This window comes from Microcebus murinus, chromosome 8 (genome assembly GCF_040939455.1).
Source record: "Microcebus murinus isolate Inina chromosome 8, M.murinus_Inina_mat1.0, whole genome shotgun sequence".
NCBI lineage: Eukaryota > Metazoa > Chordata > Mammalia > Primates > Cheirogaleidae > Microcebus > Microcebus murinus.
Genome location: NC_134111.1, coordinates 10,886,022 through 10,998,623, shown reverse-complemented (window position 1 = coordinate 10,998,623; position 112,602 = coordinate 10,886,022). Strand labels below are relative to the sequence as shown.

Below are 112,602 nucleotides of genomic sequence, written 5' to 3'. Positions count from 1 at the left end.
AGCTGAGAATGCAAAGATTAAGGATGGAATGGGGCTGCTTTTAGTACAAGTTGGCAAAGGGAAGCTTCCTCCACTCCCCTAGTGTACTGCTCCCAGCTCCCCTCCTGAGGAGTCCCTGAACTGCAGCCACAAAGGGTTAAGGCCAGCCCAGCAGGAGCCTCCAGGCCCTGCTCCATGATGCCATTGTGCTGGGCAAGCAATAGACCTTCCAGTGCAGGGACAGCGCCAGCCCACAGCAGAGCCACCCAGCCCAGACACGGAGAGTCCAAAAGTCCCACCAATGCTCCGGGTCCAGCAGCGATCCAAGCTGGAGACGCTGCAGCTTGTCCCCAGGGGGAGGGACCGAACAAGGTGAACGAACACTGAGTGGCTTACAGGGTGTGACCAGTCCTTTCCGTACGCCATGGAGGCCCCACAGCAGCCTTGAGTGTTACTCCCATTTTTCCAATGAGGACACAGGAAGGCTGAGAGTCTTGTCTAAGCCCCCACAGCTGGGAATCAGATTCCAGTCCATCTGATGACACCATCACACCCACCACTGGGCTCTGGGCTGCCTCTGCAGGGGTGGGCCTGGGCTTTGCCTCCACGATATTTCTAGGAGCTGTCTCGGCATGAGCAGTTTGGTGTGGAAACACAGAGCCTTGGTTTTGCCCCCAATCAGCTATATGGACTCCTCAATACTCTTGCATTGGGGTTAAGTTTCAATATGAATTTCGGAGGGAATGCAAACATTCAGGCCATAGCAACTGCTGTTCCTAGCAGAATATGGGCTGGAAGGGGCTGGGGTCAAGGAACGACCCTTGACTGATGGAGCCGGGTCACCGCACAAGCAGCTGCAGGAGTGGTGAGCTGGCCCTTGGCCTGCAAGGGAAATGTGGGGCCACAGGAACACGGCAGGCCCAGCTCCTGGACCTCAGGGGCGGAGCAGGACCAGAACCCGGGCAGACTAGCATGGAGGGGGAGTTCCTACTAATCCCTACCTGAGAGATGGTCCTGACCCACAGCTCTGGGATTGGGCTTCCCCTGGAGTGGGTAGTGTGGGGCTGACTCCCTTGCCCACTAGCCCTCTCTCGATGCTTTTCCCATCCTCTTCCTTCGCTGTGCCCTCATATCATCGGGGAGATGGGCACACTTTCTGTCTGTACAATAATTATTTAGAATTAAGAGCACAGGCCCTGAGCCTGGGCTTAAATAGATCTAGGATTCCACTGAAGAATTCATTAAAATAGGCGATGAGTGCATTTGTGTCTTACCCTGACTGCAGGGTACATAGGTTTCTCCTAAACCTCCCAAAGAAATCCTCTTGCAGAGTTTCCTCATGGGGTGAAGCCTCTTTTAACACCTTTCTTGGGTTTGAGGGAATGTTCAGGAAGCAGTTTCAGGCTAGGTCCTGCAGCCATCGATCTGTGGAAGACATACCAAAGATGCTGCAAGTTCAGCGCTGTGAGTGGAGGGCGGTGCCTGCCTGGAGAGACAGACGGCTGGACCTTCCTGAGAATCATAAAGGACACTAAAACACTCACTAACCCAGCCAGGTGCGGTGGCTCACGCCTGTGACCCTAGCACTCTGGGAGGCCAAGGCGGGAGGATCACTTGAGGCCGGGAGTTTTAGACCCTGCTGAGTGAAACCCTGTCTCTACAAAAACTACAAAAATTAGCCAGGCATGGTGGCGCATGCCCGTAGTCAGCTACTCGGGAGGCTGAGGCAGGAGGATCGCTTGAGCCCAGGAGTTGGAGTTTGCACTGAGCTGTGATGATGCCACTGCATTCTAGCAGGGGCCACAGAGTGAGACTGTCTCAGAAACCAACAAACAAAAAAACCCAACACACTAACCCAAGAGGAACATGTGAAGCCCCCTACCTTGCTTATAAAATGTTTCCTTGACATAATAGAACATTCAAGCTTCAACAAAAGTTTGGCGCAATGTTTTAACTGAAAGTTCTCAGAGAATAGTGACTCATTCCTGTCCAAGATCAAAGTTTTGATCCCGACCGAGAGCAGAGGCAAATTACCTCTGTTTTATCCTTAAATTATCCAGAGAGCTCCTTCTCAGTAGCTGGAAAAAGCAAGCAAGGATTTGGACTGTCAGACGAAGAAACTCGAGTTCCAGAACCAGAGAACACCATCAAGCTCAGTGGCTCAAACACAAAAATTTTCAGAGTGTTTGAGCTTCTGGGGTTAATCACACCATAAAAAGATAGTCAAGACTGGTAAGCAAGGGAACAGACCAGTTTTCCCTGGGATTCTGTCCTATTTTAGGCTTTGAGCACTCACTCCCTGCGTGGCTGAGAGTGATAGGATTCTGAGACTGCAGCTGCATCGGATCGAGTGACATGGGCAGCGAAAGAGAGCCAGCCCCCCGTCTAGGCAGTGCTACCAGAAGAAGGGGAGATGGGACGCCTGCAAGGTGCGCATTTGTGTGCTTGTGTGTTGACACACCTGCGTGCTGACCCAGGTGTTCCTCATTCCTAGGCCCTGGCTCCTCAGTGCTGACCCCAGGTGCTCCTGGGTCACATATGTTCATTCACATATGCCTGCCAGGTGTGTCTTTTTAGGAGGCAGTGGGGTGCCAGGCTTCAGTGAGGGAATGTGGAGTCTCTGCATGTAATGTCACATAGCTGCCAGCAGAGGGAGATGTTTGGATCCGTTGGGATTTGTGGGGTGCCCTGCCCACGACAGAATTTGGGAAGCCAAGTTTACTGGCAGCTGAGACAATTCTGTTGGTGGTGACTTGGAGTGCAAGGCTAAGGAAGGGAGAGTAGCAAATGTTTCCTCCCATGATGTCAGCACCACCGAGCCTGGGGCGTGGGCTGTGGGGACCCACTGCTGCCTGCCTGCTCCAGTCCCCACTTCGCTGCTCCCCAGGGAGAGGCATTTCCTGGTTCTCTGCTCACTGTCTAGGCAGCTGGACATTCGGGAAGGTGTCTAGGAAGTGCTAGTGGTAGATTTGTGAGGTTCTTTTTATCTATTTATTTATTTTTTAGATAGATCTCGCTCTGTTGCCTAGGCTAGAGTGCAGTGGTATTCTCATAGCTCACTGCAGCCTCCAACTCCTGGGCTCAGGTGAGCCTCCTGTCTTGGGAGTCCTGTGAGACTCCCAAGTAGCTGGGACTACAGGCATGCACCACCACACCCAACTAATGTTTAAATTTTTTTTAGAGATAAGTTCTCGAAATTTCCTAGGCTGTTCTCAAACTCCTGGCCTCAAGCAATCCTCTCACCTTGCCTCCCAAAGTGCTAGGATTACAGGCATGAGCCTCCAAGCCTGGCTGAAGTTCTTTAATCAACCACAGGCACCCAGGTTGCAAGTGGCGAGGCCAGGGTGTGGGTGTGGTGCTGAGGTTCAGAGTTCTTACCCTGCAGAGAGCCCTGGATTTAACACCTCCAAGGCCCATTTCTGACCAGATATGCTTGGATCACTTGTTTTGACTTCTTTGTGCTTCTGTCTTCTCTCTCTAAAATGGAGAGGAAGATGTAGTAGTACCTGCCTAAAGATCTTTCAGCTAAAGATGTAGTAGTACCTGCCTAAAAGGATTGATGTGAGGAATAAATGAAATCATACGTTTTAGCATGCCTGGCATGGTATCTAGTACATAATAATATTATTATATTTTTATGAACCCTAACACAACCCACATATTAATACCCTATTTCAGGCATCCTCAAACTACGGCCCCCAAGGACATTTATCCCCACCTTCCCCGGGTGTTTTTTCCGCCTGCCTGTCCTGCTTAGTAGCCAACTCATCCCGGGCCCACAGTGCGCATGTGTGGAATGTGCACCGCACTCTCCAACGGCCCTCCAATGGTCTGAGGGACAGTGAACTGGCCCCCTGTTTAAAAAGTTTGAGGACTCCAGCCCTATTTATCTGTTTGCACATAAATCCGTCTCCAAAATATTTGTAGCTGACCCTTTCAGGCTCAGACAGTTCATCAGTAATGGGTAGAAACCTTTTTAAATGCCTATAGGGTCCCTGCTTTCTTAAGCAAGTGTGACCCAACTTTTCCTATTGACTTGAGGACTAAAAATAAAATCCTAAGAATGGACCCCCTCTTGGCCAAGGGAAACCCCAGAGAAAACTTAAAACTGAGTTTCTGACTATGACAGGATGGGAAGTCAGGCGCACCTTGTTATACCCCCTCCCTTTTGTGGTTTCAACACAACTGACCTCCTGTTCCACAAGTAATACCTACAGCTTTGATTGGAAAAAAAGTCTGATTTCAGTAACTTTCTCCCTATAACAGACCACCAACCATGGACTGGTTCTGGCCAATTCATAGAGGCTGAGCACTCGATTGTCTTTGTGTCCCTCTTCGTCTTTTGACATATAGGGCCTCATTGTAATATATTTAAATGTTAGTCTCCACCCAAAAGTGAACATGGGTGATGTGTAACATGCGTGTTTGTTTATCCCATATGCCCATAACCGCCTTTCATGACTATTCATAGCTTCTTCTGTATCCTATGGAATATGTACACTGGGGCAACCTTTTACCATAAATTTCCATCTTACCCCACCCTCCCTCAGAGTGCCTGTCTTTTGGCTTTGGCCAGAGGCTCACTTCCCAGCCAGTCAGAATGGCCACCTTGCATGCTGTAACCCTTTATAAGAGATAAAGTTCTCCTTTCCAAAGTCATAAACTGTGTTATTTTTGGTGAGGTGCAATGGCACCTATAATCCTAGCTACTCAGGAGGCTGAGGTGGGAGGATCACTTGAGGCCAGAAGTTCAAGATCAGCCTGGGCAACAGGGCAAGACCCTCTCTCTAATAAATAAATAAATAGTGTGATTTTTAAGTTAACAGACTTGAGGTCACAGGAACATCAATCAATAAACTATTTTAATTCAATACAGGTTGAGTATCCTTTAACCAAAATACATGGGACCAGAAGTGTTCTGGATTTCAGATTTTTTCAGATTTTGGAATATTTGTATACACATAATGAGATATCTTAGAGATGGGACCCAAATCTAAACATGAAATTCATGCATGTTTCATTTACATCTTATACACACAGGCTGAAGGTAACTTCATACAATATCTGAAGATATTTTGTGCTTGAAACAAAGTTAGTGTACACTGAAACATCAATGTACAGAAACATCAATGAAACAGAAAGCAAAGGTGTGACCACCTCAGCCACCCGTGTGGACCATGCGGGGTGTTTGGCATCACCACCATTCCTGACTCTGAGTTTATGTGCCACCAACAAGAAACATTTCTTACTCTTGTTCACACATAAGTACTTAACAGTAACAAATATGACATGCCACCCGTACAGTGAAAACGTAAATGTTCGGGGCGAGTAAGCAGCACAGTGGCGCATTCAGAACACCCAGACCAGCTACACAACACAACAGACAACGGCAGGCTTCGGTCTCCACCTGAGACGCTGTGTGTTGATTAAAGAGTGACTGCACACTGTATTTACTCCTTAGGTGAGAAGAAACATGAGAAGCAGTTGAGTCACCAGGAAGTGGGTCCGCTAGAGATGAGGAGGCACTCTGCTGGATGGCTTTTTAAAATGTTTCCTCCAGAGCCATCTGCCACATTAACAATGGTTTTTGTCTTAGAAGTCTCTCTTTGACTTTGTAAGCTGACATGATTTCTTGTTGCTAAGAATGCACACTGCTCTAGTGCTTCAATAAGCCCATCACACCTTTTCACCATGTTATCTATAGGAACTTTTTTTTTTTTTTTTGAGACAGAGTCTCGCTTGTTGCCCAGGCTATAGTGAGTGCCGTGGCGTCAGCCTAGCTCACAGCAACCTCAAACCCCTGGGCTCAAGTAATCTTCCTGCCTCAGCCTCCCTAGTAGCTGGGACTACAGGCATGCGCCACCATGCCCAGCTAATTTTTTCTATATATATTAGTTGGCCAATTAATTTCTTTCTATTTATAGTAGAGACGGGGTCTTGCTCTTGCTCAGGCTGCTTTGGAACTCCTGACCTCGAGCAATCCACCCGCCTTGGCCTCCCAGAGTGCTAGGATTACAGGCGTGAGGCCCGGCCTCTATAGGAACTTTTTTTCTGCAGTGTTAACAATGTCATGTTCATTGTCATCACCATCAAGATCTCCTTGATTCTGAAGCATTTTGGCTATTCTGCCACCAGTCAATGAATGAACAACTGGAGCCCCATTATCAATGTAAAACTCCATTGAAAGTCACTCCTTCCAGCTTACTGATGGACTCTGAAGGTGTATTTTTTGCATATGTAAGGAGATCAGACATGATTTCTTTCTTACTTGACATACAGAACCTTTCAAAGCTACCAGCTTATTCATCACCATTACTGAACATAGTCCCAGGCCAGAGACTGCACAAGGCATGCACAGCTGTGTCTTTCTCACCATGTTCCAAGCACTGGCAACAGCATGCACGGCACCCTTCATGCTAAACTCCTTTTGAATACCTTCCACACCCACACCTCTGTTTGCTGCTACTACCATGCTGTTCCAGAAAGTGTTTTCATCTGTGACACTAAAAAAACTGAAAGAAAAAGAAAGTGTTTTTATATTTGCCTTTCATGGATCTAAGAATACCCTGATCACATGGCTGAATGAATAATGTCACATCTGGGGGAAAGTACATAGAATAAACATTATTTTTACGGGACATTCAGCCAGAAGATGAGCAGAACAGTTGTCAAGAAATAACAAAATCGTGTAGCCATCATCCAGACCAGCTTCTCTGCGGTGGAGCACAAGATGCCAGTGTACAAAATGTTTGTGAAAACAAGCAGAAAAGATGTCCCTGGTGATATTTGCCTTTTGGTTAGTATCATATTGGACTGGTAAGAAATTCACTCCTTGAATACGGTGAGGACACAAGCTTTTGCCTCTCGCAGCAAGTTGACTCCTAAGCATGCCTGCTGCATTAGCACACCCCAGCACAGTTATTCTGTCCTTGGCATCCTGAATTCCTGTAGGGCTGTCTCATCGCTGTAGTCACTGTCTTTCTGGGGCAATAATCCCAAAACAGTGATGTTTCATCAGCATTATAGACTTGTTCTGGCAACAGATTTTCATCGTTGATGACCTGGACAAACTCACCATCGAATTTCTCCACTGCTTTGTGATCAGATGTTTCAACATTGTGAATCTTTAAAAATGTAATGCTCTGTCTTAAATTTCTGCAACTAGCCTGTTGAATGTTCACAGTTCCCTTCGATGTTCAGTTCATCACGATCACCATGTCACTAAGCAGCCTGCGTTCACTGCTACGCTGACGTATCCTCTTTCAATACACTTTTGAGATCTTCATTTTTAGCCTTACGCAGTGTTTTTCTGTTTTTCATTAAATTCTGTTCATTGTCTTCAGCAAAGAACTTCAACAGTTTACACTTCTGTCTCTTCAGGTCACACGTGGTGGTCATTCCAACGCTGTGCTCTTTCTTCTGTAAGATGTTTCACGTTTGCCCTGCTGGCCAGGGTCTCCAACAGCCTCACTTTCTGTGTTGCAGATGAACACAAATGCTTCCTCTTTTTCTTATCGCTGTTACTCATTAAGGTAGCTAAAGTCCTTTTTGACATTTTCAGCAATATCTCTGTATGCCAGAGCAGAGAATAAGCAAAAAACATGGTGAGTAATGCATACACTGTGAGGTCTTGGCCCCACGTGGCACATCATGGGGAACCTGCTATTGGTACATACAACCTGCATACATGTCATTTTATTACCCGCTGTGTCCATGCTCGGGTGGGGAATTCTAAGTGTTCATTGCAGCTGAAGGGGGCTAGGAGTATCTTTTTTCCGTTGGGGACTCTGAATAAACTAAGCATCGTGCATATGCATTTTGACTGTGACCCATGACATGAGGTCAGATGTGAAATTTCTCATTTGTGGTGTCATGTCAGTGCCCCAAAAGTGTTGGATTCTGGAGCATTTTGGACTTTGAATTTTTGGATCAGGGATGCTCAACCTGAAATGATTTTAGCAACTCTATCTGAGGGTAGAAGAACCTCAGGAGAGCTTATTTCTTGGTTCTCACTTGTGTTGGATGCATGTGAAATTGCCAAGTAAGTGGCATGTAGATAAGCAAGGATATCTTCCCTCTTTAGATGTGTGTGTGTAGACGGCCAGGCATGGTGGTTCGCACCTGTAATCCTAGCACTCTGGGAGGCCAAGGCGGGAGGATCCCTCAAGGTCAGAAGTTCAAGACCAGCCTGAGCAAGAGTGAGACCCCATCTCTACTAAAAATAGAAAGACATTAGCTGGACAACTAAAAATATACAGAAAAAATTAGCCAGGCATGGTGGCGCATGCCTGTAGTCCCAGCTACTTGGGAGGCTGAGGCAGGAGGATTGCTTCAGCCCAGGAGTTTGAGGTTGCTGGGAGCTAGGCTGATGCCATGGCACTCTAGCCCAGGCAACAAAGCAAGACTTTGTCTCAAAAAAAAAAAAAAAAAAAAAGGTGTATGTAGAGAGATGCAGCTACATCTCCATTGTGCGCACACACAGGGGCAGTTTCTGACTTACCACAGGAAGAGCCAACCCTAACCCTTCACTGCTGAGCACACATTGCTCTGGGGCCATTGTAAATGAACACACACACAAACAAAACTTCAAGATCAAACCATCTTCTGAGAACCCGGAACAGGGGAAGAGGGTAGAGCAAGAAACTAAGGAAAGCAGAAAGCCTTGAAGGCAGAGGTTTGCAATCTCAGCTGCACATTAGGGTAACCTGGGGAGGTTTTTTTCAAAATGCCCATGTCCTATCTCAGAGAGATGCTGAGTTCTTTGGTCTGGAGTCTCCACAAATCAAAAATAAATAAATACTTTTTTTAAAACTCCCAGATGATTCTAATGGGCAGTTAAATTTGGCAACCCTGGCTTAGACTGGCCTCTGCCTTCTGATTTCAAGATTGTTCTTTTGGCTGGGCACGGTGGCTCACGCCTGTAATCCTAGCACTCTGGGGGGCCGAGGCAGTCGGATTGCTCAAGGTCAGGAGTTCAAAACCAGCCTGAGCAAGAGCAAGACCCCATCTCTACTATAAATAGAAAGAAATCAATTGGCCAACTAATATATAGAAAAAATAAGCCAGGCATGGTGGCGCATGCCTGTAGTCCCAGCTACTCAGGAGGCTGAGGCAGCAGGATTGCTTGAGCCCAGGAGTTTGAGGTTGCTGTGAGCTAGGCTGATGCCACGGCACTCACTCTAGCCTGGAGAGCAAAGTGAGACTCTATCTCAAAAAAAAAAAAAAAAAAAAAAAAAGATTGTTCTTTTTCAAGCACCAAATGAGGCACAAAAAATTTCATCTTTCTCTGCTGTACCCCTGTTAATAAAAGAATTTGTTCTGTAAAATTTGGGTTCAGTCAAAAGGCCGCACTTAAAGACCTAGAAGGCCACAGTTTCCCCACCCCTGAAGGAGTTTCACTTTACTTTTCTACACTTCCAGATAGTCTAAGATTAGAGATTCATCGCTATAAACCAGTATCTTCACGTTAAAAATTTACTTCCTGGAGGGAAGTAAATCAGCCATTTGCAACTTAATTAGTTCTTCACACCCAGCTGAGTTCCAAATTAATGAAGGAAGGAAGTTGGAAAATGCTGTGGAGTGGAAGTTGGAAAATGCTGTGGAGTGTACCTGGCGGGTGTGCCCCAGCCACAGCTCCGGAGTCTGGGACAGTGACTGTCAACTACTAGCCAGCCTAAGCCATTAAATCTGAACCTCTGCAGTGGGGCTCAGGTGTCCGTATTTTTTTTAAATCCTCAGGGGATTCCACTGAGCAGCCAAGGTTGTACTGTAGACCACTGGTTTTGGGGGGAGAGAATCGTCAGGAAGTAGAATAGGAAGGTCGATGGGAAGATACTGCCTATTGTCAGTCTTTGGGGCTCAGAGAATGATCCCCCAAAGCATGGTGGTTTGGCATGCTGAGCACTTTTGAATTAAAAGACATTAGAAGGCTTTAGAAGTTCTTCCACAACCAAGGACTTTCAAACCTTCTCTTGTTTCTGCACCTCTGCAAAGTACAGTGAGGGGCCCTCGCTGGAAGTTCCTTTATGTGACTGAGGAAAACTTCTAATAAAAGAAATACAGTTAGTTGTCTTAAGACCTTCTCCCCTAGGAATCTCATCAGATAACCAGGAAAGACTCAACACTGGAGAAGAGAAAAGCCCAGACAGACTGTTCAGCTATCACTTTGAGGGCAGCTCGGAGAGGTTACCTGGGAGACTTTACCTGCACAGTGAGACGACCTTTGTTCACAGTGAGGTTCTGCCCTCACCTTCCCAATGCCTCCCCCAGACCTCAGAGGAACTTGGTCCAAGGCCATTGTCTGTCTTCCCAGCCCATTCATTTCCCCTAAAAACCATTCACTACCCCTCACAACTGCCTGTCCCCCATCCCCCTTTTTCCCGTGAAGAGGGTGCTATCTAAGCTTCAGTCATCGGGTCTGTCTTTGAATCTCATATTTTGTATGGCTCTTGTTCTTATGCATGCCAATAAATCTGCATGTCTTTTCCACTGTTCATCTGTCCATTGTCAGTCACTTCTTCATATTTGAGCCTCCAAAAGGGGAAGAAAATTCTATCTCCCCCCATGTCAGGGAGGAAAAACCTTTTCCACTGCCATCTTGGGTTCTTTGTTTGAGGGTCTGCAAATTAAACTGACACAAGACAGATTAGGAAAAAAAAATCAGATTTTAATAATATATGTACAGGAATTCACAAGAAAAAAGTGCCTCAAGGAAATGGTTAGAATTGAGGGTTTATATACCATATTACTAGGGAAGAAAGGGTACTTGTAAAGAAAACAAATGGTTTCTTAGAAAGATGAGTGGGCTGTTAAAAGAATAGGTGGGACTGGGCATAATGCCTCACGCCTATAATTCTAGCACTCTGGGAGGCCAAGGTGGGAGGATCTCTTGAGACCAGGAGTTCAAGACCAACCCGAGCAAGAGGGAGACCCCATCCTACTAAACATAGAAAAATTAGCCAGGCATCATGGTGTGAGCCTGTAGTCCCAGCTACTCAGGGAGGCTGAGGCAGGAGGGTTGTTTGAACCCAGGAGTTTAAGGTTACAGTGATCTATGCTGATGCCACTGCACTCTAGCCTGGGAGACAGAGCAAGACTCTGTCTCAAAAGAGAGAAAGAGAGAGAGAGAGAGAGAGAGAGAGAGAGAGAGAGAGAGAGAGAATAGATGGGCTAGATCATAATCTTGTGACAAGAGTAGTGCTGACTTCTAGTCTATGTTGATAAATATCAATTTTCCCCATTCTTCCTGGAAAGGAGCATTTTAGGACAATTGAATTTGGATAGTAGCAGAATATGACACTTTGGCATAAAATTATTTTGAGCTGAAAGCAATTGAGAATGAAGCAGATGTAAGAAAAGCTCTCTGAGGCCAGGCAAGGTGGCTCACGCCTGTAATTCCAGCACTCTGGGAGGCCGAGGCAGGAGGATCACTCAAGGTCAGCAGTTTGAGACCAGCCTGAGCAAGAGCGAGACCCCATCTCTACTAAAAATAGAAAGAAATTACTTGGACAGCTAAAAATATACAGAAAAAATTAGCCGGGCATGGTGGCACATGCCTGTAGTCCCAGCTACTCAGGAGGCTGAGGCAGGAGGCTCACTGGAGCCCAGGAGTTTGAGATTGCTGTGAGCGAGGCTGATGCCACCGCACTCTAGCCCAGGCAACAGAGTGAGACTCTGTCTCAAAAAAAAGAAGAAGAAAGAAAAGAAAAGCTCTCTGCCCTCCAGCCATTTGCCTAAAAGCAGGACATAAATTTGTAAAGGTGTCGCTCATCCCCTCGCTACCAGGAAGGACGGAAGTCATCACCCAGCAGAGATAGCTCCAGACCCAGCCCATGTTGGAGACTCACCAGAAGAGTGTACAGAGCAAAATCTTGCTAGCCAGCCCTCATCCACCATGAACTTCCCCAGATACTTCCCTTCCCACAATTTGCTGCCCTAGAAACTCAGTCTTTTTCCTGTTGTGTCACTTTTCTAAAAATGTATTGTTCTTTTGATAAGATGCTGTATAAGCCCATGTTCTAACCACTCCTTTAAGTTTGCCCGTACGAGTGTGATGCACACGTTAATAAACTTCTGTTTATTTTTTTCTTGTTAACTTTTCTTTTATTCGTCTAATTTACAAGGTGCCAGTGAACCTCAGATAGGTAGTTTTTCCTCCTCTATAACTACTTAAGGAGGCTCTGCTTTTGGGCGGATGAGGGAGTTCAGGAAAAATAAAAACGAAATTATGCTCAAATATCTTCAACTCAGAATAAGGTGTATGTTATAGGAGAATATTCTGGACCCCTTCACTCTGCTGTGGCCAGGCCTGCTGTCCTTTGACTACCAGAGCAAGGGCATGTGTCTGGCCAGGGCACCTTCTGTCTGCTGGGCCCCACTGCTCAAGCCCCAGCTCGAGCCCTCATCAGTCGGCTTCAGTGGGCAAGGCTGATGCCACAGGCAGGGTAGACATGTGAGCATCACACCCAGATCCAAGCAGGTCGTGCACACCTTCCGCCCACCTGCACCCTATCCTAGGCATGTTAGCCCACTCCCCCTCTTCCCCTGCCTCCCTGCTCTGTGTTTTACTGATCGAACAAGCTGTGTGGTCCAGCCTCTATATCAGCCTGCCTGGCACTGTACTTGGAGGCTTCCATAGCATAAAGATAATTCTCCACATGACAGAACATGCACAAAGATGTTCATCGGTGTGGAGGGTGGTAGGGGACTCTGAAGTGACCTAATTGTTCACCACTAAGATGAACATATAAAATGCAATGGATGAATAGCAGGGTAATCTCAGCAGTGAGCGGCAATGAACTAGATTAGGAGTTTGCAAACTTTTTTTTACTGTGACCCACAATATGGAAATATTTTTTACATTGTAATCCAGAACCGATTTAACGTTGAAAAGAAATTCATTAAAATGTATTCAATTAAGTTAGAGGCACTCTGATATTTTCTATTCATTTTTTTTATGTTTAAAAAAATATTTTAATAAGCATATTCAGAATGGCAGACAAGGAATGGGGAAAGGGAATTATTTTACAGTGCAAAATTACTATGCATAAATTTAAAAACATCTAATTCATAATTTTAAATGCCTATTTAAATATTACTTCAAATACATTTTAAAGCTCAACAGATTTGTGTTGAACTGAGTTGCAGCTTTTGAACTATATTTGAAAACACATCATGAAACAGAATGCCATTCCAAATGAAAACGATAGTGCTTTGCTGGGGATGGGAATGAGATGGGGAGACTAAGTAACTTTTAACAAAGACTTCTTTTCCCAATGCAAATTGTCAAGAGTTGAAGAGTTCTGAAATGTACTAAAATCTTAAGCGAATTAAATTCATGATATACTAAAAATTTTTAAATAGTGCAATGACTTATCAAGTTATAGTGGCTGCATTATGAAGAACAAAGTACTATATGAAATAACCTGTATAAACACAAAACACAATTAAATATTTCTTTATGAAAAGCTGAGCATTGCATATTATAATAGTGGAATGTCTTTTATTAGGCATATTTTGAAAAGATAAGATTAAGAAAGCAAAATTTCCTACATGTATACATGTACTATGTTTGCAAACATGCCTGAGAGAATTTACTTAAAATGTTCCTGTTATAGTAGTTTTGCAAGAACTTCACTCTATTCATTTTTTATAAACGATGCTTATGACTACCAAATTCGTTTCACTAGCCACTAGTGAGTGTCCCGACCCGCGGGACCTTCTGTTACTCGCGGGGGCGAGGGGGACCGTGCCTGAAAGAGATGAGCGAGAGAAAGAAACGAGACCAAGCGAATGATTGTCAAGGTCTGCTTTACTTAGATTCTTAGTAGGTTTTATAAGCATACAAGAACAAAGAAGTAGAGGCAAAAAAAATAGAGTGTTGACGATGAGGCTTGGGTCTGGGTTAATCAGCCCCAATCAGCGTCTTATCGGTATCCTGTTTTTGACTGGTTACTCATCTCCAACCTGGCAGGTGGTCGGGAACAATTGCAGTCAGCATACCCTGGAGCATCCCGTGGTCAGCACGTCATGGACTGCATTCTTCTCAGAGCTATAGCTGGAATTTTCCAGGGCGAAGTCCGTGTGTAGGACGAGTCATAGGGGAGTTGAGGGTCTTTGAGGGTCCTTGCCTCTAACATCTCCCCCTCTCCTTATTAATATGAGGGAGGTTTATATAAGTTGGTGGAGAGCCTGTCTTAGGCTACGCGATGGGCTTCCGCGACCAGCACCCCAAATATAAGATCTGGCGATTAATGTGATGGTGAGGCCTCTGTCTTAGGCTATGTAGGTGGCATCCAGCTCCGGCACTTCTGATTATGAAGTGTGCCCCCGGGCATGGACCTACAATATTCCCGTCATGGAGTTACCTCACAGCTGGCGGGGTGTGCACCTGGTACACGGCATCGCGATAATCCCGTCATGGGCGTCTCCACAGCTTTTGGAACCAACTGCGTTCCATGTCTGCGGCAAGGTCTGAGAAATTTAGACCCTCTGTGGCTGAATGGGGAGACTCTGTATGGAGGTCTTCTCTGGAGCCTCTTTGTTCTAGCCGTTGGTAAAACATGGAGATCGATTTTTGTGTGGCTGCGTCTACCTGTGACTTGACAAAGTTGGTTAGTTTTTTGAATGCCCAAGGCCCAAAGGTGAGGAGCAACAGAAAGCCTACAAGCGGCCCTAAGACACTGGGAAGCAATGTGGATAGCCAGGGGGATGTGGAAAACCAATTTTGATACCATGCCTTACTTTGTTCCCTCTGTTTTTTTCTATTTTCAAGGCTTTGTCTAACTTTTTTAATGCTATCTTCTACCAGGCCTGTTTTGTCTGCGTAGAAGCAGCATTCTTCTTTGAGTGCTGCGCACAAACCTCCCTCTTGGAGGAACACTAAATCTAAGCCTCTTCTATTTTGTAACACTACCTCAGAGAGTGAAGCGAGGGACTCCTTAAGATATTTTAGACCTTGCTGTAGCTCTCGGAGGTCATTATCGATGGCTACAGAGAGCTGTAGGTATTGCTGGTTGGAGGTGACCAGAGAGGCTATGCCTGTTCCAGCCCCTGTGGCACCAAGGCCTAGAACAACTGCGAGTGTTATGGCCGTGATGGGTTCTCTCTTTACCCGGGGCATTGTGGTGCCGCGCTCCCAAAACTGAAGTAACTCATTAGCAGGAGTACAGTGAGTCTGGGAAAGAGCATGACTAATACACAATACTCTCTATGCTCAAGAAACGTTGCAGTGACTACATACGGGGTAAGGCCGGAAGAACAAGCAAAATAAGAGGTGTTAGATGCCTGAATATACTGAAAAGTGGAGTTGACAGTAATTGACTGATTACATATTTTCTCTAAGGGTGTGGGAGGGAGCATTCTTGGGCTAAGAAGGCAAAGGCCTAGGCCTGTGACTTGGCTGAGTGTTAGGCCATCATGGGTCTCTAGGCCCCATCTGAGTTTGCTGGTGTCGTTAGTAAATAATGGCTGACCACATGTAGCGACGCCTTTATAAAAGGGAGGCCGGGGGGGAGTAGCATACCCAACACTCCTGATATTCTGAATTGTTGGCCTCTCGGATGGTCCTGACAGAGGCGTTGACTAAGGAGAGAATTAGTTCTGCAGAGGAGGGGGGCCCCTCGGGCAGGGTAGGTTGGTATAGGGAGGTGCTGAGCAGAGGAGGGGACACAGTTGGGGAGGAGGGTAGGTCCCTGGAGGGACCGTGAGGTCGAGGTGGGTGTAGGTCGTGGTTAGGACCTATTGCGACCGTAGGACCTCTGGGGAGGCTTTTAATTAACTTGATTTTAAATGTGAGACCAATGTTTTTTCTAGATGTGTAAAGTCTAAGTCCCCACTCAAATCCCCTGGACTGAGCCCAGGAAACCTTTTTTCCAGCTTTGGTGAATGAAATTAACAGGGGGTTGCACCACTGGTTTTTACACTGAGGGTCAGTGGGGGGTTGTGGGGCGTAAGGGGATGAAGGAGCTCGACGGGGAAACTGCTTTTTGACGGTGATATAATCCCAGGAAGAGGAGGGATTCCAGTAGGCATCATCGGTGGTCTCACAGCCCCAGGAAGCACAAAAGAAGTCAGGGGCGTAACCACATTGATAGTTGTTGGTGCGAGGCCGATGAGCCCCTGGGCAAACATAAAAGTCTATATACCTTGTTGCGGAGCGTCCGGCTCCCGAGGAACAAAGGCCTGGGGAGGAGTCAGCTGTCAGAGGAGCTGGCTGAGGGGCAAAAAGTGTGGGAAGGCCCCACGCAGGGTCTTTAGCCCCAAGAGCTAATACGCATAGGTCAATTTCTAATGGATCCCATGGTATAATGGCGGAGAGACGTGAGGAGGAATTAACAACGTCTCCTGCCTCATTAATTACCTGCCATGTATAGTTGTAGATCTGATGGATGTTGGTTGCGATGGTGCTCTTGATCACGACTAGAATCAGGCATAGGAGAGGCAGCGCCTTTTCTCGGGGAGTCATTGTATTTCTGGAAGAGAACAGAATTAAGAATTCTTCTCAGGGGATTCCCTGGGTGGGTTATATAGCTTAATCGCTCTCTCTGGTAGCCATCTGGCGTTTCCTGCCTGGGTATCATAGATGCAGGCATGTCCTTTTCCCCATATGAGGACAGGGTCAGGCCCCAGCCATTTGCCTGTAAGCGGCTCCTTCCATAAGGCCTGTGCATAAGTATCTGTGGTGGATGGGTGCCAAAGGCGGTCGGCGGCCGTTTTACCGGCAGTGTCAAAGGTGAGAAAGTTTAAAATGAACAGGGCATGATTAAGCAGGGTTTTGGAATTACCTGTTAAAGGGTACAAAATTTCTCCTCCTGATTGTAGTTTGGAGAGCATATTTTTTAACGTCTGATGAGCTCTCTCTACAATACCTTGGCCTTGAGGGTTATATGGGATGCCTGTAACATGCTTAATGCCTAACTGAGCACAAAAACTTTTGAAATTGGAACTGATATATCCCGGGCCATTGTCAGTCTTAATAACTTTAGGCTGAGGGAGGGAGGTGAGACAGGCTATAATATGACTAATAACGTGGCGGGTGGCCTCGACTGTTTGTAGGGAAGCAAAGATAAATCCACTGCAAGTATCTATAGAGACATGTACATATTTAAGCTTTCCGAAAGGGGGGTAATGAGTGACATCCATCTGCCAGAGCTCCCCAGGGATCAGGCCTCGAGGGTTGACTCTTAGGTGTGGCTCAGGGAGAAGGGTAAAACAAGCCCTGCATTGGCGGACGATTTCTCTGGCCTGTTCTCTAGTAATGGAGAATTTAAGCCTGAGGGTATGGGCGTTGAGATGGTGTAAATCATGAGCCTGGCGTGCAGCGCAGACAGGATCAACAGTGATATTGTGAACAGCGCCTGCAACGCGAGTCGCCTGATCAACAAGATTATTTCCAGCTACTAGAGGCCCAGGAAGGCCACTGTGGGCTCGAATATGGCCTATAAAAAAGGGCGCGGAACGGGAGTGAATGAGTCCTTGTAGTTGCTGGAACATTTGAGTGGTATTGTTGGAGGGCCGAATATGAGGCATAGTTTCTAAAGCGGCGACAGCATGAGCAACATAAGAACTATCAGTATACAAGTTAAATGGTGACTGATCTACGTATTTGAAGACTGCCACTAAGGCTGCTAACTCAACCAGTTGAACAGAGGAGAATCTAGTGGGAAAACTGCGGACCTGGCCATTAATGCTATAGGCCGCGGTGCCTGAGGAGGATCCGTCAGTAAAGACTAAGACGGCTTCTGGAATGGGGGAGACTCTTGTTTTTTTTGGAAATATTACAGGTGTCCGATAGAGGAACTGAATTAGTTTATCAGGGGGGTAATGATTATTTAGTTTGCCCTGGAAAGATGTACAGTTAACTGCCCAATCATCATCAGTTTGTATTAGCCACTGAATTTGAGAAGCATTATAAGGGAGTATTATGATATCTGGATCCTTTCCAAAGAGCTTAAGGGAGTTTTCTCGCCCCAATCGAATAATTTTAGCTACTAAGTAAGGGTAGGTGGGAAGGACTTTAGGGGAGGAAGCCGGTAGGTGAACCCAAAAAAGAGGCTTGCCCTGCCAAAAGAGTCCTGTGGGCGAAAAGGGGGTGGGGAGGACAATAAAGTACAGGTGGGAATCTGGGGAGAAGTAGCCAATGGCCTGGGCATTTATGGCCTGCTCGACCAGATTAAGCACTTGCTGCCCTTTTTTAGTTAGGGAGCGGGGAGAGGTTGGGTCAGTATCTCCCTGCAGGATGTCAAATAGGGGTTTTAACTGTCCTGTGGTGAGTTTTAAATATGGGCGAAGCCAATTAATGTCGCCTAGAAGACGCTGAAAATTATTAAGGCATTGAAGAGAGTCTTTCCTGATCTGTACTTTTTGGGAGAGGACCTTATTGGGGAATAATTCAAAGCCTAGGAACAGGTGAGGGGGACAGACCTGAATCTTTTCGGGGGACAAGCGGAGGCCTCGAGCTTGTAAGGCCGAGACAACTTGCATAGTAACTTGATGTAAAGTTGCCTCGTCGGCTCTGGCAAAAAGAATGTCATCTATATCATGAATTATATATAGTTGAGGATGTTGAATTTTAAAAGAATTAATTGTCTGAGCTACATATTTTTGGCAAAGGGTAGGGCTGTTGGCCATGCCTTGAGGCAATACTCGCCACTGGAAACGCGGGGAGGGTCTTATACAGTTTACTACCGGGAGACTGAAGGCGAAGCGCTTACAGTCATCTGGGTGCAATGGTATGGAGAAGAAGCAGTCTTTTAGGTCAATGACTATCTTATAGTAGCCTCTGGGGATAGCTACGGGTGAAGGCAAACCAGGCTGGAGTGCCCCCATGGGAACCATTGTTTGATTAACAGCCCGCAAGTCTTGTAGCAGCCGCCACTTGCCAGTCCTTTTTTGAATGACAAAAATGGGGGTGTTCCATGGTGAAGTAGAGGGCTCTATGTGTCCAGCAGCTAATTGTTCCTGCACCAACGCTGTAGCTGCGGCTAGCTTGTTAGATGGGAGGGGCCACTGATCGATCCAGACAGGTGAGTCACTCTTTTAAGTGATTTTATTTGCCTGAAGTGCAGGGGGATTAATGGCCCTTACAAAAAATGTTCTTTGAACCCTAGTCCTGATCTGTCTGACTTAGGGGGGGTGGTCAGGGGTGTTCTTAGTCCCTGACCCTCCTTGCCTAAGCCCTGTCCTGGGAGGAATCCCTGTTTAAGCATTTGGCTGGCTACAACTTCATTGGGGCTGCACATAATGACATTCATTTGTGCAAGGATATCACGCCCCCACAGGTTAACAGGCAGGTTTGGGACTACAAAGGGTTGGGTGGTGCCTTTATTTCCCTCAGGGTCTTCCCATGTTAAAATTTTTGAGCTCTGGAGAGTATTATTAGACTGTCCTATACCTTGTAAGTGTGTAAGTGAAGGCTGCAATGGCCATGATTGGGGCCAGGCGTCCTGGGCAATAACTGTGGAATCGGCGCCAGAATCAAGAAGGCCTTCAAAAAGTTTACCATCTAACTTTAACCGCAGGGTGGGTCGCTTTTTGATGATAGCTTGGACCCAATAAAGATCAGAAGAGCCAGGGCAGGAAGCACCTCGGTTAGAGGTGATGGCTGGGAAGGACGTATTAAGGGGCAAGGGCAACGCCTGAGCTAAACGCTGTCCCTTAGAGACACACACAGGGCCTGTAAGCGCGCTGGCTAAGATGTTAATCTCCCCAGTAAAGTCACTATCTACTATGGAGGGGTGGACTATGAGCCCTGCAAGAGTAGAGGAGGCTCGGCCCAGAATAAAAAAGAACATATTAGCCGGTGGGGGTCTAAATGAGCCAGTAGGCAAAATTTGAACACTATTCTCAGGTTTTAATATTGTGTCGGAGGAGGCACACAAGTCCACTCCTGCGCTCTCTGTGGTGGCTCGGAGCAGTCTAGGGGCTGGGGATCTTCTTGTCAGCTGTTCCCCGAGGCCGACTGAAATTGAATAGGACAAGGGGAAGGGCATGTTGGTCTCTCAGGATCATTAGGAGAAGCGGACTCTCCGGTCGCCTCTAAAGAAGTTCTCAAAGCAGACCGCGACACGGGTCGGAGGCAGAATTCTGCTACTGAGAGCAGCTGCTTTTTATTGGGGTCTGAATCTGCCCCTTTAACAATATCTCTGATTAGTCCCCAGTACGAAAAAACAGATACAGGGACGGCATCTGGGCCCTGATTTAGAAGTAAATCATTTAAATCTCTACCTACTTTTTGCCATTTGTGTGGGTGAATCTCAGGTCCACCAATAATAAACCAAGGACAAGCACAATTAATGAACACAAAAAACTTTACTAAGTCTTTTTTCTTAAATCTCTACCTACTTTTTGCCATTTGCGTGGGTGAATCTCAGGTCCACCAATAATAAACCAAGGACAAGCACGATCAATGAACACAAAAAACTTTACTAAGTCTTTTTTCTTAAATCTCTACCTACTTTTTGCCATTTGTGTGGGTGAATCTCACGTCCACCAATAATAAACCAAGGACAAGCACAATTAATGAACACAAAAAACTTTACTAAGTCCTTTTTCTTAACTCTAATTCCTCTCTCTCTGAGTGAGGCCTTGAGATCCTTAATAAAAACGGCCTCTTTAGACAATGAATGGCCCATCTCGATGGGGTGACAATGTAAAAATTTTACTCACCAGACCGTCGACTCTGTGAGCGGCAGAACGAGGGTCTATGTAGGGTTTCCTTCGGCCGAAGAGCACTCCGTGGCGTCACCCGACAAAAAGTCCGTACCTCGAGCCCCACGTTGGGCGCCACTTGTCCCGACCCGCGGGACCTTCTGTTACTCGCGGGGGCGAGGGGGACCGTGCCTGAAAGAGATGAGCGAGAGAAAGAAACGAGACCAAGCGAATGATTGTCAAGGTCTGCTTTACTTAGATTCTTAGTAGGTTTTATAAGCATACAAGAACAAAGAAGTAGAGGCAAAAAAAATAGAGTGTTGACGATGAGGCTTGGGTCTGGGTTAATCAGCCCCAATCAGCGTCTTATCGGTATCCTGTTTTTGACTGGTTACTCATCTCCAACCTGGCAGGTGGTCGGGAACAATTGCAGTCAGCATACCCTGGAGCATCCCGTGGTCAGCACGTCATGGACTGCATTCTTCTCAGAGCTATAGCTGGAATTTTCCAGGGCGAAGTCCGTGTGTAGGACGAGTCATAGGGGAGTTGAGGGTCTTTGAGGGTCCTTGCCTCTAACAAGTGAGACCTAGCTATTGTGTATAAAAACACTGACTTGCATGTATATGTACATCAACAGAGATGGTCTTAAATCATACTGTTGGGTGAGAAAAGTAGGAAGCAGAACAAGATTTACAGCACAATGCAACTTAGGAAAGAAAAGCCACACACCCTCCCACAAGGATACACACATGGTTAAAGATATATATCAAACACATTAGAGGGGGTGCCTCTGGGGGGAATGAAAGAAGAGGTGGTGGAAGAACATGAAAAATAAACCCTGGAAGGATCCCGCCAATGTGCCAGGAGCTGAGAATGATTAATGGGCTCCCAACCCGGGTCCAACCAAACAAAAAGGTGGAGACAAGTCTCTTGCTCAAAAAGTTTGAGAATCATGTAAATATCCTGAAAATACTTAGGGGCTAAGTATTTTCCACGATATTGAGGATTCTGTAAATGTATTATTAAAGTCAGTTCATAAGGCTCAGAGACAAAATAGCCTCCAGTGCGAAGTTGGAAGAGAGGGGAGTGTCCCCTCCCCTTCAACACAGAGGACCACAGAGTCAGAGAAGGGAGGCTGGCCAGCATGCTCCAGCGTGCTTCAGGGGAGGGGGCTGGGATCGGGCTGCCTGGTCCCAAGGAAGGGCTCTCTGCTGGGTGGACTGCCCCTGCCTCTGTGCTCACCCTTTCTGGCCCATAGTTCCTGCGGCCCAGGGAGGCCATGCTTTTTGCCACAGGCCCCTGCCCCTGTGCCCTTGGTCATAGCTTTGGGGGGACAGTGTTGGGCCCCTGAGCCCCAGAGTAACCAGCCCTCAGGCTGCTGGGTTACCTTTGAGCAGCCTGGGCCTCAGGAATCTGAACCCGGAAGTGGAGAGATGGTTTGCCATTAGGGAAACAGAAAGGTCACGGGAGGAGCCTGGGCAGGAGAGGCCGGGGTGCGTGGTGAGCAGGCCAGTTATGAGGAACAGAAACCCTGGCCAGGCTGGGGAAGGCAGACGGTGGTGGGAGGGAAAGACGTACATGCTAAAGTACGGCTGGGCCACCAGCACAGCAGAGCTGGGTTTACACGCTGAACTCCCGCAAGACCCAGGCAGCACAGAGGAGGGGACAGAGCCGGGGAGGCTGGTGGGGCTCACAGAGCTCAGACCAGCCATAGGGCAGCCCTGCAGAGCAGTAGCCATTGTTCCCATGCTGAAAAGTGACCCTTCGGGGTTCCAAATTGTCTCATTTTCAAGAGAAGCCAGTGTTGGGGCTCAGAAACTGAGACCTCGGCCAGGCGCGGTGGCTCACGCCTGTAATCCTAACACTCTGGGAGGCCGAGGTGGGTGGATCGCTCGAGGTCAGGAGTTCGAAACCAGCCTGAACAAGAGTGAGACCCCGTCTCTACTATAAATAGTGTCAATGGAAAAAAGCCAAACTCTGTAAAATAATTTTAAAGAGATTTAGTCTGAGCAAAATTTGAGGACCATGACCCAGAGCCACTGCCAAGAGGCCTTGGGCAAGTGGACTCGCCGTGGCTGGGTTACAGTTCAGTTTTATACATTTTCAGAGAGACAGGGGTTACAGGCAAAGTCACAAATCAATACATGAGAGGCATACATTGGTTTGGCCCAAAAAGGTGGGACATCTCGAAGGGGGGGGGGCTTACAGGTTATAGGTGGGTTTAAAGATTCTTTGGCTGGCAATTGGCTAAGAGAGTTAGACTTTATCTAGAAGACCAGAAAGGATATGCTTACTTTAAGATAAGGGTGTGAGCACTCTGGGAGGTCCAAACAAGAGGACATTTTAAATTTACAATAGGCACCTGCTAGGATGCTTAAGATATTTTAAATTTATAATAGGCATCTGCTAGGATGCTTGAGTTAAGACGGGCTTCTTATCTTTTAGGTGATGTTAATGCCATACCAGAATCAGGTTGGGAAGTAAACCACCACTTTATTTGGTTAACAAAAGCCGCTTAGTGGGAATTTAGTGTTTGTCAGCCTGACCCAGCTGGCCTCCTTAGGAAAGAGTTTTTTTTTTTTTTTTTTTTTTTTTGAGACAGAGTCTCGCTTTGTTGCCCAGGCTAGAGTGAGTGCCATGGCGTCAGCCTAGCTCACAGCAACCTCAAACTCCTGGGCTGGAGTGATCCTTCTGCCTCAGCCTCCCGGGTAGCTGGGACTACAGGCATGCGCCACCATGCCCGGCTAATTTTTTATATATATATCAGTTGGCCAATTAATTTCTTTCTACTTATAGTAGAGACGGGGTCTCGCTCTTGCTCAGGCTGGTTTTGAACTCCTGACCTCGAGCAATCCGCCCGCCTCGGCCTCCCAAGAGCTAGGATTACAGGCATGAGCCATAGCGCCCGGCCAGGAAAGAGTTTTTAGCAAAAGAAAAAGATCAGAGTTCAGTCCTCAATAGAAAGAAATGAATTGGCCGACTAATATATATAGAAAAAGTGAGCCGGGCATGGTGGCGCATGCCTGTAGTCCCAGCTACTCGGGAGGCTGAGGCAGCAGGATTGCTTGAGCCCAGGAGTTAGAGGATGCTGTGAGCTAGGCTGACGCCACGGCACTCACTCTAGCCTAGGTGACAAAGTGAGACTCTGTCTCAAAAAAAAAAAAAATTCTTAAAAAAAAAAAGAAACTGAGACCTCAAAAAAATAAATAAATAAATATGGCACTTTGGCGTGCTAAACTGATGCCTCAGATCTCTCTGATGTCCCCCGGCTCCTGCCTCTCAACCCTCCATTTGTCCCAAAGCACAACAAGAAGTTGTTCCCTTAGGTTCCCTTATCTGCCCAAAGAAGAAGAAGAAAACAATGACCTCTAGTCCCTTCCCTGAGTTTTTACAAACTGAACTCATATCGCAGAACAAAGATTGACGCCTGCAACACACCTGGAGAGCTTCTGTCACAGACCAAAGCAGGCCATTGTGTGTTCTCCAAGTCCATTCGCTTTCCCCTAAAAATCATTTACTACCTCCCTAAAATCATCCACACTTCCCCATCTCCCTTTCCTCTAAGAAGAGCAGATAAACATCTGTCCCTTATTGAATGGGAGGCAATCACTCTGGTCTCCCCCTGAGCACACCAATAAATTCATATGCCATTTCTCCTGTTACTCTGCCTTTGGTGAGTTGATTTTTCAGTTGATTTTTCAAATCCTCACGGGGTGAAGGTAAAGTTTTCACTCTGCCCCTACATCAAAAATCCAGAATTTAAGGCCGGGCGCTGTGGCTCACGCCTGTAATCCTAGCTCTTGGGAGGCCGAGGCGGGCGGATTGCTCAAGGTCAGGAGTTCAAAACCAGCCTGAGCAAGAGCGAGACCCTGTCTCTACTATAAATAGAAAGAAATTAATTGGCCAACTGATATATATATATATAATTAGCCGGGCATGGTGGCACATGCCTGTAGTCCCAGCTACTCGGGAGGCTGAGGCAGAAGGATCACTGGAGCCCAGGAGTTTGAGGTTGCTGTGAGCTAGGCTGACGCCACGGCACTCACTCTAGCCTGGACAACAAAGCGAGACTCTGTCTCAAAAAAAAAAAAAAAAAAAATCCAGAATTTAGCATAAAACCCTCAATTTTTGAGTTAACAATTTGTTTTTGTTGTTATTGTTGTTGTTTGTTTGTTTGCTTTGCTTTGCTTTGCTTTTAACCTGGAAAAAGTTTGTGGACAAATTGAAGTACAACTGCAGGCTGAGGGTGGTAGGCAAGCAGCCTGCTGGAAACCCAAAGGCCAGCCACCCTCCCCCGGTGAATCCTCAGCGATCCCAGTCCTCAGGATCGCTCCTCCCAGATCCTTTGACCTAGCCAGCTTTCCTTGTAAACATCACATCTAACAAACTGGGTGCTGGGGTATTTCCTGATTTCCCCAGAGCTTAGGCAAAGCCCTGTCTAAACCTTTAACTTCCTTAGTCATCATTCTGTGCTCACCTACCAACTTCTGGGGCTAATTTTGCTTCCTGCACACTGTGATTTCTGTAAGGGTGCCCTGATGCGGGAAGAGTGCAGACCCATTCCGGGACTGGGTGGGCTGGCAGTCTGTGCTATACAATGACTCTGGGTGTATTTGTTTACTGTTGCAAAGAGGCGGAGTGTCTCAGAGTGTGGTGACAAGTCCAATGTCCAAGTCTGCAAAGAAAAAGTTCATAGAAGTCTCCCCTACAGGGGTTCGAGGTCTACCTGGAAATTTGCAGGCCCTGATGCCCTGGAGGGCTCCCAGCTCAGCAGGACTTGACTTTGCAAAGTGGGACCATACAGAAAAGACCACCTGCAAAGGTCCCATGGGAACCACTCTCCATCACCCCACCTCTCTGGCCTCTGAGTGTAGCAGCACCTTCAAAATGCAACAAATGTGGGGGAAGTTCCGATATATAGAAGCTTTGGGGAAAGATACCTAGTTCCTGCTTGGTTCATTAATTGCTCCAAGCACAGCCAGTCACCCACAGCCCCATCATCAGGGCTGGGTGTCGTGGCAGATGGACTGCTGACTGACACAGGCCCTTTCTTCACACGCTGGGTAACACCTGTGGCCCCACCACGCCCAGGAGAGAGGGCAAGGTGGAAAGCCAGGCAGAGCAGGGAAGGCCCTTGGCCCCAGCTGTGCTAGAATGTGGTAAACAAGGTCTGTGTTGCAATGGGGCGCCAAGGAGGAGGTCGGAATGCAGGGCTGGGGCTGAGGCAGAGGAAGCGAAGGGCATGGGGAGGCCTGTGTGGAGGGAGAGGAACCAGCCTGCAGCGGCTGGAACGGCAGGGAGGGGGCAGGGAGGAGAGGAGACCTAGTGGGTGAAGGCATGCAGCGGGGGTGGGGACGCCACGGGGCTGGTGCCCTGCTCTCTCCAAGGCCACAGACAAGGCGGGAACTGGAGAGGTCAGAAGTACAAGGCACGGGTGGCAGCAGGGTTAGTCATCCTAGCACTGCTGGGCTTTTCAACTGCCCGGTGAACTGAGCGGGCTGCTCCTAGCAGACTCCCTGCTATTAGCTTGGGGCCCCTGGAGCACATCTGCCCTGCCTCACTCCTAAGACCAGGAGCCCTTGGCCCTCTCCTACCCCCAATCCTCAAAGGAGAAACCTCCAGTGCCTGGATCCCTCTCCCCAGACAAAAGGTTTGCACAGATGGAGTTGCTTCTGGGATCTAAGCTTCCCTGGCCAAGATCATGAGTTCCTGGGACCTCTGTGTGCTGGACAGGACAGCCTTCTGGGCACTGCACACACGCTGCCCCACAGATCCTCCCAATGGCAGCAGGGAGAGGTTTCCTGGTGGACAGAAAGCTGAGGAGCAGAGAGGGGAAGTGCTTGCCCAGCTGTGTTTGCAGCCTGCTCTGTTGGCAAACTTTATCACTAGCCCCTACCCTGGCACAGAGCTGTGAAAGAGTGACAAAGTCCCAGCTCTCGTGGAGCTTGCCATATTTTAGAGAGGGAAAGACACAACCCAGGAAAATAGAAAAGTTCAGCTAGTGACCAAGCATGTGCAAAGGTATGAGGGTAGCAAGTGGGGGAGGGAGCTACCCTGGCTGGGGAGGTCAAGCAAGGCCCCTGAAGAGGCCCTCAGACCCCAGGGTAAGGCCTGCCAGAGAGAACACGGAGCCCGAGCCCGGGAGCCCTGAGACAGGGCAGCTGGTGCCCAGGGAGAGGAGCTGAGCTGGAGGAGATGGGGCGGAGGGAGGGCTGGGCAGGGCCAGGGTGCTCCAGCCTCAGGCGCCTTGAGAAAGAGGGGATGGGAAGATGCTCGAGGGGGCAGAGGAGGCGGGAGTAGAGGCTGTTCCCCAGGCATCCAGGCTAGAGATGAGGGGCCTGGACTGGGCCGAAGCTGGCAGCTGAGGGACAGAGAGGAGGGGATGGAGTGGATGCGAGGTGTAGGAAAAGAGGTGGAGGATGTGGGGCCTGACCCGAGGAGGCCAGGGAGGGAGCAGAAACATGGAGAGGCAGGTTTTGACCCTAAAAGCCAAGTACTTTACCACTGACAGTGACTTGTCTTTTTCTTCTTTGCCCCTCATTTGCCAGGACAGTGTTGAGTGCACAGTGGCTATTCAATCATTTCATTCATTTATTCAATGGATATTTATTGAGAACCTACTATATGCCTGGCTCTGTCATAGGCACCAGGGATATACCAGTGAACACAGCAATCATTGTCCTATCAATGCCCACACATATGTGTGTGGGCAGAAGGGAAAAGAAAACGGGGGACTGCTTTAGATGTTGGGGGTCATGGCAGGCTTCTTTGATAAGGTGACATCTGAGCCCAGACTTCTAGGGAGTGAGGTGGTGAGTCTTAAATGGGAATACCTTTTTTTTTTTTCCCTTAAGAGACAGGGTCCTGCTATGTTGCCCAGGCTGGTCTTGAATTCCTGAGCTCAAGTAATCCTCCTGCCTCAGCCTCTCAAGCAGCCAGGATTACAGGCGTGAACCACTGCACTGGCTTCCTTAGATGGGAATGCCTTGAAGGACATTTCAGGCAGAGGAAGCCGCAAGTACAAAGGCCCAGAGGTGAGAGCATGCTTGTGGACTGGCCAGCAGACCTCGTGCTTGTTGATTTCACTGATCAGTGCCCGTGTCTCTACCATGAGACTTGGGATTCTCTCAGAGATGTGCCTGCGTCTTCCTCATCAGGCAACAGTGGTCACAGGGGTGGGGTGCGGGCCACTTCCACCCTTTTTTTTTTTTTTTTTTTTTTTGCCATTCCTCTTTCCCTCACCCTAGCCAGCCTTAGGAGTTGGGGTCATGGAGGGACAGGTGTCGAATCTGTCACAATTTGGAGAAAAGGTAGAGAAAGTCAAGGAATAGGAGGTTCTGTGCTGTCCCAGAGCGCCCACACTGTGTCTGGTTTTAACACAGGGGTCCCACCTGTCACCCAACCCCCACCTCCGCCAAGGCTACATCGCACTAAAACTCCCGGCCCCTCGGACATCCATCCCCTGGCCTTCATCTGCCGTTCTCACCAGGGGTTGGAGCACACTAAGGCAGGGGATGCAGCCACCCCTGCTCCACCCCGACCCCCAAGACGGAGGAAATACCTAGGAGGGTCTGAGATCTTACACTCTTAGCTCAAAATCCACACAGACTCTGGCCCATGTCCCTTGTCCTCTTACGAGCATAAGATGATGGAAACTAGAAAGTCACTTCCTCCTTATTATTCCTAAGTCATTTCTGCTTCTCCAGCTGTCTTGCTGACAAGATACGTTGCTCTAAATTCTACTGATTCAAGATTTTTCTATTCTTACCAACAAAGTATAACAGGAAACGTATCCTCAACATGCCTGACCACATACACGAAATCTTAAAAGGTATATGGTGAGCACAGATCACCCAACCTGACAAGTGCCTTCCCATTTTAATCCCAGGCACTCCTGCTCGGATGAAATGCTGTCACTCAGAACGTCCCTCCCACAGTGTTCTAGGGCTTAGTGTAAGGGACCCCCAACAGGCCAGTCCTTCCTTCCCAGTGAGCCCCTCCTCCACAGCCTAGAGCAGTGTAGAAGCACCTGGTTTCTGACACCCCTGTTGGGGGCGGAGGCAGGTGGGGGCCGTGGAGGGAAGGCCGGAGAGCAGAGAGGGCTGAGCTGGCTGGGCCTGGCCAGCTGCCCCTGCCTGAGCTCTTCCGTTCTCAAAGGTGGCCCCAGCCCAGCAGCAGCGTCACCTGGGGCCTCGTCCTCACCCCACACCTACTGAGTCAGAAACTCTGGGAGGGGGCCCAGCGATCTGCGTTTTAACAAACCCTCCAGGTGATTCCGATGTAGAATGGTGACGAGATCTCAGACCCAGACTGGGCCCGCCAGTTAAGTGCAGTCCTGGTTGTCCAGTGAACTCTGAACGTGGGGGGCTGTGGGCAAAGCCCTCCTGTACCCCGGCCCCTGTTTCTCCATGTGTCAAGCCCCAGGACTGGGTTCCACGGTTTTACAAGGTCTTCCAGGCAGGGATGGAATCCAGTGAACATGGAAGTGGGAGATGCATAGACAATGGTCACAGGGCTCTAGCAGGGAAACAGAGGTAAAAGCCCACTTGCTTTGAATGTCTTTGGGTAAAGTCACAGGCGAGCTGCCTGCCTGCCTGAATGAGCCAGATAATTTACCATTTAGTTAGGGACCCTGCTTGCCCTTAAGCAGGAAGCCTCCCTCCGCCACCGTACACTTCCCCACAATTGAGGGAGGGGGAGGGGACGTGTATAGCAGGAATTTGCTGACTTTGGTCCCTCCTCCCACCTCTACCCTTTATGGGATTAGGACCTTCATGTGCTGCTTCCTTAAGAACTCAGGTCCCATCAAAGTGCAGAAAGAACAATTACAATTGTTCGGCATATTTGCATTTTTGGTAGTTCCTGAGGCGACCAGAAGGAAAGCAGGTCTTCACGGACATAAGTAGGATTATCCCCAAAAAGTTCCACTCCGTCCGCGCTCACCAAGGGCCCCCGCAAGACGCGGGCCTTTCATGTATATTATCTCACGAACGGAGGCTCAGAGACGTCAAATAAGCAGCCCAACGTCACACAGCGGGCGGCGAAGGTAGCTGCGCCCGGGCGCTGGCCTCCTCCCTCCGGACCCAGCCGCCACCCCCAGAGGCTCTACTCTGCTAGCCGGACTGGAATGGCATCCTCCGGCCCCTCCGCCGCTGTCCCGGCCCTCGAGGAATCTGCGCCCCAGGCGAAGCGGCCCTCGGAGGTTCGGGAGCGAAGTAGCGACTCCCGGCTGTCCTCCCTCGGACCCGGGGATCCCTCCCACTGCGCGCAGGGCCCTGCCCTGGCTCCCGGGGGCGCCTCCCGGCCGCTCTCGCTGACTCAGCGGAGCCCGCCCGGGCTAATTGCTCGGCGGTCCTGCCCCCGCCCGGCCCCCGCCCGGCCCCCGCCCGGCCCCGCCCGGCCCCGCCCGGCCCCGCCGCCCGCTCCGCCCCCGGGAGGCGTCGGGAGTCCGAGGCCGGGCTGCTGCCGAGCGGCGGCGGGGAGCCAGGCGGCGGCGCGGCGAGCCCAGCATGACTGCCATCGCCGTGCAGGTAGCCCGGGGCGCTGCCCCACCGCGGGCGGGGAGGGGGAGGGTCGCGCCATGCGAGCTCCGGCCCCGGACGGGGTGCGAGCGCCCTCGAGCCCGCCCCCGTAGCACACCTGCCAGGTCCCCAGCGAGCCTGCAGCCCGGGAAGCGACCTGGGGCGCCCGCCCCCCAAAGCTGTTCCTGTGGCGCGGACGCCCGGTGCGCCCTTGGCTCCCGGACTTCCCTGGGAAGGATTTTCCCGCTTCTCTTTGGGGTCCCCAGAGATCTATGGCTTAGGTTCACCATAGGGGTCCCTCCTTTGTAAGAAATGAGGCGCGTCTGGAGTGTTGGCCGGGCAGAATCGACTTGCAAAGTGAGGCTTATGTAACAGGGGATGCGTCTCCTCGTGGGAAGTTAGAACTTTCGGGGAGCCGGGCTGCGGTTGGGGGGCTGGGCGTGGGGTGGGCTCGCCGGGGCGCGGGACACCTCAAAGCAAGGACTGGCGACCGGAGGGCCCGTATCCCAAAGACTAGGTTTCTCCTTTGCATGGTGCCAGGTGTTTCTGTTGGCTACGGACCTGCACGTTCCTACCCCTCCCCTGGGCCCGCCGCTCTCCAAAGGGAAGTCGGTGGGTGGCGGTGCCGCTGCCCGGTGGCGGCGGGCGAGCTTCCTTTCGGCGCAGGCAGGCATCCACCAGGTCGCCGCCTCCCGTCCAACCTCCGATTACGGACTGTGCCTACAGCTGCTCCTCGTTCCTCGTTCCCGTGCCTCCAACCTCGTAGATCCTGTTCCGCCCATTTCACGGATGAGGTAGCTGAGGCTCAGAAGTAACCCCACAGGCCACTGCTAAGTAACCGGGCGGCCAAGTCACAGAATCATTCAAACGCAGGACTTCCTGGCTCCAAATCCCCCTGACCCCTTCTGCCATTCCCTAATGGGAGAAACCCTGACTGCAGGCCAGCCTCCAAATCTGTTAGCCAGGACCTCTCCCATGGGGTGGGGCAGGGAGTGGGAGGCTGCGGGCTCCTCCTTGTTCTGGGACTTATCTTGAATGTGACCTGGCAGCCCCCTGGGACAGCCTGTCCGAAGGGTGGGACCAGGTGTGGTCTCTCCCCTCTAGGCACTTACAGTCCATTTGGGGAGAGAGACTTGGAAACTAGGAATGGGGAAGTGAGTGCTAAAGTAGTTGTCCACAGAATTAACTTCAGCTGGGGAGGAGGAAGAAGAGGAGAAGGAGGAGGAGGAGGAGGACTGGTAGCAAGGTGAGGACAACTCTGGGCAGGGGGAGGCCACAGGCTCTAGGGAGGGAAGTCCTGCCAGGGACTATTCTAAGCACTTTAGGGGGATAACTCTTCACCCCCACGACAACCATAACTTGCCAGAGGTCAAACACAGGCACAGAGCGAGAGCTGGGTCTTGCAGGGAGGGTGGGCCAGGCTGGGGCTGAAGGAGCAGAGGCAGGCCTACTCGCTAGGAGGCTGCTGCAGAAATTTCAGGGTGTTGAGGATGGTGGTGGTGATGGCCTCACCTGGGCCTGGGCAGCGTGGGTGGTGAGGGGAGCCAACATGGGAAACGTGTGGTGGATGCAGGGAATGAGTGGGGAGGAGCCCAGGCTGTCTACTTGGGGTGCAGTTGGTGGAGGGGAGCAGATGAGGCCCTGGGTTACAGACGAGGACAAGTCCATGGCTTGGGCTCAGTAGCCCAGAAGTGTCAAGCAGCCCTGTTCTACAGGTCACTGGAAATCATTCACGGTTGCAGATGAAAAAGGGAAACACTTGCATTTTTTTTTAGCAGAGGAAGTCAAGGCCCAGAGAGATTTAAGTGATTGCCCAAAGCTATCCAGCTGGGGGCAGGATAGGGGCAGGACTGCCCTCTTCCCCTCTTTTCCACCGCCCACCTGCCCTCCAGCAGCTCATGCCACCCCCTGAATTACTGAAAGCTGCTGGCAGAGGCGCCCACAACATGGGGTGCGGTGCCCAATGGTTAGGAATGAAGGTTCCAATATGTGTTAGTAGTGTTATTAATATTATTTATAGCTGCCCACGCGCATCTTTATATACACGATCTCCTCTAATCCTTGGGAGTTTTAGTGGTGGACAGAGAGTCTAGACGAAGCTCTGCTTTGGGACGGGACGGGAAAGATGAAAGGAGGTCAGCTGTCTTTGCTTTCTGATCCCAACACGATGTCTGAGGGCCTGGAGATGAAAGTCCAGTCTGTGTCCAGGACAGGTGGGGCTGAGGAAGGGACAGTATGTGCCTCTTTTCCAGACAGCCTGGTGTCTAGAGTTAAAAGGCTTCTGGGCACTGTGGTCTTGTGACTTGTTCTCTGCTTCTGGGGTTCTCCCCTCCTGGGACCATGTCAATCTCTAGGGACGTTGTAACCTTGCCAGGTGCTTTCCTAGCTACTGCTTTCCTGCAGGTGTCACCAACTTCATTTTATAGATGAGAAAGCAGGGGGCAAAGGACAAACCCCTCTAATGGTTTGTAGAGTAGACACAGAAGTTTTCAAAGGTTTTTTTGATTTGTTTGTTTCTTTTTCTTTTTTTTTTTTTTTTTAGACAGAATTCTGCTCTGTTGCCTGGGCTAAAGTGCCGTGGCATCAGCCGAGCTCAGAACAACCTCAAACTCCTGGGCTCAAGCAATCCTTTTGTCTTAGCCTCTTGAGTAGCTGGGACTACAGACATGCGCCACCATACCTGGCTAATTTTTTCCATATATTTTTAGTTGTCCGACTAATTTCTTTCTATTTTTAGTAGAGAGGGTGTCCCACTCTTGCTCAGGCTTGTCTCAAACTCCTGACCTTGAGCAATCTGCCCGCCTCGGCTTCCCCAGAGTGCTAGGATTACAGGCGCGAGCCATCATGCCTGGCCCTTGATTTGTTTCTTACCAATATATCTTTTTTTTTTTTTTTGTAATAAAATGTGATACAGATTCTTGGACCCCTAGGGTCTCGAGCAGGTTGCAGGGGTCTGTGGTGGAGGAAGTGAGGAAGAGGGCCCAGAGCCAGCCTGCTCAGCTTCCCTAAGCACCGCTGCTTCAGTGCCTACAACCCATCCTGGAAGCAAGGGGACACAATTTGAGAACCAGTATGTATTAGCTGAATGGATCCACCTCCTGCACATTATACTATTGTCTGGGCATCTGTAACAAGTGTTGTTGTGATTTAGGTGAGTGAACTTGGGCAAGTCACCTGCCCTTGGAATAGTTTCCCTCTTTATGTACCCCTAACATAGCTTCGTACTCCACCAGCCTCACAGGTTTGAGAATAAAATAGGATCCTACTTAGCAGTGCTGAAAGCAAACTGCATCCTTATTCCTGTATCCCTGGTGTTGAAATCAGCAGTAGTGCCTGCATCTGTGGCATGTTTGCAGACAGGCTTGCTGGGCTCTGGCCACAGGAGTCTCCCAGGAGCAAGGCTTTGCTCTATGTCCCTCAGGGAGACATGTGGCCCAGACTTGCCTCTGGAAGACTCCATTGGCACATGGCTTGGGGTGCACCCTCCAAGGTCCTCATTTCTCCATTCTCTGGTTTCTTAGCAGGGACTGCTTTGCTTTACCTCCCAAACTGAGATGTAGCCTGGCTGCTTCTTTCTATACACGCTGTAAAGAGGATGATGTAATTTATGACTGGGCAGGAGACGTGGTTTGAAGGTTGCTGCAGGTAGAAATGACAGTGGTTGTGAACTTGACCTGTCATTTATTCCACAGCTCTTCCCCAAGCACCCACTGAATGCCCAGGTCAAACACTGCCGGGTACTGGGGACACAGTGGTGGCCAAACACAGGGGCCCTGCCTCCTGGAGAACATAGTGTCTGGGTGAGACAGACAACAATACGTAATTACAGACAGTAGTCACAATGGCAAAGGGAACGAACAGCTGCCTGACGCAGAATACCAGGAGGGACTTGCTTTGGGCTGGGTGGGCAGGAAAGACCTCGCCGCAGAGGAGACTTTAGGCTGAGACGTGAAGAATAGAGAAGAGGAGTCATCCTGGAGGTGCAGAGGAAGCTGCAGAAGAGCCTTTTCAGGCCAAGGGGCCAGTAGGTCTGAGGGAAGAGAGTTCTAGGCATGGGAACAGGGCTGCTGTGCCTGAGCGTGCGGCAGTTCGCTGGGAGCTGAAGTTTGAGGGGGATGGATTGTGCAGGCTTGTGGGCTGTGTAAGGAGTTTTACTCTTTGAAGTATTTCTTTCTTTTGTTTTCTGGGTCAGGGATTGGGATTGGTGCCCAGGTGGTGTCCCAGGACTGGGAAATAAGATACTTCTCACTAGACACCTAGCCGGGCTTGCCAAGAGACCGAGGTGGGGGTACCCCACTCCATGGCTGCACCAGAGGCCAAGGAGAGCCGCAGTGGCTTCCCCACATGTAGAAGCTGCCAGAACAGTTTGGCTGGCAGGCTCTGGGAGAGGTGCAGGCTGTGCAAGTCTGCAGGGCAGGGTGCAAAATCACTTTGAGGACAGACGGAAAGGAAGCAGCAACATGGAGTCCTGCACTGAAGGCGGGGTGTGGGATCAGATGGGCGGGGGTCAGGACAGAATGACCGTGTCCTGGGGAGGTGGAGGGGCCCTTGTATTTATACGCTTGGTACACCCTCCAGCCCTGCCAGGCAGGATTCTTGTTTTACACACAAAGAAACCTAGGCCGGCTGCATGTTCAGGGTCGCCGGAGCCAGTCAAAGGTTTCTGAATTTGCCGGTCCGGTGGATTTCTCACCCAGTATAAAGATCGTGAAAGGAAGAAAGGTCACGGAACTCTTCGTGCGTGGTGAACCCTGGACTGTAAACGCTAGCAGTCTAGGGTGGAGGGCAGGGCAGGTGGAGGGGGAAGGGCTCCCCAGGGCAGGTGGGTCTGTGCTGCGGAAGCCTCGAGGAGAGGGGGGCGCCCAGGCTTCGGTGAGACCAGAGAGAACTGGCTGTGAGAGCGGGAGAGCGTTCCGGGGTCTTCCTGGAGGGGCTGCAGGGCCCTCACTGACCCGGTGCTTCCTGTGGTGTCTTCCAGGCCCAGAGGCTGTTGGGCCAAAGGAGGCCCCGCCGGTCCTTCTTTGAATCCTTCATCCGGACCCTCATCATCACGTGTGCCTCCCTGGCCGTGGTCCTGTCCTCCGTCTCCATCTGCGACGGGCGCTGGCTGCTGGCCGGGGACCGCCTGTTCGGGCTGTGGCACTACTGCACCGCCACCAACCAGAGCGAGCCGCGCTGCCTCAGAGACCTGGGTCAGGCCCACGTGCCCAGGCTGGCCGTGGGCGTGGGCCTGGCCCGCACCGTGGGCGCCTTGGCCGTGGTGGCCGCCATTTTTGGCCTGGAGCTCCTCATGGTGTCCCAGGTGTATGACGATGTCCACTCGCGGCGCAAGTGGGCCATGGGCTCTGTCCTCCTCCTGGTCTCTTTCATCCTGTCTTTCGGGGGTCTCCTGAGTTTTGTGATCCTGCTCAGAAACCAGGTCACGCTCATCGGCTTCACCCTGATGTTCTGGTGCGAGTTCACTGCCTCCTTTCTCTTCTTCCTGAACGCCATCAGTGGCCTTCACGTCAACAGCATCACCCAGCCCTGGCAACAACCAACGAAATTTTAGCTCCCCCCGCGCCCCCATCCAGGAACATCAGGTTCTACAAGAAAGTGTGGTTGGGATGGGACTTTTCGAACATGTGGCCTCTGGTGGGCTGGGGTGGGACAATGACCTTGAAACTGCTGCCTCTTAGCCGATAACCTTTGGGTGGTCGGCCAGAAGTGGCCCAGGGGCCTCTGCAGCTGGTCTGCAGGGCTGGAGGCCAGGAGGGTGCATTGGTACCACCAGCCTTACCCACGTTATTAGGGTATTGATTATAGAAGAAGAAAAACATTTAAGAACTTTTCTTGAGTTTTCTTCCCTGGACCAGAATAGATTTGGAAGCAGCGTAACTGGTGCTTGGGCCAGCTGCACAGCCAAGCCGGTTCACGCCTGTTTTATTGACACTGTGCTGGAATATGGGCTGTGGGATCCCAGGGGTGCCCAGGCTTGCTAAGAATTGGGTCATTCTTGCAGCTAAGGGTCCACTCAGTGCCTAGGACTTTCTTCCACCAGCTGAAAGGGCCTTCATGCATATGTCACTGGCTTTAGCTTTGGCTTGTCAAGGAGGCAGAGTTCAAGATTCCCCCAGAATGTCTTACACGTAGAAGTTTTCAGGCCATTTGATTTGGTTTGACCTCTGCCCTTTATGGGAGCCTCACAACCCATGGATAACCCCAGCTTCTAGCAGTTGGCTGTCCCTGCTGGGGACTCTGCCTGTCAGAATCCTGCCTTAAGGTGGGTTTTCTTTCTCCTTCGAGAAGAGTTCTAGAGCAAGCCCTCCCAGGAGCCCACCTGACTTCTGAATACACAGTCCTCCCCAAGGCCAGTGTGTGTGTGTGTTCCTCTTCTGTAGGGGTCAGACTGCAGCCTCGGGGTACCATTTCCAATCCTAGAATACATTTCAAAGAGCACGTACCTAGACCTGCTGGACTCCCAGGGGGTGAGGGGACAGCCAGCCCTGGGTAATGATTAACAGCTGTCCTGGGATGAGTGGAGGTGAAGGGGGCCGGGGACCAGTGGAGATTTCCATCCTTGCCAATAGCTCTGTGTTTTTGTTCAAGTTGCTCCCTTTCTAGTTCCTTTTCTGCCCAGAAGTAGGTGAGGTCTTTGCCCTCAGCCCGTTTTGTTCTACACAGGCCCCTTCCATTCCCCCACTGGGTAAATTCTGGCTTTCTCTGCATTCTAGCTCCCATGGATTGCATGGGGTTTTTGGTCTCTTCCTGCCCTTGTCACTGCAGGTCCCTTTCCTGGGCTGGGCTGAGTAACTACAACTTACCGCTATTGTGATTTTTAAAGATTGTTATTCAAAATGCACAGAGTTGGGAGGCAGTGTGGCTCCAAGGTGTAAGGCGTGGACTCCAAGACTGGGCAGAGTCCTGATCACCCCAGAAGGGTGTCCGTGGACTGCTCAGTTCTGCAGCGAGCAGAGCTCATTGACCCACAGGCCACACCTTAGCCTGGGAAGTGGGAAGCTGGGCAGTCTCTAAGGAGTGGAGGAGGTCAGTGAGGGAGGGGAGGTGGGGAGCCAGGGCCCAGAGAGGGACACACTTGTCCAGGGTCACCCAAAGCCAGGACTAGAGTTGGTCCACCCACAAGCAAGATGCTTTTCCCTCAACACTGGGGGGAGTTATCTCTGCTTTCCAGAATGCCACACCCTGAGCACTAGCAGGTTTTGTGTTTTGAAAGGGTTCAAATATTTAGTCCTCTTTCATCCCCACTTGGGGGCAGGGAGTCCAGATACTCAGAAGAACTGAGAGCCAGAGTGCAGGGTGAGACAAAAGTCCCTAAGAGCTTGGTGGGGCAGGAGACGGGCCTCTGTCCTTCCCTGCCTGGGAGCATGGGCATTTGAGATCCAATCTCCACCTCCTTGCTGAGTGGCTTGGGTGAGTATAGGATCTTGGTGGACCTGTTTCTCATTTGTAAAATATGATCCCATCTCATTTTCTGCTACACCTGCCTCCCAGGCTGAGGACAGCTATAAAAGAGCAGGAAGAACAGGGGTGTGCCTCATACCCTGTCAGGGATACTAAAAGGGGCTGGGGGCCCTCGGGCTGCCCTGACCTCCACTGTGACTTTACTAGATTGATTTAACTCAGGTGAGAGCCACTATACAGGTGAATTGCAGTGATAGACAGGATTTGCCTGGAGCCAAGGGCTTTTATTTCCCTGCTGCCTTTAGGGTCCCTTGAGCTGCTCTTCCCAGAAGAGCAAACAGACCAAATCCCAAGCCCAGTCCTGTGCCATGGTGCCCCAGGTCCCTTCTGTTCAGTTCTTAGGAATCCAAGGCCTGGGGGAGGGGCATCGCCCACACAGGAGAGAACACAGGGTGTCCGCTGGGAACATGGGCTGTCCCGGATCAGCGTCCAGCCCTCTTAGGAGCCACGTTAGCCTCTGTCCATGGTGTCCCCACTCCAGCCTCTCAGATGACACTGCCCCTGCAGGTGCTCTGGCTCTGCTCCGAGGTGCTGGCCTTGGTGCCATTGCTGAAGGAGGAGCGGGGGACCACGGGGCGCAGTGGGAACTCATGGAGGTGCCACTGCCGCCACTTCTTCTGAACCTCCAGCTGCACCTGCCCCAGAGACCAGCCATCAGCCCAGAGGAGGACAGCCCTGTGCCCAGAGCCCCACACACTCCCCTGGGGCCTCTGCACAGGCCCTGCCACTCCTGCCCAGTGGTCCTGCTGTCCCCTCACTTGCAGGCCACTCAGACCATTTCCAGGCCCTCTGTCCAGTAGGGACACTCTACCCCAGGCACTGACACCTGGGATCTCATTACATTGTGTCCCAACAAAAGGACTTGTGGTTTGTTTCACAAACTATAGAACTCGTACATCCAGATCTGTACCTGGGACAACTGGATACTTATTCCCACGAAGGCACCCAAGCTCAGAGCTTATCTGGGACCTAGGGAGTTACTCTTGGAAATTTGTTCACAATCCCCAAATGGAACAGCCCAACCTCTGAGGCTAGGCTTGATAATGGACGTTTGGGAAACATCAGAGGTCATTCCCATTCAAGTGTGGCAAACCACATAGTGGGTCAACAGTCACAGAAAGGCTTTACTTGTGTGCAGTACTGTAGCTAGTGTTGATTACACAGCTTTTCTGTGTGCTCGGAGCCTCGTGTCCTGACCCAAAGGCTCTGTGCAAGGCCAGAGTCCCCAAAGTGGGTGTGCAGTCTCCTGAGGGGCCAACACTCATTGGTGGTCTCGGGGGACTGAGCTGCAGACATTTCTTCCAAGTTGCCTGTTTGCCACATGGGAAGACTGAGGCCAGAGAAGGGCAGTGACTGAGATCACCCGTCAAGCCAGCAGCAGGGCAGTAGAGCCTGGGTTCTCACTGGGGTGCCTGTACTTACTCCAGTGTTTCCTGAACTTGCCCATGGATAAGAATCACCCAGAGTGCTTGTTAAAAAACATTTTCTCAGACCCCAGCCCAGACCTACAGAATCTACTTTTGCTGAGTCAGAAACTGAGAGTGGGGTCCAGCAATTGTTTTAACAAGCCTACTGGGTGATTCTGCTACTCCTATTAAGTGAGCTCAGACTCCTACAAGAATAGCCAAGCACCTTGCCTTGAGGCCCGGGCCTCCCTCTGCCCCCCTCCCCACTATGCTTCCCAGGTGGCTCCTTCTGAACCAGCATCTAGTGGCTAGGAGCTTCCCCAGGCATCCAAGCAACCAAGATCACTTACCTCTCCGTTGAGGAAGCAGTAGAGGACAGCCACCACCAGTCCCTGCAAGGGGAGCAGAGGCAGCAGGGGTTAGTGTAGGTGCTTTGGCACCCAGCTTGGACAGCTGGCCAGCCTCCTCCCCAAGTCCTTAATCACTGGCTCCAGGCTCACTTCCCTACCTCTCTTACCTCAAGGGAGCTTGGGCTACCTCCTGGGGGCTGCCCACAGCACCCCTGGCTGCGCCTGCGCACCCGGCTTACACTGAGCAACTCGGGGCCAAGGACAGCTCCCTCTCATCTGTTGTCCCTGGTGTCTGGGCTGATGGGGCCGGGCAGCTCACCTGAGTAAGGTGAGCCCCCTGGGAAAGCAGGAGGTGGCAGCACCGAAGTGTGCCCACCCCAGCGGGAGGTGGAGAGTGTGGTCCACCCAGGGTGTCCCTGGGCCCACCCAGCATGGTCTTGTTTTCAAGATAAACTGGAAATCTGAAGCCGTTTAAACATGGACAAAAATTCAAATTGAAAAGCTAACATGTGGTCAGAACAGACTAGGCACAGGTCCCAGCCGGCCAGCAGTGGGGTCTGACCTCCCTGCTTAATGGACCAGTGGATGCATCTCCATGGCCAGGACTTTATATTCCCTGGCATGTCGGCGTCTGTGTCTCTCAGGACCCTCCCTCCCTGGTATTTGGAGCTCCCTGTCTTCCCGATGGTGCCCCCAGGATCCTGGCATGGAGCTCTGCGGGGCAGGGACTCCAGTCTGGGACACCCAATTCGAGCCAAAGAGCCCGAGAAAGGGCAGGAAGCAGCGTCTCTGCAGCGTGTCCTCCCTGCTCACCTCTCTCAGGGACGCACCCCAGGCCACCTGTCTTGCAGGACTGCCCCCAGCTTCCCCCACAGAGGCCTGAGCGCCACAGCTTTGACCTTAGGTGGCCCAACCCTCCTCCCTAGTCCCACCCAGGCCTGCCTGTAGCTACTTAGCACATTGGAAAGGACCCTAAGAGGCGATGAACCAACCCTCTGGATTAAGTCTACGGTGGGCTCAATGTGTACGGCTGCTCAGGGATACTGGCATTTCAGCAAGAGTTACTGACAAAACTAGAAAGGTTTGCTCAGAGTCTCAGGCATCAGTGATTGCTACATACAATGAGGACTACCAAGGGGCAGGGACACTTACTCAGGGCAGTGGTTTCCAAACCTTGTTGCACATTAGGATCACCTGGGAGCATTGGCCCAGGTCACACTCCCCAAATCCGAATGTTTGGGGGCAAGAGCATCAGCAGCTTGTGAAGATCCCCAGACAGTTCCACCATCTGGGAGCCACTGTCAGAGGGGGACTGGGAAGCACTTCAAGGCAGGCCTTCAAATAAAACAAAACTGGACAAGGAGCACAGGCCTGAGTAACTGTAGGATTCTGGGTTCCAGGGGCTGCATTTAATCCTCGACAAAGCCCTTCGAGGGAGGTAGGAGGATCCCCACTTTACAGGTGAGGTAACTGAGTCACAGAGGGGGTTAGCATGACTGGAGCTCTGTGTTCTTGGCTCAGAGCCAGCAGCGTGCCTAGGTCTCACCTACTCTGGGATCCAAGGGCGCACTTTTTTTTTTTTTTTTTTTTTTTTTGAGACAGAGTCTCGCTTTGTTGTCCAGGCTAGAGTGAGTGCCGTGGTGTCAGCCTAGCTCACAGCAACCTCAAACTCCTGGGCTCAAGCGATCCTCTGCCTCAGCTTCCCGAGTAGCTGGGACTACAGGCATGTGCCACCATGCCCGGCTAATTTTTATATATATATATATCAGTTGGCCAATTAATTTCTTTCTATTTATAGTAGAGACGGGGTCTCGCTCTTGCTCAGGCTGGTTTCGAACTCCTGACCTTGAGCAATCCGCCCGCCTCGGCCTCCCAGAGAGCTAGGATTACAGGCGTGAGCCACCGCGCCCGGCCCAAGGGCGCACTTTTGCTGCTCAGAGGGAGCTAGCTGTGCTCCAAGTGTATCAGGGCCGGCCTCACACAACCCAGCAAGTTTACTAAATTCTAGTTATTTGATCATTAAGAATGAGAAATGAAGAATATGTACATATATGTGTGTGTGTGCATATATATATATTATTATTTTTTTAATTTTATTTTTAGAGACTGAGTCTCCCTATGTTGCCCAGGCTGGTCTGAACTCTTGGGCTCCAGCAATCCTCCCGCCTCAGCCTCCCAAGTAGCTGGGACTACAGGCACAGGGTGCCACCATGCCCAACTCTGAAAAAGTATTTTTTTTTTTTTTAGAGACAGGGTCTCACACTGTTGCCCCAGCTAGAGTGCACTGATGTGTTTTATTTATATGTGGGTGTATATATAGAGAGAACATATACATACATAAGTATGGATAAAATTTTAAAGATACTTTTTCTTCAGAAACTTTCCTATAAGAACATCAAGGAAATGTTTTTGGTTTTTGCTTGACAAAAGATTTTCCCAGGGAGCTGGCTCACAACCCAATCACATGCCCCAGCTGAGGGGCACAGGAAGTCCCCATCTATGGAAAGGCAGACCTGGTCTCCAAGGTCTCAGCATGGTCCCTTTTCTGAGCCTGCTCAAGTGCTTTCACCTGACTGGACCTCACACCCCTACCTGCTAAATGGGCCATTGTGAGCCCGGCCTCGCTGGAGGTTACAAGAGGTGGAGAAAGCTCCCTGGCTCTCTGGCCGAGAGGAAAAGAATCATGGATTAGGCAAGAGGCTGGGTTCTCTGGAGGTCTGGGTCGCTGGCAGGGGGTCTTGGGACACTCTGGGGTGGGGTCTGAAAGTGGACAGGGCAAGACTTGGTTCTGCTCCAAGATGTATTGCCATGCATCCTCCCTGGAACCTGGAAGAGAAGGACCCTGCCCTGAACAGAGCTCTGGGGGTGAGGGGAGCATCCTGAGGCTGGGGCCTCCCCAGTGCAGGCTCTGCTGGACAATACTATTCCACTGTGGAAACACTGTTGAGGATGGGCAAACTCCTTTAGGAAAACCCATTGGAAGAACTTTCTATCAGGCCCCAGAGCCTATAACAACGGGGCTTCCTGTGGCCATTTGTTTGTCTTCGTCTTACAGATAACCATAAATCTTGAAACAGATTGTTTGTTTTTGAGACAGAGTCTCGCTCTGTTGCCCAGGCTAGGGTGAGTGCCGTGGCATCAACCTAGCTCACAGCAACCTCAAACTCCTGGGCTCAAGCAATCCTTCTGCCTCGGGAGAATCTTTGTATTCTCCCGAGTAGCTGGGACTACAGGCATGTGCCACCATGCCTAGCTAATTTTTCCTCTATATATTAGTTGGTCAATTAATTTCTTTCTTTATAGTAGAGATAGGGTCTTGCTCTTGCTCAGGCTGGTTTTGAACTCCTGACCTCGAGCAATCCTCCCGCCTCGGCCTCCCAGAGCGCTAGGATTACAATGAGCCACCTTGCCTGGCCGAAACAGATTGTTTGTCTTTGCTTTGGCTACTGGGAAGCTCCAAACCAAACTTATGACCCAGCTCTCCCACCTTTATAGGACTTTATCAAATTTCTTTGTGTGTATAAACTCAATCATCTTTTTTTTTTTTTTTTTTTGAGAAAGGGTTTCACTCTTTTGCTGGGGCTGGAGTGTAGTAGTGTCGTCATAGCTCACTGAAGCCTCCAACTCCCAGGCTCAAGTGATCCTCCTGCCTCAGCCTCTTGAGTAGCTGAGACTACAGGCATGCACCACCACACCCAGCAATATTTTTTTATTTTTTGTAGAGCTAGGGTCTTGCTATTGCGTAGGCTGGTCTCTAACTCCTGGCCTCGAGCAATCCACCTGCATTGGCCTCCCAAAGTGCTAGGATTACAGGTGTGAGCCACCGTGCTCAGCCTCAACCATCTTTGTATTCTTTTTTCTTCACTGATCCTTCATCTACTTATTTTTATCTTCTATATGTTTTTCCTGAAAGCAACATCACATTATTTTTGGAAGGAAATAGCTTTGAGTAGATAAACAAATGACACTGTGAAGTTTGGGATTCATGTTAAGGCTCCCTCTGTGCAAATACATTTACTTTTTTATAGCCTCACAATATCTTGTTGCATTAGTAGGTAGGTGATTTTCTACCTCTCTTTATTTTTTTAAGTTATGTTTTAGTTTTAATAACGTGTGTTGTTAATAATTATTATTAATAACTTATGTATGCACATGGTTTTAAAGAGTCAAATGATTCTTGTTACAAAACCCAACAGCCTCCTGTCACCCCTGCCCCCATTTCCTGTTCCTCAGACGCAACTACTGCTTGAAACTCTCTTAACTGATCCTAAATAATATGCTGATGTTGCTACTTCTGGAGTTTTTGGTTTGGGGCATTTTCTACGGACTTCCCAGTATGAAGATGCAGGATATTGTCTTTCAAACACCCTCCCCCATGGCTCATCTTCCTGCTTGGTCTATGCAGCTGTGGGAACTGACGTCACTCTGACCATGGATATGCTGTTGAGGTCTGTGTAACACAGTGTTCTGGGGTTCTTTTCCTTTTTGTTCTCCCTGGAGTCAATCCCTCGTCTCTCAGTTTTGTTTTGTTTTGTTTTTTGACATAGAGTCTCACTCTGTTGCCCAGGCTGGAGTTCAGTGGCATCATCATAGCTCACTGCAACCTCAAACTCCTGGGCTCAAGCGATCCTCCTGCCTCGGCCTTCCAGAATGCTAGGATTACAGGCCTGAGCCACTGCACCTGGCAGTCTCTGTTTTACCTCCCACCTCCATGCAACTCATGGGGTCATGGGTCCCGCTCAGGGTCGCACAGCGCAGTCAGGTCCTACCGCTCCTTCCCCTGGGTCTCTGCCAAATGCGGCATCCCCCTTCCCAAGTCCACTGGACTTCAGGAGTACCTGGCTTGCTGTCTCGCTGGCCTCCACTTCTCTCTAAGGACAGAGAGAACTCCTCCTTTCAGCTCACAGTCACTGCCCCTAACACTTACCTGGAATGAGCCAAGGGCCAATTCAAAAAACAGCTGGATCTCCATGGCGTCCTCTGGGGAGAAGGCGAAGATGATGTAGTGGATGCCAAAGAGGGGGATCAGCAGGAGGGTGGACTTGGCCAGCCGCCTGGGGACAGAGACTGCACTGCTGCCTCCTGCTCAGCGCCCTCCCGCCCCCACCCCTCCCGCAGGCACATGGCTTTGCCACTCCCAGCTCAGGCCGATGGCTGGGGCTTGGCAACAGTGTCCCCAAAGGTTTCTGTTTTCACTTTTTATTTTGGAAAATTTCTAATGTAGGGCAGAGGAATTTGTAGGACAGAGGAAGGGCAGAAGAATTCTTCCAATTGTCGGGAATTTACTTGGGTGGGGCAGTGAGCTAACCGCAAACCTTTGCTTCTGGTCATTGCTTGCTTGCTACACCGCTGTAAGGGGAATTATGGGATGAGGTCATTGAAGCACAGGCGACTGGCCCATCAGGCAATAGAGGGCAACCAACCCGCCAATTATTTCAAAAGGCAATAGTGGGCAACCAATCATTTTAAAGGTCAACGCATGATCCATGCGTAGTCGGCTTGTGCGCAGCTTGTGCACCGTGGGGATAAAAGGCATGCCGTTGTTCCAGTCGGGGTCCTTGCCTGTGAGAGTGGCCACTGCGTTGGTGCTCTGGGGCTTGGACCCTGGCTAGCCAGAAAATAAACCTCCTCTTGTGTGATTGCATCCTCGATGTCTCTGCTTTTCTGTCCGGTGGGGCTGTGGAAGGTCGGTCCCTAACACTAACTCTCATGTACCCATCTCCCACATACAACACTTATCAACTCATGGCCAATCCCAGAACTTTCTGATCACATACCTCTATCAGTAAAAAAAAAAAAAAAATCAGCACCCACCTCAATAACTTCATTTATTTATAAGTGTGGCCACTCTATGTCTAACGCTGTATGAGCAAAGCCTGCTTTCTTGTTTGTTAGATAATATCTATAAGGAGAAGGTTTTGTATTTTTTTCCCAGATTAGGGTTGCCAAATTTAGCAAATGAAAAGCATAGGATGCCCAGTTAAATTTGAGTTTCAGATAAACAATGGAAACTTTGGGGGAGTATAAGTACAAATAGTATAAGTACAAATATACAGTACAATACAATACTGTACAATAGTATAAGTACAATCGTACAAAAAGTACAATAGTATAAGTACAAATAGAAAACTATTTGTTGTTTACCCAAATGTAAGCGTAACTGGGCATCCTGTGTTGCATTTGGCAACTACATCCCCGACCCCTAGCACCACCCAACGTTAGAGCCTGTGTCTGGAGAGACCTGGAAGGAAATCTGACGCCACATAACCTGGGCCACTGCCAGGCTCTCGAATTCAAAACACCGTGGGAAAAGCCTCTATTGGACACTCATTTGTCTTTAGCATTTGTTATGGGCTGCATTGTGCCCCGCCCTCCCCAATTTCATATGTTGAAGCCTTAATCCCCAGTTTCCCAGAATGTGACCGTATTTGTAGGTAGGGTCTTTAAAGAGGTGACTAAGTAAAATGAGGCCTTTAGCAGGGGCTCTCTGGACTACAATAAAATCTTCAGGCTTTACTCCCACCCCTTCCTGGCCAAGGGGATGCCCTAAAACTGAATTGCCTGCCAGGAGGAGGGAGGTCAGACATGCCTCATCATGTCCCCTCCCTTCTTGGAGACATCCTTTGTGACTCATGGACAGGGCTAAGGGTATGCAAGACCCTGCAGGTCCTCAATTTACACAACGAATGTATGTCTCCAGGCTTGTTTCTCATCAGCCAACTTCCTTGTCTTAAAACAAAAGCTTCATTTCTTTAACCAATTACAAATCAAAGAGTCTTTAAACCCACCTATAACCTGTAAAGGCCCCACTTAGAGATGGCCCACCTTTTTCAGCCAAACCAATGTACGCCTTCCATGTATTGATTTATAACTTTACCCGTAAACCCCCATCTCCCTGAAATGTATAAAACTAAACTGTACCCCAACCACAAGGAGTCCACTTGCTCAAGGCTTCTTGGGTGTGGCTCCGGGTCTTCTTCCTCAAATTTGGCTCAGAATAAACCTCCTTAAATTATTTTACAGAGTTTGGCTACCTTTCCATTGACAGCTCTAATCTAATCCACTGGTGTCCTTATAAGAAGAGGAAATTGGGACACACAGAGAGGCACCACGGGTGACCATGCCAGAGGAAAGGCCACGTGAGGGCACAGTGAGAAGGTGACCTTCTGCAAGGCCAAGGAGAGGCCTCAGAAGAAACCAAACCTGTCAACACCTCGGTCTTGGGCTTCTGGCCTCCAGCACTGTGGGAAAAATGCCTGTTGTTTGAGCCACCCAGTCTGTGGCATTTTGTTATGGCAGCCCTAGCACACTGGCACATCACTCTTTAACGTCTTAAAGGTTTTAAGTATGTTTGGATCACACATCTCCTTAAAAAAACTAAGGTCATTCTCTCGTGAAAAATACACATGTAGTACCTACGCATCGTCTGAGTTTGGGTCCCTGAAGCCTACCCTCGGATTCCCCAGCCTTGCCCCCAGCCCCCCTCCCCCCACACACACAGTGTCTGAGGCTTCACAGTCAGACCCATTTCTCCCACCTGCCCCCATTTTCTTAGAACTGGGTCCATGGCTTTTCTTCTTCCTCCATCTCCAACAGCCAGCACCAGTTGAGTAAACAGTAGGTGCTCAGTAAATGCTTGTTGCCTGAGCATGCCTAGGTCTTTGGGCTCCACTTACTTGTAATGGTTCACTTCATTTCCTCTTGTTTCTTGGGTTCTAAGTTTTCTCATCAGGATTCTTAGAATGTTTATAAAAAGGATGAAATTAATCTGCAAACACAAAGCAGAGGTGGGGCTGAGTGTGTCTTGCCTTCCCAGCCATCTCTCCTGGCCCTGTCCCCTGGACCTGAGAGCAGAGAAGGCATTGCAGATGCCACAGCCAGGATGGCACACCACTGCTGCCCACCTGCGCCCCCAGAGTCCTGGTGAGACAACCTGTCTGGAGTCCGCACTCCCATCCCTGGGCTGCGGGCACTCTCCGGCCTGCAGAGTTCAGGGCAGCTCGCTCACGCTTGCAGAGTGCTGGAATTCCCTGGGGAACTTGTTAAAATGCAGGTCTGGGGTGGGTGTGAGAGGCTGAGATTCTGTTTTTTGTTTTGTTTTGTTTTTGAGACAGGGTCCAGCTCTGTTGCCTGGGCTAGAGTGTTGTGGTGTCATCACAGCTCACAGCAACCTCAAACTCCTGGGCTCAAGCCTCCTGCCTCAGTCAGCCTCCCGAGTAGCTAAGACTACAGGTGCGCACCACAACGCTGGTTAATTTTTCTATTTTTAGTAGACATGGGGGGCGGGGGGCGAAGGGGGGTTATCGGTCTTGCTCAGGCTGGTCTGGAACTCCTGAGCTCAAGTGATTCTCCTGCTTCGGCCTCCCAGAGTGCTGGCATTACATGCATGAGCCACTGTGCCGGGCCAGATTCTGCATTTCTAACAAGCTCCCAGGTAATGCCAGAGTTGATCAGCTTTGCAGCAGTGGTTCTCAAACTTTAGGGTACAGGTTGCTGGGCTCCTATAGGCTATGGCTCAGTAAGTTTGTTGTGGGGGCCAAGAATTGGCATTTTTAACAAACTCCTTGGTGATGCTGATGCTGCTGGTCTAGGGGCCAGTCTGCAGCTCAATCGCCAGCTCCAGGAAGCCACCCTTGATTACTTGCCTGTCCTGATTCATTGCATTTATTATGTAAGAGCACTAAACACATTGACTGCCACACTAGAAAAATAATTTTTTTCCTTGGGGCCTGGTGTTTTATTATGAAAATAGAGTAAAAACTTCAAAAACAAAACGATCCTTTCTAATTTAATGAAAAATTTGTTATTTTTTTTATCGTTTTCTGTGTATGAGTTACATGCAACTTGAAAACTAGTTCTCGTGGCTCCCAAGGTGAAGAGACATGTGAGTTATATACGCTTCACGAGGACCTGGGCTCAAAACTAGCATAAGTTAATTACAACTCACGTGGCAGTTAATGTGTTAAAATATCTTAAAGGGACCCAATACTTCCATCTATCAAATATGTGTGTGCCCACTGATCTGCCAATTCAATCGTAACTTCCTGAGGACAGGAATGCAGTCTTTATTTCTTCTGATGTCCCCTCCCCCCAACCCCAGCAATGTTATGAAGTTGCCCCACATGGCAGCATCTCTCCTCCCCCTCACCCATCTGCTCCAGTACTGTTTTACAGAAACAGGGATCAGTGCAATCACCCTGCCTGCACCCTCATTGTTCCTGGGTTGCCTGGGGCCTGGGAGCGCTTGCCAAAGACACAGGACTAGTGGCTGTCTAGGACTCCTTGCCCACCAGACTTCTTGGGAAACCGTGCTTCTCAGAAACTTTTATGTGCATCTTGCTCTCAGCTGGCTATGCATGGTGTCAACTTATAAGGACAACTTAATTTAATTTAGTTTGCTTTGGAGTTGCATTTAATAGGGAAGAATTGAAGGCAAAAGAAAAGCATCTTTAAGATCTGAAGAAAGAGCCTATTTTTAAACAGTGGAATTCCAGGCTCCATGACCGGTTGATGGGGAGATATTTTGCATCAGGAGTGTCCACTCAACATCCTTAATGACTAGGTAGATCACAGTCCTCTGAAACCAGCCCTGGACACTGGAGCTGGTCGACCCCCATCGGGGGCTCTCCCAGGCTGGGTTGTCCAAGACCCAGAATAACGGCAGGGCTGGCTTAATTAACTAAATGAGGAAATAGCTTCCTGCAGGAATATTATGCAGCCACAGCAAATCGGTTTCTTTTTTTTTTTTTTTGAGACAGAGTCTTACTTTGTTGCCCAGGCTATAGTGAGTGCCGTGGCTTCAGCCTAACTCACAGCAATCTCAAACTCCTGGGCTCAAGCAATCCTCCTGCCTCAGCCTCCCGAGTAGTTGGGACTACAGGCATGCGCTGCCATGCCCAGCTAATTTTTTCTATATATATTAGTTAGCCAATTAATTTCTTTCTATATATAGTAGAGACGGGGTCTCACTCTTGCTCAGGCTGGTTTTGAACTCCTGACCTTGAGCAATCCGCCCGCCTCGGCCTTCCAGAGAGCTAGGATTACAGGCGTGAGCCACCACGCCCGGCCCGGTTTCTCAAATAATTTCAAATAACCTGGGAAATCTCACATCTATTGCTAAGGGAGGGGAAAACCCAACTTTAATACAAAAGTATATTAAGCATTTTGAAAAAGAAAAGTATGTATGTTCAAAGAAGGAAGAAAGAGCACAACATGCTCATAACGTGTATCTAAGTGGTAGAACAATGAGTGATTTTATTCCCTTTTTAAAAATACATTTTGGGCCGGGCGTGGTAGCTAACGCCTGTAATTCTAGCACTCTGGGAGGCAGAGGCAGGAGGAGAGTTTGAGCTCAGGAGTTCGAGACCATCCTGAGCAAGAGTAAGACCCCATCTCTACTAAAAATAGAAAGAAATTAGCTGGACAACTAAAAATATATAGAAAAAATTAGCCGGGCATGGTGGCACATGCCTGTAGTCCCAGCTACTGGGTAGGCTGAGGCAGTAGGATTGCTTGAGCCCAGAAGTTTGAGGTTGCTGTGAGCTAGGCTGATGCCATGGCACTCTAGCCCAGGTAACAGAGCAAGACTCTGTCTCAAAAAAATAAATAAAATAAAATAAATAAAAATACATTTTGTATTTTGCAACTTTTGAGTGTGAATTTGATTGCTTTGGGGTAAGAAAAGGTTACCATGGAATGGCTCCCTCCTCCCAACCAGGCCCAAGAAGCCCCCAGTCAGCCAGTGGAAGAGGAAGGTCCTGCCACCCTGTCCTGTGCCCTCCCTCCACCCCCACCCCAGCAAGCCTGTGAAGGACACTTTCTGTCAACTGGCTCTGCAGCCTTGGGTACCCTCTGAGCCGTGTGGACCTTAGTTCCAGCTATGGGGCTGATTCCACCCATGAGATGACTCCCATATGTCCCCATGTTGAAAGGGGCAGCCTTGCAAAATTTACAAGGAAAATATCTAATCCCATAATTTCCTAGTAACAGTTAAAGATCAATCCTATGAGTCCTCTCAATAACAGGCACCCCGCAGAAGTTCTGTTTTGCACAATTTCAGAAAAGAGCTGAACAGATGGAAAAGAGATGCCCATCTCTCTCTTTCAAAATTGCTTTGCGAATCTGCCTTTATAGGTTCCTGAGTGAGCAGCGGGTGCGAGCGTCAGGCCTCAGCCGTATCTGGAGGGCAGAGTCACATCTCCTGCAATAATCCTGTCTCTAAGGAAAGGGGGTAAGCCAACTCTTGGATTTTGACGTCCTGCTGCAGTCTCTGTTATCGTCCTGCTGCCGAGAGGAAGAACGGAGCAGGTGCAGCAGTCCCCTGTTAATTTGGCTATGGCCATAAACCTTCTTCACCCCATACATTAAAAGCCTGAACACCTGGTTCTCTCTGCCAACATTCTCTACCTCCTTCACTTCTGTGTTGGCCCTTTTCCACCCAAGGAAAAGTAAATAAACTTCTTTCTATCCTAATCTTTGTCTGGAGAAATCTTCCTCAAAACCCGTGTGCACTAGCTCACACACCCTGACACAGGTTCCTCCCTTCCCCGTTCTCCTATTCTTACCTACACCCGCGGGCTTGGCTACAGGGCTGTCAACCTTGGTGCCTCTGGAATCACCTGGGCACTTAAGAATAAGGCCAGTGCCCAGGCCCCTCCCCAGAACAATGACAGCCTGACTGTCTGGCTATCTGTATTTTTAAAGAGCTCCCAGGTGATGCCCAAGGGCTGCACCTCTGCCCCAGGGCCACCACTCCAGGCCTGTGCCAGGCTGCCAAGTCCAAAGGCCAGGCCTCACTCACTCTTCCCCAGCTGCACTTGGCCTTCTCCTATGGTCCCTGTGCATCAACTCGTCCCAGGGTAACCAGAGAATGCCTAGGAAAATGACCAACACCCACGTGTCTGAACCAGTGAAGGTGGAATTTCGGGCCAGTGGAGACAGCTGGTTTAGGACAAGGAGTTCTGCTCACCACACTTCAGCTGCTACTCCTGGAAGAGAGCGAGGTCTGCAAGCTCCCGCCTCCAGCCCGCCCCCTCCCCACTCCCACCTGCCATTTGCCAACCTCCTGGCACCTGGAGGGAGCCCTGTCCGCCTGCCCTCTGCTCCTGCAGGCCAGTTCCCGTTGCTCCTGCTGACCCCCAGCTGGGGGGAGGATGGCCACTCACCAGGATGGAGAGGATCACAGGCCCTCGAATGACCCACCAGATAGATGCATTGGCGTTGATGTCCCAGCACCTGTGGGAGGGACAGCCAGGCATGGTTAGGAGTGGCAGCTGGGCTGGCCAGCAGGAAAACATTCCCTGGGGTGGCCCTTGCTATGAAGGACCCATGCCTGTGGCCCTGTGCTGCTGCAGTGGTGTGTCCAGCACCATTAGAGCCTGCCCCTTTCCTGCCACCCAGGAGCACTGTGGGGCCCCCGGGAGTGGCCACCTGTCTCTGTGCATGTCTGTGAGACCCCAGATCCCAAAGCTAGCTCGGCAGAATTCCCTGGGAAGCATGAAGGCAAGTCGGCTGCTGACAGAGGCCAGGCAGATGACAGCAGTGAGCAAAGTGGCTGGATGGGACCTCAGGGTCGGGGCATGTCAGGGGTAGGGGGAACTTGGCAAAGTGGGGTTCAAGGCAGCCACAGTTCTGCTGATTTTTGCTACAAAGAAAAGTGGGAAATGTTAACAGATCTTTCCATTTTTTTCTAGAGAGACCAAAAATAGAGTTGTTTTTTTTTTTTAAGTGAATTTAGCCAATTAAAAAAATTTATTTTGAAGCAATTATTTGGGGTTGAATTTGGACTATAAGGCACTTATAGTCCTCACTGACCTAGTCCACTCCTTGGCCTGGTTGTGTCTTCATCCCCCTGAGAAGCTGACTCCCACCGCGTCATGCTGCTTCACTGCTTCCCCAGTGCCGTCAAACCTGCTGCCCACGGTCCTACTTCCAGGCTAGTCCCTGGGGCTTTCGTCCACCCTCAAGCCTGACTTCTTTAGATCCTGGCTCTGCAGGGCTCTTAAACACCCAGGGCTAGGGAGGCATCTAGGAGCGAGATCCCAGAAGGAAGGAAAAGCTGCCCGAGCTTCCTCCGCAGAGCAATGCCTGACTGACGTCTCTTCTGAGGCGCCTGACCTGTGCACAGAGCTGGCAGGTGGGCAAGAAAACAAGGAGTTCCCGGAGGGTGCGGGTGTGGCCAAGGCCGAGAGGGCGGCCCGTCTGGAAACTCATACCTGGGGAGCGATGGGCATTACTCCAGAGAGCTCTTCTGTGGCCCTAATGTTTGAGAAACAGGCCTTTCCCACATAGCTCTAAAGAAATATCTATACCGTTTGAAAACCTGGGCAAATACGCTCTTATTACCTCTCCTTCCGATAGCTTACCCAACGTCTTCCAGAAGGAGCCTGGTGATAGCCCACGAAGCAACACAAATGGCTGGAGAACCTGAGGATTAAAAATAAAGGGAGGGGCAAAGGAGAGAGGACTCAATTTTCAACACACGGATGAGGAACAAAACAATCAGTTACCCCGTCCAGGTATGGAGCAGCGGCTGAGATTTGGTTTCCATGGAAACCCCTTTGCCATCCTGTGTAAATGTGCAGCCACATGCTTTAAGAGTATCAGGCATGTCCTGAGAACTGAGGCAGGATCAGACAGTTCCCAAAGGCCACTTGGGGTTTGAGGTCTCGTGGGAGCCTGGGCCAGACTCCACGGGACCTCAGCAGGGAAGGAGGGGACGGGACCCCTGGGCAGGCTCGTGGGGCCCATGGAGGCAGCTGGTGGAGCCCCTTCACGAACTGGGACCTGCCTGGTGGTGGGGGCAGCGAGGGTGGGGGTGAACACGGGTCGTGGCAGAAGCATGAATTTTATACAAATATTGGTTTGTAAAAAGTTTGGCCATGTAACTGGTAATGTAAGCCGTCACTGTCATATTTAAACAAAAATACACTTTAGACTAGAGAAGAGAAAGGGCATGAGAATTTAGAAGATAAAATACATTTCCGGACTGCTGGTTAAACACGGCAAACTGAACTTACACATTTATCTCTGCTTCCCCCTGAAGCCCCTCCAAAATAATAGTAAGGAAATGGAAATGGTACAGGCCCATAAGCACAAAGACTGGGAAGGAAGGGCTGAATGGATGAGAGATGTCAACACATTTAAGAACAAGGAAAGCTGGCAGAGCAGCGGCAACGGACATCCCAGGGGTAGAAAGCTGACCTGGACGTGTGCCTGGGGCGATGCTGCTGAGAGCACCTCGGGGTGCTCAGGGCCAGGGGGCAGGAGGCGGGGTAGGGCTTGGACAGCAGGGTGGTGTGGAGGTCTGGATATGACACCGGTAACCACCCCAGGTGGCCAACACGAGACCAAACAGTTAGCTGTGAATCCCCGACCGAGCTTGTTCTCTTGGGCAATTATGCCCTGGAGAACTGGGGCTCCGGCTAGCAGAGGGCGGGAGGGGCGCTTTGCTGAACGTGAGAATGAAGTGATGGTCTCCACTCGTGCCACCCAGTGTGGCGACCACCTGCCACAGGTGGCTATGGAGCACCTGACATGTGGCTGGTCCCAACTGAACTGTGCTGTAAGTGGAAGCTACATACCAGATTTTGAAGACTTAGTACGAATGAAAGAATATAGAATATGTCATTAACAATTTTCATATTAATTACACATAGAAATAGTACTATTTTGGTTATGCTGGGTTAAATTGAATATATTATTGCAGCTAATATCACCTGAGTTTCTTTACTGTGCTTACTGTGGCTACTATTAATAGACAATTTAAAGTTATATGTGTGGCTCAGATTGCACTTCTAATGGACATACTCATCTATAGGCTGAATGGTAAAAGCCCTGGTTCTCAGGCTGCTTAGTTTTCAGACCTCTAGCAGCCAGTCTCTACCTCCCACCCAGGCAGGAGATTAAAGGATTCTTTTCTACAGGAAATGAGCAGGCTGGGACAAAGGGCCTATAGATAGCAGTGCTGGGGACACCCTCAACACAGTGGCCACTTCCAGCCCAGTCTCACTCAAGAGAGAAAAGCTCCCCCTCCCCCAAGACTGCAGTTGGCTCTGAAGTGATTCATTCTTAAATAGGAACAGATAGCCAAGGTCACTGACATCTCATTACATAAAAGACAAAAATCAAAACAATCAGAGAAAAGGAACTTAAGAGGAAACAGACCATACGGGGAGCAGAAGGAACTTGAACAAACAACCCTAAGGAATAGCATCAGAGAGATGAGAGAAAAGATTACATCTGTAAGACACAAACAGGATGTTGTCAACAGGGAGCATGCAGAGGACAAGAAAGAGGGCTTAGAAATTGAATATATGATGACCAAAATTCAAAATGCAGCAGATGGGTTAGAAGGTAAAGACTAGAACTCCCAGAAAGCAGAAGAAAAAGACAGTGGACTAAAAAGCAGGAGAAAAGAAATCAGAAAATGAGAGGTTGATTCCATGACGTGCACCATCTGACTAAAAGGGGTTTCAGAAAAGAGGATAGAAACCAGAGGGAAAGAAATGATCGAGTAGATAATATGAGAACATTTTCAAGAAATGAAGGACCTGAGTTTCCAGATCAAAAGGCCACCGTGTGCCAGCAAAACGGATGAAAAGAGACCTGCATCAGCGCACATCCCTGTGACATTTCAAACTACAGAGAGAAGGTCTTGCAGCTTAGGTAGACAGAAGTGAGTAAGGAGGTTCAGGAAGCAAAACGGCCTGACAGTCCCCATAACACCAGATGGCAAAACACAAGACCGTCAAAATTCTAGGGGAAAATGATTTTTCAACTTGTTCTATGGCCAACAAAACAACAAATTAGATGTGAAATTTGAACAAAGAAATTGTCAGATATGCAATACAAAAAACATTTTTTCCAGGTACTCTTTTTATTTTTTGAAACAGAGTCTCACTCTCTTGCCCGGGCTAGAGTGCCACGGCGTCAGCCTAGCTCACAGCAACCTCAAACTCCTGGGCTGAAGGAATCCTTCTACTTCAGCCTCCCGAGTAGCTGGGACTACAGGCATCCGCCACCACGACTGGCTAATTTTTTCTATATATTTTAGTTGGCCAATTAATTATCTTCCTGTTTTTAGTAGAGACAGGGTCTCACTCTTGCTCAGACTGGTTTTGAACTCCTGACCTTGAGTGATCCGCCTGCCTTGTCCTCCCAGAGTACTAGGATTACAGGCGTGAGCCACCGCACCTGGTCTGCCAGGTACTCTTTGTTAGACAGATACTGGAGGATGTGCTCCAACACAACTAGAGAGTAAACCAAAGAGAAGGAGACAACAAAGAAAAGAAACAGGATTTGCGAAAGAAAGTGAAAGGAATTCTCAGCATGAAGGGAGCCGAGCAAGTCTAGAGAACCAGTCCAAACCAAACAAGAAGGTAGAAAGCTCTAGAAAGAACACTGGCAGATAGAATGGGTTGAATAGTGTACCCCCACAAATTCGTGTCTACCTAGAACCTCAGAATAGGTCTTTGCAGATGTAATTGCTAAGATGAAGCCACACTGGAATAGGGGAGCCCTTACTCCAATAGAGTTGGCATCCTTACAAGAAGACCATAACAGACTGGGAGAGGAGACACAGAGGAAGAAGTCCATGTAAAAACACACGCAGAAATGGTAGTGATGTGGCCACAAGCCAAGAAATGCCAAGCACTGCCAGCCACCATCAGAAACTGGGAGACTGAAAATGGGACAGATTCTCCTCCAGGGCCTCCAGAAGGAACCAACCCTGCCAACCCCTTGGTTTCAGACTTCTGGCCTCCAGAACGGTGGCAGAATACACTTCTGTTGTTTTAAGCCAAGTTTGTGGCAATCTGTTAAGGCAGCGTTAGGAAACTAATACAGCAGGAAACCAACAAACGAATAGGAACTGATAGACTTCCTACTGCATTTGGTGATTTGGAAAATAGCATGTGGAGAGTTATCCGGAGAATTTGGGAGAGTGAATGACAGCAATGCATATATATATAACAATAAACAAATGAAAAATGACTCCAGGAACAATGCATAGTTAAATAAGATTGCGAGTAAAATCATTGCATGCCACTTGGCTCAGTAGTAAACATTATTTATATAGATATAATAATGTATACATTAAATATGATTTAACCAAAAATTGTGAGAAGCTGTACTGGAAAACAGAAATAGTGGGTGAAGAATTTTATATCCTTATTTTCCATCATAAAGAGCCAACAACTAATGCTTCAAACACACACATCAAGAAATAGAAGTATATTGTTCAGAAATACGAGAGTGGTCTTAGGAGGAGCAGTTGAAAGAGTTTCAGGGCCTTACTCCCAGGGGCAGAGCTCAGAAACAGCAGCGGAGTCAGGAGGCTGCTTATGTTTGTTATAAACCTCGTAGTCCTGTTTAATTCTTTAAACCAACTACAAATATGACTTTGTGAAAATAACAATTTAAAAAATGTCTTGCCTCAATTCTGGATGCTTTGGGAAAAGAACATGAATTTTGAGGGGCACCTGTTCATTGCCTTCCACCTTTACTGGCTACTTGGTTGGAAAGTTTGAAAAATTGATAATGTTTTGAGTCAGTGGTTCTCAGTGTGGTCCCTGGACCAGCATCACCTGAGAACTTGTTAGAAATGCAGAGTCTAGGGCCCCACCCTAGACCCATGACTCAGAGACTCTGGGCATGGGGGCCAGCAAGCTGCAGAGTGGTCAGAACCACCCCTCCAAGTTCACTCACTGAGGGGGAGCTTGGTTAATCTCCTGTACACGCCAGAGCTATCACTCTTTTCTGGGCATAGACTGACACCTCAGTCTCTCTGAAAAAGCAAAAGCTTTGGATAAGTATCAAAAGTCTTGAAATCCACTCTTTTTGATTCAGTAATCAAATAATCCCAAATTCTGGCATTTTGTATTATATTCAGAAAACCTTTGCCTATAAAAGTACTCATTAGTGTGCTATTTGTAAAAGTGAAAAATCAGAAACAACCTAAATGTCCAAACAATAGGTATCTGGTTAAATATATCTACATGATGATTAAAAATGTAAAATATTTGAGGCCGTGCGCAGTGGCTCATGCCAGTAATCCTAGCACTCCGGGAGGCCTAGGCAGGTGGATCGCTCAAGGTCAGGAGTTCAAGACCAGCCTGAGCAAGAGCGAGACCCCGTCTCCACTAAAAATAGAAAGAACTTAATTGGCCAACTAAAAACATATAGAAAAAATTAGCCGGGCATGGTGGCACGTGCCTGTAGTCCCAGCTACTTGGGAGGCTGAGGCAGGAGGATTGCTTGAGCCCAGGAGTTTGAAGTTGCTGTGAGCTAGGCTGATGCCATGGCACTCTAGCCCTGGCAACAGAGTTAGACTCTGTCTCAAAAAAAAAAAAAAAAAAAAATGTGACAGACTTGGAATAATTATGTGTTAATGGAAAGAAGCAAAATTCCAAATTCTACACACGGAATAACCACAACTGTACAGGGAAAAACTGTGAGTAGACACAAAGGCTGGAAAGAAATCCCAGAAAAAGTTCACTATCTGGGACTAGGCTAATTTTTTTTCTACTTAAAAAGCAATTATTTTTGCAAAGTTTTGCAATGGATATGTACCCATTTAAGCAACCTAATACAAACTGAGGCAGGCGCCATCACCTTTGCATGCGAAAGGCTTCTCAGGATGGCTGGTGGGGCCTCAGGCCTCCCAAGGCTCCTTGGGGTCTCTGGGCCTGGCAGGCAGGCAGGCCAGGAGGAAGGGAGTCACTGCTGCTTTACGTGCTATGCAATCCCCAGCACCCAGCACAGGGCCTGGCTTAGACTAGAGGCTCAGTAAATATTTGAGGAAGAAAGAAAGGCTCTCATTATTTCATTCTAACCTCTTAAAAGCCTGTGGCAGAGATATTCTCAAAGTGTAATTTTCTGTCCCCATTAGACTACAAATTCCTTAAGTAATGGAACTGGTATTTTTTTTTTTTTTTTTGTAATCTCTGAACACAGAGAAGTGCTCAAAGAATGTTAAATCAATTACAATCCTGATATAGGTAGAGAAACTGTCCATGCTTATACAGCTAAATCCTGGTAGATCTGAGATTTAAAGTTCAGTGAGTTGGGCTCCAAACTGGGTACTTGTTCTGGCAGAGTCAGCTGCATAAGGCAAGTCCCTGGTCCCCAGGTGCTCTGGGACTGCTGGCCTCTGCAGACAACTGCACAACTCTACAAGCTCCTACTGGCTGAGGGTCATGTGCCAACCAGGCTGCCAAGATTCAGAAGCAGGAGGTCTCAGTGAGCTCTGCCAGCTCAGGCAGCTTCCCTGATGGGGAGACAGGGCCCTTGCACGTAAGGATTTAGACAAGCATAAAAGGCAGTGGAGGGCATCCTGGCAGGGACACTCTTAATTAAGGGCACGAGGAAGAAACTAAAGGAAGCTAATGGCTGGCACATGACTATCACTGCAAGCCTGTGAGTTACAGGAACCAGGCTCTCTGCCTAGAGCCAGTGGGTAACTTACATGTGTTTATCAAATGAACAATGGATGGATGGATGGGTGGATGGGTGGGTGGGTGGATATCTGTTAATCGCAGGATAAAAGTGAAGGGGCTTTGGAAACAGGCCTTGGTTTGAGCCCTGGGTCTGCCCTTGTCTACGGTGTGAGTTGAGCATGTTCTGTCACGTCTCTGAGTCCAGGTCTCCGAGAGGCCTCTGGTGGCTGTTGTGGTGATTAAATGATATGTGTAAATTGTGGAACCCAATGCCCAGCACGTAGTAAGCGCTCAAGGAAGGGGAGTTTTATCATCTTCAATGACCGGAAAGAAAAGGAAGAGATGGATTGGGGGCCTGCAGTTGGCCGTCTTGCCACCATTTCCCCTCTTTCCTAGAAACTGAGTCCTGAATTCTTTTTGAAAAACCATGTGGTTTGAGTAGCTTAATCCAATCAGCAAATTTTATACTCTCAGGCCCTTGTGATTGGTTCAAGGATGGGCATGAGTTTAAGCAGTCCAATCAGAGTGAACCTCAGAATATTTGCTCAGAATGCTGGAACATAGTCTCTTCCTTCCTCTACTGGGCTGCAGCAGCAAGGCCAGTAGCAGAAGCTGCTGGCAGTGACACTGGGAGCACCAGCCTAACAGCTAAGCTGATGTTACAAAAGCCAAAGTGGAGACAGAAAGAAATATTGTTAAGCTGTTGGATTCAGCACCGCCTGAAGTTGACAATCCCTGGACTTCTCAGTTACATGCACCAATTAATTTCCTTTATGTTCAAAGCCTGTCTTATCTCAGTTTTCTGACACCAGCAATCAGAAACATCCTGCTACAGAAAGGAATCAAGAAAGGTCTCAGGATGATGAGGCAACAGTGTTGGGTGGTACCAAATTGTGAAAGGCTTTGGATGCCAGGAATTGGGGCTACATTTTAGCTATTATTTCCCATTTGACAGATAAATAAACTGAGACCAGAGGGTTAATCATCAAGCAACTTGCCTAGTTAGTTAAGTGTGTTAGTTAAGTGTGGAGCTGGAACTAGCAGCCACATCTTTCTGACTCTCAACTTGCTGCCCCTTCCCACAAACGACCCAGATTTTATACCCAAGGAGAAACCTACCCCACCCGAGGGCGACAAATCCCTGGAGGTACTTCCTCTCTGAGAAGAAGGAGACAACGAGGAGTGTGTGAAGGTAGAGGCCTTCCACCAGCAACCAGGCGTAGTTGGCCATGATGCAGTACTGGAAGAAGACCATGACCAGCTTGCAGCCCACCTGGACAGAGAGAGGCAGGTGAGCCCAGGCTGGGTGACTGGCCTTCCCCCTGGTGGCCAGCCCCAAAGAAAGCAACAGAGTGTTCTGGGGGCAGGAGCCAGGCCACAGAGCGAGCCTCCGGGGTTCAAGGCCATCTCCTGTGGCATTGCCTCATTAGCATAGTAGGCCCACAGAATTCTCTAGAGAGTGGAAGTCCATAGGCCCACTGGGTTCAGCCAAGATGGTCAATGAGCCATTCCAAGAGCAGAAACTAGGTTCGAATTCTGGAACTGGCTGCCAGGCTAGATGAGGAACTGGGTCAGATACTGCTCAAACACTTCATTTTTCAGATGAGGAAACTGAGGCCTAGAGAGGGAAGGGATTTCTGAGCAAAGGGTTTACAAAACCTTTCCAAGCTCAGTTTCCTTGGAAACAGATAATGAAGGGATGTGCCAACTATGCAACATTGATTATGGTTAAAATGGCCCCTGACTGTACTTTGCACCAGAATTGGAGACCTCCAGGTGTTCAAAAGGGATGCTATACTGCTGGGTTTGCCCCATGCAGCGCCTCTTGTAACAGGCATGTTCCCTGCAGGGGTCCCTGGAAGCTACGCCTGTGAGAGTGTGGGGCAGGAGGCCTCTACGCCAGCGTGGCTCCTGTACTTGTGCTATGGTGAGTCTGCCTTCCTCACACTGAGCTGTCCCCTGGGGAGAAGACAGCTGCTGGGATGGCCCTAGGGCTGCTACACAGACTGTGCGGACAGGTCTGAGGAGGAGCACCCAGTACTGCCTGGCAGACCAGCTGTGGTTCTTGCCCCACGGCCTCCCAGAGGCTCCAATTCCCAGCAAGGCCCATGGTCAGCTTGTGAGTGTGATGCTTAGTGAAACCCAAGAAGATTCCCTATTAGGCATTGTTGGACTTGCCCACTGCTGGTCAGTAACAGGGTAGGGCTAGAATTAAAGGCTCCTGACTCCCAGTCAGGTGCTCTTGTTTCATCCTGGAGATCTCCTTGAGAGACATGGATCCTACCTGAGAGACTTCTCAGTTTGAGTCAGAACACACACACACACACACACACACACGCACACACAGACACACCAACTAGAAACAACACAAACTGGTGTGAGTGGTGGGAAGTGGCAGGCAGGTTGGCTGAACCAATCTCAATTTTCAATCTCTTTCTCCGTTGCCTCTACTATGGAGACTGTGATAGTAACATTGCCATCTCCCAGCTTCCTTTGCAATTAAATGTGGTCACATGGCACAAATCTAGCCAATGAGATGTAGGTAGGAGTCTCAGGGAGGGTATACTTTCCCAAGTAGAAAGGCAAAGCCACCCAAAAGGAAAAAAATCCTTCACTTTTCACTACTTGCTTTCTTCTTGCCTGGAACATGGACAATGAGACGGGTTGCAGCAGCCATAATGCAACCGTGTGGTACGAAGCATGAGCTCGAAGGTCTACACTGAGGACAGCAGAGCAAAAAGAGGGGAAAAGACTATGTCCTATTTAGCACCATGTAGCCACTACGCCTCCTCTGGCTTGTTCAACTGTGGACAGCTTTTGTGGGAAACAGTCTCCATCTGTTTAAGCCACTAATGTGCAGTTTTCTGTTATTTGCAGCAAAGGAATTCCCAAATGACACATGGGATGACTGAGACAAATTAAGAGTCATCTGGGCATTTGGAAGGAGGAAGGGGGTTAGATTTGACGAAACACAATTGTTTTCCTACAAACACATGCATACAGACATACAGACACATGCTCTCCCTTTTCTTTTTGCAACCAACCCCAACTCTCTCTACACTTGGTCATCTGTCTACAGCCGGGCAGGAGCAGGGAAAAGAGGGGTCTCACTAGGTATCTAATTCCCAGAGTGGCTAATTCACTCCTGGACACTGGGAGTTGAGCAGCAATCCCCACAGCTCCCCCATAAGCTGCTGTCATTGCATGGCCCAGATTGTGGCGCATGTGCGGCCATGGGCACTCCCTGAACCTCCTGGCCCAGCCACTTTACCCTTGGCATTAAGTGCAGCCTCAGCAGACTTGGGGGAAAGACAACTGGGCTACTACCCTCTCCAAAGCTGGGGTGTGGAAGGCAGGCAGGCCTGGCCACACGGTGGGGCACCCAGGCTTGTTACCCTGTGGGCATCGCAGTGGGCGACATCATCCGAGAAGAGCACGGCGTCCTTGATGAAGTTGGACAGGGCGCGCAGGATGAAGGACACGAACAGGTGCATGTGGATGTAGTTGCGCGTGCAGTGGAGCTTCCTGGAGGGAGAGAATGCAGGGCCATAGGGCCGGAGCAGGAGAGGCTGGGACTCAGCCAAGCCTGCCCGCCCTCAGTGCACTGGGGAAACCGAGGCCCTGGACATCAGCTCTTTCCAGGACACATCTGTCTGTGAACAGAACCTGAATGAGGATCTGGGCCCCCAGGTGCCTCATGCTGCAGTTAAGAAAATAAATAAAAGCTGGGATTGTGGGGGCACCATTATATTCTGCCTGGACCTAGCATCACCTCCAACTCACAGAACTGAGAAAGCAGACCCCAATAGCTATGACGTTGAGCACGCTTGTTCACCTCCCTGAGCCCAGGCTTCCTCCTCTCCTGCAGGGGCCAGAAGGCTGTTACTTGCTCCACTTTTCCTGGTAGAAATAGGCTTTCTTATCGGGAACCCATTCCAGCCACGGGTGGGAACGGCTCCGCCCCCCCACCCTCATGACAGATCTGACCAATCAGAGTGCACTAGTGCTGGCCATGGTCTCAGAGTTGAGCAATTGACCTAAGCCGTGCCTATGAGAACTTCAGGACTTTCACTGGAACAAACTGAGAAGAGACGCTGTCTGTTTGCACCTGATGTTGCTGAGCCGGTAGTCGTCTCTGCCACCCCTGCAGCTGCTAGCAGTCGTCTCTGCCACCCCTGCAGAAAGCCTGCTGAGGCCCATGCAGTGCAGGGAAATGGAGAAAGACCCACTTCTGCTGATACCTCTGAGCACCTGGATCCAGCCATGCCTAAAGCAGATGCCCCTGGACTTGTCACTTGTGTAGAACAAAACACCTTTGTTTTTCTTAAGCTGTTTTGAGGTGAATTTCTGTCTCTAGCAACCAAGAATCTGGCTAATGTACCTGGAAAATGGGGGTAATGCTACCTATCTCATAGCACTGTGTGAAAATTAGAAATAGTACACGTAAAGCAACTGGCTGCAGCAAGTTCTCAGTAATGCTTAGTAAATGTTAAACAAATAAAGGAATGAGTGAGGTCACAGGAGCTTCAGTGTTTTGCCACAGATAACCTTTAGATCAAGAAGTGACAAGGTAGTTCACCCGGACTTTCCTCTTTCTATCCTGAGCAATTAAGAAGAGACCCACAGTCTGTGGCTGGGGGGGGGGGCTGGGGGCTGGAAGGCGTCAGCGTGTTCTCACCGGAAAGTGCAGAGGATGCTGAGGGCCACCAGGAGCATCACCAGGGAGGAGCTGTAGCCCACCGTGTACATGACCTTCAGCTTCAGCAGGTACGAGTGCTGCAGAGAGAGACACATGTCAGCCCCACCTGGCCACCTGGCTGGCTCTGCCCTCTCTGCCTCAGTGCGCCTGAGCAAGGCCGCTTGAACCCCACCAGCGCTGCCTGCCGTTCTCTTCCTACCCCAAGGGCACCAATTCACAGACTCATAACATCATAACATCTTGGCTTTGGAAAAGCCCTTGGGTATCATCTGATGCCAATTGAAACTTCCACCCCGAGTACAAGGCCCCTTGCTGACACTCTGAATTCAAGCTTTTGCCCTCAGACCTCTAGGGACAAGGTGCTCACTGCCTCTTGAGGAAGTCCTTTGGTGTACAACAGTACAAAATATTAGTTTTTTTTCTTATCTGAAGCTAAAACCGGTTACTTGCACCTATTCATCCCTTTTCTGTCTTCTGGAACCGCTTAAAATAAACTGAATTTGTCTTGAACATAGGCCCTTTTTTTTTTTTTTTTTTTTTTTTTTGAGACAGAGTCTCACTTTGTTGTCCAGGCTACAGTGAGTGCCGTGGCGTCAGCCTAGCTCACAGCAACCTCAAACTCCTGGGCTTGAGTGATCCTTCTGCCTCAGCCTCCCGAGTAGCTGGGACTACAGGCATGCGCCACCATGCCCGGCTAATTTTTTTTTATATATATATCAGTTGGCCAATTAATTTCTTTCTATTTATAGTAGAGACGGGGTCTCGCTCTTGCTCAGGCTGGTTTCGAACTCCTGACCTTGAGCAATCTGCCCGCCTCGGCCTCCCAAGAGCTAGGATTACAGGCGTGAGCCACAGCACCCGGCCCATAGGCCCATTTTATAGAAAAAAGTTACGAAGATCACACGGGGGCCTGTCATTTTCTGATGCAGCTACTCTGTCTGTCCTTGCTCATCTTCTCAGCATTAAACATGCCGTTTGTCTTCAACCTCTTTCCACAATCTTTTACCATTTTGCTCAGCTAATATGCTCCAGTTTGTTAATGTCCTTTTTAAATAAGACACCCAGAACCACACAGCTGAAAAGCCCCAGTTGTCTTCTCTAACTAGGAAGAAATAGAAGGGGACCATCACCTCCCCTGCCCTATAAGCTGCACTCCTATTAATGCAGCCAAAAAGGCATTCGCTGTCCAGCAGCCATTTCACTCTGTCAGCTCATCTTTGATTCAAAAAGATCTCAGTGGACTAGAATATTGAGCAAAAAATTAAACTGAAATATAGAGATTGAAAACCTGCATTTAGGTTCAAAAAATAAATTGTACAATAGTCTTAAAATAATCAAGGAACTAAAAATTTTTTAAATAATGCTATACCATTTTTTACCAACCAAATTAACAAGTATTTAAAAGTAATAATTTTCTATGAAGAGTATAGTGGCAGTGAAAATTGCTCCAATCTTTCTGGAAAGTAATATGGAAATATGTATCAAGAACCTTTGGGGCCAGGCGTGGTGGCTCACGCTTGTAATCCTAGCACTCTGGGAGGCCAAGGTGGAAGGATCACTCAAGGTCAGGAGTGCAAATCCAACCTGAGCAAGAGAGTGAGACCCCGTCTCTACTAAAAATACAAACAAATTAATTGGCCAACTAAAAATATATAAAAAAAAATTAGCCTGGCATGGTGGCGTGTGCCCGTAGTCCCAGCTACTCCAGAGAAGTAGGATCAGAAGGATCGCTTGAGCCCAGGAGTTTGAGATTGCTGTGAGCTAGGCTGATGCCACGGCACTCTAGCCCGGACTACAGAGTGAGACCATGTCTCAAAAAAAAAAAATCAAACCTTTGAGGCTGGTCCGATGGTAGTGGGTTATCAGAACTTATTAACATTAGTGTCACTAAAGCTGGTATTCAACCCCCCACTGCTAAATTTGAGTGGCTTGAATAAAAAAAAAAAAGAAAGAAACTTCGAAATATGCTTTCCTTTTGACCTTACTTCTACCTCCAGGAATTAATTCTAAGAAACAATCAGAAATATAAAAGCATATGTATATATAAAGATGTTTATCACAGAATTATTTGTGTTGAAAAAACTTAAATGTACAACAATAGAAGAATAGTTAACTAAGTTATTTTAAATCCAAATGACTTTGATGTTATATCACTAATAAAATATTGTTTACCAAGAGTTTAAGAGAAGTCAGGACATACTGATGATGTCTTGTTATAGGAAAAGGCAGAATACAAATTTTACATGTGTAATGTGACTTCAGCTATATGTAAAAAAGTGCTAGGTTGAATTATATGAAATTGTCCTTTTTTTTGTAGATTAGAAATGATTGACTATCATCCATTTCCTGTGGTTCAATTTTATACATGCGTAGAAACAAGATTGTTAGGAGATATGTTAGATGTTAATAATGGTTAATTCTACATTATATAATAGGCTTATGAATAGAGTGGTTATTTTCTTTTGTAATTTTTCTATACTTCCAACTTTTCTACAGTGGGTAAGCGCTACTTTATAACCAAGAGAAAAGGGTATCTAATTTTTTTAAAAGGCACAAAAATAGTATAGGGAAGCCTGGCTGACAGCTGTTCATATGAAAATGACCTTGAAATGAATGGCCCAAGCTCCATGATGTCACTCAGTGTACTATAGAGAAAAAGCACAGGCATCAAAGCCAGGAGATAAAGGTTCCAAACCCAGGACTATTACTCACCAGCTGTGTGACCTTGAGCAAATTACTCAACTTCTCTGAACCTCAGACTCCTCATCTGCAAAATCGGGGTAATAATATCTACCTTGCAGGCTTATTGGAAGAACAAATAAGGTATGGGATGGAGTATCTAGACAGAGCCTGGCAGCTAGAAGACATTCAGTGCATGGTAATTTTCCCCCATTCCACCGCCCACACTTCAAGGTGAGTCTCAGTATAAGATGGTATGAAGTCTCAGGTTCGATGTAGTTGCTAAAAATCAGATCTATTCTCAGTTACATGGATGGAGTGCTGTGAGCAGCTGGCCACGTAGGAATGTTTAAAGTGTTTTGTCCAGGTCTGGGCATGTTATTTTAAGAGGCATATTAATAAACTGGAGCATTTCTGCAGGAGGGTGATTGTGTCATCTGAGGAGTGCCCAAGAAAACCTGTTATGTTACACTTGGAGGGGAGAAAAACAAACATAGGGGAGAAAAGTATTAGACTGACTGACATGTAGAAGAGCCCGACCTCATGTGCACTCCAGTCGGGGGAAAGTTACCAGAAAGGAGGTAGATTTTGACTCAGGGTGACCAAAAATGTTCTGACCACAGGAGGTGGCCTTTGACCAGATGGCTGCCAAGTAACATTGAGCCACCTCACTTACACTCTGCCAGAAGCCGGGAATCACCATTCAGGGATAAAGGGAAGACCCTTGAAGGGCAGTGGTTTCCTTAGATTAGTGGTCCCTGTAGACTTTGGGACATCAAAGATCTGTGATATGTCAAAAAATTGGGGACCAATGTGTCAGCCTCTAATCTTGCCATGCACAAGCTGAGCTCCACAGCTGAGGGTGTCAGCCTTGCTCCTGGGGATGTCTGGACCAGCCTGCAAGAGCCTGAGGAGGCACAAGGTTATGGGTACGGAGTGTTTAGACAGAATATGCTGTACCGTCCTGTGGCTGTAGTCATTGTCCGCCAGGTGACTTTCAGCCTGGCTCCCATGCAGACGTCTTCCTGCCTTATATCTGTAAGGCCTGACCCAGAGAGAACCCAGCTCCCGGATGGCCTGCTGGGACCTTCGTCCCTCAGCTCCTAACATCTGTAAATTCCACCACTCCCAGAGTCCTTGGGGTTCAGAAGCCTCACTGCCGTCTGTCCTGGATAGTGTTGCCTCTCTGTGCTGTGTGTCCTAACTGTGCCACCTGCTTTCTGTGGCCTCTCAGCAAACTTTCTTTAAAGGGACAGACAGTAAATATTTTAGGTTTTGAATGCCTCTTGGTTGGTCTCTTTTGCAACTACTCAGCTCTGCCCTCATTATGCAGAAGAAGCTTTGTTTTGCAAATGGTTTGGCTGTGTTCCAATAAAACTTTATTTACAAAAACCAGTGGTGGGCCTGCTTTTGGCTCAAGGGCTGTAGTTTGTCAACCCCTGCTCTAGATAAGCACACCCCATTTTATAATATTTACCCTTGTGGCATCTATGCCCAATCTTTCTGCCAATCTGAGTCCACTATTGGCGTTTATCAACAGTATAGTGGTGTGTGCCAAGAAAGGACGTTGAAAAAAGAGGAAAAACAGAAAAGCAATGAATGCATATCTTCCCCATCAGTTAACAAAAAAGAAGACATTTTAATGATAAGAAATAGGATGGTTCAAATCTCAGATTAAAGAACAAATTTTTGTGCCAGTTTGTGAAGCAGTATTTAGGGACCAGGGAACCACGTGGTCTGGAAACTGTTCCAATCTTAGAGTTGTTTTTGTCATTGTTGTTTTATGTGAGTTGAAGCCAAGCTAGGTCTTCTTTCCACCATTTTTGGACAATTAGTTTTCTGAGTTAAAGCCAGAACTTTACATTTCCCTTTGTTAAATCCTCGGTTTGGGATTTTACAGTTTTAATCCTGCATGAACATTGTGGTTAGGCCGCTGGGCTCCATTCTTCCCAGCTGATTAGTCTAAACCAACGGTTCTGATTGGTGTGGCTTTAGGGTCTTCAGTTATTCATAAGAATGTAAAGGAGTCCTGAGGCCCAAAAGTTTGAGAACCACTGCCCTCTGCCAATAATTGGTCCAGAGGTGGCAGGTTTAAGTTCACTTTGGGCCAATGAGATGTGAGGACAGGCTTGGGGGATGGGTTGGAGAAAGACGCTTTCTTGCTCTTAGGAGAGAACCAGAGGAAACCAGGCTGCCCCTCCTCTTGGGCAAGCAGTAGTGGAAAAGTCTATGGCTGCAATTGCTGATGGCAGTCACCTTACATTGGAAGGAGTGACAGCTTTAGGAAGAAACCCCCGGGATAGCAGGAAGAGAGGTAGAAATAACCTGGTCCTTGCAGAGTTTGTGGTGCTGCTTCATCAAAGAATCCTGAAGCCCACTATCTGCATATTGGGCAGCCTCCAGATCCCATCCACGCCCCAGGCTGGCTCCACCCTGTCCTCTCTCCCGTCAGGGGCTGGGGGTGGAGGTTGACAGGCTTACCCTCTTCTCGTTGGAGGAGTCGTTCATGTTAACCCCACAGGCCAAGTCAGGCCTGGGGAAGGTTTCTGACCAGCCGTCGTGTGTGCAGTTTCGAAACATGGAACCTGTGGGTGCCAAGCATCCGGTAGGTAAACAGCAGGGGCTGGGCACTGTTATTTTTATGGTAAAATCTACGGTAACATGTAAATACCCCAATCGCCTCCTAGTTGCAGAAATCAAGGCACACAGTGGCTAAATAACTTGCCCGAGATCACACTCTAGTAAATGGGGGAAAGGGATTTGAACCCTGGGGTTCGGGCTCCAGAGCCCACACTCCTGACCACACACCATGAACTAAGCCCTTTTCTGACCCCGCCAGAGCTTCTCCCAATGCCAGGTCCTCTGCCATTTAGCAGGTGGCTCTCCGGGGAATCCGTGGTGGCTGGCAAGGACCTGACCGCTCCCATAATGATCTTTTCTCAGGCTCCCATTGCCACTCCTCTGCTCCAAGGAAGTTCCGTTTTGTACGTAACTTCACGCCCTGCTCTCCCAGTCACTGAAAACCTCCAGAATGCGACTGAGATAAACCCTTCCAGGCAGCGCCTCTCACAGAGGGGATGGAGTTTTAGTCCTCCAGCCACGACAGTGAGGCAGCCGCCTGCGTTTCTCTGCGTGACAGATCACGAGACCGGCGCAGCCCTCGCTCCGCTGCTCGCCCTGCACCCCGGCACGGGCTGCACGCTGCGCCCCCTCACCACGCGGACAGCGGTTTCCCTCCCCGGTGCCGGGCCTGGAGCCCTCGCTCATCAGACGCTGGCTGGCCGGCCAGGCAGAAAGGCGATGTGTGGGGATGAAGAGCCCGCTCTGAGCCCTTCTGCAGAGGAGAGGAGAAGAGAGGAGAGTGCACTGCCACCGGAGCTCTCAGAGCTAGGGAGCCACCAGCCAGGAAGGAAGTCCTAAAAGGTCACCGGGAGTAGTTCCCCTCCTTGGACTGGACGGCCCAACTGCATTCTGTGCCCTGGGCTGCCAGGCAGGGCTGAGATCCAGCTCCCAGCTCTCTCCAGTGCTGGCGCTGCAGGTGCAGGGTGCTGACCCCCGAGTCCTGTGGGCAGGAGCCCTGCTGCCACTCTGCTCTCCCACGAGCCCTGTCCAGGGGCACGTTGACAGCCCCAACTGAGCCTGGCATGCTCCTCTCCTACAGACTCTAGGAGCTGAGCCACTGGCTCCCAGGGTTTAGGGTCAGTTACCACTGAGCTGGAGAAATATGGCTGGCTTTTCTAGAACCAGCCACTGTGCCAAGTGCTTTACATACAGACTCTCACAGTGCCCCACTGAGGAGGTGCTCCTGGAAACACAGACCAGGAAACCAAGGCCCAGATGGGGACACAGTGCCCATCACTGTACCGCCCTCCCACCTGACCCTCAGGAGATGGCGTTTTTTGGGGGGCTCCGGGCATGCACAGACTGAGAAGGCTCCAGAGGCCTGGAGCACAGGTTTAGAAGCAGTGAGACCTGAGTTCGAAACCCAGTTCTGCCTCTTGGTCGCTGTGTGACCTTAGGGGCATCACTTCTCTGTGCCACAGGGAGAGAATCACCCATGCTGCAAGAGTGAGCAGGAAACATGGTAGCACACACAAAATGCCCAGCCTGGGGCCAGGCACAGAGCGGGCACTGTGGTATTACTCCCCTCTCTTTTTGGCCTTTCTAAACTAGGCAGGAGTGGGCGGGGCTTGGAGTCTTGGAATTGAGGGGTGGGGTGGGAGGTTTCTAGAATTACATCCAGGGAGCTAGGTTGTCAGATTGGAAAGAATGGTGGTCAAATTTAGGCTGGTTGGATGGGAAATTGCGTTAAGGGAACACAAACACCCCCGAGGCCAGAGTGGAAGATTATCAGACAGCGGCAGCCCAGAGGCTCACCCAGGGCAGCAGGCCTGCCTGTCTGGGGGCTTCTCCTCCCTGATCCAGCAGGATTTCCGAGACAGATGCTCCGTGGGATCCAGGCTAGGTGCCCGTGCTGGTGGGGCGCTCGGCACAGGAGACAGGATGGGTTCTCTGTGGGGCCCCTTCAGCCTCACCTACTTCCTAAGGCTTAATTCCTAATAGGTAAGGGGGCCTTAACCAGGTGCAGGCCATATACGCCTCTTTCTCAGGGTACTCCTTTCTCAGGGGACCCCTGGAAGACAGTATGTTTATGCATACACACGTGTGCAGTTTGGGAAAAAGCCAGTCCAGAGCTTTCATCCAATTTTCAAAGGCTCCAGGACCCTAAGTAGGTTAGGAATCTCGACTGTTTTAAGTCAGATGCGAGCTAAGACAGAAGAGAAAAAGGGCCCAGGTCTGACCCCGCCCAGGAAATGTGTTTTTTAATAAGGAACTCTGGAAGAACAGTGCCCTTTTAAGAATCAAAGGAATGCATCCTAGAGGGAACATTCTAGGCCTGGCAGGAAGAGAGAAACATCTGGGGACAGAATCCAGCCTGCAGTTTTCCCAGTCACATGGACGCCCATCCTGTCTGGGCCTGTGTAGTAGGTGCCCTGAAAAAGAATTCATTTCTTATTCTTTTTCTTCTTGCAAAAGGAAGGGTCCAGAACACCACCTTGTCCCCATGGCACACTCCATCCTGAGGTGAGGAGGGGACCCCACTGAGGGGAGCTTCCTTCCTGAGCGGAGGTGAGGGGCAGGACGCTAATCTAAGCCCCCAGGTGTACTGGGGAGAAGGTGGGGTGAGTGGGAGCTCTTGGTGACACACTGAGCCAGACAGGTCTTGACCTATGTTCTTGGGCCCACCAGCACCACGAGAATGGGCATGAACAGCTTGGCCCCAGGGGTGAGACAATGGCACCCACCACCCCAGGAGCTGCGCCAGTAAGCAGGGCCTCAGAGTGGACCTGCGGCCCCACAGTGACACCAAGTGGCAGCGAGGAGAAACTGACACAGAGGCAAGCATAGGACCCCAGCTTCCGTGCTCACAGTGTGCAGACATGGAACTGACCCCCTGACCCTCTGGGGTTCCCCCTGTGGGTTGTAAGCAATTCCAGGGTGGGGGAGGCTCAAGAGGGAGGCGATGGGCTTCTAGTGAATGAGACAGGCAAGGGTGCAAGCCATTAAGTGGGGAGGGATGGGACAGGACTGGCACCTGGGCACCGTGTGGCCACCAGCAACACCAGCTCTGCCCAGCCCCCTGCAGAAGGGCAGGAGGGATGGGGGCGGGTGGGTGGAGGCACTGTGACCCTAGGCAGGCACGAAGGTGGGGTGGGAAGGAGGAGAGCTTCAGGTCCTCTCCAGCAGGACAAACACTCGTCAGCCGTGGAGGAGCCCTGGACGGGAGGCAGAAACCAGAGTCCGGCCCCGGCCTTGCACCAGAGCAGCATGCTCCCCAGGTCAGCCACGTCTGGACTACTGTCCTGTGTCCTGAGCTCCCAGGCCCCAGAGACAGACATGGAGGCCGTGCCAAGAGGTACAACTGTTGGTCATTTTGCAGGTGTGTGCGTGAGGTGGGGGCAGGATGGGAGGAGGAGGAGAAGAAAGACAGGAACCGGATCAAGAAAACTGAGCCGCAAAGACAGTGAGGAACTTGGGCCCTGTGGCTGACTGGCACCCAGCGAGATGACATTTCCCTGTGTCCTTTGTCAACACGTGACTGAGTTCTGGCTGAAGGAATGTGGGCAGAGTGGTATCCCTCTCGGGCCTGGCCCTTCCAAACTCCCTCCATGGGAGGGAGTCCTTTCCCCTCCCCAGTCGGCCTGGAAGCTGAGTGTGAAGCCACAGCTGTGCGGCGCGGGATGCTAGAGTCACGCGTGGAGGAGAGCCACCCGCTACTCAGGGTCACCCGTTTGGGACTTTACGTGGACAACTATCATACGAAGGCTTTGAGATTTGGGCAATTTGTCTGTTACAGCAGCTAGCACTACCAAACCAGTAAGTGGAGGAGTGGGTCCCAACCTGCCTGCCTCGGCCCCTCCAATTGCCACGGCATGGGGTGTTGGGTGCTGCTGCAAGGGCCAGTGGGCAGCACGTTTCCCAAATCTGTGTGTGTATGTGAATGTGTGTGTGCGCGTGTGTGCGTGCGTGTGCGCCCACATGCACTGGAGAGTTACAGGGAGAGGAATCTACACTCTTCCCCCACCATCTCTGACCCTTGGTGACCCTGGCCTTGCCTGGCTTTGGAAGGCCAGTGGGTCTTAGAGCTAAATCACCCATGCTTTAGTTTGTTCTTGTTCAGGGCCTCAGCAGGCAGCTTTTTCTATCCTGCACAAACAAAGGAAGAGGGACAGCAGGCCAGGCCAGGGCAGCCTTCCACGGAGGGCAGGACCAAAAGCCAGGAAACTACCTTGCTTCAACCCAGGGTCACCCTGACCACAGGGCCGTAGACCTGTCTTGACCGTGACCTCAAGGACAGAGAACTGGTTTTAAAGTCGGAGGAATCAGATTTGAGTCCTAGCTTCTCCACCTGTTGCTATGAACTTGAGGCAAACTGCTAAGCCTCTCTTGTACCAGTTATTAGTACTCTTTACTGGGTCAAGAGAAAAGGTATGTGATTTGCAGGGGTTTGTGATGACTAAATGAGCCCATGTATATAAAAATACTTGGCATATGGTCAATCTTTAACCAATGTGAGCGAATTAGGAAAACCCTTAAAACTGCAGCTGGGGTTAAGAGATGGCCCAGGAGGCCGGGGCTCCCAGGGAGGCTGCAGTTTATTAGCAGGGCCTGGCAGGATGGGTAAAGAGGAAGAGAGTATTCTGGAAGGGCAGGCAGTTTGGGGGCCTGGCACTGCCAGGGTGGGATCCAGACACAGGGGCTGGCACAAAGCCCCTGGTTGCTAAGGGGGCAGAAACATGGAAGGAGGGAGGGGAGCCCCTGGATGGGGGGCACAGGGCAGAGAGAGGCAAGCCCAGCCTCCGTTCTCACCTTCCCCAGCACATTGCTCCCACCCCTTTGCTTGGGACCCTGAGGACTGAGCCGACCCCACATTCCCAAGCCAGGCTTCCATCCCCCATAAAAATCGCCCACATCATGTTACCCACTCCTTGTTCTCAGAGATGGTTCCTTGGCCTCCACCTCTAGGCTGAGTCCCCATGCAGAGGGCCACCCCTCAGCCTCCCAGCCAGACCCCACAGGCCGCGCGGTTACCGTTTCTGCTCGTGAGCAGCTGGAGGAATCTCGGGCACGCCACTTGCACAGTCTGTCCCGGCGCAGAGGACGGCCAGCAGCTCGTATTGTCCCATAGCCCCACGCAGCCTGCCAGGAAGAGCAGCAGCATCAGACAGGGACGGGGCGTGGACCAAGGGCTGCCCCACCACCCTGTTCCCACCCCTGACACCCTTGCCTGCCGGGAATTCCACTAGACACTCCGACAGGTCCCATCAGTACTGACGCCTTGGGACCAGGAGCCCATGGTGTCTAATGCCCCTTTGCATCGTCAGGGTGAGTGCTCAGCGCTGAAGACATGAAAGAAGAAAGGGAGGGAGGGAAGGAGGCAGGCCGGCAGGCAGGCACACACGTCATCTCATATAGGCCTTGCAAGTGAAGGTCTGGATCTCTCTGGAGCAGAAGATGGCACATCTCGTGGCCTCAGCTTGCAATAAACAACTCAATAGCAGTGGCCCTCCCTCCTGGCTGCATGGGAGCTTTAGCATACATAGCTGGGCCCATCACTCAGGGATTCTGATTGAATTGGTTTGGATGGGGCCCAGCTGTGATATCTTATGAAAGCTTTGCAGGTAATTCTAACGTGATATCCCCTGATTCTCAAACTGCGGCTTGTATCAGCGTCACTCAGAGGGATTTCTAACACACGGATTGCTCAGCAGGTCTGGGATGGGGCCTGAGAACATGCATTTCTAAGTTCTCAGGTGTTACTGATGCTGCTGGTCTGGGACCATGCCTCGAGAGCCACCCGCGTGGCAGCTCCACCAGTCACCACTGTGTTTGCGGCACGGATATTGTTGAGGATATTGCTTCCTACCTCTCTGTGTTCCTACAGGAGGCCCCTCCCTCATGCGTTAGATGCCACTGGTTCCTGGTCCCAAGGAGTCAGGAAAACCTGCTTTCAATGCAGTGAGAAGCTGACCTTGTTGTGAACAACTAATATATATCTGTCCTTATAGACACTGAATTGCAAGCCAGTTTCCTCTTTGATTTGGCTGCTAGGAAGCTCAGGGCCAGATTTGTGGCCACTTCTGGTAACAGAAAGACTTTGAAATGATTCAAAAAGATTACTGGGTGTTTTCAATGCAAAACTAGACATTATCTGAGCACAGCCTTCTTGGTTATCTGATTCTATGGGGTCCCAGGCCTTTTATTGTCTTTGAGCTATTTTGCAGTTCTGGAAGTTGTAGATAATTGGCAGCAATACAAATGATTCTTGTCCAGTAGAAATACAATTGATTTCCATTCTCTTCTCCTTGTATTCAGCCAGTTTTGCATCTATTTGCAAATTTATTTTACCATTCTGCCTTATATGTATGGTGCTTTGAATTCTATGAACCAGTGGTAAAATCATCCTGATTTTCTCACTAATAAAATAAAAGTATTCATTTTATATTTGTATACAAGTTAGGATTATACTGTCTTTTAAGAATTACCATTTCACGTAACCACCCACCAAGTCTCCCAAAGTTGATCCCAGAAGGTGGCAACCCAGGGAAATTCTTTCCTGCAACAGACTTTGGAGACCCGTGCCTCTGGAAGGACATTCTTGGGGCAGGTTTGGAGGGGGCTGGGAATAAGCTGAGGGACACTCATGAAGTGAGCACCCTTCATCCAGCTTGGAGAACCAAGTACAGTGCAGAGAATGGCATCCCAAAGAGCCAAGACTCTCAGGCCGGCAGACCTGGGTTCCAATCCTACCCCACCATGACAGCTGCCCCAGCCCATTTCCCATCTCTTCTGGAAGAACCAGTGCCTCCCTTCTGACCTTGTCCCTTCCCCACTGTCTGCCCCAGGCCTGTCCCTCTTTCATTCTGGCATCTAGAAGGCGAGCCAGGCTCAGTCCTCTGAACTGCAGTTTTTAGCCCCGGGGACTGGGAGGTAGGTGCAGCCTGCAGGGGTCGTTGGAGTACCAGACAGCACATCCCCGGCTTTTCTGAGGTATTGATCCCACCAGGCTCACCTCCTTGATGCCTTCGTCCCCTCTGAGTGAAGTCTCCCGGGCCGCCTGTCCCACTGCAGAAGTCTGGCGCCAGCGTGCATCAGAACCAGCGGGAGCGTGTCAGAGGCTGCAAATCTCTGGGCCCCACCCCAAGAGATTCTAATTCAGTCCTCCTGAGGCCAGACCCAGGACTTTGCATTCTAAGAACTCCTGGAGCTGCTGTTGGTCAACAAGCCTTGCTTTGAGAATTTCCACATTGCACCTCCCCACAGCTGAGGGCCCCCTATTTCCAGGCCCAGACTTAAGCCTGGCTCCAGGGAGCAATTCTGAGATCCTGAGAGACGCAGGCTTGGACCCACTTCCCAAGGCCAGGGGAGGTCACTGCCAGTCAGTGTCTTCACCTTGGGGCCTGGGCGCAGATGCCTCCCCCACCGCCAGGCAGAGAGCCCACAAGAGCAGGAACACTCTCACCGCCCACTGCTGGTGCCCCTGGGCCTGCACAGCATAGGCGCTCAATACACGTGGCAAATGAGCAAGTGAATGGACAAATGCCGGAGCCCCTGGCTCCCACACCAGTCCCCATCAAGCCTCCTGTAAGTGGACTTTCACCTTGACACCCACTGCCTGGTTTGGTGCAGATGGGGAGGAGCCCTGTGCTTCCCATGTATGAGCTCCTTTAATCCCACAGCAGCATCCCAAGGCTCCTGCCCTACCCCCTTTCATACAGGCAGCCATCAGGCACGGAGAGAAGTGGTTTCCAGGGATCACACAGTCAGGAAATGGAGGGGCTGAGAGTTGACCTGCCCAGCCCTCCACCCACCAGACCTGTCTCCAGGTGACAACAACCGTAGCTGCCTGGGGCCCTCCTTGCTGGAGCCAGGCCCTGGGGGCAGGAGAGGCAGGGAGGTTGGGGAGGTAAGGGGTGGGCTGGGCCAGGAGGGACTGGGCCAGGGGCATGCAGAGGGGAGGGTCGACTAGAGAGATGGGAAGCTGAAGCAGGTGTAGCCTTTTCTGCCTGGAGGTAGGACCAGCCAGCCCCTAAAGGGAGCCAGGACATGGAAGGGCTCAGAGAGGCCCAGACCTGATGTCAGGGTGCCTCACACGGGCTTTGGAGGTGAGGCAGCTCCAGGAGTGACAAAGGCAGATTGGGTGTAATCCTAGCACTCTGGGAGGCCAAGGCGGGAGGATTGCAAGAGGTCAGGAGTTCGAGACCAGCCTAAGCAAGAGCAAGACCCCCATCTCTACTAAAAAAATAGAAAGAAATTAGACAGACAACTAAGAATATATAGAAAAAATTAGCCGGGCATGGTGGCACATGCCTGTAGTCCCAGCTACTCGGGAGGCTGAGGCAGGAGGATCACTTGAGCCCAGGAGTCTGAGGTTGCTGTGAGCCAGGCTAATGCCATGGCACTCTAGCCCGGGCAACAGAGTGAGACTCTGTCTCAAAAGAAAAAGTGGACTGGGGCCCTGGGCAAGGGCATGGGGACGGGGTGGAACTGGACATAGAAGGCAGAGGGCAGGGTTTGGATGGGGTTCCCACAAGGACAGCAGAAACATCTATGAGGCCAAGGACCAGGGGTCTGTGTCCTTCAAGGAATAATATGGGACATGAGAAACTCCTTGGATGTTCCCAAATCTTCACCTCGAATCTCACAGTGAGCCCTGTCAGAGAAGGGGGCCAAGGTTCTCTCTAATTTGAACTCCTCTAGGCAGGGTTCTGCCATAATCCTGGAGGCTGGTTGTCCAGGTCCCAGCTGTAGACGCTGTGCTGCTCACAGGGCCTGAGCAGTGTCCTGGCACTTGGCAGGCCTCCCCAGATGCCCATGGGATGGTGACTTTGTCCTGGTGACTTGTAAAGGGATGGCCCTTTACAAGTAGCCTGCTGTGTCTCTCTACCCTGAGCTACTCTGGTGTCTAGGGTCACAGGAGGCTAAGGCTGACCCCGAGACCTCACTCCTTATGTAGCCAACCTGGAGCGGCAACAGGATGCTTCGTTCCAAGGTACCACTTTGCTGCCAGCTCAGGCTGGCATCTTGCATTGGAAGCAGGGGGGAAGTTCCAGAGCACGGAAAAAGCAGGAGCCTCCTACCTCCCTGGGGAGAAATGGGCTCAGGGCTGGCTGGGGCTGGCCAGGTCAGCCAGGGCACTGGCTGCAGGCGCCAGGCCATGAGGCTGGCGACACATGTCTGACTGGCCAGACAGATGCGGCGGGGGGGGGGGGGGGTGCCAGGAAGTCTGAGAGGCTGCCTGACCTGGGTCACATTGGGCAGGCCCCACAGGGACACCAGAGATGAGCCAGGCCTATGCTCACAGCAGCCCAGGGGTCAGGTAGGGTCACTGCTCCACAGTTGAGATGAGGAAGCTGAGGATCCAAAAGGCAAAGTGACAAGTGTAGGGTGACAGAGCTGGTAATGGTGGGGCTGGGACCCCACCCAGCCTTCCCATCTCTGCAGCCCAGGGCAGGTGCCCACCCACCAGGCTAGCCCTCAGTGGCAGCAAGCCTGGCTGATGACCCCACACAGAGTCCTCATTCCCTGAGCACCGTGACATGGTGTCACTCTCTCCCAGCCCTGGCCCCACTGTCTGGGCACAGAACAGACCTAGGGTTCCCCAGCCTACGATGACCGCATCACACACAGATGGCCTGTGCTTTTTGCTGGTACATGGTTGAGCATTTTTTAGTTTAATAATTACACATTTTTAGAGAATTTAATATGTATTGGAAAAATTATAAAACTAGCATATCACACCTGTGATTATATAGCTACTATTATTTAGGATGAGGCTGAATTTTTTAAAAGTCTATTGATTGAAAGGAAAAATATGAAGGAAGTCATAGCAGAGCGGTACGTGGCTGTAGCTGGGCTGGAGGGACTGTGGCTGGGGAGCGGGGTGGTCTCTGTGGCCTCCTAGCTGCTTGCAGGGACTCCCTTGCGCTGCTCCCAGGGTGCAAGCGGAGCATCTCAGCCCCCCTCCTGGAGCCCCCTCTCCCAGGCCCTGCAGGAACGGGAGGCCAGGAGGGTGCTGCCGGCTCAGCGGCAGCCTGCCCCAGGCTGATGGGGGCGGGGAGACAGGGCGTGCTTGCCAAAGGTCATCGGGAGCCCCAGGAAGTCCAGAAGGGAGCTGGGAATGTTTGTTATAGAAAAGCGTATTAAAAGCCAGAACGTGTGAAGCACTGATTCATGCCAAGTCGTGGATGACCTTGAAAACATTACACTCCCTGAAAGAAGACAGACAGAAAAGGTCACCTATTGTATGATTCTGTTTAAATAGGATGTCCAGAATTGGCAAATTTATAGAGACAGAAGGCAGATTAGTAATTGCCAGCAGCTGGGGGGAGAGAAGAATGGGGAGTGACTACTTAGTGGGTGCAGGCTTTTATTTTGGGGTGACGAAAATGGTTTGGAACTTGCTAGAGTTCGTGGTTGCATGCAGCATTGTGCATGTATCCAATGCCATTGAATCGTTTACTTTAAATGCTTGATGTTATGTGGATTTCCTCACTGAAAGAGGCATAAAATTAAAAGCCTGTTTCCTCCTGCAGGTGCTCTGGGGGGTGGGCAACCCGCAGGACAGAGGCGGGAAGGAAAGGGGTTGGCATGTCCCCATCTGTGAGGACGGTGAGGACACTAAGGCCAGAGAGGACCAGTGTTGTGCCTGAGGTCACACAGCACCTACATGACAGAGCAGGACACATGCCCAGGTCTGTCTGACTGCCGAGCCAGCACCTCCCCTGCGGTGCCACCACACTGTCCTTCTGGAACATTCTTCCCAAGGGAGAGCCAGAGCCCTTCTACCAGCCAGCTCTGAGGGGGTATAGGCTTCTGTAAACAAAGTAATAAATAGCCCAGTGGACCAGGCCATGCAGATATTAGGGTGGCACTGAAACGTTCCCACAAAATGCTGGGAAAACCTTGGCCAGCTAACCCGGAATAGCTGAAGAGTTAATTTTTTATTTGTGATAAGTGTGCCAGGCTTGGTGACAGCTCCTGCGCCTCGTCTGATGTTCAAACATTAACCTCCACCCCAGGGAGGACCTGAGGCTTAACCATTAACCCCGCACCCCCAGTGGAGAGCCCCGCTGCCCCGCCCCCGTCCGGCACCAGGACAGGGCCTCGGTGCGGTGGCGGCTCTGGGCACCGGCTCTGGCCCTCAGCTTCTCCTCTCTTCTCGGCCTTTCAGGGAACAGTCCCCTCAGCCACTCTGCTCTGCACTCCCGCCGGCTCTCTCCCCTGCAGCAGGGCAGGTGGCGTCAACTCCGGCAGCCAGGGTCCTCAGACTCCGTGTTTTCAAAGCAGCAGACTCCTCTTCCTGAACAAAAACTGCAGGAGGCCAATATTCAACACAGAGCCCAGTGGCCTGAGCTGCTCTCGGGGGTCGGGGGAGGGGTGGCCCACCTGGCCACCCTGTCACCCTCCTGCGTGCACCAAGGAGCTGGGACAGAGCGGCCATGAGGGGAGCTTCCTGCTCTGTTGAGACATCTTGCTTTCTTCAGATATTAATTCGCTCATTTCCCACGGCGCCATGAAGCTGGTAAGATTAGCACCCCCATTTAAAGTGAGCAGAGAAGGGGAGCCGCTAGCCCGGATCCCCAGAGAGGAAGCAGCAGGGCCCATCCTGATTCCCGCCGACTCTGGCTGCACCCGGCCTTGCGCCAGCCCCGTGCATCTCACCAGATCCAGCCTGGCACCAGCAGCCTCGCGACAGGCCTTCCCGCCACTGCAGGAGCGCAAATAGCCCTGCACCGTGGGAGCCCGGCAGGAAAGCGGGGCACCCAGACGCCGCCACTCAGACGCCGCCGGCCGAGGCCCCAGCCAACGGGGACACTAGTCGGGGCTGAGTCCACTGGAACCACTGGAGAGCAGTGGGGACATTTTAAACAGTCAGAATAACTGTACTTCTCAGTGTGAGCTGGAGCTCACTGTCATCTCTCCCAGAGGCTCGGCATTCTAGGCCTTGTCTCTCGGGGCGCCCGGTCTCTGGGATCTTAGACATGTCCTTGGGGCCGCAAGACTGAGGGCAGCTGTGCCACAGGCTGGCCTTGTAGGTGCCTTGCTTCCTGCTGTTCCAGATGTTTTCTGGGGGTGGCAGGAGGTTCTCGGTGGCGCCCCTGCGAGTGCCAGAAGACCACACAGTCTGTCTCCCCAGCACAGCTGCGAGCCCGTAGAGGGAAGAAAGGCTCAAACTATGGGAGAGTTATCCGTGACATCTCTGTCCCTCAAATGGTGGCTGAGTGAATTGGCTAACGCACAACACTTGCAGCGTCTACACTGCTTGGCCACTGCCACCCATGCACCCTCATTTTCCTCCGGCTGCTCCTGATGGATGAGAGGGCTGGGGTCCCCGAGGCTCGCCTGGGCTCCTCTCCTCTTTCCACCCCGCACTCTCTCCCTCGTAGCCGCGGCCTCACTTGCCACCTGTGAAGTTTCTCCCTGGCCCTGACCCCCTCTGAAGCCTCCACTCCACACATCTAAAGCTGCAGTCCTGATCTCAGCCTCCTCTCACCAAAGTACCCGGTCTTCCTGCAACTTTCCCTCCAGTTGCTCAGGTCGAACACCTGGGGCTCATCCTGGATTCTCCCTCTCTCACCCCATGCCCGATCCGATTTCTTGCCCTGTCCGGTCTACATTCCCACTGGGACAGCTCTTCCACGTGTCTGCTCCCCTGCACCCCTTTGAGCAGACCCTGCTGTAGCTCCTGGTCTTCCCCATTCCTGTGCCCACCGACCCACTTTGTCTGGGGCCTCTTCAGCTATGGAGCCATTCGGGCCCCAGGCATCGCAGGTGGGAGAGCGGGGAAGGAACACTGCAGCCCCTCTGACTGATGGGGAACCCGTGGCTACGCACTCCGGCTCCTTTGACGCCCCGCGGTGTGTGTTCCACGCTGCCTCCTCAAGTGGGCCCGGGGCCCACGCTCCAGGTGCCCACAGTGACAATGCGACACTTCCCAGCTTCCTTCCCTGCTCGTCTCAGCTCCACAGCCCCGCTGCTCTTGCCTGGAATCACTGGCTTCTGAGGAGCCCAAACAAAGACACCCCATCCGGTCCCATGTATCACGGTCTCTCGCCAGCCCACCAGCACCTCGTGGGTCTCTCTCATTTCCTTCCCTAACCCGCCTCCCACACTGCGGCACGGGTGACCTTTTCATAATGCAGACGATGACACCACTGGCCTCTTGAGACTCTCCAGGACTTCCCATCGCTTTTAGGATCAGGATGAAACCCCTCTACGGGGCCAAGGAGCCCCTGTGTGCTCGTCTTGCGGCGGGCTCCCTTGCATCTGTGTGCCCGGCAGCTGTTAGGCCTGGCCAGGCCTTGGTGCCAAAGTCACTTTCTCAGGAAAGCCCTCATGGGGTCCCAGAGCAGGCCAAGACCCCTGGTTATACACTCAGCCAGAGCCACACCCTGTCCTCATCTCGTCGTCGTTTTGCATGAATGTGTGATGATTCGATTCACATCTCCCTCACCAGGCAGAGTTATGACGACCATGGAAAAGGCTGCCCGTGGCCATTATTCTCTTATTTCTCTCTAGCAGAACCCGATTTTGTTCAAGGAGGTCACAAGCATAACTAAAAACTCAACGTCCAGCATCCACTGGGCCAGGAGTGGCCATGCAGTCCAGTTCCGGCTGAGGAAGTATAAGCAGAAGTCACCTGGAGAGTTTTAGGAAAGTTTGGCTTCTCAAGATAGCTCATCCTTCCTTCTTGTGACTTTTTGTTTTTTGTTTTGTTTTGTTTTGTTGTTTGTTTCTTCCAAAAATCTCTTCTGGAACCTTCTCGTGACTTTCTTCTTGGAGAAACAGGTCCTCTCCTCTCCTCTCTGGAGGTACAACAGCCATTGCGTGACCATGAGGACAGGAGACGCACATTCAGCCAAGAGACAGAAGGAATCTGGAATATGATGACATCCTGGAACTTTGCACCAGCTCTGGGCTTTTTGTAACACGCAACAAACCAATTCCTCAAGCTCCTGCCACGTACCGCAAAGTGCATTCCTAAGTGGTAGGAGAGGGGTCCATGTTCCTTCCTTCTCACCGGTGATCCTGTGTTCTCATCATCCCCACCTGATACCAGTCAGTGCTAAATAAGTGTTTCTTGAACAAATGCTTTTAGTTTCACACCAATTTTATAAAATAGATGTGAAACTGAGGCCCAGAGATATTAAGTAACTTGTTCAACATCACACAGTCTGTCTAATTTAAAAGGCTGGGTTCTTTTCTTTTTTCTTTTCTTTTCTTTCTTTATTTTGAAATTGACATAAAATCATACAAAATTAACCATTTAACGTGTACAATTCAGTGGCATTTAACACATTCACAGTACACTGTGGTGCAAACTCTATCTAGTTCTAAGACATTTTCACCACCACTCCTCCAAAAACCCCATACCCATCAAGCAATCACTTCACATTGTCCCTCCCTTCATCCTCTGCCACCCACTAATCTAACTTGTCTCTATGGATTTGGCTAATCTGGACATTTCATGTGAGTAGAATCATACGATGTGTGACCTTTCATATCCGGCTTCTTTCACTTGGTGTCATGTTTTCAATGTCTGCCCATGTTGGAGCATGTATCGGCACTTCCTCCCTGTTTAGGCTGAATAATATTCAATTGTATGGGTAAAGCACAGTTTTGTTTATCCATTCATCAGTTGATGAGCATTTGGGTTGTTTCCACTTCTTGGTTAATGTGAATAGGACTGTTACGAATATCTGTGTACACAGAGGTTTGTTGGATACCTACAATGGGTTCTTTTCTTAATGCCATACTCTGCCTAACTCTTAGATGATAAATAACAAAGAAGAGAAGTTAAGGAAGGGAATAGAAATAACATTAACATTTAAATATAAAAATCAATATTTAAAGTGTTGATTAATAATAATAATACCTAAATTAGCAACTTTTACAAAGCATCTCTATTTAACACACTTTATCTCGTTTATTAATATAATCCTGATGTAGACATCATCACCTCCACTCTGTAACTGAGGAAACAGGCTCAGAGGGTTAAATCGCTTGTCTGCAGTCACACAGCCAGGGGGCGTCACTCCGCATCGGAGCCCACTTTTAACGACCCCACACTTCCTTCCCCACGCCCTCACTCACGGAGCTGGCAGTGGAGGTAAAAGAATGGATGAGGGGGCAGTCGCCTTGCAAAGCAATTCCCACCAAACTCTTACCCGAGCCAAGCCACGCACCCACTGATGGTAAGAAAACTCTGGCTGTACTTACAGGCCCAGAGAAGGGAAGTGTGGGGAAGGTCTGGCTTTGGGGTCCGTGCAGTCTGCTCTCCAGGTTTCTCCAGACCCCCCAGCTGACTGTCTGAGTGGATGAAGCCAGACCAGCCCCCACATCCCATCCTGGCCCAGAAGACAAGCTCCCCCACCCAGTGGGACTGGACTCAATCCACATTCAAGGACGGACATGGCGCCGAGGCGAGCCTCATACCTGTCACCGGCTGCTGCGTGCGCAGGTCTCCCGTTGGCTCTCTGGAGAGTTCCAGAAGGCACTGGTCCCGCTCCTCCTGCAGCACCCGCAGCACGTCACACAGCCGGGGCAGGGCTCCAACCTACGAGTCCAAAACCAAGGGTGCTCATCATTGCCCTAACTCCACCCTACCACACAAGGCCTTCCTGTGGGCAAGCATGGGGTCAGACCACGGGGATTCCACCAGCAAGGCAAAGCCCCTTCCTGCAAGAGCTCCAGGAAAGGTGGAGAAGCCACTCCTGGGAAAGAATTCAGAGCACAGCCGGGACACCCAAATGATCTGTAGCTTGTCCACTGCAAGTCTTGCTCTTGTTTATTGAGGCTGCTGAGTCCAGTGAGCCGTGTGCTTTCTCGGTACCTTACTATGAGTCTGGGGAACTTGCTTTATTTCACTACATCTGTGTGGATATTGCTGCTTTTGGAAGCTTAGTTTTGACTCACACAAGTTCTTTTTTTTTTTTTTTTTTGAGACAGGGTCTTCCTCGGCCTAGACCAGGCTAGAGTGCAGTGGTGTCATAAAAGCTCACAATAACCTCAAACTTCTGGGCTCAAGCAATCCTCCTGCCTCAGTTTCCAAGTAACTGGGACTACAAGCACACACCACCATCCCTGCTAATTTTTCTATTTTTAGAAGAGACAATGTCTTGCTCTTACTCAGGCTGGTCTAGAACTCCTGGCCTTAAGCAATCCTCCCACCTTAGCCTCCCCAAATGCTAGGATTATAGGCATGAGCCACCACACCCAGCTGATAAAAGTTCTTTGAAACCTGCTCTGAACCATCTCCCTGTCCCATAGAAGAGAGCATGCATCCAACCCAAAAGGACAGTGACTGCATGGAGGAGTTGGACAGCATGGTGGAGAATGGGCCAGCACGCCCAGCTCTTCCCAGAGTAGACTCCACAGCATGGCTCCATTATTTCACTGGTGCCAGAGACTTGATAAATACAATGAATGAATGAATGAACAACTGATCACGGGAATGAATTGGACTACTACTTGCCTTACAAAGTACACGCATGGAATTTTAATATTAGAGTCTTTTTATACAGATTAACTTCATAAGTTCTCAAAATAACCTGATAAAGACACATAAAAGGAATCTGAGGCCCATGGTGGTCAGAGGCTATGACCAGGGTCGTACACTCAGTGCTCCCATGAGCTCAAGAACCAGGTCTCATACCCTATTTTCAATCCCTCACTAATGCTTCATAGATGGAAATTCCAACATAACGGAGCAAGGGGAGAAGTCCTGGAGATAAAGCCACACTCCAAAGTGGCACAAATAAACAAAAGCTCTGGGCCAGAGAAGGATATCTAAGTCCTGTCTTCAAATGACTACGAAGGCAAACGTAGTTAATCTTCTGATTATCTCCTATTATGCATCTGCCACAGCTTACCACCATTCATTAATGCAGTCAGAAATGATCTACCATCTGTCAGCAGCTGTTCCTCTCCCCCCACCCCCAACACCAACTGGCCAGGGTTTTTGGTCGCCACAAAACACACATATCACCTCCCCTGGCCTGAGCCTGTGGTTAGCCATAGCATGCTGCTGCAGAATCACCCAGGCCCATCCAGCTCTAGATCATAATGTGCTCATTCCTTCCCCACCCTTCAGACCTGTGTTTCCATTTTACTCCCAACACAATTCAGCAAATGTCTTAATCACAGTGTTTGTAATTTAGAGTCTTACACTGAAACAAGTAGTTTTCCTAGAAATATAGCAATTGTCAAGAGAGCTGGTATTGGCACACAGCCCACTTTCTCATCGCTGTCCTCTTCTTTATGGCGTGTCACCTAGTCCTCGCTGAAACACATAGTCTCTGGCACTCTCTGGCTTTTCAGAGGAGGAAGCAGACAGACTTTATCTGTCCTTTGTAATTGAAGGATAGCTTTGCTGGGTACAATATCCTTGGATGACAGTTTTGTTTTTCTCTCAGCTCTTTGAAAATGTCATTCCACTCCTTCTTGGGCTATATGGTTTCTGTTGAAAAATCTGTTGCCAAACAAATTAGAGCTCCTTTTTATGTCATTTACTTATTTTCTCTTGCTGTTTTTAGGATCCTCTCTTTGTCCTTGACTCTTAAGTGTTTGATTATTATATGCCTTGAGGTAGCCTTGTTTGGGTTGAATCTTTTTGGTATTCTCTAACCTTCCTATACTTGGATATTTATCTCTTTTTCAAGTTTTAGAAAGTTATTTCTTTGAATGAGCTTTCTATCCTTTGCTCTTGCTCAACTCCCTCTTGAATACCAACAATTTTTAGATTTAGTCTTTTGAGATAATTTTCTATATCTTATAGGCAATCTTTGCTCCTTTTTATTCTTTTTATTTTTTCTACTCTGACTGTATATTTCCAAATAGCCTGTCTTCGGGCTCATGGATTCTTTCCTCTGATTGATCCATTCCGCTATTGAAAGCCTCTAATGAAATTTTCAGTTCAGCAAATGTATTTCTCAGTTCCAAGATTTTTGTTTTTTAAAATTATTTAAATTTCTTTGTTAAAGTTATTTGACAAATTTCTGAATTGCTTTTCTGTGTTATCTTGGAAATCACTGAGTTTCCTTAAAACTGCTCTGTTGAATTCTTAGTCAGAATTCACATATCACTTTCTCATTAGGGTCAGTCACTGGTTCCTTGCTTTTTCTGTTTGAGGAGATCATGGTTTCCTGTTTGCTATTGTTTCTTGTGGATGTACATCTATGATTTTCATTGAAGAATTAACAACTTATTCCAGTCATCTCTGTCTAGCTTCTTATCAGGTATGTTTGCTTAGAGATTCTTTGTAATTTACTTGTTGGTTTTCTTACTTTTTCATTCCCACTAGGTCATGGCTTCCATTTTGGCACAAGGTGGCACCTTCAGCCCAAGTTTGCCTCAGTTCTAGTAAACAATTAGAGTGCCATTCATCTTGAATGGGGGTGGTCCCAAAGGGGATATCCAGGTAGTGTGGGAAGGCTTGGTAGGTTCTTCTTTCCCAGAGGACCTGTGGAATGAACCTCCTACTGTGCGGTGCTGTTGAACAGCCACTCTGATTTGGTGTTTCCTTTTGCTAAATTACAGAGCAGAGCTTCCAGGGCTGGGAATGGTAGTTCCACCTCCCCTCTTTGTCTCTTTGTCCTCAGGGATATTTTTGCCTTCAGGAACTCCCAATGCTTCCTGTGGGTTGAGGCAGAGACAGATCTCCCTCCAGGGAACATTTCTCATAAGTGGATATACAAATGGACAACAGGTACATGAAACAATGTTCATATCAGTAATCATCAGGGAAATGCAAATCAAAACCACGATGATATATTATCTTATCCAAGTCAGAATGACTATCACTAAAAAGACAAAACATAACAGGTGTTGGCAAGGATATAGAAAAAAAAGAACTCTTATTCACTGATGGTGGGAATGTAAATTAGTACAGCCACTATGAAAAATAGTATGGAGATTTCTCAAAAACTAAAAATAGAACCACCATATGATCCAGCAATCCCACTACTAGGTATTTATCCAAAGGAAAATATATCAATATATCAAAGGGATACATGCACTTTCACATTTATTGCAGCACTGTTCACAATAGCAAAGATGTGGAATCAACCTAATTGCCCATAAAGGGATAAATGGATAATGAAAATGTATACACACACACAGAAAGGGAATACTATTTGGACATAAAAAAGAATGAAATCATGTAATTTGCAGCAACATGGATGGAATTTGAGGTCATTATGTGAAGTGAAATAAGCCAGGCACAGAAAGACAAATATCACATATTCTCACTCATATGTAGGAGCTAAGAGTTGATCACAGGATTGTAGAGAGCGGAATGATAGATACCAAAGACTGGGAAGTGTATATGAGTGGATAAGGGAATAAAGAGAGGTTGGTTAGTGGGTACAAACATGTAATTTGATAGAAGGAATTCTAATGTTTGATAGTGGAGTAAGGTGAATATAGCTAAAAACAATGTATTGTATTTTTCAAAACAGTAGAAGAGGCTGGGTGTGGTGGCTCATGCCTGTAATCCTAGCACTCTGGGAGGCCGAGATGGGAGCATCATTTGAGCTCAGGAGTTCGAGACCAGCCTGAGCAGGAGGGAGACCCTGTCACTAGTAAAAATAGAAACAAATTAATTGGCCAACTAAAAATATATATTAAAAATTAGCCAGGCATGGTGGCACATGCTTGTAGTCCCAGCTACTCGGGAGGCTAATGCAGAAGGATTGAGGTTGCTGTGAGCTAGGCTGACACCACAGCACTCTAGCCCTGGCAACAGAGTGAAACTCTGTCTCAAAAAAAAAAAAAAAAAAAAAAAACAGAAGAGAGGACTTGAAATGACATATAGAAATGATAAATACTTAGGTGATAGATACTTTAAATACCCTGACTTGACCTTACTACATCTATAAGTGTAACAAAATTTCAAAATTGAAATTTCACATGTACCCCATAAATATGTACAAATATAATGTACAAAATATGTTAATAAAAACATTTACTACAAAGTCATAGTAACTAAACCTTCATGGTACCAGCATAAAAACAAACACATAGACCAATGGAACAGAATAGAGAACCCAGATATATATCCATGATTTTTGGCAAAGGAACCAAGAACATGCAGTGGAGAAAGGGCAGTCTCTTCAATAAATGGTACTTGAAAAACACCATAATGGCCGGGCGCGGTGGCTCATGCTGTAATCCTAGCACTCTGGGAGGCCGAGGTGGGCGGATTGCTCGAGGTCAGTAGTTCGAAACCAGTCTCAGCAAGAGTGAGACCCCATCTCTACTATAAATAGAAAGAAATTAATTGGCTAACTAATATATATAGAAAAAATCAGCCGGGCATGGTGGTGCCTGCCTGTAGTCCCAACCTCTCAGGAGGCTGAGGCAGTAGGATCGCTTGAGCCCAGGAGTTTGAGGTTCCTGTGAGCTAGGCTGATGCCACAGCACTCACTCTAGCCTGGGCAACAAAGTGAGACTCTGTCTCAAAAAAAAAGAAAAAGAAAAAGGAAAACATCATAACCGTATGCAGAAAAGTGAAACTAGATCCCTATCTCTCATCTTTTACAAAAACCAAATCAAAATGGATTAAAGACTTAAATCTAAGACTTGCAACTATGAAACTACTAGAAAAAAACTTTGGGAAAACATTCTAGGACATGGTTTGGACAAAGATTTTTTTTGTGGAAGACCTCAAAAGCACAGGCGACCAAAGCAAAGATAGACAAATGGGATTTCATCAAGTTAAAAAGCTTCTGCACAGTAAAGACAACAATCAAGTGAAAAGACAACTCACAGAATGGGAGAAAATATTTGCAAACTATCCATCTGACAAGAGATTAATAACCGGAACATATAAAGAGCTCAAACAAGTAAAATAGCAAAAAACCCCAAATAATACCATGAAAAAAAGGGGCAAAAGATCTAAATAGACACACAGGTATATGAAAAAATGCTCAACATCACCAAACATTGGAGAAATGCAAATCAAAACCACAATGAGATACCACACTGCCCCAATTAAAATGGCTTTTATCAAAAAGACAGGGAATAACACATGCTGGCGAGAATGTGGAGGAAAGGGAACCCTCATACACTGCTAGTGGGAATGTAAATTTGCACTGCCACTATGGAAAACTATGTGGAGTTTCCTTAAAATCTAAAAATAGAGCTACTGTATGATCCAGCAATGCTACTACTGGATATATATCCAAAAGAAAGGGAGTAAATATATCAAAAAGATATCTGCTCCTCCATGTTTATAGTAGCACTATTTGCAATAGCCAAAATGTGGATCAATCTAAGTGCCTGTCAATGGATGAATGGATAAAGAAAATGAGATATATATACACAATGGAATATCATTCAGCCATAAAAAATAATGAAATCCTGTCACTTACAGCAACATGCATGGAACTAGAGGTCATCACGTTAAGCGAAATAAGCCAAGTACAGAAAGACAAATATTGTCTGTTCTTACTTATCTGTGGGTGCTACAAAGTGGATCTCACGAAGACAGAGAGGAGATTGGTAGTCCCAGAGGCCAGAAAGGGTAGGAAGGAGAGGAGGATGAAGAAGGGTTGTTGATTCATGGGTAGAAATATACTATTGTTTGATAGAGGAAGTGAGACCTAGGGTTTGGTAGATCAGTAGGGTGACTATAGTTTATAATAATCTATTGTATATTTCAAAATAGCTAGAAGAGAATAATTCAAATGTTTCTAGCATAAAGAAGAGACAAATATTTAAGGTGATGGATAGCCCAATTACACTAATTTGATCTTTATAAATTATACGAATGTATTAAATTATCACCCCCAATTATATTTGTACCTCCAAATATATCCATCTATCATATATCAATAAAAATAAAATTAAAAATAATAATAAAATGTAGAAAGAAAAGAAAGAAGCTAGACACAGAAAAACAAATATCACATGTCCTCATTCATATTTGGGAGCTAAAAAGAGGTAGATCTCAAGGCAGTAGAGAGTAGAATAGTGGTCACCAGAGACTAGGAAAGGAAGAAGGGGGCATGAAGAGAAGTTGGTTAATGGGCACGAAAATACAGTTAGATAATAGGAATAAGTTCTAGTCTTCAATAGTACAACAGGGAAATTATAGTTAACAATAATTTATTGTATATTTCAAAATAGCTAAAAAAATCTGTAATGTTCCCAACACAAAGATAAATATTTGACTTGACGAATATCCCAATTACTCTGACTGGATCATTACATGTTGCAAACATGTATCAAAATATCACATGTACCCCTAAAATATGTACAATTATGATATATTAATGAAAAATAAAAAAAAAGAAAAGAGGAACACCTATTTATAGATAATATGATTGTCTACATAGAAAATCACAAGGAATATACAAAAAATTTCCTAGTACTAATAAGTGTGTTCAGCAAAGTGTCAGAATATAAGCTAAACATAAACGAATGAATTGTATTTCTACATACAAGCAATGAGAACACGAACACCAAATTAAAAATACTTAAAATTAAAAACACAATTGATTAAAAAATTGAAATGCTCGGGTGTAAATCTAACAAAACATGTATAGAATTTGTATGCTAAATATTACACAATACTGATGAAAGAAATCAAAGATCTAAATAAATGGAGAGAAATATAGTGTTCATGGATCGGAAGACTCAATGTAGTAAAGATGTCAAATCTCCCCAAACTGATATACAGATTTAACACAATTCCTTCTAAAATCCCAGCAAGCTTTTTGAAGATATATGCAAGATTACTCTAAAATTTATGTGGAAAATCAAAAGAATAGAATAGTTAAAACAGTTTTTTTAGAAGTAAAATATTTATTAATAATTTCTAAAACTACAAATCAACTAAGACTTCTTTCAATAGGCCAATGGATTAAAAAAAAAAAAAAAACTGTGGTACATCCGTACAATGGATTATTATTCAGTGATAAAAACAAATGAGCTATTAAGCCCAAATGAGCTACTGAGCATGAATATGCTCAACAAAAGACATGGAGGAACCTTAAGTACATACTGCTAAATGAAAGAAACCAATCTAAAAGGTTACATACTAAAAAATTTCAACTATATAACATTCTGGAAAAAGACAAAACTATGGTGACAGAAGATCAGTGGTTGCCAGGGGGAGGGAGAGAGGGATAAATGGGGTGGGATGAGTAGGTGGGGCACAGCGGATTTTTAGGGCAGTGAATCTCTATTCTGTATGATACCATAATAGTGGGATACATGTCATTATACATTTGCCAAAACCCATAGAATGCACAACACAAAGAATGAACACTGTTGTAAACTACGAACTTTGTTGATAGTGATGTATCAATATTAGCTCATCAGTGGTAACAAATAAACCACCAGGATACAAGGTGTTACTAATAGGGGAAACTATAGAGGAAGGATGAGGGGGTATATGGGAACTCTTTGTAGTTTCCATTCAATTTTTCTGTAAACCTTAATCTTGTCAACAAAATAAATTCTATTAATTAAAAAAAGAATAAAGTGGAAGGAATAATTTTGCCTGATTTTAAGATTATTGTATGGGTATAGTAATCAAAACAGCATGTTATCAATAGAAGAATAGACAAGTAAGTCAAGGGAAAAGAACAGAAAATCTAGAAACAGAACTACATGAATATGCTCAACTGATCACTGACAAAGTTACAAAGCGACTCAATGAAAAAAGGATAGTCATTTCAACACATGATGTTGGAGCGACTGGACATTTGCCAACAACAAAACAAACCTTGAGCTAAGTCTTACACCTTATTCAAAAATTAACTCAAAATGGATCATGGACTTAAATTCAAACCACAAAACTATAAAACTTTTATTAAAAAGTGTAGGATAAAATCTTCAAGAACTAGAGCTAGGCAGAGTTGTTGTGCTTGACACCAAAAGCACAATTCATAAAGGGAAAAATTGACAAATTGGACATTATAAAAATTAAAAAATTTTACTCCATGAAACACCATGCTATTAGGGTGAAAAAAGAGGCACACTGAGAGAAAATTTGCAAACATTTGCAACTATATATATAGTTGCACACTGAGAGAAAATTTGCAAACTATATATATATATTCCTTCAAGAAAATAATAATATCAATATCTAGAATATATAAAGAACACTCAAAACTCCACAGAAAACAAGCAAAAATCTGATTAGAACAAATGCAAAAGACTATAAAGAGACATTTCATAGGAGATATACAAATGGTAAATAAGTACAGGAAAAGGTGTTCAACATTATTAGGTATTGGGTAAATGCAAACTAAAACCACAATGTGGTATCACTACATACCCATCAGAATGACTCAAATTGAAAATAGTGACAACACCCAATGCTGGCAAGATTGTAGAGAAACTGGATCACTTAGACATTGCTGGTGGGAATGTAAAGTGATACAGCCACTCAGGAAAACAAGTTGGCTGTGTCTTTTAAACACACACACACACACACACACACACACACACACACACCAACTAAACATGCAACTTCTATATGATCCAGCAATTGCAGACCTGGGCATTTATCCCAGGGAAATGAAAACTCATGTTCTCGTACAAATCTGTACATGAATATTTATAGCAGCTTTATTCACAACAGCCCTTCAACTTAAACAACCCAGATGTCTTCAAATGGGTAGATGGTTAAACTGGTACATTTATACTCTGGAACTCTACTCAACAATAAAAAAAGAACAAACCACTGATACATGCACCAGCCTAGATGAATCTCCAGAGAAGTATATGAATATATGAAGTACAGGAAGTATACTTCATATATGAAGTATATAAATGAAAAAAAGGAAATCCTCAGCTTGAGCAAGGGCAAGACCCCATCTCTATCAAAAATAGAAAAATGAAGCGGGTGTCATAGCATGCACCTGTAGTCCCAGATACTCGGGAGGCTGAGACAGGAGGATCACTTGAGCCCAGGAGTTTGAAGTTGCAGTGAGCTACAATGACACCACTGCACTCTACCCAAGGGGACAGAGTGAGACTCTGTCTCCAAAAAAGAAAAAAAAAAAAAAGGAAATTCCAAGACGTTACACACTTTACGATTCCATTTATATAGCACTTTGAAATAACAACATTGTAGAAATGGAGACTAAATGGAGACTAGATTAATGGTGCCAGGAGTTAAGGAAAGAGTGGGATTGGGGCGGAAGTGGGGATGATTGTAACAGGGCACCACGAAGGATCCCTGGGGTGATAGGATGTTCTGTATCTTGATTGTGTCAATGTCAATGTCCTGGTTGTAATATTGTACTATATATGTACTATATGTACTTTTGTAAGATTTTACCATTGGGAGAAATTGGGCATAGGTTATGGGGGATCTCTGTATTATTCCTTACAGCTGCATGTTAATTTATAATTATCCCAAAATAAAAAAGTTTAAGTTTTAAAAAAATTGACATCCTAATTGTCTGAGTATAAGGAAACACCCAGCTAAGTAAACTATGGTGAATCCATTCACTGGGAGATCTTCAGCCATTACACATGATCAAGACCATTTAGCAGTACAGACTATTCACTGTACCAGGTCTGTCCAGAAACTCTCCAGCCATGTTATATGAAAAATAGAGGCATTTCTTGAGGAAGATACAAGAAACATCGTACATAGGACAATGACGCTTCATTTCCCTTCGAAGTAGGCACCTTGGGACCTCACACAGTTCTCCCAGCGTCTCGTAACCTAACCGGTCCATGGTCGACATTCTCAGGTGTTCTGCCTGTCGCAGGCCTTTCAGAACGTGGATCACTTTTAATAGATTCTCGACCATCTTTGAAGCATTTGTGCCACACTTTTATTTGTGCTGTACTCACTGCCTCAACCATCTGCGAAAACCTTCTGAATCATCCAAATAGTTTTCGTGAAGGAATGTTCAAGTTTAACGCATTTTTTGATGCGGATTCTTTGCTCTACTTGCTCAGCCATTTTGAACATGGCAGCCACATGGTACACATGCTCACTCAATGGTGTCTAGCACCCCACCGACTAATACAGTGAGGGTGTCACTCACACAGGCACATTCCAGTTCACGCTTTGGCTGCCAGGTACATCAGTGTCATGCAAACCATTCTCATTATATTAACAATGGCTGGATACTTTCTGGATAGACCTGGTGATACTATGATGTTAAATGAGTAAAGCAAGACACAAAATTGCATTTATGGTATAATTAAATGCATCAACCTTGTAGAGAAAAATCTAGAAAAAATACATGAAAGTATTATGAAAATTATAATAAAAAATTTTTTTGAGACACGGTCTCACTCTGTCGCCCAGGCTATAGTGCAGTGGCATGATCATAGCTCACTGCAACCTCAAACTCCTGGGCTTAAGTGATCTGCTTGCCCCAGCCTCCTGAGTAGCTGGGACTACAGGTGTGTGCCACCACGCCAGGTTAGTGTTTCTATGTTTTGTAGAGATGGGGGTCTCGCTCTTGCTCAAACTGGTCTCGAATCCTGGCCTCAAGCAATCCTCAACCTTCTCAAGTGCTAGGATTATAGGCATTAGCCACCATGCTTGGCCTAAATTATCATAAACTTTTAAAATAATATGTAAATATACAGAGGAAGATAGACACTTAACCAATGGGTACACACATTGGCCTCACCTGTCACTAAGTGAGTGTGTCAACAGAGTTGCCATTTGTTGAGAGACTAGGAGAAGAGAGTGGCCTGTGGACATAGTGAAGTGGGCTAAGGGCTCAGAGGCAGTTAATTTATTAGTTTAACAAAAAGAAACTATTTTTTCCTATCAGAGGTTGGGAACTAAGGGTCAGACTTGCTATGGACATAACGTACAATGTGCGAGTCTGCGTTCTATCTCCTGGTCCTGTTCCTACCTGCAGGGGAAACCTCCTCTGGCGGAGACTTGCTGTCTCCCCAGTCACCGCATTTCACTGCGGATCAGAGTTTAACTGGGCACATGGTTACGCACCTAGAGACTAGTTTCCAATTTCTCTGCAACTAAGCTGTGCCCAGGAGCAACGGATTGGAGCAAAAAACACAGGTGCAAATTCTGTCTCGTGTCCTTAATAAGAAAGGGATGTTGCCCGTCCTCCACGTGTGGATGTGGCGGGGAGTCACATTCAGCCATGGGGACAAGGACAGCACGTTAGGTTTGACTTTTCTGAGGACCCAAAGGACAAACCCATGCTGGACTCTGCTTCCAAACTTCCACATTCCACCACATCTTCTTTTCAAAAATTTTATTTTAACTAACAATTAAAAATTTTATATATTTATCATGTACAACATGTTTTGAAATGTGCATACATAGTGCAATGGCTAAATCAAGCTCATTAACATACTTCTTATTTTTATTTATTTGTTTATTTTTGTGGTGAGAACACTTTGAATCTACTCTCGGCAATTTTCAAGACTATATTATTATTAACTTTAGTCATCATGTTGTGCATCACATCCTCTTTTTTTTTAATTCATTATTATTTTCTTTTCTTTTATCTTTTTTTACATCTGTTTACAGCATGGTTTCCTGAACATCACATCCTCTTGATGTTAGTAGTAGACAAAGTAACTCAGACCTAGGAAACTTCTGCCAGGGACAGGGAAAGGAGTTTGCCGTAGTTAGAATTACCAGTCCCAATTCCCTATAGCAGTTTATACATACAACTCCTATCATGGTGGGCAAAGTATACTTCTTTGCTTGGGCTTGTCCATGTGACTATTGTCAACAGAACGGTCATTAGATTTGGTGTCAGCAGAGGCTAGAAATATGCTTGCCCACTTGTGCTTGCTCTCGTGCATTTCTGACACCTGGGGTAGCCTACTCGTCTTAGAATGATGATATGTGCAGCAGACCTGAACCTAACCCAGGGCCTGAATCCAAGCCAGAGGAGCCCAGCCTGGATCAATCGCACCCTAGCTCAACTGTAAATGCTGAGAGAGAAATAAACGCTGTTGCTGAATGCCACCGAGATTACTGTTACGCAGCCTCGCTGACTGGCAAGGGTGGGAACTAGATTCTAGGGCAGCATCAACATGTGTGGATGGGGGGTGAGGTTTCCCAAAAGTAGGTGGCAGTTTGCACTGTGACAGTTTAAAGAAAGGGGTACTCTAAAAAAGGACTCTCCTGAGGGCATCAGAGCAAGGTCAGAAATGGGAGAGCACTTAGGATAGGAAGCCCAATCTAAGAAGATTTCAACATTCTTGTTACTTTTCCTTTGGACTATAGAAAAAACAGCAACCGGAGGACAGTTTAACTTTTTCTTCTCATCCAACATTTCTTTTTTAAATTGTAGTAAAATACACATAACATAAAATTCACCATTTTAGCCAAAGTGTACAATTCAGTGGTATTAAGTACACTCACAATGTTGTGCAACCATAACTAATATCCATTTCCAGAAACTTTTCATCATCCCAACAGAAACTCTGCTGTCATTTAGCAATAACCCCACATTCTTCCCCTTCCCCAGTCCCTAGTAGCCTCTATTCTACTTTGTGAATCTATGAATTGTCATATTCTAGGTACCTCATATTAGTGAAATCATACAATATTGGTCCTTCTTAACATCTGGCTTATGTTGTAGCATGTATCAGAATTTCCTTCCCTTTTAAGGCAGAATGTACTCTTTTTAGTTGTTTATTTTCATTTTTATCTCCATATTTTAAAATTATATTCATATACTTCTATTTCTTGGTTTATTAATTTGAGACATCCAAACTGTCCTATTATAGAAAATAAAGACTTAGATGCTTCAAACATCCTATTGTATGGATATGCCACATTGTGCTTATCTATCCAATGGACACTTGGTTTGCATCCACCTTTTGGCTATTGTGAATAATGCTACTATGCACAAGTGTGTATAAATATCTGTTTGAGTCCCTGCTTTCAATTCTTTTGGGTTTATACCTGGAAGCTGAATTGCTAGATCATATGGGAATACTATGTTTAACTTTTCTAGAAACTACCTAGGCTGGTGGTGGGTCCCCCTCCTCTCCCTAGATCAGAAACTAAAGGCTCACGTGACCAGACCCGCCAAAAAACAACTGCCAGGCACCACCAGCCCCTCCTTCTGGAATCTGCAAATACTGCCGGCCCCTCCCATTTCTTAAGAACAGACAATGGCCACAGTGGAAAATCCCCAGCTCTTCCTGCCAAAAGTCTCCAGCCTGCCTCAGATAGTATAAGAGCCCGCACCCCTTTCAAATGGGCGTGACTTCTCTGGCCCCTCTCTCGGGACCCATGAATCTCACCCAGGAGCACTCAATAAAGCCATGTTGTTTGGCCCCACTCTGTCTGTCTTTTCCTTTCGCCACTGCCAAAAACTTTACACTACCAAACCATTTTCTACATTGGCTACACCATTTTACACTCCCACCAGCCACGCACAAGGGTTCCATGCTCTCCACATCCTCTCCCACACTTGTTCTTCTCTTCCTGTTCATGTTGTTTTATAATGGCCAACCTAATGGGCATGATTTGATCATCTCACATTCCTTTTGTCCTTGATCCTTCCATTAAAAGGTAATAAACCAAGATAATTTTGTGTGGTGGTAGTATGACAACTAAAATGTGGTGTCCACCAGTGTCTGTGTGACCAGAACAGTATTCTGTGGAAAGGACCCAGTCCATGGCTTCCAGGTGGTGACCAGCCGGGAAGGAGCAGAGCCCACAGCATTGCCGGAAGCGGCTGGGAAGAGCAGGTTGCTCGATGGGGCAACCACCTGGTAACCTGGGAAACGCCTAGGTGGGTGAATGTGAAACAAGCCCCTTATTACCCAAATTCACCTAGAGAGGGGGAGGAGAAGCTGATATTTAGTAGCTATATGCACATATATTTACATATGTTTTAATATATAATACTACATTTAAAACTATTAAATATGATTTTACTTGAAATTCACAGGAAAAACAATTGAAGATGAAAGAATTGCTTAACTTTATATATAAAATTTTCCTCAAAAGAAGAACTATAGTTTTTAAAAACATCCCTTCAAAGCTAAACAGTTAAAACAAAAACACAACGGGTTTGTGTAAGTACATGGGTTTTTGTACCTTTCGCTCGCACTAGTACCAAGGAGTTTATAATGACAAATAGCAGTTCCCTTTCCTAACTTTACCTGCTCTCCAGAGGCAATCGTTTTCAACTCTTTATAGTTGTTTATTTTCATTTTTATCTACATATTTTAAAATTATATTCTTATACTTTTATTTATTGGTTTATTAATTTGAGACATCCAAAATGTCCTATTATGGAAAATAAAGACTTAGACGCTTCAAACTCGCCCTACATATACTTCTCTCCCCATGTATTACAAATACTTCTCTACAGTTTTTAGTAAAATGAATGGTCTGTATTTATAAAGACTTACTTTGACTATGAAATATTGTTCGCTGCTGAGTCAAGTCATGTAAAATGATTATGCGTCTCTTCTTGTACATTTTGTTTTTTCTTGAAGTCAATAATTACTGTTTTTTATTTGATTAGTTTTCTATGTACATATGGCTAATTTTTCCATGTGCTCCCATAGCTGTACATCTGTCAACGGTACTTTTTGTTTTCCCTCTAGAGACTTCTTTCTCCGGGTCCTCCTCCTTCTTGCTCCACCCAGGCCTGCTACCTGGCTGTGCGTGGGGAACTCTCCCCCCCGGTAGCTGGAGTCTCATTGTCTAGACGCCACGTCTTTCCTTAGTTTGTTCTCTCGCTTTGCAGATGCACAGAATTCTCTAGTAACTTCCTAAGAAGGCGTACATAGTGGGTAAATATTTTAATCTTCGCACAAGTGAAAAAGCTTTTATGAATTTGAGTAATTATCAAAATAACAATTTGGATGGAAAATTCTGGGTTGAAATCATTTTTCTTCCAACTTTTGAAGGCATTTTCCTTCTTTCTTCCTGTGGTGTTAGTAAGAAATCTAATTTGGATCCAAATGTTTGGTATAAAAAATTTTTGTTTTCTCTCTAGAAACATGTAAGATTTTTTTCTTTGTTTTTAGTTATTTTGAAATTCCTTGAGGAAATGGTTCTTTTTTTATCCATCAGTTGGATACTCAGTGGGCATTTCAGAAGACATGTTCTTCAGTTCTGGGAATTTAAAAAATATTGTTTTCAGTTTCTTATTTCCTCCCTCATCTTCTCCACTCTGTCTTCCTGGAATTCATATTAGTTGAGTATTGGACAATCTGAATTGATCCTCTAATCTTTTCATCTGTTTCTATTATTCTACCATTTTGTCTTTGTGGTCTTCTTTCTAGAAAATTCCTTGAAAATTCCTTCTTTCTAGAAAATTCCTTTCTAGAAAATTTTGAAAATTTCCTTTTATTTTTGTACAAAGTATGGGGTACATGTGAAGTTTCGTTACATGTGTAGAACGCATAGTGATCAAGTCAGGGTATTTAGGATGTCCATCACCCAAGTACAATACATTTTTGTTTAACTATAATCACCCTACTCTGCAATCCAACATTGCATTTATTCCTTCTATCTAACTGTATGTTTGTACCCTCTACCCCACTTCTTTTCACCCTTCCCCCATACCCACTTACTCTCCCCAGTCTCTGTTATCTATCTTTCCACTCTTTACCTCCATGTGATCAAATATTTTAGCTCTCACATGTAAGCAATAACATGTGATATTTGCCTTTTTGTGCCTGGCTTATTTCACTTATGATAATGACCTCCAGTTTCATCCACATTGCTGCACATAACATGATTTCATTCTTTTTTATGGCCAAATAGTATTCCATTGTGTATGTGCACCACATTTTCTTTAACCATTCATCCTTTGATGGACACTTAGGTTGATTCCATATCTTTGCTGCTATGAATAGTGCTGCAACAAACATGTGAGTGCATGCATCCCTTTGATATAGTGATTTATGTTCCTATGAGTAGATACCCAGTAGTGGGATTGCTGGATTGAATGGTAGTTTTATTTTTATTTTTTTATTTTTTATTTTTTATTTTTTTTGAGACAGAGTCTCACTTTGTTGCCCAGGCTAGAGTGAGTGCCGTGGCGTCAGCCTGGCTCACAGCAACCTCAATCTCCGGGGCTCAGCGATCCTAGTGCCTCAGCCTCCCAAGTAGCTGGGACTACAAGCATGCACCACCATGCCTGGCTAATTTTTTGTATATATATTTTTAGTTGGTCAATTAATTTATTTCTATTTTTTGGTAGAGATGGGGTCTCGCTCAGGCTGGTTTCGAACTCCAGACCTTGAGCAATCTGCCCGCCTCGGCCTTCCAAAGTGCTAGGATTACAGGCGTGAGCCACCACGCCCGGCCTAGTTTTATTTTTAGTTTGTGAGAAATCATCATGCTGTTTTCCATAGTGGCTGTACTAGCCTACATTCCCACCAACGGTGTATAAAAGCTCACTTTTCTCTGCATCCTCACCAATATCCATTTTTTTTTTTTTTGTCTTTTTAATAATAGCCATTCTGACTGGGGTAAGATGATGTCTCATTGTGGTTTTAATTTGCATTTCTCTCATGGTGAAATGCAATTCACCATTGCACTAATGCAATTCTTGCATTAGTGATGGTGAGCATTTTTCCATTTTGGGGGAAATGTCTATTCATGTCTTTTGCCCACTTTTATTGGGATTTTTTTTTTCCTGTTGAGTTGTGTGAGTTCCTTGTATATTCTGGATATCCGTCCCCTTTCAGATGAATAGTTTGCAAATATTTTCTCCCATTCAACAGATTGTCTCTTCACTCTGCTGATTATTTCTTTTGCATTGCAGAAGCTTTTTAGTTTAATATAGTCCCATTTGTCTATTTTTGTTTTTGTTGCCTGTGTTTTTGAGGTCTTAGTCATATATTCTTTGCCTAGACCAATGTCTAGGAGAGTTTACCCTAGGATTTCTTCTACTATTTTTATATTTTCAGGTCTTATGTTTAAGTCTTAAATCTATCATGAGTTGATTTCTGTATATGTTAAGAGACAGGGATCTAGTTTCATTCTTCTGCATGTGACTATCCAATCTTTATCTGTGTAATTTTTTAATGAATGTTTTGTTTTCATACATACACCCCCAGGAGTGGCTTGATCATTTAGCCAGGAAGTGAGGACTGTCTTTGTGATGGTTAATATTAGGTGTCAACTTGAATGGATTAAGGGAGACCTAGATAGCTGGTAAAGCATTACTTCTGGGTGTATCAGTGAGAGTGTTTCTGGAGGAGACTGGCACGAGTTGGAGGACTGAGTGGGGAAGATCTGCCCTCAGTGTGGGTGGGCACCATCCAATTGGCTGGCCCTGACAGAACAGAAAGGCAGAGGAAAGGCAAATTTGCTCTTTCCCTCTCCTGGACCTGGAGCACCCTTCTTCTCTGCCCTTGGACATCATAACTCCAGGTCCTCTGGCCTTGGCACTCCAGGACTGGCACCACTGCCCTCCACCCACTGCCCAGTTCTCAGGACTCTGGCCTCTGACCGAGTGACACCACTGGCTTCTCTTGTGTTGAGGCCTTCAGACTTGGATTGAGCCATGTTCTTCCCTCCTCTGGTTCTCCAGCTTGCAGACAACTTACCATAGGACTTCTCAGCCTCCGTGATCACAGGAGCCAATTGCCACACACACACAAAAAGCCCCTTTTATATATCTATGAACAGTCATGCATCACTAATGATGCCGATACATTCTGAGAAGTGCATCATTAGGCGATTTTGTCACCATGCTGTCATGCAGTGCACTTACACAGGCCTCGATGGTACAGCTACTGCACGCCTAGACTATTTGGTACGGCCTATTATTGCTCCTAGGCAACAAACCTGCACAGCACGTTACTGGGCTGAATACTGTAGGCAACTGTAACACAGTGGTAAGTATTTGTGCATCTAAATGTATCTAAATATAGAAAAGGACCAGCAAAAATATGTATAAAAGGTATAAAAATGGTACACCTGTAAGTGTGCAGTAATGTCCTAGGCATTCACATCCACTCACTCCCTGACTCACCAGAGCAACTTCCAGTCCTGCAAGTCCATCATTGACCCAAATGTTGTTATTTGGCGCATGACTCTGTGTGTGTGTCCTGTTGATTCTGCGACTCTGCAGAACCCTGACCAATACGGTCACACCTAGAGCAGCAGCATCCAGCAAACCCTGTACAGAAGACATTAAGGAGGCAGATTTGGGGGGCGCAGGTGGCAAACTGAGTATAGGGGGTCAAGGGCAGGAGACAGTGACTCTCACAAGTCCAGCCTGGGTGCCTTGATGGCTCTGAGAACAGGAAAGACGAGGAAAAGAGAAGGAGGCATGAGAGTAGAGGCAAGATAAGTTAAGAAAAGTTGGGTGGCTGACGAGGTAGGACTGCCAAGGAAGATGACTCGGTGAGAACAAGCTGAGTGCGGAGAAGGGCAGACAAAGACAGAGCCCAGGAAGCGACTCTCACAGGGCTGAGAAGACGCAGCACCAGAGGCAGGACAGGAACCAGGAGTGGCGCAGAGCAGAAGCCAATGGAGGGAGGGAGCGCCCTGCGCCGCGTGCCTCCGAGACGCTGGGGTCCCGTGGCCCACGATTCCCCGGGGCAGTCGGCTGTCTGCCTATGGTCTCAATGTAACAATTTATAGTAGCTCTTCTCTCTCGAAAACTCTGTGCTCGCCCTAATTGGCATCTGCAAGCCATCGCAGTGGCCATGTGCAAACCAGAAGAGGCCCTCATAAACAACCAAACTCAACCAGATCTCGATCTCAGACTTCCAGCCTCCAGACTGTGAGAAAATTAATCTCTGTTGTTTAAGCCTCCCAGTCTGCGGTATTTTGTTATGACAGCCCAGCAGGCTAAGGCAAATGGGAAGGGAGGGAACAGAAGGAACAATTTAGACACATCTATTAATCTAAGGGGCAAGATGTTGGTCAGAAGAAGTTCATCCAGGCAGTCTCGACTCCCAGGAAATAGAAGCCAATCCCATCTGTGGAAAATGAGTGGGAGATGGGAGATCAGGAATTTGAGAGGACACGTGGCCATCAAGGAGTGCCTCTGAGAGCCGTGGGTGCGGGAAACAACGTGGGACATGCAGGGATCTGGAGAGGGCTGGCAACCTCGGGAGCCTGGGGCACAGTGAGCTGGGACTGCAGGGCACGACTAACCAGGGATGGCCCTCCCAGTGCCTCTTGGAGCCCGTAGACACAGAGTGTGGAGGCTGGGTGGGCCTGGGATATTCTCATTTCCTCGAGTCCACGTGCATGCTGGGCAGCCTCTCTGTGTAATGTAAGCAAGTAGATAGGATCTAAGTGTTGTGGGTTTTACCCTGGACTGGCAGGTTGTCCCCAAGTGAAGGTCAATGGTGAGAACCCTTAGCTTGCTAAGGACAGGGAAGCAGGGACCAACTCTGGGCCCACTGGAGGGGGTCACTCTTGTAGTGGGGCTCTACCCCTGAGTATTAAGTCTGGACTTCCTACAAGGGGTACCAGGAAGAGAGGTTATGCCATCTCTCAGCATGAGAGGAAATCTGGTCCCTCCCAGATGGGTGGGGATAATGGGGACAAAGGGGAGGGTGAGGGGGGCTCTGTAGGGACTCCAAAAGGTGATGCCAAAGCCAAGAAATGGAATCCCCTAAACAGTTTGGAAAGCACTATCTCCTGCTGTTTGATTTTGTGACCCCATGTTCATCTCTGGCTCCCCTTAAGAAATGCTGTGTGTAATTCAGTATTTTTTATGCTTCTTAAATGGATTAGATTAAATGAAAATTAATGTCATTTTGAGATTTGGGAGAGAATTTTATGACCTCCCACTGGGCACCAAAAACCCAGAGCAGGCCTCTCTACTGGACAGACACATGTGCTGGCTAAGAACACCTGGGTTTGAATTCTCATGTGACCATGTCCAGCTGGGTGACCTTGAAAGAATGGTTTAATGTCTCTGCAAGCCTTGTTTCCTCATCTGCACAATGGGGGCAATAACTGTTGATATGAGAATTAAATCGGCTTGTGCTGGGAAGGACCCTGCAGAGTATAGTAAAAAATAAGAGCTCAATAAGGAAGCCTTTATCATCATCATCATCATCATCATCATCATCATCATCATCATCATTTAGTTGCTAATGTTAAGAATAATAAAAACTTTAAAAGCAATCCACAAATACTTCTTCAGAAAATTAGGAAGTTATCTTTCAGATACACAAAGAAAACCCCAGGGCCCCTCTTCTGAAGAGTCCAATAGCCAGCTCCCCAGGGGAGCCTCACAGGCCCTCCCAAGATTCTGCTCACAGCGCCGCCACCGGCCTCGTCAGCCTCTGGACCCAGATGCACCACGGAATGGGGAGGGGCCCGCCACGTGGCTTCTATGTGCCAGACCCGGTACTTGGAGTTTTTGTGTGTCTGAGCTGTCGGCCGAGGAGGGATGGGGAGAGGAGGGGGAAAGACAGGAAGGGCGGGCGGAATAGCTCAAAGAACCCATTCCCCGCAGAAGTCTTTCCAGTTTGGAGACTGTTTCCGTCCATCCACTGACTCAGATGCCCTCTCACCAACCCCACTGCTCTGAGTCTAACACGAAATGAGCACCTATTCTTAGCCCTGCTAATGTGTCTCTCCTGAAACATGACAATGAGGCAGTGGTTCTCAATCAGGGGCAATTGACCCCCAGAGAACATCTGGCAAAGTCTGGAGACATTTTCTGTCAGGTCGGCAGGTTGGCATGGATGAAAAAGCCCTACCTTGAATGATTAATTTTCATTGCTTGACACATTTATGTACAATTTAGCAAGCAATGATGGCTTTCAAGATGTGACTCTTCATTGCTTGTTGCTATATCATCTTCATTCATTCATTCAACACACACTCTTTGGGCTCCCTCTTACACCATGACAGGCTCCAGGAATAAAGAATGAATAACTGTGTCTTCTCTGCCCGGAGAGTCATGACTTCCCTGCATGGCACACGCATGTGGGGTACTCCACCTTGTGCAGACGCTTTGAGGCCCTTACCTTGTTGTTCCCACCCTGGTCCTCCCACCCTCCCTGGCTCCCAGTATCCACGCCCTTGGAGCTGCCTCTTTCGAGTGCCAGTGACCGCCCCGGCCTGGCGCCATGTCAGAGGGTGCCTGGGAGCTGGCACAAGTCAGATCCCTGAGCACTCATTTTCACCTGGTCCCACCCAGCCCGTACACAGGCTCTTTTCTAGCCCTCTTTTCCTTTCAGATTGTCACGACCTCCAGATTCTCCCCTCCTATCTCTGCTTTCTCCTCTTCATCCTGACTCGGGCCCTCCTTACTCTGAAATCTCCAGACTTTTGGCCCCAAGACCTCAGGTGCTCCAAGCAACGGAGATAGTGGATCACAGAGCCACCAATCCCTCTAGTCAGTGCCCCTCAATTTAAAAAGTAGACGGTGAACTTGGTAGAAAGGAACAGAAGAGCCCAAACACCCCTTCCCATCAGGGGGCGTTAAGGCAGAAGAGAGAGGCCCTTTCTTCGGAAGCACTGGGCATTTCCCAGGACTTTTTTCTTATGTCCCTGGCACTCCGGTGGAGTTGGAAAAATCACAAGTGATGGGCTAGAAATGAGGGTTTCTGTTAGAGGCACCAGGCCCAGAAGGGTGGGGTAAGATGGAGCCGGTAGGGCCAGCATGACAGCCTGCACCTGCCAGCGTTATTGTCAAGGATTTATTAAGCTCCCTAGAGTCTGCTGTTAAAAGAGAAAAAGAGTTTAAGGAAGGGAATGGTTAAGTTAGCACCCTGTAACTCTAGGACTCATTTACATTAAGGAGGAAACCCATGATGACTACGGAGCCAGGACTCTGGCTGGTGCCTTTGCCTGAGGCGTAAGCTAACACTTGCATGGGTGGGTGGCCAGTGGAAGGGTCTGCACTTCATGCAGGCTGTCTTAATTGCCACCGTTTTTTATAAGCTCATCAGATGCCAGCACCACATTAGACTCTTCACATATATTAATTTGTAAATGAACCAACTTAATCCTCCTAAACACTACACTTACAAATGACGAGATAGAGTTTAATTGCCTCAGGAAAAAAACAGCCTTCTCTTTTCTAAAAGCTTTAAAGAAGTATTGGATTTTGACCCAAGAAAACCTGAATATTGGGCAGCAGAATTGGGTTAGAGGTACATTTAGGCAGAGATCGGAGTTCTAGACAGGATAAGAGTTGAAGACATCCATTAATCTAAAAGTAATTAAGATCCTGGATTCAAAAGTATTATAACTTGGGACAATTTGAGTTCAGTTCCTTTAACGAAGTGGTGTCTAACAGGCCTAAGCATTCACTGAATATTTTAGCCTGTAACATATTAAAAAGCCTATAACTTGAAAGTAAGAAGACTGGGCGGCTGGTTGTGGTGGCTCACACCTGTAATCCCAGCATCTGGGGAGGCCAGAGTGGGGGGATCAAGTGAGGCCAAGAGTTTGAGACCAGCCTGGGCAACATAGCAAGGCACTGTCTCTACAAAAAATAAAAAAATTAGCCAGGCATGGCGGGACACATCTGTAGTCCTAGCTACTAGGGAGGCTAAGTCAAGAGGATTGCTAGAGCCCAGGAGTTCGAGGTTACAGTGAGCTGTGATCAGGCCACTGTACTCCAGCCTGGACAAGAGCATGATATCTTGTATCTTAAAAGGAAAAAAAAGGAGGGGGGGGGTATGAGAAGATCCGAGTTCAAATCCTGCTTCTACCACTACCATATTTTCAGGACTAGATTTAAGACAGTGCTCTTACAGTTAGGTGTACCTAACAATCATTTGGGAAACTTGTTTCAAATACAGCCCCCCAGCCCAAAATGAACAAAAAGAAGTCTCACTGCTCAGGCTCAAAGGGTGTGTAGGGGGGGCGTGTCTGTGGCCAGGAGGAACAGATGTGTCAGTAAATAATTACAATAATGTTCCAGGTAAAAGTTCTCACGAGCCACATGGGGGTAGGAGCAGCAGAACAAGTGTGCTCAGTGTTTCTTATGGGGAGGGGAGCTCAGAAAACTGCCCCCTTTCGCCACACCACTTTTTGGTTTCCACTTGCAAGGGACCCTTCTGACACCTTCCTATATGGAGGGGGGAGTAGAATAAGCAATTTGGCCTCAATGACACCCCCCCATTAGGAAGATGCCTGTGATCTCCCTCAAGGGGGATCCCCAAATGAATAAAAATAATGTGAATACCCTTAAGTTCCAAAATCCAGTGTCTGACCACCTAGAGTTCAAACAAACAGAAAGAAAGCAGGATTTCAGAGGCTGGGAAATACTCCAGCCAAAGTAGGTCAGTTCCACTCCTGTTTATTAAAGGAATTCTCTGCCAAGAAGTGTGAGATACAACCTCAGGTCCGGGTAAGCCCATAAAGTAACCAGAGGACCACAGTTATACACAGGAAACCACCTTATAATAATAGAAGGTAGAACACGAGTGTGTGAAAATGACATGTAAATCCAAGGTGCAATGACAGAGCCCTGGGTGGCTGGAAATCAAGAAATCTGGTGCTAGTCCCAGATCTACTACTAACCTGCTGGTCTCAGGCAGGTGTCTTTTCTCTGGGGATCTCAGTTTGCTCACTTATAAAATGAGGAATTGGACCACAGCATAATGAGGCGCATCCTTCCAAAGTACACTGAAGACTGGAACCAGGCAAAGGCTCTCATTTTCCATCCGTTATGTTTGAGATAACCTGGGGATCTTCTTGAGATAAAAATGCAGGCTGCCCCCTGGTCCTGCCGGCCAGGTACTAGTTATGACAGCTGCAGGGTTACTGCAAATACTTAGGAAGGAGGGTCCTAAGAAAGAAGATGTTGCCTCTCATGCCCCTAGGCATGGAGTAATACACTTGCAGGTTGTATTTGCCTTTGAACTGTCCCCAGTGTCCTAGGTGGCATTTCCTCAAACTGGGAGTTGAGACTAGAGTGGGTACTATTGCTCTAGCACCTTCCACTGTCACCACGGCCACTGAAGACAAGAGGCTCCAAGATTGCAAGGGAGCTAGCTCGAATCAGCTCCAAACTTTATTCTGCCAAAGTACAGCTGCTGGAATGTCACAGAGCTGCCAGAAACATGGGCATCTCCTGAGAGCCAGCGCTCTCATCAGCTCCAGGAGCAGAGGTTTTTCTTATAACCAGACAGGAGCAGAGTACAGGAAGGCAAGGCTGTTGAACAGAGGACAACCTTGTCCAGGACAGAGATTGGCGACTCAGAATTGGGTCCACACGTGCTTGCTTTCCCCCAGGAGTTTCTTAGAACAGAGGCCTCAGGGGCTAGTTTGGAACGCTAGAGGGAAGCTAGAGTGAAAGGATGAATCTGCCCCTCACTCCTGACCCCCTCCCCATTCCTTCCATCCTGCCCATCCGGGTGAGGCCACTCTCTCATTCTCAAATCCCACAGGGAGAAGCCCCAGACACCCAGGAATTTCTGTGGGAAAGAAAAACAAACCACCCACCCTGTCGCCTTCTCTTTCCTCCTCCAGCCTTCCAGCCCCTCCCTGGACCTGGCTTGTGGGGACCAGCAGCTCCCGGGAGCCACCAGACACGCAGACACCAGGGAGCCACTGACAAGGGAGGGGCGGGGGTGGGGGTCCAGAGCTGCAAAGGGTCCCATCACAGCAGACCGGGAAGCTCCGGCCAGCGTTCCTGAGGTTTTCCCATCTGCAGCCTGGCCTGTGTGAAAATGTCAAGGCTTTGGGGCGGACGGATGTGGGTTTCAATCCTCTTTCTGACTTGGGGCAAGATATTTTTTTTCCTCTCTGAGCCTTGGTTTCCTTGCCTATGAAGCGAGGGTGCTAATACCAGCCTCGGGAGGCGATTACAAGGTTCCAGTGAAATACTGGAGGCAAAGTGCCCAGCACACACTGGGCACTGGCGGGGCGGCTCCAGAATTTCCGTCTAGGACGGACTAAGAGGCACAGGCTAGAGGAGGGCTGGGGTGGAGGGCAGGAGGATTTGTCTTGGAGCTGCCTTCCTGCGCATAGGCTGTTTTTATCTTTGGGGAGGGGGCCAGCTGGAGAAGAGCTGGTGGAGATTAATGTTGGGCGGGGTGGGAGGGAAGAGTTCCCATTCCTCAGCGGAAGCTCTGCCGATCCCCCTCCACTCCCATCCCACAAGAGACCAGAGAGGGAGCGAGACCGCCGGCCCTCGGGCCCTGCCCGCCGAGGGGCGCGGTACTCACCGTGTGCGTGGCGCGGGCGAGCAGCACCAGCAGCAGGAGCAGCTGCAGCGGCGGGGACAGGCGCGGACTCATGGTGCCCCGCGCGCTCTCCGCGGGCGCCCCGACGGCCGCCAGCCTGTGCGCCTGGCCCGCTCGGGAGCTCAGCACCCCTCGCACTGCCGAGAGCCCCTGCCGGCCACAGCGCCCCGAGGAGCCATGGCTGGGCCACCTGACCCGCGGCGGGCCCGGGGACTGCTCCTCCTCGGACGAGGCGGCCGCGCGCTAAGCCGCCCGGCCCATTGATAAGGACGCGGCGCTGCCGGCGCACCTCCACCCAGCGGGGACTGGCGGGGGCCGGCGCGCGGGCTGGCTGGGGAGGAGGCGGAGGGAGGGCGCTGGGGCCCCGAGCCGGTTCCCGCAGGCTTGGCCTGGGGCGGAGGAGACGGGGAGGGCGCGCCGGCTTAGCCTTCCACTCCGCAATCCCGCCTCCCACCGCGACACCCCGAAGAGCACTCTCTCCGCAGTCTGGGCCACAGCTAGCTGGGGGCCCATGGGCAACTTAGGCCACCTTGCTGAGCTTCGGTGTTCTCATCCCTAACAGCACTCGGGTTGGAAGAGGGTCGTGACACTGCAGGTGCCCATGACGTCTATTCCCGCGGGGCAGCTACCTTACACTTTATTTCCGATTTTCACTTTATTTTTCTTCATTATTAAAGCCATGAGCGCTAATGCTAGGAAGTTTCACTCTGTGCACCAGGCATTTGGGGACTGCTGGCGAAGAATCGCCTTGGGGCCTTTGAGCTTCCTGGCATCCCTGGGTGCTATCTAAGCTAGGGCAGATATTCCCAGTAGCCTGCTCAACCCTTGTTGTCCTCGCAAGTCCTGGAGGTAGGCGTTTGCACCTCTAAGTACAAAGTGCCCCAAATGGCTTTTGTAGACCCATTTTTTTCTTTCTCTGCACTGCTGCCCACTCCCTTCCCCCTTCTCCTTTCTTGATCTTTCTCTCAAGCGCTTTAAGGCACCTGACCGAATTCTCCCCCAATCCTCTAGGTGATACCAAGCCCATTTGACAAAGGAAGGCACTGGGAGTGGAGGAGGATCCATCGAGCGGCCAGGTACTTGTGACCGAATCCAGCCGTCACAGAACAAATTCCTTTATTAAAAGGATTTGTTCTACAAAACTTGGATTCAGTCAAAAGACCACACTCAAGGATCAGTAGGCTACAGTGTGACTCCAAGGCTGCAGGTTCCCCACCCCTGTTTAGCAGCCTTCCCTTCCAGAGGAGACTATTAATAAATTGAGGTTGGTAAATCTCAGCAAAATAACAGGGGAAACAAAAATGCTTTCAGCTCCTAGATCCAAAATCAAGGCTTAGTACACTTCAACCTGAAGTACACATAACCAGTGATCCCTTCTAGGAACTTCTTCTCCACGCTCACCCACGGGCAGTGCTTGTGGAAGCACTGGGAAGGTAGCAGAAAGCTGGAGACGATACATGGGGAAGGGGAACACTCTTTAATGTTTCCTTCCTCTTAGAGAGAAATCCTTATTATAATCCTCCTGTGTAGACCTGTGTCTACCCCTTCATTCCATTCACACACGTGCGCGCACACACGTGAGGCCAGCTCTTTGTGACTGATATATTTAGCGTAAGGAACTGGCATGAGTGCTGCCCCCTCCCCTCTCCTACACGCTCACCTGCAGAGCCTGTAACTGGACTGCACTGGGCCAGGCTGTGCCTGGTGGTCAAAGACCCATCAAGCTGGTCCAGTGCCACCAGTGACATGGGGGTGGCCTATCTAATTCTGGAGTTTAGTTAGAAAACCCACTTGCCCTCAAGTATAAAGCACATTCTCTCAGACTGTCTGGTAGATGGCGAGGGATACCAGGTCTCCTAGGGACGAAAGTAGATGCTGTTGCCTTGGTGCAATTGTCCCATTTGGCAAGAAGGACAAGGGTGGGCCCCTGGCCCCCATCTTGGTCCTGCCCACCTTAATCCTGCCCTGAACTGCGGCCATACCTGGGGGAGGAGGGAATGCTCTAGGAACCGGCCAATCAGAACTTAGTGCACTGGCTGCAAAAGCAGGCAGAGGACTCTCTAGCCCTGGGCCAAGCAGCACAGGTACCACAGAGTCCAGAAATTGCCCTGACAGTCAGATTAAGACAGAGGGGGCCAAATACCACTTTTATTAATAATAAAGTTGGTCTTCTCAGGTTTCAGTGTGAGAATGTCAGTTCTTGACACACTCATGGCCAAAGAATGACCAGACGCACCAAAATTAGGTAAGCATGAAAATGAGGTTTTTCGAGGAGAGAAAGATAGGATTATAGGGCAAGAGCAAGATACAGGTTTACGGAGCATGATACATACACCGCAGATGACGACCGGATCCATTGTTGCAGCAAAGAGAGAGCAAAAGGAAGGGCACAAAAAGGGACCCGTTATGGTCTGCATCTTGTTTTATAGTGCCCCGACTGGGACCTCCCCCTCCTGGCTCGGAGGTCACCATAGAGCCACTTTGGACAGTGGGGGGATGCATGACCTGCCTTACCGCGCATGCAGGTTGTTCTAGCAGTCTCCAGACTCTGTGGTGCCCGTGCTGCCTCGCCCAGAGTCCTCGGCATTCTTTTGCAGCGGGAGCACTAAGTTCTGATTGGCCAATTCCTAGGGTAGTTCCTCCTCCTCCAGGTATGGCTGTAGCTCAGGGCAGGATTACGGTGGGGCAGGACCAAGATGGGGGCCAGGGGCCCACCGTTCTCCTTCTTGCCAGATGGGGCGATTGCACCAAGGCAACAGAACCCACTTTTGTCCCTAGGAGACC

At 48.4% G+C, this 112,602-nt stretch overlaps 2 protein-coding genes across 2 annotated transcripts; one reads left to right on the top strand and one right to left on the bottom strand.

Moving 5' to 3' along the window:
- The first annotated feature begins 30,065 nt into the window (after window positions 1-30,065).
- Window positions 30,066-36,497, top strand: TMEM37 (transmembrane protein 37). Its single transcript, XM_012749191.2, has 2 exons — window positions 30,066-30,158; window positions 35,128-36,497. Exons 1-2 carry the CDS (start codon window positions 30,138-30,140, stop codon window positions 35,698-35,700), a joined length of 594 nt encoding a protein of 197 aa, XP_012604645.1. The 5' UTR covers window positions 30,066-30,137; the 3' UTR covers window positions 35,701-36,497.
- A 1,316-nt stretch (window positions 36,498-37,813) lies between these two features.
- SCTR (secretin receptor) lies at window positions 37,814-110,132 on the bottom strand. Its single transcript, XM_012749159.3, has 13 exons — window positions 109,801-110,132; window positions 84,181-84,301; window positions 73,774-73,881; window positions 68,662-68,765; window positions 63,481-63,578; window positions 62,198-62,327; window positions 59,922-60,075; window positions 52,731-52,791; window positions 51,531-51,600; window positions 47,043-47,134; window positions 44,294-44,420; window positions 39,367-39,408; window positions 37,814-38,245 (listed from the first exon to the last, which is right to left on the bottom strand). The coding sequence occupies exons 1-13, from the start codon at window positions 109,870-109,872 to the stop codon at window positions 38,096-38,098; spliced, it is 1,329 nt and encodes a 442-aa protein (XP_012604613.1). The 5' UTR covers window positions 109,873-110,132; the 3' UTR covers window positions 37,814-38,095.
- Window positions 110,133-112,602: the final 2,470 nt, after the last annotated feature.

What these genes read in the sequence shown, in the direction of transcription:
- TMEM37 (XM_012749191.2), top strand. Translation starts at nt 30,138, where the DNA reads ATGACTGCCATCGCCGTGCAG. An exon ending in TGACTGCCATCGCCGTGCAG is followed by an intron (nt 30,159 to 35,127) that starts GTAGCCCGGGGC and finishes GGTGTCTTCCAG; the next exon opens with GCCCAGAGGCTGTTGGGCCA.
- SCTR (XM_012749159.3), bottom strand. Translation starts at nt 109,872, where the DNA reads ATGAGTCCGCGCCTGTCCCCGCCGCTGCAGCTGCTCCTGCTGCTGGTG. An exon ending in ATTTGTCGCCCTCGGGTGGG is followed by an intron (nt 52,792 to 59,921) that starts GTAGGTTTCTCC and finishes TTTAATCCTCAG; the next exon opens with GTTCTCCAGCCATTTGTGTT. An exon ending in ACTGCTTCCTCAACGGAGAG is followed by an intron (nt 38,246 to 39,366) that starts GTAAGTGATCTT and finishes TCTCTGGGGCAG; the next exon opens with GTGCAGCTGGAGGTTCAGAA.